This window comes from Bos indicus x Bos taurus, chromosome 4 (genome assembly GCF_003369695.1).
Source record: "Bos indicus x Bos taurus breed Angus x Brahman F1 hybrid chromosome 4, Bos_hybrid_MaternalHap_v2.0, whole genome shotgun sequence".
In the NCBI taxonomy this organism is placed as follows: Eukaryota; Metazoa; Chordata; class Mammalia; order Artiodactyla; family Bovidae; genus Bos; species Bos indicus x Bos taurus.
The window spans coordinates 12707252-12851430 of NC_040079.1; the positions used below are offsets into that span (position 1 = coordinate 12707252).

The 144179-nt window shown below is 43.6% G+C and overlaps 2 protein-coding genes across 13 annotated transcripts; both read left to right on the forward strand.

Annotated features, from left to right (window-relative positions):
- The first annotated feature begins 24475 nt into the window (after window positions 1-24475).
- Window positions 24476-75797, forward strand: LOC113891063 (TRPM8 channel-associated factor 1). Of its 6 annotated transcripts, XM_027538749.1 has the most exons (11): window positions 24476-24616; window positions 35923-36045; window positions 37205-37444; window positions 50424-51057; window positions 63398-64392; window positions 64654-64751; window positions 66020-66233; window positions 66548-66787; window positions 68275-68612; window positions 70376-70626; window positions 73038-75797. In XM_027538749.1, the coding sequence occupies exons 4-11, from the start codon at window positions 50438-50440 to the stop codon at window positions 73045-73047; spliced, it is 2766 nt and encodes a 921-aa protein (XP_027394550.1). In that variant the 5' UTR covers window positions 24476-24616; window positions 35923-36045; window positions 37205-37444; window positions 50424-50437; the 3' UTR covers window positions 73048-75797. The 6 variants fall into 6 exon arrangements, with proteins under 6 accessions (XP_027394550.1, XP_027394549.1, XP_027394551.1 ...); XM_027538748.1 differs by lacking the exon at window positions 37205-37444; XM_027538750.1 differs by lacking the exons at window positions 35923-36045; window positions 37205-37444 and having other exon boundaries at window positions 70376-70652.
- Window positions 75798-75893: 96 nt separating this feature from the next.
- LOC113891064 (TRPM8 channel-associated factor 2) lies at window positions 75894-110333 on the forward strand. Of its 7 annotated transcripts, none has more exons than XR_003510661.1 (9): window positions 93385-93478; window positions 96775-97408; window positions 100690-101681; window positions 101953-102047; window positions 103276-103489; window positions 103810-104049; window positions 106058-106395; window positions 107293-107556; window positions 109447-110333. XR_003510661.1 is itself a non-coding variant. In XM_027538755.1 (8 exons), the coding sequence occupies exons 2-8, from the start codon at window positions 96786-96788 to the stop codon at window positions 109687-109689; spliced, it is 2745 nt and encodes a 914-aa protein (XP_027394556.1). In that variant the 5' UTR covers window positions 75894-76110; window positions 96775-96785; the 3' UTR covers window positions 109690-110253. The 7 variants fall into 7 exon arrangements, 5 of the variants coding, with proteins under 5 accessions (XP_027394556.1, XP_027394553.1, XP_027394555.1 ...); XR_003510660.1 differs by having other exon boundaries at window positions 93387-93511; XM_027538755.1 differs by lacking the exons at window positions 93385-93478; window positions 107293-107556 and adding an exon at window positions 75894-76110 and having other exon boundaries at window positions 109447-110253.
- Window positions 110334-144179: the final 33846 nt, after the last annotated feature.

Here is a 144179-nt window from a genome sequence, read left to right on the forward strand (position 1 = left end):
GTGCGTTTATTTTTTAAATTGTTTTGGTTTTAAGATTACTTAAATTTTAATACATTGGTATTCAAATATTCCTGGTTCCTATAGTCATAAAGTCCTACCTTAGACACCTAGTAGATTAAGAAAATAGATACCGCATCTGTATTTATTCCTTTTATATTGAATTTCTTCTTTGTGAACTGTTTAGACATAATTATTCTAAATAGGATTTTAAAATATGAATTAATTGAATTTATTGTGCTCCTTTAAAATATGTCATGAAAGAGTAGAAAACTGAGACCCTTAGACATGGGCAGGGAGGGGGGGTTGTTGATGAGGAACACAGAAATTATAGGAAAAATCACATATGACCTTTGGAAAGCAAAGACCAATTATTCATTGTTACAATATAACCTTTGGTGACCCTAATTAAAAGTATCTCTGTGTGCCTTCTCCCATTAGTCCAGTTATTAATATAACAAATAGAACCAAAATGCCTTTGCTCTATGACAAAAAAATGGAAACAGAAAATGAGTTTTAAGATTCCTAATACAACATATTTTATGTACCTTAATACAACTAACTAGTTCAATTTAGCCAGTTACGATTTTTTGTTTAAATTTTTAAAAAGTGTCCATTTAAGCTTAAACCTATTTGATTCGAAACAGAATCTAAGGGATTCTAAACGGTCTTGGACAGGACAAGTGAAAGTCCTGAGGACAGAAGCAGAATTCTCAACTGTGGATCCCACATGCTTATATACCTGAAGATATGTTCCTTTCATGCTGATCAAAAGAAATGAGTCATACCTTTATAAAGCTGAGCTGTCCAGAGAAATGGCACTTTCATTTAAAGAAAGAGTTTTCCGACTTGTGATTCAAGAAGTGATTGATGTAGACATTGAGTGTACCCATCTTGAGAAGTAATATCTGTGTCATCTCCATGCAGGGAAACAGAGAGCCCAGGGCCCTTTGGGTGGTTGATATCTCAAGAATGGGTTTGACATGCTAAAAGATCACTTAATTGTTTTTTCTCTTTGGGTTAACCTCTTAAGCCTGATATGGTTACCTGAGTTTTCACTTAATCAAGTCCAATGTCTTAAATTCAGCTTCTCAAACATGTGCAACCTAGCATTCACTTTTGGTGAAATATCTTTATGGTTTCATCATGAGAATTCTCACTTTCTTTATATGTCTTGTCCCATTTCTAAGACTAGCGTTCTCTTGAAGTCAAGTTCCCTCTCTCGGGCAAGTCACCACAGTGCAGTCTCTGTAGCTAATTCTAGAGAAATCAACCCCAGGATGAGAGTTAGGAGACCGACCTAGACCTAAGTCCAATTCAATCCCTACATGCTAAAGGTCTTTGCATAAACCATTAATTGCTTTACATTTTAATTTGCCTGTTATCAAAAGGAAAAGCATAGTATCATGAGTATCAAACCCTTCACAAATAATAATAATAGCTTTAAAGCAATTTATGTTTTCTTGTCTAAACATGTAATGTGCTAATATTCCTACCATCTGTTTGTCAATACTAATATCTAACTAAGGGTTTCATAATTCTAGGTTTCCTCCTTAAGTGTCTTTATCTCTTTGTATGAGTTCCAAACCTGAGAGAAGTCTGTTGAAAAATATCATATCCAAGCCCCTTGCCTTTGCAAAACAGGATTATTTTACTATATACTTTTGTTATGATACTTAGAATAAGAAGCGTTCGCTGGCCATGTTTCATATCCCTTGCATCCCTAATCCAAAATCTTTAACAAATCACATCAATTCTGTTTCTATATCTTCTAAACCCACACTTCCACATGACATTGACGTCTATCAAACATTAATCAGTGTCTGACAAAACAAACATCTCTGCTACTGTTTATGTCTACGTTGATCTGAAGAGTTTTCTTTTCCAATAAAAGGATGGACCATATAGAATAGATACTCCCAAATTCCTTGGGCTCCAGTAAGTCACCTGAGACTAATTGTGACTGTGAGGGACACTACTGGGAGGAAGTTGACAAGAGCTCCAAAACAGCTCCAACACAGACCTAATGAGCTTTGGCAGCCGCTTCACTGGCAATGCAGGACCAATGGATTCCCCTCAGAGGCCCCGTGCATCAGAATGGTAATTGCTATTCCCGCTCCCAATTTAAAAGGGTGGGGCCTCCACGCTGCCATTCTCCCTGTGGAAGGCTGTTCTCCATCCTTCTCCCACCAACATCTACGTTGTAGCCCTAGGTCATTCTAAAAAGTCAAAGAAGCCAGCTCACCGAAATTTTAGGATGTTCTCCTGTTACCCAAACCCAACTTTAACCTTCAGTGTCCCAATCTAGGAAGAACTGACAGGGCCTGCCTCTAAATCTAGGGTAAATACCAATTCTCCCCTGTTGAGCTCCAGATGCCCTTATTTCTTCCCCTAGAGACAGGAGAGATGTGCTTCAGTCCCCAGTATGCACACATGGTCTCATGGGTTCCGTGAGCATGGCCAGTATGACAGACATTCTAGTACATGTCTCATGACACTACTTAAGCTCCAAAAGCAATAGCATCACATAGACAGATTTAAAAATCCAAGATACGGAACCAATCTAAGTGTCCATCCACAGACAAACGGATAAAGAAGATGTGGTATATATGTATATGTATATATACACAATAGAATACTACTCAGCACAAATAAAACCAAAATTTTGCCATTTGCAGCAACATGGATGGTCTAGAAGAGCATTATACTTAGTCAAGTCAGACAGCAAAGGACAAATATTGCATCATGTTACTTACACGTGAAATCTAAAAAAAAATACAACAAACTAGTTAATATACCAAAAAGTAAGCAGACCCACAGATATACAGAACAAACCAGTTGTTACCAGTGGGGAGAAGTGGGGAGGGGCAGTATATGGGTGTAGGAAAAGGAGGTACAAATTATTGGGTGTAAGATAGGCTTTTCCAATGAGTCAGTTCTTCGCATCAGGTGGCGAAAGTTTTGGAGCTTTAGCTTCAGCATCAGTCCTTCCAATGAAGATTCAGGACTGATTTCCTTTAGGATTGACTGGTTGGATCTCCTTGCAGTCCAAGGGACTCTCAAGAGTCTTCTCCAACACCACAGTTCAAAAGCATCAATTCTCCAGTGCTCAGCTTTCTTTATAGTCCAGCTCTGACATCCATACATGACTACTGGAAAAACATAGCTTTGACTACATGGACCTTTGTTGGTAAAGTAATGTCTCTGCTTTTTAATATGCTGTCTAGGTTGTTTATAGCTTTTCTTCCCAGGAGCAAGTGTCTTTTAATTTCACGGCTGCACTCACCATCTGCATTGATTTTGGAGCCCAAAAAAATAAAGCCGGTCACTGTTTCCATTGTTTCCCCATCTATTTGCCATGAAGTGATGGGACGGATGCCATGATCTTAGTTTTCTGAATGTTGAGTTTTAAGCCGGGTTTTTCACTCTCCTCTTTCACTTTCATCAAGAGGCTCTTTAGTACTTCTTTGCTTTCTGCCGTAAGGGTGGTGTCATTTACATATCTGAGGTTATTGATATTTCTCCTGGCAATCTTGATTCCAGCTTATGCTTCATCCAGCCCAGCATTTCGCATGATTTACTCTATATATAAGTTTAATAAGCAGAGTGACAATATACAGCCTTGACATACTCCTTTCCCGATTTGGAACCAGTCTATTGTTCCATGTCTAGTTCTAACTGTTGCTTCTTGACCTGCATACAGCAGGCAGGTCAGGTGGTCTGGTATTCCCATCTCTTGAAGAATTTTCCATAGTTTGTGATCCACACAGTCAAAGGCTTTGGTGTAGTCAATTAAGCAATCAGTTCAGTTCAGTTCAGTCACTCAGTCATGTCCGACTCTTTGCGACCCCATGAATCACAGCACACCAGGCCTCCCTGTCCATCAACAACTACCAGAGTTCACTCAGACTCATGTCCATCGAGCCAGTGATGCCATCCAGCCATCTCACCCTCTGTCGTCCCCTTATCCTCCTGCCCCCAATCCCTCCCAGCATCAGAGTCCTTTCCAATGAGTCAACTCTTCCCATGAGGTGGCCAAAGTACTGGAGTTTCAGCTTTGGCATCACTCCTTCCAAAGAAATCCCAGGGCTGATCTCCTTCAGAATGGACTGGTTGGATCTCCTTGCAGTCCAAGGGACTCTCAAGAGTCTTCTCCAACACCACAGTCCAAAAGCATCAATTCTTTGGTGCTCAGCCTTCTTCACAATCCAACTCTCACATCCATACATGACCACAGGAAAAACCATCGCCTTGACTAGACGGACCTTCGTTGGCAAAGTAATGTCTCTGCTTTTCAATATGCTATCTAGTTGGTCATAACTTTCCTTCCAAGGAGTAAGCGTCTTTTAATTTCATGGCTGCAGTCACCATCTGCAGTGATTTTGGAGCCCAAAAATATAAAGTCTGACACTGTTTCCACTGTTTCTCCATCTATTTCCCATGAAGTGATGGGACCGGATGCTATGATCTTCGTTTTCTGAATGTTGAGCTTTAAGCCAACTTTTTCACTCTCCACTTTTACTTTCATAAAGAGGCTTTTTAGTTCCTCTTCACTTTCTTCCAAGGAGTAAGTATCTTTTAATTTCATGGCTGCAGTCACCATCTGCAGTGAATTTGGAGCCCAAAAAAATACAGTCTGACACTGTTTCCACTGTTTCCCCATCTATTTAGTAGATGTTTTTTTGGAACTTTCTTGCTTTTTCAATGATCCAACGGATGTTGACAATTTTATCTCTGGTTCCTCTACCTTTTCTAAATTCAGCTTGAACATCTAGAAGTTCATGGTTCATGTACTGTTTAAGCCTGGCTTGGAGAATTTTGAGCATTGTTTTGCTAACGTGTGAGATGAGTGCAATTGTGTGGTTATTTGAACCTTCTTTGGCATTGCCTTTCTTTGGGATTGGAATGAAAACTGACCTTTTCCAGTCCTGTGGCCAATGCTGAGTTTTCCGGATTTGCTGGCATTTCACTGATGCTGAAGCCAAAACTCCAATACTTTGGCCACCTGATGCAAAGAACTGACTCATTGGAAAAGACCCTAATGCTGGAAAAGATTGAAGGCGGGAGGAGAAGGGGACAACAGAGGATGAGATGGTTGGATGGCATCACTGATGCTATGGCCATGAGTTTGAGTAGGCTCCAGGAGTTGGTGATGGACAGGAAAGCCTGGCATGCTGCAGTCCATGAGATCACAAAGAATTGGACACAACTGAGTGACTGAATTGAACTGAAGATAGGCTTAATGACGCAGCAGCAGCAGCAGCAGCACAACATGAGGGATATAGCCAATATTTTATAACAACTGTAAATGGAAAGTAACCTTTAAATTGTATAAAAATTAAGATAATCACCTATTTAAGCCACTAAATTATATTTATATTAAATAAAATCTAAATCTACAAAAAGTTGACAAAGAGAATATCAGGAATTAATAAAAAAATGGAAAAACAATAAGGTCATCCAACATTCTCGACGGAGAAGGATGAAACTTCTATGCCTCTTCAAACTTTATTTTAATTAAAGTTTGTACTTAGATTGTAAATCAATGTGTCATATGAAATAATACAGAAGTATCTCTTATACCCTTTGACCAGTTTACCCCAATGGTAACATCTTGGAAAGCTACAGTACAATATCATAAAATAGTATGATACATAATGTAATTATGTAGTTATAGTCATGTGGCATGATTAATATGATAATGTAATAATACAGTATCACAACATGTTGGCATTTATATAGTCAAGATACAGAACATTTCCATCACCACAGAATCCTTCATGTTTTCCTTTTATAGCCACATCTATTTCTGTCCAGCCTCTACCCTCTCCTTCAGTTCAGTTCAGTTCAGTCGCTCAGTCTTGTCCAACTCTTTGCAACCACATGGACTGCAGCATGCCAGGCCTCCCTCTCCATCAAGAACTCCTGGAGTTTACCCAAACTCATGTCCACTGAGTCAGTGATGCCATCCAGCCATCTCATCCTCTGTCATCCCCTTCTCCTCCCACCTTGAATCTTTCTCAGCATCAGGGTCTTTTCAAATGAGTCAGCTCTTTGATTCAGGTGGCCAAAGTATTGGAGCTTCAGCTTCAACATCAATCCTTCCAATGAACATTAAAGACTTATCTCCTTTAAGATGGACTGGTTGGATCTCCTTGCAGTCCAAGGGACTCTCAAGAGGCTTCTCTAACACCACAGTTCAAAAGCATCAATTCTTCGGCGCTCAGCTTTCTTTTTAGTCCAACACTCACATCCATACATGACTACTGGAAAAACCATAGCCTATACTAGACAAACCTTTGTTGGCAAAGTAATGTCTTTGCTTTTTAATATGCTGTCTAGATTGGTCATAACTTTCCTTCCTTAACCGCTGGTTATTACCATCTGTTCTATCTATAGTTTTAGCATTTCAAGAATTATATACAAATAAAATCTTACAGTACATTCAATGAACAAAGCTAGTGGAGGTGATGGAATTCCAGCTGAGCTATTTCAAATCCTAAAAGATGATGTAAAAGTGTTGCACTCAATATGTCAGCAAATTTGGAAAACTCAGCAATGGCCACAGGACTGGAAAAAGTCCGTTTTCGTTCCAATCCCAAGGAAAATCAGTGCTAAAGAATATTCAAACTACCATACAATTGCACTCATTTCAAATGTTAGCAAGATAATGTTCAAAATCCTTCAGGCTAAGCTTCAACAATACGTGAACCATGAACTTCCAGATGTGCAAACTGGATTTAGAAAAGTCAGAGGAACTAGAGATCCAATTGGCAACATCCATTGGACAATAGAAAAAGCAAGAGAATTTCAGAAAAATACCTACTTCTGCTTCATTGACTAGGTTAAAGCCTTTGATTGTGGTGGATCATCACAAACTGTGGAAAATTCTTAAAGAGATTGGAATACCAGACCACCTTAGCTGCCTCCTGAGAAATATGTATGCAGGTCAAGAAGCAACAGAACCAGATATGGAACAATGGACTGGTTTCAAATTGGAAAAGGACTATATCAAGGCTGTATATTGCCACCCTGCTTGTTTAAATTATATACAAGATACATCATGCAAAATGTCAGGCTGGATGAATCACAAGCTGGAATCAAGATTGCCAGGAGAAATATCAACAACCTTAGATACGCAGATGGTACCACCCTAATGACAGAAAGCAAAGAGGAACTAAAGAGCCTCTTGATGAAGGTGTAAGAGGAGTGTGAAAAACCTGGCTTAAAACTCACCTTTCAAAAAACTAAGATCATAGCATCTGGTCCCATCACTTCATGGCAAATAGATGGGGGAAAAAATGGAAACGACAGACATTATTTTCTCAGGCTTCAAAATCACTGCAGATGGTGACTGCAGCCATGGAATTAAAAGATCCTCACTCTTTGGAAGAAAAGCTACGACAAACCTAGACAGCATGTTAAAAAAGAAGAGACATCATTTGCTGGTAAAGATCCATCTAGTCAAGGCTATGGTCCAAATCTTCTTTATGGACCATAAAGAAGGTGGAGTGCTGAAGAATTGATGCTTTCGCACTGTGATGCTGGAAAAGACTCTTGAGAGTTCCTTGGACAGCAAGGAGATCAAACCAATTGATCTTAAAGGACATCAACCCTCAATACTCATCGGAAGGACAAATGCTGAAGCTGAAGCTCCAATACTTTTGGCCACCTGGTAGGAAGAGTTGACTTATTGGAAAAGACTCTGATGCTGAAATATTGAGGGCAGGAGGAGCAGGGGGTGACAGAGAATGAGATGGTCGGATGGCATCACTGACTCAGTGGAAATGAATTTGAGCAAGCTCCAAGAGACAGTGAAGGACAAGGAAACCTGGAGTGCTGCAGTCCACGGGGGTCACAAAGAGTTGGACACACCTTAGGGACTGAACAACAACAACAAAGGCTGGCACTAGAAGCAGTAGCAAGTCCAGTTTCTAGAATCAGTAGTGATGACACTGCCCTAGGGGTATCTGCAACACACAATACACCGTCCAGGCTCAGGGAAGACTTTGGCGTGTTGTCCTCACCAGACCAGTTCTGCAGAATGAGTTTTGACCCTTCTGCATGACACGGGTCAACTCCAAGACTGATTCTCAGAGACTCTATGAGTTATTTTGTACCCCTTAATAGATGCATTTTCAGCTTTAATTAGCTGAAGTTTCCATCTGTTGCTTGGCCTCCCCTATGGCTCAGCAGAAAACCATCTGCCTGCAATGCAGGAGGCATGGGAGACACAGATCAGATCCCTGGGTCAAGAAGATTTCCCTGGAGGAGGAAATGGCACTCCACTCCAGTATTCTTGCCTGAAAAATCTCATGAACAGAAGAGCCTGGTGGGCTACAGTCCATGGGGTTGCAAAGAGCCAGACACGATTGAGTGACTAATCACGCACGCACGCAATTTCAGCTATCAACACTGGATGAGTATGACACGTGGAAACTTGGTAAACAACAGGAGTGCGATAATCACTGGTTTTTTTCTTCTTTCCAGTTTTCTGTTAACATGCTATAAGAGAAGAAAGAAAAAAAAATAAACAATGTATTTCCTTTTTTGTCTATTTGATTTTTCTTTAAAAACCTTGTGCCCAGGCTATAACCACAGGGAGGAGACCCTCAAAGAACGTCAAAAAGATTAACCCATGGAACTTCAAGGCTTCAGTCTCAGGTCACTGTCCTGCCCTGACCTGAATGCACCAACATGAGCATAACTTTGACCTATAAAAGGATGACTCACACAGATAATCAGGAAAAGTACTTCAAACTATCTGTCAGCAGTTGCCTCTCTGATATTTTTCAACACCTGCCTTCTGTCCCTGCCAGAGTCAATATCCTAGCTTAAGCACCAAGAGCTAAGTGGAATTGGTTTTGGTTTGTTATTTGGTTTGCTTTTCTATCTGCCTTCATTATCTGAAAAAATCTTTAGTATTTCCCATTCTCAATCTCCTCAGTCTTTTTGTCCCATCTGCCTGAAACCCAGAAGATAGCTTCTTAGATTTGTAGAGACGTGCCTTTCCTAAACGGAGAAGGCAATGGCACCCCACTCCAGTACTCTTGCCTGGAAAATCTCATGGATGGAGGAGCCTGGTGGGCTGCAGTCCATGGGGTCTCGAAGAGTCAGACACGACTGAGCGACTTCACTTTCACTTTTCACTTTCATGCATTGAAGAAGGAAATGGCAACCCACTCCACTATTCTTGCCTGGAGAATCCCAGGGACGGCAGAGCCTGGTGGGCTGCCGTCTATGGGGTCGCACAGAGTTGGACGCGACTGAAGTAACTTAGCAGCAGCCTTTCCTAAAATCATGAAAACATCCATGAGTAGTTCTTTCCAGTTGTTGTTCAGTCACTCAGTCATGTCTGACTCTTTGCAGCTCCCATGAACTGCAGCACACCAGGCTTCCCTGTCCTTTTAATTTTTTTTCTACAGGCATATTTCATTTTACTGAGCTTCCCAGATACGCGTTTTTTTAATAAATTTAAGTTTTGTGGCAACCTTGCATCAAGCAAATCTATTGGCACCATTTTTCCAACACCAATTGCTCATGTTGTGTCTCTGTGTCACATTTCACTAATCTTTGTAATATTTTAAATTTTTCATTATTATTATATTTATTATGGGAATCTGTGATCAGTGATCTTTGATGTTATTACTGCAAAAAGATTATGATTCCCTGAAGACTCAGATGGTGGTTAACATCTTTTAAGCAATAAAATTTTTGAATCAAGGGCGGGAAAGCCTTTCTTCTTTGGCTTCCCAAGTGATTCAGTGGTAAAGAATCCTCCTGCCAGTACAGGAGACGCAGGTTCAGTCCTGGAGTTGGGAAGATCCCCTGAAGTAGGAAATGAAAACCCACTCTAGTATTCCTGCCTGAAAAATTCCATGGACAGAGGAGCTTGGTGGGCTACAGTCTATGATGTCTCAAAGAGTTGGACAAAACTGAGCACGTGTGCACACACACACACTTTTTTAAGACATAATGCTATTGCATACTTAATAGACCACAGTATAAGGTAAACATAACTTTTGTGTGTACTGGGAAACCAAAAAATTCATGTTTTGTTTATTTTTTATTTGAATATTCACGTCATTGTGATGGTCTGAAACTGAACATGCAATATCCCCAAGATACACCTGTATTCATTTTGAAAATTTTTGTATTTTCTGTATTTTCTCAATAGAGCAGGGATTTTTGCTTGTTCAGTAATATTTCCCTAGGGCCATAACAGTGAAAGAGTGCAAAAATTAAAACTGTATGTTGTTAGGGTGTATGTGACTGTAAAGGGTTGGAATGTGGAAGCTTTGTACTGATGGAGCAGTTCTGTATCTTGACTGTGGTGATTACACGAATATACACATGTGATAAAAAACAGCACAGAATTATATATACACACACACACAAATGAGTGAATACAGAACTGATGAAGTTGGAACAAGCTCTGTGGATTGTACCAGTGTCTGTTTCCTGGCTGTGATACTGTACTATAACTACTTAAGATATTACCAGTAGGGAAAACTAGGTGAAGAATACACAGAAACTCTCTGTAAATTTTTTTACAACTTCCTGTGAATGTACAGTTACTTCCAAAAACTTACTTTTAATAACTGATTAACTAAGTGCAATTTGCAAATATGTTTTTAAAAAGAGGAGAAGGCAGAAAAATTTTAATGTTAAGAGTAGCTTTCTTTGGATCTCATAATGAGGGAAGATTTCTTTTTATCTTTCTACCCTTAAATTCTTAATGGAAATATTTCACTTTGGGCTTTAATTTGGGGTTCATACCATATTTTTCCTTTAGATATTCTTTGAGTTTCCTTCCACAGAAGGAAGCCTTTAATAATCTTTGAAATTTAAAAATATAAACCCTCTCTCACCCCCAGCCCTAAGCTGAGCCCCAAATTGCACTAACCTGAGAGCCCATGCATAGAACATGGTGAACCATGTGGATAATTAGGGAAACTGCTAATTATAGTCTCTTTAGACAGCCTTTTTCCAACTGCTTTCCTGCCTTCTGCCACTGCAGTCATCACATTCTCTTACTGGCATTTGAAGCTCATTGCAAGAACAGGTTTGATTTTGTGTTAGTATGCCTAAAGGAAATATTTTCTTCTTGCCCCACCCACTGAAACAGTTCTGTGAGCAGGTAGGTGTATGGTGTTCCGAATGCCATTGGGGAGCCCAAGCCCATGACTAAGTCTTTCCATTCCTAGAAGGCAGCTCAATTTTTAAATTGTACTTATTTATGTATTTTAGTGCAAAACCACCTCTTCCTTCTCCTGTGTGCTCCTTTACCTGAAAGCCTGTTGTGATAATTTTCAAAAGCCTGTTGAAACTCACCACCTCCAACTGTGCCGATGACTCTCGTGGTACTTCAATGAGAAAGCCATGTTGGCCTTGATCCTTTAAAAGAAAAAAAAAAAAAAAACACACATTTTAACAACACTAAAATATTTTTTCATAGTTCTGTAATTTCTTTTCACTCAGCTCTATGAGTTTTTAAAGCATAAGGGCCTCATGAGGTGCATCTATAAATCTTCTTGAACCAGAAGTGTCTCCACAGCAAAGCGCCAGCTCCTCAGGCCTCAATGAAGCCCGGCAGGAATGAAAGAGGTTTCTATGGGCAATAATTCTCCTTTTAACTCTCTTTTCCAGACACTGACGTATAGAACAGTCTTTTGGACTCTGTGGGAGAGGGAGAGGGTGGGATGATTTGGGAGAATGGCATTGAAACATGTATAATATCATATATGAAATGAGTCACCAGTCCAGGATCGATGCATGATACTGGATGCTTGGGGCTGGTGCACTGGGACGACCGGAGGGATGGTACGGGGAGGGAGGAGGGAGGAGGGTTCAGGATGGGGAACACATGTATACCTGTGGCGGATTCATGTTGATATATGGCAAAACCAATACAATATTGTAAAGTTAAAAAATAAAAATAAATAACTCTCTTTTCCTACTTTTTAAACCCTGCACTCTTGATCTGTCTCCTCATTGCTTCTCTGACAATGAATCTCCTTCTAAGTACATTCTGAACAGGAACAGAAGCACAGACTGAAACATTTACCTCTAAGAGTTTCAGGAACATAGCAAGTTGTCTAACAGGTGTCAGGAATGAGAGGACAGATGGACAGTTCCTTGGGTGGGGGTGGGGAGGAAGGCAGACAGAACACTTCTGTGGTTGGAATCTCAGATTTTTCTGAATGTGTGGGACGCAGGAAGGTGTGTCCATGGGTTAAAGACTCTGTGAGCCCAAAGCAGGCAAAAGTTTCTTGATCATCTGTTTCTGTTTTACTCTCTTTGTGTTACTCTTGTGCCTTATTTCTCATCTCAGCATCTTGCAGTCCTGAAATATTCCCTTTTTGCTCCACAGCATGAAAACTGAGGTCCAGAGAAGAAAAAGGACAGCATCACATAGGTATTAAGGACAGGGCACGGGCAGAGTTTCCAAGTTCACTCCCTTCCACCTGCTCTCTCTACTTCACAACCTCTGGAGCTGAGTACTCTCACCCACTGGTTATACCTGTTGGAGGACTGGAGATGGTGATCACCACCCAGCACTCATGCATGTGGCATCCAGACCCAGGCACAGTCTCCACTCATGGTGGCAGATGTTGGCACAGCTTTCCCCTCTTGTCTATTCTGGCCATCCCACTTTCTTCCTACTCTCCCATCAACTTTTTCATCTCTTTTGAGAATTAAAATTGCATTTTATATATGATTTCCCAACAACCTATTTTAGACAAATAGTTCTAATACATAAATTCTATTTTGTTTTTATAACAACTAAAAGGATTTTTCTAATTAGTCTTCCTTATAATGGGTTGTGTAAACTTGAAGAAATATACTTTCTGTACATTAATGTGTATGTTCAAAGTGAGATATTGGAAACCAACGTACAGTGTTCCTAGATAGAAGTTAGAGAGAAGTGATACTGTGTATCAAGAAAAAAAGGAAAGGAAAGTGTTCTGAGTAATCAAATAAAGAAAGCTAACAGGACCTCAAAACTGTGTAAATACAAATAGAACTAGCTCAGAGACCTTAGATATGTCATTGCCACCATATTTGGAAACAATGTTTGTGGGGTTATAAGGTGGAATGAACTAAATTAAAACAGCATTGGAGGATGGTATTGTAAGAGAACCAAATGGATTTCTGCTAAAGAAACAACTTCTCAACTGCTTAGCAGACATCACCTTAATCAAGTAATGAACATAAACATTAGTAAAAGGAAAAATCAAAATCATGGAACATCCAGTAGAATGAAGAGCAGTATCACTTCTGTGATCAGATCAGATCAGATTATATCAGTCGCTCAGTCGTGTCCGACTCTTTGTGACCCCATGAATCACAGCACGCCAGGCCTCCCTGTCCATCACCAACTCCCGGAGTTCACTGAGACTCACGTCCATCGAGTCATTGATGCCATCCAGCCATCTCATCCTCTGTCATCCCCTTCTCCTCCTGCCCCCAATCCCTCCCAGAATCAGAGTCTTTTCCAATGAGTCAACTCTTCACATGAGGTGGCCAAAGTACTGGAGTTTCAGCTTTAGCATCATTCCTTCCAAAGAAATCCCAGGCTGATCTCCTTCAGAATGGACTGGTTGGATCTCCTTGCAGTCCAAGGGACTCTCAAGAGTCTTCTCCAACACCACAGTTCAAAGGCATCAATTCTTCGGCACTCAGCCTTCTTCACAGTCCAACTCTCACATCCATACATGACCACAGGAAAAACCATAGCCTTGACTAGATGAACCTTTGCTGGCAAAGTAATGTCTCTGCTTTTGAATATGCTATTTAGTTGGTCATAACTTTTCTTCCAAGGAGTAAGCGTCTTTTAATTTCATGGCTGCAGTCTGTGATACTCTTGCCAAAATGCAGCACCTGAAACTATCACAAAGAAATAGCAGAGAAAAGCAAATTGAAAATATATAAAATTCCTGGTATAGTCTTCAAAGGTTTCAAGGTCATAATGGGAGAGACTGACGAACTCTTCTAGACTGAAGAAGACTAAAGGGATAATGACAATTAAAAGCAATGCCTTGTACCATTTTACATATTCCTTTATATTTCTAATAAAATGATAATTGGTGTTTTTTCCCATTTTAAAGGATCCAATATCAAAAGAAACTACCATCTTCTAAGCAGAGGTGTGTAAACTTACCCATCTGAAATATAGGCCTTAATCACCTTGCCATCTTTGTTGAATTTTTCACGTATATAGTAACATGAGAAGTTGAATTTTAAATTTAATTTAGAAGTCTAATTGTAGTTACATTTTTCTTCAGATATTGCCCCGAAATTTAACTTTCAATAGAAATTTTAATTGAAATGAAGTTTCTGTTTATATAGAATAAAATTTAAGTCAAGGTATGGAGAATAAATTGATCATAAATGAAGCAAGTGTTCATAACAAGAAAAACTCAGAAACTCCCAAATTTGCTTGTAAAGCAACAACCAAGTGCTTTATAGGACCTAATTCAGGTAGATTTACACAGAGAGACAGAGATGCATTTCATTTTATCATCAAGATGCATGCAAAACCATTTCTAGCCCTATATTCCAGGTAATGATCTCACTTTAAAAAGCAGGTACTGCCAAATCCTTCAGAGGAGATAATGGAATCCCCAAGGGTCAAGGAAGGTTGGCTGATCAATAATGAATTGGGCAGGACTTTCATTCAAATGCCCAACCTCTATTTGGGCTTCCCTGGTGGCTCAGACAGTAAAGAATCTGCCTGCAATGCAGGAGACCCAGGTTCAATCCCTGAGTTGGGAAGATCCCCTGGAGAAGAGAATGGCTCTTGAGAGTCCCTTGAACTGCAAGGAGATCAAACTAGTCAATCCTAAAGGAAATTAACCCTGAATATTCATTGGAAGGACTGATGCTGAAGCTGAAGCTCCAACACTCTGGTTAACTGAGGTGAAGAGCCAACTCATTGGAAAAGAGCCCGATGCTGGAAAGACTAAGGGCAGGAGGAAAAGGGAGCAACAGAGGATGAGGTGGTTGGATGGCATCACTGACTCAAAAGACATGAGTTTGAGCAAACTCTGGGACATAGTGAAGGACAGGTACACCTGGTGTGCTACAGTCCAAGCGGTCGTAAAGAGCCGGACACAACTTAGCAACTGAACAACAACAAACTTTATTTAGCAAAATCATCCAATGGACTATTAAGATTTTGCTTATCTTCCTGTGAATTCTGCCCAGGAGAGTAAAGTCAGTGATCTCATGCCCATCAGTCTTCATGAAGAATAAATGTTGAGATGGCCTCTCTACCTGCATCCTCTCCTGGCCCAAATGGTGTGTCTTGCCGTCTCAGTCCTCTCTGCCTTTAGAAGCAAAGAGCCACCATCAGTTTAATCTGTCAGTCTGTCAGCTTCAGACAGACTGACATCAAACTCTGGAACTGCACCTTGGGTCCAAGATGCGGCCTCAGCCATTCTATCCTGAGTCTCATATTTCTCCCTGGCTTTGGCTTCCTTCTCTTCCACTTCAATTATACATTAGCAAAAAGAACCCCAGATGGCTTCCAGGCTGGTTATGCCAGCAAGTCATTCAGTTGTGTTTGACTCTAAATGCCTCCTGTCTGTGCCTTGGCTGAATCAGGCCACATTTTTAGGGCGTTTATGATTGGCTACAGAAAATTCGGTATAATTTCATTTCATAATTAGAATTTTTTGCCCATTCACTGATAGTCAGAAATCTGCATATACATTTTCTCAGTCCTTCCTATTTTAGAGATCTGTATTCTGATTTAAGGAGAAGGCAATGGCACCCCACTCCAGTACTCTTGCCTGGCAAATCCCATGGATGGAGGAGCCTGGTAGGCTGCAGTCCATGGAGTCGCTAAGCGTTGGACATGACTGGGCGACTTCCCTTTCACTTTTCACTTTCATGCATTGGAGAAGGAGATGGCAACCCACTCCAGTGTTCTTGCCTGGAGAATCCCAGGGACGGGGGAGCCTGGTGGGCTGCCGTCTATGGGGTCGCACAGAGTCGGACACGACTGAAGCGACTTAGCAGCAGCAGCAGCATTCTGATTTATATACCATCTCATTTCTTTAGCATTTCTTATCTCAGAACACTTCGGTAGAGAGTGGGAATACTGAAATTCTGTTGGATTGTGACTTTGTTTCTGGGAATTTAGAGAGTATTCATAGAATTGTAGATCTTAGTACTGAGGGGCCTTCAGAGACCATGGTCCTGCCCCTGACTTCAGGTAAGATCTCATTATCCCCACTAGAAGCCAAGAGAGCTCAAGAGACCTGCCTAGAGTCTCAGAATAAAGTTTCGGGGCAGTTAGAATTAATCCAATAAAATTAGGCCATTTGATCACTTCCATTGCATGCAAGTATCCATGGTTCTTGTTAAACCCTCAGCTTCCTGAGAACCAAGGGCATTTCTGTACAGGTTAATGCCATTTTCTGATTCTCCTAATGGTTTTCTTTCTAGTTCTGAGAATTGCAAAATGACGGTGAGGGAGGGGATATATCCTAATTAGAAAGGTGACAATGGAAGAGGGAGCCAAAAAAACTCTCACCAGGAAGGAAAAGATAAGTAAAGGACTGAGTGTGCTCCCCAGGTGGTGCTAGCGGTCGAGAATCGCCCCCCCGCCCCGAAATACAGGAGACATGGTGGGTTCTATCCCTGGGTAGGGAAGATCCCCTGGAGGAGGAAATGACACCCTACTCCAGTATTATTGCCTGAAAAATACCATGGACTGAGGAGCCTAGAGGGCTACAGTCCATGGTGTGGCAAAGAGTCTGACAGGACTGAGTGACTAAATACACACACACACACACACACACACACAAAGGACTGAGTAAACTTTGATGCCTCTCTGGACAAATCCCTTCTTTAGTTAGACCAGGCCCATGGGGAGACTGTGGAGAACCTGTCCCAAGGGTGCAAGCTGGAAGGCAGGGGAACGGGGAAGAGTGACCATCATTTTCAACCCAGCTGGAGGGCTGGGGGACACAAAGCCAAGATCTCATGGCAGAACAGAGCAGAAGCAGGAACAGGACACATTAGACACAGAAAATATTAATACCAGTGTGTGGCTGCAATCTCCACTCACTTCATTCTCCTACCAGGATCCTGGCAGCAGAGCAAACAAAAGGCAGCTCTGCTCCTGGGCACCTGCCCTCAGCACCCTCTTCTCTGAGAAAACCGAGTCTGAATCCAAAGCCCCATAAGCCAACTTTGCTTCCACAGAGCCTCTCTGGGGAGACAGAGGCCATAGCTGCAGGCCCCACCACAGCCTCACAAACGCCCCCTTGAAGTATCTGGGCCATTTTTAACCAGTGTTCTGCCCCAGAAGGGTCACTGGTGCAGCCCATTAACAATTTTCAGGCAAAAAATAGAATCTGGTTAATAAGATAAAGCCTAACCTTTTTTCCCCTTTGCGCTGAGTCCAGTTTCACATGCTCACAGGGGGCCACATGTAGAGGTCTTATACTCGGTTCTTCAGACCAGAGTTCCTAGTGTGGAACAGCTACCACCATCAGCTCAGCTCTGTGGCAGTGTGCAGAAGCACTTCACACGACACTGCAATCCAAGATGGCAGCTGGGGACCGTGTGCAAAGAGGCTGTTCACAACACTGCAGTCCAAGATGGCGCCAGGGGCTGTGTGCAGAGACTGCCTTGCCTGGCACTGCCATCTGGAGCCTTGTGTAGCAAGTATGGGGTTGGCCAAAAAGTTCGTTCAGTGAAGGAATACGTTGTTCAACAATGGTCTTGGTTAAAATGAAAAATGTGTCTTTTATTTTTACTTAAAACCCAGCGAACTTTTTGGCTAACCCAATATATGAACTGCAAATCTGATTTTAAGCTAGTAAATCTTCATAACCTCCCCCATGCTGCTGCTGCTGCTGCTAAAGTCGCTTCAGTCGTGTCTGACTCTTAGCGACCCCATGGACTTCAGCCTACCAGGCTCCTCCGTCCATGGGATTCTCCAGGCAAGAGTACTGGAGTGGGGTGCCATTGCCTTCTCTGAACCTCTCCATTCCCTGGTTTATATTAGAAAATATACCTTTCTCTCATTTTAGGCTCTATATGTGTTGGACTCAGAAGAAAAGAAAGGAAAGGAAAGCCTATTAGGCCACACCTGTTTCTATCTGTACCAAAAGGGATCTCAGGTAATATGTAGAAAGCTTATATAAGGTTTAGAAAAGAAGACAGTCCACTGGAAGTCCAGAAGAATACATTTATATTGGGTTGTTGAGAGTATAAATATATAAAATATTTCTAGAGGATAAATTGGTACTAGGTATCAAAAATCTTCTAAATGCCATGTCTTTTGGTTCCTTACTTCTACTGCAAGGAATCCATCCTATAATCAGAAATGCAGATCAAGATGTAAGTAAAACAGATGCTTTTAACAAGATTATTTTGACTAGCAAATTTCTGGAATCACCTAATTTCAAAATGGAAAATAACTAAGTGTAATTTCAATAAGCGGAACTGTTATACAGTTATCGAAAATATATTTAAAGAACATTTAATGTCATGGGGAAATGTCATGGGGAAATTGTGGTGAAAAGAATACAACATAGAACTGCATGCCACACACACAATAATTTGTTTCATAAGTATCTGAACATATATAAATTCAAGATACCTATATAGATATAGATAAATTAAAAGTGATTAGAATGTTAACCACAGTTATCTTTAGTACTGGGAATATATTTAGGTGACTTAAATATTTTTGTTCCCTGATTTTTTTATATTTTCCCAATTTTCTGTAATGAACAGGATAGTTTTATAATCATGAAACATGTTATTTCAATATGATAAACCAAAATATCAACAAAGTTTTATTCGTGTCCAGATTCTAGAAAGTTAACACAGCTCTAGTACTAAGCCTGGCAGACTTAAAACAAGAAAAGCAATCCATAGACCAGTTTGTCCTCGATTGCTATTCCACAGAACTCTGTCCCACACATTTTAATAGGTACACCAGAAATAAAAGTTCCATTTTTAAATAAATATAAACAGCTTATTGAAAATAGAACTTAATACAACAAAGGACATACATTCCACAAACGTAAGAAATTAAAATATGGAAATCTACTGGATCAATTAGAAAAAACAGAACAAATTGAATAAGATGCCTCACTCATTCCGGATTTTATATATTTTAGTATTTGTTGTTTCTGTTCAGTCACTAAGTCATATCTGACTCTTTGCAACCCCATGAGCTGCAGCACACTAGGCTCCTCTGTCCTTCACTATCTCCCGGAGTTTGCTCAAACTCATGTCCCTTGAATCAGTGACGGTATCTAACCATCTCATCCTCTGTTGTCCCCTTCTCCTCCTGCCTTCAATCCTTCCCAGCAGCAGGGTCTTTTCCAATAAGTCGGCCCTTCGCATCTGTGGCCAAAGTACTGGAGTTTCAGCATTAGCATTAGTCCTTGCCCAGGGTTACATGCCTGAAATCTAGGCCTTGAATCTGAGGGAATGAGTACCTGGCTGAAAACTAGTTAGAAGAAACTGAGTGGATCTGGAGTTTCCCACACTCCCAGCCCCTGGTAGTACCATCATCAATAACTTCTATAAGCCAGGACATGTCCAAGAGTGGCTCCCAGGAGAACCCTAGCCTGAACACTGACCAAGAGTGTCAACCTTTTTTTTGGATCCTTCTTTAAAATAGGTAGCTTTTCTTCCCTTAGAAGGATGCTAGGTCATTTTCTCTTTCTCCAAACCACTTTACTTGAATTTCCAAATGGGATTTAGAGAGAGAGAGAGAAGCAAGAGAAAAGAGACTGCAGACTATATATTTGAGTGACTAGGAGAAAAATGACTCATAAGACTTTTTACAGTTAAAGTAAAAAGTGTGATCACTTGAGAATTTTATAAAAGAAAACAGATGTTTTCCAGAAATGTGCTGGTTCACATAAATGCTCACTTCTGTTAGATGGTAACTGGAGGAATTTCCAAGTAAAAATGGCAGAAGCAGGCCAGGTCCCAAAATTCCCTTCCATCAATATTTAATGAAATTAACCTAAAGAAAGGTGTAACAGCACAAAAGAAATATTTCTTAACATACAGCAAAGAAGGAATGGGGCACAACCTCATTTCACAAACTTCTGAAAGTGAACATAATTTAATAACAAATGCATTGCCCTTGCTGTATACCAGGCTCTCTTCAAGTCACGTCTTACATAAAAATGGGTATTTAAAGCCAGGTTCTAGATCCTGCCTCTACAAAAAATTAGATTCTGATTCATCCTGGAATGATGCTTAAATGCTACTCTCACTCACGTTTCCAACAACCCCATCACTGAGAAATTGTACTAAGGAAAGAAGGTGAGTGTACCAAATGCTAAGTATTCTCACTGATATTACCTAGTTCTGAGTCTGTGGAATGACATGGGAGTAGCCTGGGAAAAAGTCAGAGTACAATCTGAGAGGTAGAAACTTCTCTCTACCTCCACCATGGTCTTGGCAAAGAACAAGGAAACTTGTAGCACTCAAGGCCTTCCAAGGTTCAAACATAACATGCTCTGAAGAGAGGACATGCTGAGCCCAGGGAAGGAAATCCTGGTGCAGAACACTTAGCAATATTCAGATGTTCTTGTTGTGAAACATTTACCTGAGTAGTTCTTCAGCTTCTTTGTTGAATTCAGTTTAGGCTAAAAATAATACTGTTAGAGAATGAATGTTTGTGTCCCCCAGAATTCATATGTTGAAATCTTAAACACTAATGTGAAGGTATTAGGAGGTAGGGGCTTTGGGAGGTCATTAGGTCATGAGGCTGGAGCCCTCAAGAATGGGATTACTGCCCTAGGAAGGGGATGAAGAAATCTGAGCTTTCTTTGCCATGTGAGGACATCAAGAAGACACTATGAACCAGGATGAGGATTATCACCAGACACCAAATCTACTGGCAACTTGATCTCAGATTGCCCAGCCTCCAGGACTATGAGAAATTTTTGTCATTCAGTTGGTAAATCACGTCCGACTCTTTGCAACCTGGTGGACTGCAGCGCTTCAGGCTTCCCTGTCCTTCACTGTCTCCCTGAGTTTTCTCAGATTCATGTCCATTGAGTTGGTGATGCTATCTAACCATCTCATCCTCTGCCACCCTTTTCTCCTTTTGCCTTCAGTCTTTCCCAGAAATAAATATCTTGCTTAATTCACCCAGTTGATCTTTGTAATAGCAGCCTAAACTACCTAAGACCGATACCTTTTATATTAAAAATACTATGTACAATATGATCCTCTTTATTATTTTTCCTTTATGCCCATCTCTTTATGCAATGCATTGCTTTCATAAAAATAAGGAAGTCATTATCCTAAAAAAGAGATGGCACTTAATATTTCTTAAAAAAAAAAATTCTACAGTTTAATCAGTCTTCCTCCAGTTTTCTCCCATCCTCCCACTGTTCCTAATTTAATTATATTTATTTCTCAGTGAAGTTCTTACTTAAGACTGAGAAAACTTGATTTCAACCCACAGAATATCCCAAGCATAAGCTTTAAATTTTTTCTTCAGTGGTGTTTGTAATAATTCAATTTTAAACATCTATTTCAGTTCCTATAAGATTTCATATGGAAGATCATATGAGGAGATGAGGAAGACAATGGGGAGAGAAGGAAGCAACCATAAAGACTCTCCAGGAGTAGATTTATTTATGAGTTTTATCCCAGACTAGAGTGAAGAGTTACAATCAGTGTACTGAAATCTCCCTTTCTGCTGTACAACATAGATCTCTAAGGGGTGGTGAAGGGGAAAACAGCACAAGGAAACACAGGGAGTAAGACCTGTCTTGAGTTCATTCTTTACTTCCATAAAGAAAAGCCCCTGAGAGGGGCTTGTATTCAGGAGTTCCAGCAACAGAGCCATGTGGAGGCTGGAAGCAGTTGAGGCGGGTACATAGTACTGGACAGCAAGTTCCAGATGAGTAACTCAGGGGAGGGTGGGGCTGTATTAGAGCTCTCCAGAGAAACAGAACCAATAGGACAGACAGGTGAATGGATGGATAGATAGACACATAGATGGATACATAGCTGAAGATTTATTTAATGTTAGGAATTGCTCCCACAATTATGGAGGCTGGCAAGCCTAAAACTCTGTAGGGTGAGTCTGGAAGCTGGAGGCCAAGAGAGTTAATGGTTAATTCCAGTTTGAAAGTCAACAGGCACAACACTCAGGAAGAGCCCACATTTCAGCTGGAGTTTACAGGCAGGACAAAAAGCCACACGTCCCATTTTGAAGGCAGGAAGAATTCCCCTGACTCAGGGCAGGGTCAACCTTTGTGTTTGCATTCACAACCTCTGCTCCCTTCTCCTTTGCCTCCTTTACTGAAAACAGGCAAGACTTTGGCACTTCCCTGCCAAAGTCTGCTCTGGCGTTGAAGGGCAGACAAGGGGGCATGACCTCTCAGAGGTTTCCAGATGTGAGCAACCTCCCTCCCAGGCCCAAAGAGGTAGTTTCTGACTACAGAGTCCTTTGAGGGTAGAAGGAAAAGCCAATGTCTGGGCAGGTATGTGCAGTTGAGAGGTGGGGCTGCTGGGGGACCTGGTGGACGCAGATGGGTGTTGAGAGATTGCAGACTTACCCTTGAGCTTTCTCTCTCATTCTCTCCGCCAAGACAGCTGCATTTCTCTCTTGCCATATCCCTGCTCCTCTCAAAAATGGACAGCACACAGGCAACATGTCTGCTCACCCATACTCTCCCCAGACACACCTGCAGAGTCCACCATTTCCGGTTGGGGTTGTTTTTTCTGTGCAATTGGTCACAGAGTTTCAGAGTTAAAATATATCATCCAATTTCTACCTGTATAAAAAAAAAAAAGGAATACTGAGACACAGGCAACAGAAAGGGTGAGCACGGGTTGGGATAGAGTATGATCACAGGATTTCAGTACAAAATTCCTGAGGCCAAGATCACTGGCCCTCCAGGCTTTAGGGGTGTGTGTGTGTGTGTGTGTGTGTGTGTGTGTGTGTGTGTGTGTGTGTGTGTGTTGGGGGCTGGCAGGAAACAGCCAGGGAAGCCTGTGAACCTCCTCCAGCTTGCAAAAACACAAGCAGACTACACAGACTTCAGCCAGCAAATTCCTGGCCAACGGGGACCCGGCTGTTCTGCTCAGCTCCTCTCCTCCCCCTGCTGCTGCCCCTCACCCCTCTTCCTCTGACGTCACCAGCATACCCTTTGCTGACTGGCTCTGGGCCTGGGGAGGAAAGGAGGGCGAGGGGAGCTCTGGCGGACTGAGATCTTGTACTGACCGCCCCTAGGAGTTTAGGAAGTCCTTTCTCACATATGTCACGTGTATGTCAACAACTCTGAGCTCCGAGTAGCAGCAGACTTTTGAGTGGAAGAGAACAAGGCAAGTGTTTTGATAACATGTTCTACCTACATAAAAAAAAATTATCTGGGGGACAAAGATGAACAATGCAAAAAGGAGGAGATGAACAGAAAGACCGAAGGGAAATGAGCATAAAAAAGGCAGTAGAATTTAGAATTGAGGGAGACCTTTTGGATCCAGGGCACAAAGGAACTAACAGGTCAAACTTGCTCAGAAATAAATAGAAGAGGAGAAGCAGAGAACAGGATGTGACGACAGAAACAGAGGTCCAAGGGATAAGATTGTTGCCTGATGGAGCAAGGGCCCCAAGCCAAAGAATTTGGGCAGCCTCTCAAAACTGGAAAAGGCAAGGAAATGCATAGTCCGCTAGAGGCTACGGAAGGAACAATGAGCCCTGCCTACACCTTGATGTACCTCGCGAGACGCTCGCTCTCTCTCTGGACTTCTGACCTACAGAGCTACAAGATAACAAACGTGTTGTTTCAAGGCACTGAGTTTGTGGTCACTTGTTAGGGCAGCCATAGGAATGGAATGCACACCAGGCTAGTAAGTAGAAGATGAGGCAGGCACTTCAGAGTCCAGGTTTTCAACAGCCATGTCTTTCTTTCTCTGCCTCATGCCCAGTATCTGTCACCTATCCGTTGGTTAGCAAAAATTTTTCATACCTTCCCTTTTATTTGCTTTATAAGACAACTCGTGACATTTTAAAACTATTCAGTGGTTATGAAGATAAGTATCAATAGTCAACTTCCTCATTCTTATCCCTTCTCTCCATAAAAGCAAAGTGAGATTGATTTCTTCTTATGGAAGAATGTAACTATACCCTCCATTTTAAGGCAACTTTATTCTTTTAATTAAAAATATGCCTAGGACTCATAGACTTAACTTGCCCTTGGAAATAATTGTGCATTATACTTTATGATAATGCATTATCATTTTCAACCTCTCACTAGTTCATAGTCTGACGGATTTACAGCAAATTGCCCTGCTGCACTCCCAGGGCGGGGGCGGGGGTCTCTATCCTGGATGTGAGGCTGCATCTTCCTGCAGAAACTGACACAAAGCGGGACCTCTGCGATTCGGGGCGGTGGGCCAGGCTCCGCCCCCACGGCCGCGGCCGCCAATCAGCTCCCGGGACAGCCTCCTTTGCGTCCCGCCCTGTCCTTTCCACGTCCCTGGACTCGGTCAGCCGCCCAGTCCCTTTTCGCCTGAGGCGCTCTTGCCCCCTGGGAACTGCGGCCGCCCCCTCCTAGCCGGTGCCCTCTGCCCCCAACCCGCGCTGCAGGGAATAACGGGGCTAAGGGTGAGTGTGGGCCCACGATGGGTTCTGGACAAGAGAGGCCTGGCGGTGACACAGGCCACAGCGCGGGTGGCCGCGCGGGGAGACGGGCGTCGTGGGGGGATGCCCGGGACGTGCGTTTGTGTGGGGTCCGGGAGGCGTGGGGACTGCCACGGGGCTTCTGCAGTCTTCGAGGGGAGGGCAGCGGACGAGTCCACCGGGAGTTGCTTGCTGTTTACCTCTCGGCCCCTTCCATGGTGAATCCCAACGGCTCCATCTCAGTCCCCTTCTTGGTGCATTGTTATTCACCCTTGCTTGTCTGGGGATAAGGGACCCCCTGATTTTCTTGTGCTTTTTTTGCGCTCCCGCAAGGAGCCATGGAGATCTGAACCGAAAGGAACCTTGGAGGCGATGCATTTCGCCTCCTGGGGACTTGCTCTTGAATTCTTTGGGGGTAGCTGGCTTCTGCAGAAACCCAAGGTGAAAGTCCTCTCCTCCCTCAAGTGCTCCAGGCGCCATCCGGAGCTGAGTGTGTCTGCGGCAAAGGAGGAAAGGGCGAGGGGCGAGAGAGTGGGTGCGGGGAACCGGGTGGACAGCTTCGCCTGCAATGCGTTGGGCCTGAGGCAGTCAGTGCTGAATTCAGCAGTTCCCAGGTAAACATCCCCCAGCTGGCCACTGAGTTGGCTCATCCTGCAATGGCGAGGCCTTTTGTATAGGAAAAAAAGATTTACGAATCAGATAATCTTGGAAACTTCTTGGAAGAAGTCCCAGTCCCAACTAGACTTAAAAGGGCAGAATGAATCTGTCTAGCTGACCAACCACCCATCCATCCTTCCATTCCTCAAAATATTTATTTGTGAATTATGACTTCACTTCAATACTTTGCTTTCTTTTTTTCTTTGGTTTGATTTTTGTAAACATTAATAAAAGATGTGCTTACATGCTAAGTCGCTTCAGTCATGCCCAGCTCTTTGCGACCCCATGGACTATAGCCCTTCAAGTTCTTCTTTCCATGGGATTCTCCAGGCAAGAATACTGGAGTGGGTTGCCATTTCCTTCTCCAAATAAAAGATATATAAAACATACAAAGTGAATGCCTGACCTTCTCCTAGGTCAAGAAATAGAACATAGCTTAGAAGCTCCTCTGTATCCTCAGTCATGCCCATCCTTCTCTCTTCTCTGAGATATAATATCTATCCTGACTTTTGTATTAATCATGTCCTTGCTTTCCTTGATTGTTTTTTAGTCGCTTAAGTTGTATCCGACTCTTTTTTGCATGGCCTGTACCCCACCAGGCTCTTCTGTTCATGGGATTTCCCAGGCAAGAAGACTGGAGTGGGTTGCCATTTCCTTCTCCATGGGATCTTCCCAACTCAAGGATCAAACCCACTTCTCCTGCATTGACAGGCAGATCTTTACTGCTGAGCCACAAGGGAAGTGTCTAATATATTCCAAAATCATATGTATGTGTTGGCTTTCCCTATTTTTTACTTTCATATTAATGGCATTATACTATGTGTATTCTTGGGTTTTTGAGGTTCACCCCTGGTGATGATTTCTTCATTTTCACTGCTTATAGTTTGAGTAGCATCACCAGCTCAATGGACATGAATTTGAGCAAAGTCTGGGAGATAGCGAAGGACAGGGAAGCCTGGCATGCTACAGTCCATGGGGTTGCAAAGAGTTGGACACAACTTGGCATTGAACAGCAACATACTTTATCCATTCTACATTTATTGGCTATTGCTCATTTGGGATTTGTATTATTAATAACTATCTATTGCTATATAACAAATTACACCAACACTTAGCAGCTTAAAACAGCAAAACAAACAGAAATGCTATATCTCACAGTTTCAATGGGTCAAGAATTCAGGAGGAGCTATGCTGGGAGTATGACTCACTGTCTCACTGGCTATAAGCAAGATGTTGGCTGGGGCTATAGTCATCTCAAAGCTGGCTGAAGGAAATCCCCTTCAAGCTCACCTAATATGAGTGTTGGCAGACCTCTTGGCCTCACTGGCTTTGGTTGGACACATCAGTCCTTTGCCACATGGGCCTCTGCATAAGACCTGGTCATACCATGGCAGTTTGCTTCCACCAGTGTGAAGCTTCCAGACACAAAGACAAGACAGAGTCTATTTGTAATCTAAATTCAAAAGTGACATACCATCATTTTTGCCATCTTCTTTTTATTGGAAGTGAGTCACTAGTTCCAGCCCAAACTCAAAGTGAGAAGGTTACACAAGACCTCATGAATATCTGGAGGCAGGGATTGTTAGGTCTCATTTTCCATAGTGGCTCAGAGAGTAAAGCATCTACCTTCAATGCAGGAGATTGGGGCTCAATCCCTGGGTCGAGAAGATCCCTAGAGAAAGAAATGGCAACCCACTCTAGTATTCTTACCTGGGAAACCCTATGGACAGAAGAGCCTGGTGGGCTACTGTCCATGGGGTCGCAAAGAGTGGGACACAATTGAGAGACTAACATATACACACACACATACACTACAAGGGATATTAATAAATAATGCCCTCTAACTATCTTGTACGTGCCTTCTGGTTCACTCTTGTTCCCTAGAGTGTACACTTAGGTTATACTACTAGGTTATAAGATTTCTTTATATTCAACTTTATTAGGTGATTGATAAACTGTTTCCAAAGTGTTAGGCCAGCTTGCACTCTCCAGCAACAGATGAGAGTTCCTCTATTTACACATATTTGTCACAATTTGGCATTATCAAATTTCATTTTTAGCCAGTTTAATAGGCATGAAATAGCATTCTATTTTTATTTTAATTAGCATTTCTCTGATAACTAATGAAACTGACCATATTTTTATATAATGATGAGCTATTGTGCTTTCTCTCTGGGAAATTCTGCTTCCTGCCTTTTATTCATTTTCATATAGGGTTGTTTTTCTTATTGTCTTATTGGAATGCTTTCTTTATACAATCTGGATGTTAATCAATACCTAGTTAACTGTACATGCTGCAAATATCTGCTTTTAGTTGGTGCTTAGCTTTTCTTTCTTTGTATGTCTTTCTATCTCTGCCAGTGAATTAAATTTGAATTTTAATTTCAATTTTACTTTACTTTTCTCCAAAAACTTTTAAAGTTTTGAATTTGGTAATGTCCTAATCCACCTGAAAGTTTCTTGTTATACTATTTACTCCATATGAACAATCAACTGTCCCAGCACCAGTGATCTATATGAATCACGTTTTTCATATATGCATGAGTTTCTTTTAAACTGCCTACTCTCGTTCTTTATCTATTTGTCTAACTACCAATACAAAATTGCTTTTAACTACAGTAGTCTTATAATAAATCTTTAAATCTGGTAGGAAATATTTTCCTACATCCTTCTTCTGGTTCAAGGAATTTTTTAAAAATCAATTATTGGAGCTTTGACCTTCCATATAAATATTTAAACAAACTTGTCATGTTCTTCAAAACAGGAAACAAGCAAGGAGTTTGAATTTTTATTGATATTGCATTAATTCTATGTATCAATTTGGGGAGAAATGGCCTCTTCAAGGTGAAGTTTTCCATCTATGAACTTGGTATATAATGCCATTTATTTAGCTTATCACTATTTTTTTTTAGTGTTTTGTATGTTTTTTAATATTTTTCATTGTTCCCTTTTGCTCACTTCTGTTAACTTTATTTCTAAGTACATTATATTCTCACTGCTATTATAAATATTTTGCTTTATAAAGATTATATTTTGTAGCCCATTGTTTGTTTCTGGTGTATAGAAATCCAATTGCCTTTTATATGTTGTTTATGTATCAAACATGATAACCTGCATTAATAATTCTGAATTTACCTATAGCATCACATTTGCTACAAAAGCAGTCATATGTTCTGAAAATAATAACAGTTTTGTTTTTTCTTTTCTAATCCTTACACTTTCAGTTCCTTTTTCTTGTCCTATTACATTGGCTAAGACTTCCAGTGTAATGTTAAATAAAAGTAGGGAGGGGCATCTTGTTTTATCCTTAAGATAATAAAGTAAAAGATGTCACTGTATCAGCCTTAAATATTGCATTCAGGATGGTTATTTTGTAAATGCTTTGTCCAATGATAAGAAAGTTCAGTTCTTCTTTTGGTAAGCATTTTTATTGTGAGTAAAATGTTTTGTTGAATGCTTCTACTATGGGTATTGATTTTCTCATATTAATTTTTTCTCTAAGTATGTTATTTTGGTGAGGTTCAGTATTCAATTTTTAATATTAAATCAACTTTACATTCCTGGAATAAACTATGCTAAATATGTGATAACTTTTATATGTAGATATAATGATAAACATTAGATATTCGCATCTATATGTGGAAATTGAGATTAGCCTGTAAATATTCTTTATGGTACTAACCTTACCTGTTGTCAATATCTTTTCATAAAATAAGATGAGTAGTATTCTCACTGTTGCTGTTTTCTGGGAGAATTTGTGCAAGATTGGAATTATCTGGTCAAATATTGCTTCAAATCACCAGCAAAACACTCAAGGTTTGGAATTTAGTTTGTCAGAGGTCATTAAACTTGTTCATCCAATTACTTGAAGGATTATAGGACTATTTAGGTTTTCTTATGGAGTCAGTTTTCATGAATTGTATTTTCCAAAATATTTAACCAAAATTAATGCAACAGATTTTATATATTTCCTTTCTCTTTTTGGTTTGATTAATTTTGCCAGAACTTGGAATACTTTGTTCACATACACATACATCTGTTCACATACACATACAAAAAAAAACCCTGTCTGTTCTCTTAATTATTATCTATTTTATTACTTCTTCCTGCTTTCTTTTAATTTCTCTGTTATGTCTTTTCTGAGCTTTTAAGGTGTATGCTTAGCTCGTTAATTTTGAGCTGTTGTTCTTACATAAGCTCTTCAGGCTATAAATTTGTGTCACTGCTGTTTAGCTATATCTCACAAGATTTGATATGAATATTTTGCTATCATGCTTTAAATATTTATCATTTCCATTATGGCTTCTTGTTTGAGCCATGCATTTTTTAAAATGTGTATTTTAGTTTACAATCTCTTCAGAAAGAATATTTTATCATCTTCTAGTAAATGTTGTCTAGCTAATTTATAATTAATTCAGAGAATTATGATACCAATTCCTTTGGACTATTGAAGTTAGCTTTATAACCTAGCAAATTGTCAGTTTTATTTGCTTGAAAATAATGTGTGGCCTCTAATTATATAATGTCTTATATATTCCTTTAAAACAAGTGTTTTAATTATGCAATCCATATGTGCCATACCTTCACCAATTTTTTATCTGCCTGAATTATCAATTACAAAAACAGATACATTAAAATCTTTCACTGCTATGGTGAATTTTAAAATTTCTCATTGTAGATCTGTTTATCAAAAGTTCTTGCACAACATAGGAAACCATAAATAGAATGAAAAACAAACCCACAGAATGAGAGAAAATATTTGCAAAACATGCTACCGACAAGGGATTACTTTCCAAAACACAAACAGCTCATTCAGCTTAATATAAAAAAAACAATCTATTCAAAAAATGGACAGAATATCTAAATAGATGTTTCTCCAAAGAAGACATACAGATGACCAACAGGCACATGAAAAGAAGCTCAACATCACTAATTATTAGAGAAATGCAAATCAAAGATACTATGAGATAGCACCTAACACCATTCAGAATGGCCATAATCAAAAAGTCCACAAACAATAAATGGTGGAGAAAGTGTGGAGAAAATGGAACCCTTGATTGTAAAAAGCACTGCAATGAACACAGGGGTGCCTGTATCCTGTCAAACCATGGTTTTCTCTGGATATATGCCCAGGAGTGTGATTGCTGGATCATATGTTAGCTCTATTTTAGCTTTTTTAAGGAACCACCATACTGCTCTCAGTAGTGGCTATACCAATTTACATTCCCAGCAACAGTGCTAATATAGTTTACCATTTTCTTTTGGTGAGAACAATTAAGATCTACTGTCTTAGCAAATTTCAACTATGTTATACAATATTGTTAATTAATAGTCATTGTGCTATACATTTGATCTCCAGAACTTACTCAACCGGAATATCTGAAATTTTGCAATCTTTAATCAATATTTCCTCATTTCCAACCTCTCCCCAGCTCCTAGTAATCACCATGCTACTCTCTGCTTTTCTGTAAGTTCAACTGTTTTATATTCCACATGTAAATGAAGTTGGTACAGTATTTGTCATTCTGTGCCTGCATTATTTCAAAATTTAACAAAATGCCTTCAAGGTTCATCCATTTGTCACAGATAGCAAGATTTCCTTTTTTAAAATAGCTAAATTAATTCCATTGTGTATATATACCACAGTTTCTCTATCCATTAATCCATGTGATAGACACTTATCAGATGGATTAATGAATAAAGTTGTTTCCATATCTTGGCTACTGTGAATAAAGCTGCAATGAATGTGGCAGTGTGGATATTATTTCCAGATACTGGTTTTATTTTCCTTTGAATATACACCCAGAACTAGGCTTGTTAATAAGATGGTAGTTCTATTTTTAATTTTTTGACAAGTCTCTATGCTGTTTTCCACAATTACTGAACCAATTACACTCACACCAGCAGTGCACAAGCTGTCCCCTTCCTGCTTACCCACACCAACCCTTGTCATCTCTTGTCTTTCTGATAGTAACGCTTCTTACAGGTGTGAAGTGGTATCTTGTGGTTTAGCGTTATACCTCCACGATGATTAGTGGATTTGAGTACTTTTCCATATATCTGTTGGCCATTTGTATATCTTCTTTTGAGAAATGTCTATTCAGGTCCTTCGTTTATTTTTCATTGAACTACTTATCTTCCTGGCACTGAACTGTTTGAATTGCGTATGTATTCTGGATATCATTAACTCCTTATTGGATATATGGTTTGCAAATATTGTCTCCTGTTCTGTTGGTTGTCCCTCTACTCTGTTGCTTCCCACCCTGTACAGACACTTTTTAGTTTGACATAGTCCCACTTGTTTACTTTTGCTTTTATTTCCTGTGCTTTTGGGGTCATATCCAAAAATTTATTGTGCAGCCCAGTGTTAAGCTTTTTCCTATGTTTTCTTCTAGTAACTTTACAGTTTGGGATCTCATGTTTGAGTTTGTAATGCATTTCGAGTTGCTTTTTGTATTTGGTATGAGGGAAGCATTCAACTTTGTTTTTCTGCATGTGAATATCCAATTATTCCAACACCGTTTATTGAAGAGACTATCTTTTCTACACCGTGTGTGCTTTGCACATTTGTTGAAGGTCAGTTGACTATATGGTTACAGGATACAAAATCAACTTAGAAAAATCGGTTGTGTTTCTCTGCATTAACAGCAATTTAGCAATTTCCTGAAAGGGAAATTTTAAAAAGAATCCCATTTATAATAGCATCAAATCAGTAAATATTTGGGAACCACTTTAACCAAAGGCAAGTAGGTGGCCCCGTGGTAAAGAATCTGCCTGCCAATGCAGGAGATGCAGGAGATACAAGTTCGATCCCTGGGTAGGGAAGATCCCTTGGAGTAGGAAATGACAACCCAGTTCAATATTCTTGCTTGGAAAATTCCATGGATAGAGGAGCTTGGTGGGCTACAGTCCATGGGGTCTCACAGAGTCAGACATGATTGAGCACACACCCAACAACAACAGTTTAACCAAGAAGGTAAAAGATCTCTACAATGAAAACTATAAAATGCTGATGAAAGTAATTGAAGACACAGATAAAAAGATATTCTGTTTATGGATTGGAAGAATTAATAATGCTGGATTGTCTCTGATTGCAAATTTATATATAGAAAAGCTTAATAAATGAATTTAGTCATCTGCAAACAGACATATCTATAGATAAAAATAATTTAGCTTCTTTCCATTTTGGATGGCATATGTTTTTCTTACCTTGTTTCTCTGGCTAGAACTTCGAGTACTATATTGGGAAAAAAATGAGGGACCCCTTATCTTGTCCCTGATCCTGGAGGAGAAACTTTCAATCTTTTACTCTTGAGTATGATAACTATAGGCTTGTTATATATGGCTTTTATTATGTCGATGTATATTCCTTCTATATCCAGTTGGTTCACAATTTTTGTCAAGGAGGGTTGTCACCCTCCGCCTGGGTGACAAAGTCAAATGCTCTTTCTGCATCTGCTGAGATGATTTTATATTTCATTTTGTTAGTTGAAATGATTTCCAGATATTGAAAAATCCTTGCATACCTCTAGTAAATCCTGACTGATGATGGTGTATGATTTTTTTAATGTACTGTTGGATTCACTATGGTAATGTTTTATCGAGGATTTTTACATCTATATTCATCAAGGATGTTGGCCTGTAATATTCCTTTCTTGTAGTCTTGTCTGACTTTGGTATCAGGGTATGTATAAGGCTCAACGCACAAATTCCAGTGTATCTTGCAGCTGTGCTACTGTTATTGTATATTTTTATGCTTTTATATCCCATAAAATGCTTTTGTTTATTTAAATAGTCAATATTGACTTACATTTGCCTATGTATTTACTCTTTCCAGGATTCTTGATTCCTTTCTATTGTTATGTACTTCCATCTGGGGTCATTTTTCTTAATCTTGAAGAACTGCTTTTTATATTGTATTGCTAGCAAATTCTCTCAGCTTTTGTTTATCTAAAATTGTCTTTATTTTGCCTTCACTTTTTGAGGGATATCTTTGCTATGCATGGAGTTTTAGGTTGGCAGATTACCTTTTTTCGTTTTTTAAAGCAATACCACTGTGTTCTGGGTTTCTATCATTTCATTTGAAAAGCCATATGCATTATTGTTCCTCTAAATGGAAATCATCCTTTATTTCTCACTAACTTACAGATTTCCTCTCTAAGATTGGTTTTTAGCATTTGATTATAATCTGCCTAGGTGTCGTTTTCTCTTTATTTATTCTGCTTATGGAATGAGGAGAGTTTTCTCAATCTGAGTTTTGATGTTTTTCAGCCCTTTGGGGAACTTTCCGTCATTAATCATCAGTATATTGCTTCTGTTTCATTCTATCTCCTTTTCTTCGGGGAGCCTAATTACACGTCATCACCTTTTACTTTGTCTCATAATTCTTATTATATTCTTTCTATATCTTTTCATCTCCTTATGCATCATCCTTTCTTTCCTCTGTGTGTTATTTTTGAATAGTTTCTACTGATTCCTGTTGCAGTTCACCAATTCTTTGGTCATGTGTATTTGAATTCCTGATTTCAATGATTATTTTTATTTCTAAAATTTCTATTTTAACATTTTATCAGTTTTAATTCTATACTGGAATTCTCCAGCCTGTTTCTCTTATTTTTGAACACATTCCATTAATCACAGTTATTTTAAATTCAGTTCCTGTCTAAGAACTCAAATGCCTAAACCACTTGTAAGTCTGTTTCTATGTTTTGTTGTTTCTCTTGAGTTCTTTACAATTCATCCTTATTTTTAGCCTCCTTCTAAATTTTTGATTAGACACAGACATCACGAATGAAAAATCAGGAAGTTCTAGTTGATGTTATTTTTTTCCAAAGAGGATTTTATTTTATTTTTTTGAGGTGGGAGACAGATAAAGTAACAGAAGATTACTTTGATAGTATCAAAGGTTAGTTTATGCTTTCTTAGAACTGATCCATTTCAGATTTTTCTTCTACCCAAGAGCATAGACCTTACGTCTTATGCATTATTCTTAATCATATGCCTTGCTTTTTCTCACCTCTTAACTGAAAGCAGAGTGTTGGTAAGAATCACTTTGATGGGGCTTGATCTCCAGATTTCCATAAGACTAGAACTACTGAAATGACTGCTCAGTTGATTGGCATTTTAGCCACTATTTTCTGCAAGTTTTTTGGGTCTCTCCCTGTGCATGCATAGCTTAGAAATCAGTCAGTGACTTAGGGAAATTTGTACATAGATTTTTAGATTTACATCTCTGAGATTTCTTCTTGTCTGAAATTTTACCTTTTGAGTTCCAGTTCATTTGGTAATCTTGAACCAGTAAGACTGACACTTCCTGCTTGGCCTCAATTATCCTGCATTGTGAACTGGAAAATGCTCTAAAAAAAAAAAGCCATAGCAAGTATACAGTTCATATCCTGTGTTTTCCTTGCTTCAGGATTGTAGCGTCTCAAGTTCTGTTTATATTGTTTGCTCTTCAAAGTCTTCCCTTGTTTCCTATATTTTACCCAACTTTTATTGCTGTTTTTAATGGAAGGGTTGTTCCAAAACAAGGAATTTTCTCAATGATAGAACAGAAAGTCTCTCATCATTTTGTCTTAACATCTCAGATTATTTAGCTAAGATTATTTTATCACTTCTTGAGATATATCCTTTAGGATTTCTTTTAAAGCAGACCTTTTGATGATAAATTCTCAATATTTGTTGGTCTGAAAACATATTTAAGACTCTTATAATAGAAGATAGTGACAGGCTGGCGGTAGGCGTGAGAAAGCAGGGAAGGGTAGGTTTTGGGTAGCTTCCAGGATGGTATGGTGCTACTTTGAACATTCTAGTACATGTCTTTTGGTGGCATATTTATGCATTTCTGCTGGATATATACGTTGAGTGGTTTTACTAAACAGTCTTATTTTTTTTACTTCAAAGTATTTTTTTAACGTTTAAAAAATATAAAATTTCTAGAGGAAAAAATGGCACCCCACTCCAGTACTCTTGCCTGGAAAATCCCATGGATGGAGGAGCCTGGTGGGCTGCAGTCCATGGGGTCGCTGAGGGTTGGACACGACTGAGCGACTTCACTTTCACTTTTCACTTTCATTCATTGGAGAAGGAAATGGCAACCCACTCCGGTGTTCTTGCCTGAAGAATCCCACGGACGGGGGAGCCTGGTGGGCTGCCGTCTCTGGGGTCGCACAGAGTCGGACACGACTGAAGAGACTTAGCAGCAGCAGCAGAGGAAAAAAAACTACCGGTCAACCCTTCCCACTTTCTAAGGTAGCCAAATATATCCTTATTTTTCCTGTTAGAAAAACAGAAACATACTAAAGTAGGATCATTAATGTTTCACTGAAACAGCTTTATTATTTTATATAAAGATCTATCATTATTTATTAACCAACTCGCTGGCTGGTAAACAGTCTCATGGATTTCTTTTTTGACAAATTGCCCTGCCTCCCTGCCAGGACTGGGGCAAGGGTCTCCATCCTGGATCAGCGGCGGCATCTTCGCGCAGAAACACACAAAGCGGGGCCTCTGCGGTTTGAGGGGCGGGGGGATGTCGGCCAGGCTCCGCCCCAACCGTTGCGTCCACCAATCAGCTACCGGGACGGCCTCCTTCTCCCTCCCCCATTCCCACTGCGGCCCACCTTCACCCGCAGGTTCCACCGCCGTCTCCCCCAGTTATCAAATCCTGGACTGTGTGCCCCCTCTTCGTGTCACACCTCTGCAGAGGCGCCCCCTCCCCCTCTGAAGTAGCGGGTGTGGATATTGCTGGACAACGGGTGAGTCTTGTACAGATAAAGTTTCTGGCCACGGAGCACAGACGGAGGTCCCTGCGGCTGGGCTGGGCTGGGAAAGGGAAGCGGCCGGGGGCGTGGGACAGTGAGTCCAGCGGGGCTAAGAAAGCGATCGGGTGTTCGGCCTGAGACCACTTGGGCCTAATAAGCCAGACATCTTTCAAAGAGGATTCCCTGAGGTTTCCGCATGTCTGTTTCTGGCTTTTGTTTTTTTCCTCCTACTATTCTGGCCCTTATTTCTTTAGTGCTGTATTTCTCGTCCAGGAAGGTAGCCATCGAGAGTCTAATGCATCCTTGCCCTTTCCAAACATTTTTCATAATAGACTCTCAAAACAACAGATAAGCACAGAAAACAGCACAGCAGATTTATCAGATCACCTTTCCTTCAGCTCCCTCTTTCCCTCTCAACGTCAATCCCTCGTTCCCTCTGTGTATCTCTTTTTAAGAAACAATATGAGGTTTAAAGCCTTTTCCCCACCAACTCTCACACCGCCATCCTCAGAGGTAAGTTAGGTTGTATCCCTCCCATGTATAGTTTTGTCCTTCTATTATTTATTTGTATGTAAGTAATATATGCATTCTTGTTTTGAATTTTACATTTTTTATGAAACTCGGTGTTTGGGGGTTTTATATTGGTGCTACTAATCTTGGTATTTCAGACCCAAAACGGTCTTAGCAAACAAGTCAGCCACCCTCCCTGTTTAGCTGAGAACCCTGGCCCCTGGAGAAGGTAAAAGACTTCCTTGCCATCACCCCTCCACTGAGCAGGATCCTGAATTTGTGATCCCTTGATTTCTGGTGTTACCTCTATGTAAATCCTGCCAGTGAGCTCACCTAACATACATGATCCTATTGAATATTGTTCATACAATTCAATTTAGGAAAAGGGGGTTGAAGGGAGATGGGGAGAGAAAAAATGACTTGGATTTGGACCAAAATCTTACTCAAGGTTAAAAGGTATGCATTTTCCTGAAACATTGTATGCTATCAAATGTTAGGATGACCAGAGTATTTATTTTATTTAACAAGCATTCATAGTCTTACTGTTTGCCAGACATTGATCTAAGAACTTTCTGGTATTCACTCACAGATTTAAGCCTTGGACTGTAACATAGGTACCAATTTTATCATCCCCATTTTATAGGTCATGACACTGAGGCACAGAGAATTAAGTAACTTGTGCAAAGTCACCCAGCCCGTAAACTATAGCACTAAGATGGATTCCGGATCATCTGGTGACAGTCTGAATTCCTAACCATTGTATAGTACCACCTGAGCTCGGCGAAGTCACCACACAAAGTAGGAACTTGCAGTTCTGAGAAGGGACAAGCAACTGTCAGCTGGTCATCAGAAAGGACTTCAAGAAAGAGAGAGGATTTGAAAGGTACACAATAAATTTCAGCCAATTTTGGTAGCTTGACATATAATATATTCTTATTTTTAATTTACAAAAGTAACACATAACCGTGCATATGATGCAGAAGTATGTAAAAATTGCCCTTCGATATTCCTCAGATTAAACAATATTAGCAGGGAGAGATGAATCTGTCCTTTCACGCACCATAATACAAATATACGCAAGACTGCTTTTTATTATAAAAACGAGAGCCTATTGAACAATTTCTACCACTTTTATTTTTCCCTAGGCAATGCGTCCAGTACTTTCCTCCTACGAATTGGAGATCTAAGCTTTTCATAAGCATTGAATAATATTCTGTAGGCTGTATCCTATGGTTTGTTCAGCCTTTTCCTCTACTAATGAATAGTCAGAGAAGTATATGTCTTTATTAAAACGGCCACCCCCACTGTCCGGATGGGAGCCACCGCAATGCCAAGCCCACTGGGCCGGCGACACAAAGAAGTGCTGTCCCCTGCCAAGCGTCGCCCCTAGGGCTCGCGGCCCCGCCCAGGAGGAAGCGGGTTGGGGGGGGTGGGCGGCGGGGAGGAGACTGGTCGGGAGCCCCTCCCCTTCTCCCCCTCGGGCTCCGCCCAGCTCGCTCGCCCAGAGCTGTTTGCGAGGACGTGCCTTCCCCGCAGAACCAAGGGCCCCTCTGTGCACGCATCCTTGCTTGCTCCAGCTGCCTCCGTGGAAGCTGCAGGGGCGACCTGGTGAGTGGCCCTCTCCTAACACCTCGCAGGCCGGACCAGGGGCGGGTGGCCGTGCGCTGAGATCGGTAGGGGGAGGCAGGCGCCGGAGGCCGAGAGGCGCGGGCCCGGCGGGGGACAAGGTTGCGGGTACCTAAAAAGAGGGGCGGACCCCCTCGCTGTTGCGTCCCCCTTCCTGTGATTGTTTTCGGCTCTCGGGCTCTGCGTCCCTCCTGCCGCATTGCTTCTCTCCGGGTTCTGACATCTGATGTTTGTTTAATTGCTTTGTGTGGTCGAGTTACGCGCAGGCCTGGCCTAAGAGAAACAAACAGCCTCTCATCCGCAGCTTTATCGGCTGAGCCTGCCGTAGCCCCTGGGTGGTGGCAGGGCTTGCTCGGGAACACACCGGGAGCTGGGGATGGAACATCACTTCTGTCCTCCTGCCCTTTGATCTTTGCAAACACCGTCTCTGGGTCTGAGATCCCTCGCCCACTCTCATTGCCCCTTCCCCTCCCTCCCCCGAGACTGGTTGGGGTGTGTGTGTGTGTGTGTGTGTGTGTGTGTGTGTCTAACAGGGGCGGATGATCTGTGTCCCTCCAGCCCACCCTAAGCTCCCTGCCCTCAGGCCTGAGAATTCCATGCCAATGCACGCGAGCTTTCCGTGGTCTCCCCTCCCCTCACCCCTCCGCCCCCTGCTTCCCCCGTCTCAACCCCCTCTCCACTCCTCTGACGTCACCGACATGCTCTTTGCTGACTGGCTCCGGGCCTAGGGAAGAAAATCTGGCCGACCTAGAGCCTGGAAGGGGAAAGTGGGAGAGGGATCCCACACCAGAACTTTAGTGCTGACAGCCGCCGCAGAGCTGACTGACCTCTCCCACACTGTCCATGTGATAGACACCTTGGAAAGCAGGCTGATCAATAGTAAGAAGCGGCAGGTAGATTTAAAAACAAAAAACTCAGGTCTCATTCCTGGGCCCATACTCTTCCATTACTCGATTTTCCTGGGAATTACCGAGTGAGAAAAGTGGGCAAATATGAGTGAGAGAAAGACGAGAGCCCCCGGAGGGAACTTGGGGATTAAGAAAAGATTGCATTAAGGTTGAACTGGAAGAATAGAAAAAGCAAAGTCTTGAATGCCTACATTTATGGAGATGGGGAAGGAATTGATTCTGGAAGGCCACAAGAGTGCCTTGAAAGATATTAATAACGGTCTGTCTTTTAGGCTAGGTGATTGGTATATGGAAGTTTAATTTTGTGTATTGTTCTATGATTATTTTAACATCGTATTCTAACATGTGCATTAGTGTGTGTGTGTTCAGTGGTGTCAGACTCTTTGTGACCCTTCTAACGATAGCTCGCCAGGCTTCTCTGTCCATGGGGCTTTCAGGCAAGAATACTGGAGTGGATTGCCATTCCCTTCTCCAGGGGATCTTCTTGACCCGAGGATCAAACCCACGTCTCCTGCATCTCCTACACTGGCAGGCAGATTCTTTACTACTAATACCATCTGGGAAGCCCTCTATGTGCATTACATATTCTTTTAAATGTTTGGATTAAACCATTTTAAGTGAAAATCAAATCAATAGATTGAACTGGTAATATCTAAAAGAGAATGTGAAAGGTGTTGAACCCACCCTGATTATGGCTACTATTAGCAGAAGATGGTGGACACTGGAAAAGATATTAGACATGTAAAGAAAAAGAAACAAGAGGTTGCTGGTAAAAATGGACCAGGACCTGTAGAGTTGGTGTCTGTGATATGAATCATTTTTCAAGGCCAGAGTAGCTATATGCTGTAGAAGTGATCCCAAGTTTGCCCTTCATACTCACATCCATCATTCAGTCATTCATCTATGGAGTACCTGTTCATTCCTGGGGGTGGAATCCAACTATATAAAACATGTCCCCTGACCTCAGATACTTATTCTACTTTGGGGACTTAAAATCAAGCTATAATGTAGGTGTGATACAGTATCCAAAGCTAGCCCTCTACCTTCTCTCTCTTACAGATACAGCTCTTAAAAGGAAACCCTGTGCATGTACCATGGGGCCTCTTTGTAGTAGAGGCAAGGGACTTATAAAGCTCTATCCCCTAAGTTACAAATTGTGCCCGAGATACCTTCTGCTTTAGAAGTACCTTGGGTTTCATTAGCTAGTGGGCCTGGAGAAAGCAGGGAAAGCAGGATCCATAAGGAGAACCAAAGATGAACTTAACGGGAGAAATAAGGATTCCCCCAGGCTGTGTCCATCTGTGCTCATAAAGCTAGGAGGGCAGACAGGAATTCAAACACAAGAAGGAAGCGTTTGGTTTAAAAATCAAGCGTTGGGGTCACTGTTAGCTGGTTAAAGCGGGGATAGAATTAGCTGCAAAGTTCAAGGAACCTCCACAGAGGAGGAAATCAGATTTATTGGTGGACAAATGCATAACTTATCGGGAGATGAAGAAAGATGTTTTAGGATGAGTGAAATAGAATCAGTTGATGAATCTAATCATTTATATATTCAATTGTTTAATGGGTTTACTTGACTGAATTTGTATTATCTGTGCTATTCTGGGGCTTTTCAGGTGGCACTCGTGGTAAAGAACCCGCCTGCCAATGCAGGAAACATAATGAGACTTGGGTTTGATCCCTGGGTTTGAAGATCCCCTGGAGGAGGACATGGAAACCCACTCCAGTATTCTTGCCTGAGAATCCCATGGACAGAGGAGCCTGGTGGGCTGTGGTCCATAGGGTTGCAAAGAGTTGGACACAACTGAAGTGACTTAGTGTGTATGTACATGCTATTTTTAATTATTATAGTAATACATACAACAATTCAAAGGAAGTAGATGCTTACTCCTCAGAAGAAAAGCTATGACAAACCTAGAAAGCATATTAAAAAAGCAGAGACATCACTTTGTTGACAAAGATCCATATAGTCAAAGCTATTGTTTTGCCAGTAATCATGTATGGATGTGAGAGTTGGACCATAAAAAGGGCTGAGTGGTAAAGAATTGATGCTTTCAAATTGAGGTGCTGGAGAAGACTCTTGAGAATCCCTTGGACAACAGGGAGATTAAACCACTCAGTTCTAAAGGAAATCAATATTCATTGGAAGGACTGATGCTGAAGCTCCAATACTTTGGCCACCTGATGCAAAGAACTGACTCACTGGAAAAGACCCTGAAGCTGGGAAAGACTGAAGGCAAAAGAAGGGGGCAGCAGAGGATGAAATGGTTGGATGGCATCACTGATTCAATGGACAAGAGTCTGACCAAATTCCAGGAGATACAAAGCCAGTGCTCTAGGACAACCCAGAGGGATGGGGCAGGGAGTGGGGTTCAGGATGGGGAGACACATGTGCACCCATGGGTGATTCATTTTGATGTATAGCAAAACCCACCACAGTATTATAAAGTAATTATCCTCCAATTAAAATAGATAAATTAATTTTTTAAAAAAACCTCCAGGAAATAGTGGAGGACAGACGAGCCTGGTGTGCTACAGTCCATGGGGTCGCAAAGAGTCAGGCATGACTTAGTGACTGAACAACAACAGACTTATATAAGGAGAACGAATACTGTTCACCTCTTCCTTTCCTATGCAGTCAGTGTTAGCTTGTTGAAATGTGGCCTCCATAGATTTTCAGGATGAGAAACCCAAGTAAGTCTGTAGGTGTTGCGAGAGGGCATCAGAGGGCAGACACACTGAAACCATAATCACAGAAAACTAGCCAATCTGATCACACAGAACACAGCCTTGTCTAACTCAGTGAAACTAAGCCATGCATGTGGGGCCACCCAAGACAGATGGGCCATGGTGGAGAGCTCTGACAGAATGTGGTCCACTAGAGAAGAGAATGGCAAACCACTTCAGTATTCTTGCCTTGAGAACCCCATGAACAGTATGAAAAGGCAAAATGATAGGATACTGAAAGAGGAACTCCCCAGGTCGGTAGGTGCCCAATATGCTACTGGAGATCAGTGGAGATGTAACTCCAGAAAGATGAAGGGATGGAGCCAAAGCAAAAACAATACCCAGTTGTGGATGTGACTGGTGATAGAAGCAAGGTCCAATGCTATAAAGAGCGATATTGCATAGGAACCTGGAATGTCAGGTCCATGAATCAAGGCAAATTGGAAGTGGTCAAACAGGAGATGGCAAGAGTGAACGTCGACATTCTAGGAATCAGCGAACTAAAATGGACTGGAATGGGTGAGTTTAACTCAGATGACCATTATATCTACTACTGAGGGCAGGAATCCCTTAGAAGAAATGGAGTAGCCATCATGGTCAACAAAAGAGTCTGAAATGCAGTACTTGAACGCAATTTCAAAAACAACAAAATAATCTCTGTTCGTTTCCAAGGCAAACCATTCAATATCACAGTAATCCAAACCTATGTCCCAACCAGTAACGTTGAAGAAGCTGAAGTTGAACGGTTCTATGAAGACCTACAAGACCTTTTAGAACTAACACCCAAAAAAGATGTCCTTTTCATTTTAGGGGACTGGAATGCAAAAGTAGGAAGTCAAAAAACACCTGGAGTAACAGGCAAATTTGGCCTTGGAGTACGGAATGAAGCAGGGCAAAGACTAATAGAGTTTTGCCAAGAGAACACACTGGTCATAGCAAATACCCTCTTCCAACAACACAAGAGAAGTTTCTACACATGGACATCACCAGATGGTCAACACTGAAATCAGATTGATTATATTCTTTGCAGCCAAAGATGGAGAAGTTCTATACAGTCAGGAAAAACAAGACCGGGAGCTGACTGTGGCTCAGATCATGAACTCCTTATTGTCAAATTCAGACTTAAATTGATGAAAATAGAGAAAACCACTAGACCATTCAGGTATGACCTAAATCAAATCCCTTATGATTATACAGTGGAAGTGAGAAATAGATTTAAAGGACTAGATCTGATAGACAGGGTGCCTGATGAACTATGGAATAAGGTTCGTGACATTGTACAGGAGACAGGGATCAAGACCATCCCCGAGAAAAAGAAATGCAAAAAAGCAAAATGGCTGTCTGGGGAGGCCTTACAAATAGCTGTGAAAAGAAGAGAAGTGAAAAGCACAGGAGAAAAGGAAAGATATAAGCATCTGAATGCAGAATTCCAAAGAATAGCAAGGAGAGATAAAAAAAGCGTTCCTCAGTGATCAGTGCAAAGAATTAGAGGAAAACAACAGAATGGAAAAGACTAGAGATCTCTTCAAGAAAATTAGAGCTACCAAGGGAATATTTCATGCAAAGATGAGCTAGATAAAGGACAGAAATGGTATGGACCTAACAGAAGCAGAAGATAGTAAGCAGAGGTGGCAAGAATACACAGAAGAACTGTACAGAAAAGATCTTCATGACCAAGATAATCACGATGGTGTGATCACTGACCTAGAGCCAGACATCCTGGAATGTGAAGTCAAGTGGGCCTTAGAAAGCATCACTACGAACAAAGCTAGTGGAGGTGATGGAATTCCAGTTGAGCTATTTCAAACCCTGAAAGATGATGCTGTGAAAGTGCTGCACTCAATAGGCCAACAAATTTGGAAAACTCAGCAGTGGCCACAGGACTGGAAAAGGTCAGTTTTCATTCCAATCCCAAGGAAAGGCAATGCCAAAGAATGCTCAAACTACCGCAAAATTGCACTCATCTCACATGGTAGTAAAGTAATGCTCAAAATTCTCCAAGCCAGGCTTCAGCAATACGTGAACCGTGAACTTCCAGATGTTCAAGCTGGTTTTAGAAAAGGCAGAGGAACCAGAGATCAAATTGCCAGCATCCACTGGATCATCGAAAAAGCAAGAGATTTCCAGAAAAACATCTATTTCTGCTTTATTGACTATGCCAAAGCCTTTGACTGTGTAGCTCAAACAAACTGGAAAATTCTGAAAGAGATGGGAATACCAGACCACCTAACCTGCCTCTTGAAAAACCTATACGCAGGTCAGGAAGCAACAGTTAGAACTGGACATGGTACAACAGACTGGTTCCAAACAGGAAAAGGAGGACGTCAAGGCTGTATATTGTCACCCTGCTTGTTTAACTTATATGCAGAGTACATCATGAGAAATGTGGGGTGGAAAGAAGCACAAGCTGGAATCAAGATTGCCGGGAGAAATACCAATAACCTCAGATATGCAGATGACACCACCCTTATGGCAGAAAATGAAGAGGAACTAAAGAGCTTCTTGATGAAAGTGAAAGAGGAGAGTGAAAAAGTTGGCTTAAAGCTCAAGATTCAGAAAATGAAGATCATGGCATCTGGTCCCATCACTTCATGGGAAATAGATGGGGAAACAGTGGAAACAGTGTCAGACTTTGTTTTGGCGGGCTCCAAAATCACTGCAGATGGTGATTGCAGCCATGAAATTAAAAGACGCTTACTCCTTGGAAGGAAAGTTATGACCAACCTAGATAGCATATTCAAAAGCAGAGACATTACTTTGCCAACAAATGTACGTCTAGTCAAAGCTATGGTTTTTCCAGTGGTCATGTATGGATGTGAGAGTTGGACAGTGAAGAAAGCTGAGCACTGAAGAATTGATGTTTTTGCACTGTGGTGTTGGAGAAGACTCTTGAGAGTCCCTTGGACTGCAAGGAGATCCAACCAGTCCATTCTAAAGTAGATCAGTCCTGGGTGTTCATTGGAAGGACTGATGCTAAAGCTGAAACTCCAATACTTTGGCCACCTCATGCGAAGAGTTGACTCATTGGAAAAGACTCTGATGCTGGGAGGGATTGGGGCCAGGAGGAGAAGGGGACGACAGAGGATGAGGTGGCTGGATGGCATGACCGACTCGATGGACATGAGTCTGAGTGAACTCCGGGAGTTGGTGATGGACAGTGAGGCCTGGTGTGCTGCGATTCATGGGTCGCAAAGAGTCAGACACGACTGAGCGACTGAACTGAACTGATAGTCAAAGCTATGGTTTTTCCAGTTGTCATGTATGGCTGTGAGAGTTGGACCATAAAGTAGGCTGAGCACCGAAGAATTGATGCTTTCGAACTACGGTGCTGGAGAAGACTCTTGACAGTCCCTTGGTCAGCAAAGAGATCAAACCAGTCAATCCCAAAGAAAATCAATCCTGAATATTCACTGGAAGGACTGATGCTGAGGCTTAAGCTCCAATACTTTGGCCAGCTGATGTAAAGATCCAAGTCATTGGAAAAGACACCAATGCTGGGAGAGATTGAGGGCAGGAGAAGAAGGGGACAACAGAGGGTGAGATGGTTGGATGGCATCACCGACTTGATGGACATGAGTTTGAGCAACTTAGAATACAGTGAAGGACAGGGAGGCCTGGTGGGCTGCAGTCTGTGGGGTCTCAAAGAGTCAGACATGACTGAGCAACTGTGCAACAACAGTAAAATTCCGAGTAACAGACTTATGTGTTTCTGGTACTTAAGAACATGGACTGCAATACTAGACTTCCTGGGTTTGAATGGTTAATCGATCTCTTACCACTTATGTGACTTAACCAAGTAGCAAATCCTCTGGCCATCAAGTTTTCTGGGTTTTTTTGTTGTTGTTGTTGTTTGGTTTCGGCTATTTTTAAAATTGGAATAGTGATAGCACATACCTCAGTGGTTTATTGTCAGAATTAAATAATGTATATAAAGCATTTATAATGATGCTTGGAGCCTGGTAAGCACTATATCGTTACTACTCCTAAAATTACTATTATTAGTTTCTCTATCCATATAAAAGTGGGTTTGTGTCCTACATATTGCAGTGATTTGATATTTTTACTTCAGATGTATCTGGGACATTCTTCTAGGTATCAAAACTGGATTTAACTCTACTCTTTGTAATAGCTTTGTAATACTGATTATCATACTTTACTCGAACATTTCTCCCTCTCAAAACTTGTCTTGCCACATTCACAGCATTGCTATCAGATCAGGGCTGACACAGTAGCCTCACTCACAGTGCAGGAAAGGGGAAAACTGATGTAGAGGGCGTACACCGGTGTTTCTTCCCAAACCCCACTCCCCTCAGGCCACCACCCCTCTAGCCCAGGAACCAACTCAGCAGGAAATCACCCCTCTTCTCCCTTGTTCCCTACTTTTCAAACCTCCAGGCCACCTGTCCATGCCTTTGGTCACTTCTCCACAGATATTTCTTCTCCCATGAACCAGCTTAGAGTACAGCTAGAGAGAGAAAATTACGAGTCCCCTGCTCTAGGCGACTTCAGAGTATCAACACTACCGACAGTATGGCAGCTGTTGCAGAGTGTGTATGGGTGGTGGGTAGGGGCTGCACCCCAGGGTCTCATGGTGGACACCATGGCCTGTCTGGGGGTATGGGGAAGTTGGATCAGCGATCCTGCACCCTCGGGAGTCAAAAACTGGTTCTGGGGAGCCTTCCTTGTCATCTGTCCATCTCCACGTCTCGGTTTGTCGTGTATCTATCTATATTTGTAGTTTTGTGTAGTGGTGAGCAACATTGTATGTGTGTCTTTCATACTGCTGCTCTGATTTTTGTAAGAAAGGTTATTAGCTTTGCTGGTCTGAGGATGGGCACACCTTTGAAACTGAGTTGCCCCTGTCATATTGCTTTCAGATTCTCAGGCCTTTCACAGACCATGCTAGTGTTTCCAAAGCCTCTGGGACATTGGGATGTCAATTATCTTCATCTTCTCCTCCTCCTCTTCCTCTTTCTTCTTTGCCCCCTTCCCCACTTCTTTTCATATAAGCTTATGGAAAAACATATATGTTATTTCAATTTCCTGTGAGATTGATCATATTTCCATTGATTAATTGGCTATTTAAGTTTCCTCTTGTGGACGGCAAAGCGTTTGTCTACAATGCGGGAGACCCGGGTTCCATCCCTGGGTCGGGAAGATCCCCTGGAGAAGGAAATGGCAATCCACTCCAGTACTATTGCCTGGAAAGTCCCATGGACAGAGGAGCCTGGTAGGCTACAGTCCATGGGGTCGCAAAGAGCCAGACACGACTGAGCGACTTCACTTCCGACTTCACTTTCTGTGACCAGCTTCTCTTAGAAGGAGAGGATTTTGGTGGCTTGAAAGATGTGGGAGTGGGAACCAGAAGAAAGAGAATGGAAAGAGAATCTCAAGTTAAAGCAGAGCAGGCCCAGGAAGGCCAAGTATCCTGGAAGCTGCTGGAGACACGCTGGAAAGTGAGGAGCAACCAGACCTGGAGGCCTTAAACCCCAGGAGGAAGCTCAGATTTTCCCCTGTGGGCAAAGATGAAGCTCTGGGTCTTCTTTTCTGGGAAATAATACAATCTGTGACTGTAGAAGAATAAAGGTGAGAACAGATACTGATGACGTAGAAGCCAGATGCTTTTGTCCAGGCATGAATTACTGAGGACCTAAACTAGGTTAGCGGAAGCGTGTGTTGGAAACCATGATGGACAACGCTATGGCCAGCTGGATGTGGAGCAGGAGGGAGAGGAGACACAACTGTGACTCCTTGTGCTTGCTGTCCCGGCTGTTTGTGGACCCCAGGAGGAGCAGGGGCAGGACAAGCCCTCATTAACCAACTCTCTGCTGATTGTATCTTCTCTGTGGGGTGCAGATTACTCTTTAACAACTAGGGACCTCGAGCTTATGGAATTTACCCAAGAGGAGCTAATTTGGAGGGGGAAAAGTTAAGACTTTGTAGTTTTGAGACAGTTACAAATGGCAGAATGTACTTTCAGTAGGGCTCTTGCATTTATTAGTTATGTCAGGACCAGGGCTTTTGCATCCGTGGCTTGGGGAAGGCACAGACAAGGGCTATGCCAAGGATTTTTTCAAGAACCCATCAAAATATTTAACTAAAGATAATCAGTAGTGTTAGTATTGGCTCTAAAATATGAACTCTATAAAAATCAAAGTCAATAAATACTTAATCCAGTGTTGGTAAAAATCTAACATTAGATTTTTTTCACTTTATAAGAGTTTCCTATTATCAGATCAGATCAGATCAGATCAGTCACTCAGTCGTGTCCGACTCTTTGAGACCCCATGAATCGCAGCACGCCAGGCCTCCCTGTCCATCACCAACTCCCGGAGTTCACTCAGACTCACGTCCATCGAGTCAGTGGTGCCATCCAGCCATCTCATCCTCTGTTGTCCCTTTCTCCTCTTGCCCCCAATCCCTCCCAGCATCAGAGTCTTTTCCAATGAGTCAACTCTTCGCATGAGGTGGCCAAAGTACTGGAGTTTCAATACACATACTTAAATAGTTACTCTTAATCAAGTAATTTTAAGCAAAGATATATATACACACACACACACATACACACATATATATATGTATAATAAGTAATTGATACTCATATACATATAAATATATATATATTTATATATATATGGGCTTCCCTGGTGGCTCAGACTGTAAAGAATCCACCTGCAATGCACGAGACGAGGGTTCTATCCCTGGGCCAGGAAGATCCCCTGGAGAAGGGAATGGCAACCCATTCCAGTATTTTTGCCTGGAGAGTCTCATGGACAGAGAAGCCAGGGGAGCTACAGTCCATGGGGTCGCAAAGAGTCTGGGTGACTAAGCACACACGCATGCATTTATATGCATTTTATATATATAGTAGTTTGTTGTTTAGTTGCTAAGTTACATCTGACTGTTTTGCAACCCCATGGACTATAGCCCACACAGTGTGTGTGTGTGTGTGTGTGTGTGTATAAAATTACTCTTAATCTAGTAATTTTAAGCAAAGATATATATACACATATATCTGTGTGTGTATATATATATATATATATAATATACTTTAGATCAAGTAATTTTAGGCAATAAAATAAATAATGGAAGGGCACTTAACCAATGCTATTCCTTTCATCTTCAAAACAATCCTGTGTGGTAGATGCCATTTTTCCTACTTAATGAATGAGGAAACCAAGTCTGAGAAGTGTTGCCTGATCTCAGTTAATAAACAGCAGAGCTGAGATTCAAACCCAGACAGCCTAACTCCAGAGCCTAAGCGTGTATTAATAATTGCTTTGCCATCATACCTTGAGTGAGACAAGGAAAAAGAGGTAAGGGCCAAAGATAAACACCTAAGGAATCTCTGCATTTTCAGAAGAGGGAAGGAGAGGCCAGGAAGGAAGCGGTTCAAGAGGTTGCAGACCATGAGCCTGGCCATAAGTTTAGAGGTGGTAAGAGCCTCGGGGACCAGGGAGCAGCATTGTCCAGAGCCACTGAGTGGTCAGGGAGGATGGTGAGGACTGGTTGTCCTGACTGTTAAACAGTCTGTCCATGAGGGAAGTGCTTCAGTAACGGGCACATAGAGGAGGTCAGAGTGCAGAGTGACCTTAAGCAGGGAGCTAAAGGTGAAGAAGCAGAGGGTTTTTGTGACTGCACATCCATCGACATATACACCTTTTGCGGCTATGTCTGGGTGCAAGTAATAATCTGCTATCAATTCATAATGTATTACTTTCTGCTTTTGGTTTTCTGGGCCCACGCTGAGATTAATATGATCAGTGTGAGCGCCGAGTGGGGTGGAGCGGGGGTGGGGAGACAGCGCGCTGCACCACTGTGTTGCTTTCCTGTGGTTGCTGCAGTAAAGTGCCACGAACTGAGTACCTTAAAACAACAGAAATGTATTCTGTAGCAGTTCTAGAGGCTTAGATGTTTGAAATCCAAGTGTTGACAGGTTTGGTTCTTTCTGGAAGTTCTGAAGGAGAGTCTGTTTCATGTGTCTCGCCTACCTCTGGTGTTCACCGGCAGTCTTTGGCATTCCTTGGCTCATTGAGACATCACAGAGACCCTGATACCTGCCTACATGTTCTCATAGCCTGTGTATCTCTCCCTGGGTACCTGTGTCCCAATTTCCTCTTCTTTTAAAGGCTCCAGTCATTAAACTGTGTGCTTAGCCACTCAGGCATGTCTGACACTTTGCGACCCTTTGGACTGTAGCCCACCAGGCTTCTCGGTCCATGGGATTTTTCAGGCAAGAATCTGCAAAGACTCTATTTCCAAATAAGGTCATACAGGTACTGGGAGTTAGTACTTGAACGTATGTCTTTGGAGACACAGTTCTGCCTTTGTTCTTAACTCCTGTTTGTTTCCTTCTGTGACGGAAATGCGTGGAGCTCACTTAGTTTGACAGTAAGAGTGTTAATGGACAGGGCACAACAGGGTCTCCTGGGTTGGAGACACCGACAGCCTTGAGTGCTTGAGTGCTTGAGTCTGTTCACAGCGTCGGTCTCATCTGCTCAGTGGGAAGAGCTGCCCCAGCTAGGGAAGAGTGAACTGCTTGGCTCGTTTGTTTGTTTACCGATTCTTCACCAGGCTGAGTCTTTGCTTTCCTCTCTGCAGAAGCCGGTCCAGCCATGGCGACTCCGTCTGCTGCCTTCGAGGCCCTTATGAATGGAGTGACAAGCTGGGATGTCCCCGAAGACGCCGTCCCGTGTGAACTGCTTCTTATCGGAGAAGCCTCCTTCCCGGTGATGGTGAATGACATGGGCCAGGTCCTCATCGCGGCCTCCTCCTATGGCCGAGGCCGCCTGGTGGTGGTGTCCCACGAGGACTACTTGGTGGAGGCCCAGCTCACTCCCTTTCTCCTCAACGCAGTGGGTTGGCTTTGCTCTTCCCCCGGGGCTCCCGTGGGTGTGCACCCCTCCCTGGCACCTCTGGCCAAAATCCTGGAGGGCTCTGGAGTGGAGGCAAAGGTTGAGCCCGAAGTGAAAGACTCCCTGGGCGTTTACTGCATTGATGCCTACAATGAAACCATGACTGAGAAGTTAGTCAAGTTCATGAAACGTGGAGGAGGCTTGCTTATTGGAGGCCAAGCCTGGGATTGGGCCAACCAGGGCGATGATGAAAGGGTTCTGTTCACGTTCCCAGGGAACCTCGTGACCAGCGTGGCCGGTGTGTACTTCACCGACAACAAAGGCGACACGAGCTTCTTTAAAGTCTCTAAGAAGATGCCCAAGATCCCAGTCTTGGTGAGGTGAGTGCATTAGCCCACGGGACGTTGGTCCCAGATTAAAAAGCAGACGCATGGCTTCTGTCTTCAGGCTACTCCAAGGCTAACAGAAGAGAATTTGGCATTCAAACATAGATTCATCATAAGTCAATCAGAGTGTTAAAATACCCTGAGACACAGGAAGGGCAGGGTCCCTTGTTGCTGCTACATTTTCAGACCAGATTACTTAGCTCTTGGATGGGAGAAACTCCTTAGTAACCATTGTGTCCCCCAGCATCTAGCTTATAAAATGTATAGTGTAGTGTAGTAGTGTTACTCGCTCAGTCATGTCCCACGCTCTGCGATCCCACAGACTGTAGCCCGCCAGGCTCCTCTGTCCATTGGATTCTCCAGGCAAGAGTACTGGAGTGGATTGCCATTCCCTTCTCCACAGGATCTTCCTGACCCAGGGATCGAACCCGGGCCTTCTGTGTTGCAGGCAGATTCTTTACCATTTAGCTACAGGGAAGACCTAGTAAAATGTATATATTGCTGAATCTCAGGGTTGGCATGACTGATCCAGGAAGGTCATAGGTCAAGGTTGCTTGCAAATGAAATATAAGGAAAAGGAAAACAAATAAAGTCTAGAGAGCTTTCAGAAAAGTTTTGAAATATCCAACCAGATGGGATTAGGATGGAAGTAAGAGCTAGAGAGTGTTGGAGAAGACTCTTGAGAGTCCCTTGGACTGCAAGGAGATCCAACCAGTCCATTCTGAAGGAGATCAGCCCTGGGATTTCTTTGGAGGGAATGATGCTGAAGCTGAAACTCCAGTACTTTGGCCATCTCATGCGAAGAGTTGACTCATTGGAAAAGACTCTGATTCTGGGAGGGACTGGGGGCAGGAAGAGAAGGGGAAGACAGAGAATGAGATGGCTGGATGGCATCACTGACTCGATGGACGTGAGTCTGAGTGAATTCCGGGAGTTGGTGATGGACAGGGAGGCCTGGCATGCTGCGATTCATGGGGTCGCAAAGAGTCGGACACGACTGAGCGACTGAACTGACTGAACTGAAGAGCTAGAGAATTCAAAAGCTGAGATACAGAAAGGTGGCACATCTTTAACCTTAGAGATGACTTTATCTCTGGGAGCAAAAGACATGATGATGGAGAATGAAGGAGGCAGGTGATAGATTCAGGGACAGGCTTCATGGAAAGTTCTTTGAGGACATCACCCAACCTGTTCCATTCACATTGTCCTCCAGCACCTCATACAGTATTGAACATGGTTAGTAGGTGCTCAGTAAACACGTATTAGATGGATGATTGGATGGATGAAGAAAGAGATGAGAAGCTGGAGTAGTCCTAGCAGTAGAAAAATCACACCAGGCCATGCCTTATATTGTACATGAAAACTCTCAGCATCCTTGGAGCAAAAAGCATAGGTATTTCTGATGGGTGCAGAGTGAGGTGAGGGTGGACTGGGTGAGGAGGGCACACCAGGTTTAGTATAGAGACTTTGGGGAAGATCTGTGGCCTCTCCTTGGCATGGCACTCCTGGAACACCCCACAGCTCCATACTCACATGTGCAGTGAGAAAAGAGTTATTCAGAGACACAGAGATTGATCAGGTTGATCAAACTTCTGCTTACAAAGATCTCCATTCTAAGGAACAGCAAGGTAAAACCTGAGCCTCATTCCATTAACAGCATAATCCCCTTTAGTTAAGTTAGTTTCCTTAAAAGATGTTTTTCTCTATCAAAATCATACCTGTTTTTTCTTTGGTTATGCCTGTATCTCTCTGAATCTGAAATTTTTTCCTTTGTGGTTAAATCATGTGTGTGTGTGCAAAGAAGTGGACCCACACATTTCAAACCTGTGTTGTTCAAAGGCCAGCTGTATTTTTGAATTATGATTATTCTTCATGGCATACTATTTTAAACTACTTTTTCAATATTGCTGGATCCCTTACTTTCTAATTTTTATTTTAAAATTATTAAATCATAAACCCACAATGTAACTGTTTTCATCTCTTTCCTATTCATTCATAATTTTATACCCTTGTCATCTTAATATACATGCTGTTTTGAATTCTGCTCATACACATTTTTCATTCTGTGTAATTATTAAAATTATAAAATAGATTACATTTTATGTAATCTTTAAAAATATAAAAACAATTATATATAATTACATTCTGTGTAATCTTTAAAATTGGCATTTATGTGAATGCCAATATATACCTCATTTATTTAATCATTTGGTTTCTATTGAAGCTTTGGATCTTTCATCAGTCATCTTGTAACTATGTAATACTGTATTACATATCGTCAGTTCATTTTAGAAGTATCAGACAACACTAGACACCAACATGCTTCTATTAGAATTCAGTAACAGAGGTTCTTTCCATCACTGGCCATCAAGTTCACATTGAAAGTCCCTGTGGATTTAGTTACTCTGCCCAAATGTCTTGCTATTTATTTTTAAACCCACATTTGAACATGCAAGTGTGAATTAAGATAGCTTTGACTTTGTTACTTGTACATTTCTTATTAAAATACATTCTAAATAAGATCTTAGGGTAAACTTTCTAAGAGTAAACTGTCCACAGGCCTTATCAAAATGAATCAAATTTTCAACAGAAGAAATTACTACTTTTATGATCATAAAAATAAAACCCTAAGTGATAAAGCCTTATGATCCACTTTTAGCCTGGTAAGAACACCCACAGATGTCAGGACACAAGCCTCAGAGTCACTGCCCTTACTTCCTGCCTAGAAAGCACCATGGTCTCCTTGTAGGGTACTAGCCACCACGTGGCAGGAGGAGAAAGGGACAACAGAAGATGAGATGGTTGGATTGCATCACCATCTCAATGGACATGAGTTTGAGTAAGTTCTACGAGCTGGTGATAGACAGGGAAGCCTGGTGTGCTGCAGTCCATGGGGTTGCAAAGAGTCGGATACGACTGAGCAACTGAACTGGACTGAAGCCACCGTGTTGCTGGTATGACCACACCCCCAGACTCTGTTCGATGAGCAATGTCTACTCTTCCTTCTACTTATCCTCACTGGCCTCCACTCTGCCTCCAGCTCTGAAGGCAGTGGCTGTTGTACTTTGTGTGCAGAGCCACCTTTCTATTATGCATTCATTCAAACAAATACTGGGTCCACTGTCATAAACACAGCCTCATTTCAAGACTCAGGATTCTAGTAAGAGATTTCATATCTACTTGGAAAAGCACCGTTTTAGTGGAGGCCAGCTTTTGGTTCAGTTCAATTTAGTCACTCAGTCATGTGTGACTCTTTGCGACCCCATGAATTGCAGCACGCCAGGCCTCCCTGTCCATCACCAACTCCCGGAGTTCACCCAAACCCACGTCCATTGAGTCAGTGATGCCATCCACCATTTCATCCTCTGTCGTCCCCTTCTCCTCCTGCCCCCCATCCCTCCCAGCATCAGGGTTTTTTCCAGTGAGTCAGCTCTTCACATCAGGTGGCCAAAGGATTGGAGTTTCAGCTTCAACATCAGTCCTTCCAATGAACACCCAGGACTGATCTCCTTTAGGATGGACTGGTTGGATCTCCTTGCAGTCCAAGGGACTCTCAAGAGTCTTCTCCAACACCACAGTTCAAAAGCATCAATTCATTGGTGCCCAGCTTTCTTTATAGTCCAACTCTCACATTTGGTGGCTCAGATGGTAAAGTGTCTGCCTACAATGCGGGAGACCCAGGTTCGATCCCTGGGTCGGGAAGATCCCCTGGAGAAGGAAATGGCAATCCACTCCAGTACTCTTGCCTGGAAAATTCCATGGACAGAGGAGCCTGGTAAGCTACAGTCCATGGGGTTGCAAAGAGTCGGACATGACTGAGTGACTTCAATTTCTTTCTTTCTTTCACTTTCACTCACATCCATACACGACTACTGGAAAAACCATAGCCTTGACTAGACGGACCTTTGTTGGCAAAGTAATATCTCTGCTTTTTAATATGCTACCTAGGTTGGTCATAACTTTCCTTCCAAGGAGTAAGCATCTTTTAATTTCATGGCTACAATCACCATCTGCAGTGATTTTGGAGCCCCCCAAAATAAAGTCAGCCACTGTTTCCCCATCTATTTGCCATGAAGTAATGGGACGGGATGCCAGGATCTTACTTTTCTGAATGTTGAGCTTTAAGCCAACTTTTTCAATCTCCTCTTTCAGTTTCATCAAGAGGCTCTTTAGTTCTTCTTCACTTTCTGCCATAAGGGTGGTGTCATCTGCATATCTGAGGTTAATAAGTTCCTAGATAATGTCTGTTGCTTGCTCTAAAACCTTGAGCAACAGGTAAGTCTCATCTTTAAAGCAGGATTAATAATGACTACCTTTAAGAGTGGTTGTAAGAATTCAGTGAATTAAGAAACATGTTCAAAGTACCTGCTGCTGCTACTGCTAAGTCACTTCAGTCGTGTCCGACTCTGTGCGACCCCAGAGATGGCAGCCCACCAGGCTCCCCCGTCCCTGGGATTCTCCAAGCAAGAACACTGGAGTGGGTTGCCATTTCCTTCTCCAATGCATGAAAGTGAAAAAGCGAAAGTGAAGTCGCTCAGTCGTGTCCGACTCTTAGCAACCCCATGGACTGCAGCCTACCAGGCTCGTCCACCCCTGGGATTTTCCAGGCAAGAGTACTGGAGTGGGTTGCCATTGCCTTCTCCTCAAAGTATCTAAAATGCTTTGTTTTGACATTAGCCTTCATGTTATGGTATATAAGCATATGAGGTCATGAATATCGTTTCCAACCATTGAGATATACCTGGCATCCATCGTTATGCTGCTTTGCCCCAAGTCATGTGTTCTACTCCAGTTGTATAAGCTATTGATATTTTAACTGATACTTTTCCTATTTCCTCCATCAAACTGAGGCAGCAGCAGCAGGACCAGCTGCCATGTTTTATCCTCTTTATGCATTTAACCAAGCAAGGGCTAGACATGGAATTGGCATTACCAATAAAGAGACTTATGCTGATTAAACATATCATTAGATAATCAGTCTAAGGGAGGTTCTGGGAGACTCAACCACAATAGTTTGCTCTATTTTTGGATAAGAAGGCCCTTGTCCCATTTTAACACAAATCTCAGGCTTCTGTTAAGAGTTCTTGTTCTGTGTTTGTTCATTCATCCATTCATTTAGGCCAGCATTTTTGTTGAGTATATGCTGTAATCTCAGGCATTATTTCTTATTTCAAGAAAATTATTTCCAGAGATCTGAGAATCAGAAGTGCAGAAACATCTCCAATAACCAGCTTGGAGGAAATACAAAAAACAAGTACCTGTTGTAGGAAGAAGTCTGTGATATCTAGGTTCAGTAGAACTCAGAAACCTGAGGTTGCAGCTAGCAATTTACGCACCGTGACTTAGCGTGTGCTTTCCACTCTCTTTCTCTCTTTAAATGGAAAGTACTTGAGTATAATAGAAGGTCCTTGACCTCATTTCAGCTATTACTCCATTGAGAATGGTTTTCAGTCTTCAGTGATCTGTGTATATTCACAATCATTAGAGATACAGAGAAAAGAATGTAGAACAACAGTCATGCTTTGAAATGTCCACATGCTCCAAATTCCTTGGCTTGAAAACACTCCTATGAAACCTGAACTGGCAGACATTAGAAATTGATGCCCAGAGAAGGCAATGGCACCCCACTCCAGTACTGTTGCCTGAAAAATCCCATGGACGGAGGAGCCTGGTGGGCTGCAGTCCATGGGGTCGATAAGAGTCGGACACGACTGAGCGACTTCACTTTCACTTTTCACTTTCATGCACTGGAGAAGGAAATGGGAACCCACTCCAGTGTTCTTGCCTGGAGAATCCCGGGGACGGGGGAGCCTGGTGGGCTGCCGTCTATAGGGTCACACAGAGTTGGACACAACTGAGGCGATTCAGCAGCAGCAGCAGCAGCAGAAGTTGATACCATATATAGATAGATAGATAATCTCCACTTCATTTTGAAAGATAGTCAAGGGATATTGTATATAAAACAGTCTTTTGAATTCCAGATTAAGAAGATTTCAGAATTTTGAAACTTGACTATCTACGTGAAATAAGTAACCTGCCAAATTACTGAAGATAATCAACATGAATATGAGTCCCCAAGTAGTTCTGAAAATAATTGAACTCAGGTCTCCTGCATTGCAGGCAGATAAAATATCTGAACAGATATTAATAAACTTATTTGTAACAAGGATCCACAAGTCCTTGGAAGTCATTGCTAGGATAGATAGAATGCTAACTGCCAACGTTAAGTCAGGTCATGACCCAGCAAGGTGGGGTGAACATACATACCTACCAAACCTTGTGCTTCTTACTACATTCCTAGCCATTTATAATAAAATTGTATTAACTGGTTCTCACAAAACTAGAAGTTTTTAGAGAGTGAATTCAAGTGGGAAGATGTGCCACTTTAGAAAAGAAATTGCTAAATCACAATTGAGTTTTCTTTTCCTTTTTGTAAACATTTTCCCTTCTGCAATTTCAAAATAAATGCTTACTGGGAAAAAAAGAAATAGTCCCAAAGGATGAAAAGTAAAAAGTGAAAGACCTTCGTCCCCCACCTCTGCCTCCTACTAATTCTTCTGTCCAGAGGTAATCACTGCTTATAGTTTGCACTGTGTCTTTTTTGATACTAACTCTATATGAACTCTTTCAGAAATAAGAGGAGAGGAAAGTTTTTGTAGTTTGATTTATTAAACCAGTATTTCTCTGATATTAAAGCCAAAGAAAGACATTGTAAGACAAGAAAACTCAGAGCAATGTCCCTCATGAACATAGATGCAAAAATTCTTAATAAAATATTGTAAATAGATGATGATATGTAAAAAGGATAATCAGTTCAGTTCAGTTCAGTTGCTCAGTCATGTCCGACTCTTTGCGACCCCATGAATTGCAGCACGCCAGGCCTCCCTGTCCATCACCATCTCCCGGAGTTCACTCAGACTCACGTCCATCGAGTCAGTGATGCCATCCAGCCATCTCATCCTCTGTCGTCCCCTTCTCCTCCTGCCCCCAATCCCTCCCAGCATCAGAGTCTTTTCCAATGAGTCAACTCTTCACATGAGGTGGCCAAAGTACTGGAGTTTCAGCTTCAGCATCAGTCCTTCCAAAGAACACCCAGGGCTGATCTCCTTCAGAATGCACTGGTTGGATCTCCTTCCAGTCCAAGGGACTCTCAAGAGTCTTCTCCAACACCACAGTTCAAAAGCATCAATTCTTCGGCGCTCAGCCTTCTTCACAGTCCAACTCTCACATCCATACATGACCACAGGAAAAACCAAAGCCTTGACTAGATGGACCTTTGTTGGCAAAGTAATGTCTCTGCTTTTGAATATGCTCTCTAGGTTGCTCATAACTTTCCTTCCAAAAAGGATAAGACATCATGACAAATAAGGCTTGTTCTAGGACTGCTTGGCTGGTTTAACATTCAGATATCAAATTAATTCACAGTTTATTTTCTTAATGCAAAATAAATGAGAAACATCATATAATTCAATAGTTGCACACAGACAGAAAAAAAGAACTGACAAAATTCAATATCAAATCATGATAAAATTTCCACAAAGCAGAAATAAAAGGAAACTGCTCAGTGTGATGAGTCCTCTTTGAAAAGCGGATAGCCAAGAGCATACTTTCTGGTGAAATACCCTCAGATTGAGAACAAAGCCAGGAAGGATATTTTTATATAACATTGTACTTAAGTTTCTAGCCAGTGCAGTAAGGCAAGTAAAAAAGCATAGAGATTAAATTTAAGAAGCACACCTATGTTTGTTTGCAGAAAACATGATTTTCTATGTAAAATATTCTTAAAACTGCAAAAAAAAAAAAAAAAAAGCCACTGTAATAATTGAGTTTAGCAAGGTTTCAGGATACAAAGTCAATATACAAAAATAAATTGTATTTTTATATAGTAGTAATTGATCATTGAAATTAAAAATACAATATCTGTTAAGACAGGGTCCCACATCATGAAATACTAGCAAATAAATTTAACAAAATGTGTCACACAACATGTATGCTGAAAATCAAAAAACATCACTGGGAGAAATTAAATAAAACCTAAAGAAATAGTGAAATACACCATGTTGATGGATCAGGACACTCAGTATTTTTAAGATGTCAATTTTTCCCCAAATTAGCTATTCAGTCCAATCCCAACCAAAGTTCAAACTGGTTCTAAAATTAAATGCAAGTGAAAATAACTAACATAATTTCCAAATTTACTGGGAAGCTTAAGTGATCAAAACACTGTATAATAATTGTCAATCTTCTGTTATCACCTCTGATTGGAGGTCATAATTAGAATGCTTTCGTCACCCCTAGAGAGTAAAAGAACAGGGAAACCCGGCATGCTGCAGTCCACGGGGTCGCTAAGAGCTGGGCACGACTGAACAATGGACAACAGAGATAATGAAAGATTCCACTCTTGGTTTCTTTCAGTGCATGTGTGGTTTCATTTGTAAAATTTATATCTCTGATACATTTGAAAATTTTACTATGTATTTGGGTGACGTATAGGTCCAGTTCCTCTTTTCCCAGTAATATAAAATGCCACCTTTTATTATACATTAATACCCATGTTTACCATGTTGCCTTTAATTTTTTAACAAATGTACATTTTTCTGTCTGAGTTGACAATTAACTTGTTTTTATAATCTACCTTTTCACTCAAAACAAGAATTCCATTTCTCCCATCCTTACACTTTTCTGTGCTCACTCCTTACTACCCAAGTTTTGAAATCATCTGGTTTTCTGGTTGTAATTTGGTTTTGCCTTAGCTTTGTTTCTTTGTTCGCTTTGTTTTTAATATTGTGTCTCCTATTAATTCAGAGTGATTTCTTGCCAATCACATAAAATATCACAAGAACTTTATCAGCAGTTTTTCAGCATTAGTTATACAGTACATGGGCACTTTTGCCCATCACTGCTTCGTGTAGACAATCTGTTCCTATATTGTATTCATTTTTGTTTTTCTAGACCTACAGCGTAACCTCAAGTCACTTCTCTGAAAACCTTTAGTGAGTGGTGAGTTTCAGTAATCCTTTTGACACTTTCAGTATTCCCTATGCAGTGAAGAGTCTTGCTGCAGAATATTTTCATTGCACTGAAATACTATTTTTAGGGCACTGATTTCACTTTTTTCTTTGTAGTAGTTTGGTTTTTGCTTTCCCTTGTCCTTTGAAGCTCATAAACTTGCTATGAATTGACCAGACCTTCTCTATTTCATTTATACGGATTTGCATTCATATAATCAGTTCAATTCAGTTGCTCAGTCATGTCCAACTCTTGGTGACCCTATGGACTGCAGCACACCAGGCTTCCCTGTCCATCACCAACTCCCAAAGCCTTCTCAAACTCATGTCCATAGAGTCGGTAATGTCATTTCATTCTAAAAACTCAGATCTTTTTTTCAGCACAAAGAAATTTTCATCAAATTAAATGTTTATTTCTTCTTTGTACTTTGCTTTTAGAACTTCTTGCTAGCCATTAGTCTTCTTATCTATCCTTCATTTTCTCTTAATGAATCACTTCACTCAACCTGCCTATTGGTTTATTCATAGTCTTCAGCTATATCAATACTTATTTTTCTGCCCTTGTATTAAATAGGATTGTCTGTTTGGCAGTTATATTTTTATTCTGATTATTAACTTTTTATAGCAGCCTGTCTCCTTTTTTTTCCTGCAGAGAGATAATGTATCTCAAAACTTTCCAATGATATACAATATTTATTTAGGACCTTCTCCAGTTATCACTTATTTTGGAGGGAGTTGGTTTTCCCTTTGTTTAGATTGGTGCTTATATTTCATGCTATTAATTTTCATCAAATATTTTTGATTTCTGTTTAAGTGTTAAATGGCATTGAATTTCTAGATTGGTCATTATTGGTTACTGAAGTACATTTTCTCAGGACAAATGATAACCCCTGTTGTTTTTGTTTTCTTGATCTTCTCTTTCACTTATGTGCAGTTCCAGATTCTTCTTTTCTCTTAGGTTTCTGATCAATCTGATTTTGTTTGGTTTATCTTTCCTATTAATACCTCCTGTCCCAGTTTGCTGACTGCACCCTTCTTGAAATCTAGTACTATCATGGTTTTATTCTTTTTTATGTAACTTTTGTTTCATTTCAAAACAGAGAGGAACAGGAAAAGTCAAAATCCACTTCAGGTTTTTTAATGAAACAATCATTTGTCTTCCCCTGCACATAAGTTGTGGCTGTTGGAAATAACAGACGAAATGACGATGTCCCAGCCTCATCGGTGAGCAGGACCTCACCTAGGGTCCTGCTGATGAAGCCTACTATTGACACAGTGTCTGGGTCTCAACTTGGCACATTCAGTGTTTCTCATTTTGCTGTAACAAGCTAGTGTATAAACCTTAATGCCAGTGTAGATCACCTTTTCACTGACTACACTTGTAAGACAGTTAATTGCTTGAAATTATGAGCAGAACTCATTATAAGAACTAAAACACTTTGTACTTAATTTTGTATGTATAATCTTTGTATATATTTAATTTGCTGATTTTATTATATATGTATTATTAATATATATTAATATTAATTGGGTTTCCCTGGTATCTTAGATGGTAAAGAATCCTCCTGCAATGTGGAAGACCTGGGCTCAATCCCTGGGTTGGGAAGATCCCCTGGAGGAAGGCATGACAACCCACTCCAGTATTCTTGCATGGAGAATCCCCATGGACAGAAGAGCCTGGTGGGCTACAGTCCATGGAGTCACAAAGAGTCAGACACAACTGAGTGACTAAGCACAAATTATTATTAATTATATACAATAATAATTTTATTTATTAATAGACAATATTATATACAATATAATACAATTATACATTGTATTATATATTGTATTGTATTTTATATATTGTAGATTATATATGCAAATATATTCTATACAATGCAAGTATCTATATACAATAATTATATTATTATTAATATATATAATAAAATCAGCAAATTAAAGATATACTAAGATGTTGCTGGAGAAATATAAATGCCACAAAAAATAGACCACCCTGGCTGCTCTATAAAGAAAGAATGACTTCTTTCTTTAGGCAAATGATCACTAGAAGCAATATTGTAATCACAAGGTTGTCTGGTGATTTTGGAATCAGAGCAAAAACAGCTGGATGAGTGGTTTTAATGTTAGTGCTTCAAGGAGCTGGAGAGCCATCTTGTAGGGTGATGCCTTTATCTTCAGGAAAGGTTTGGGCCTGCTAAGAGGACTGTAGTTTCCCCATCAGTTAATTACAGCTCTGCCAACCACAGAGAGTACAACACAAATACTACAGACATGCCACTACCTGACTCCCCTTTTTCAGTGTTTCCTTACAGCTGCCTCTGACCATACAGTCACACAATCAGTGAGAGGGGCTTAACTAGCTCTGGGATCTCAAGCTTATAGAGAGAGATCACTCTACCTCGTCACCTTCATAATCCCACTGTCTGGGGCTGAATCCCCATTTTGGGGTTATAGGCGTCCTGAAGCCTTATAGGAGTTTGTTACCCTTAGATTAGAAACAGTTGAGGTTTCCCCAGTGGCTCAGCAGGTAAAGAATCTGCCTGCAATGCAGGAGATGCAGGTTCAATCCCTGGGTCAGAAACATCCCCTGGAGGAGGAAACGGCAACCCACTCCAATATTCGTGCCTGGAGAATCCCATGGACAGAGGAGCCTAGTGGGCTCCATCCAAAGGGTTGCAAAGAGTCAAACACAGCTGAGCATGCACACACACAGAGACAGAAGCAGTTGGTGATGAGAAGAGCCTTATAGCATGGATATGTGTCACTTCTGTTGGGCCAGAATGAATGTATGGAATTCTGGGTGTAGACAGTCAGTCCTCTTGTGTTCAAGTAACAAGAGGGTCCTATAAGAGTTGAGGCCAGTCAGCTCCTTGCCCAGCCTTTTGGGATACTAGTGGTTCTTCACTCGAGCCACTAACGAGAACTCAGCTGTTTGCTTTATTTGCAGAAAGCTAGTGGCATGAAATTATAAATAAGCCCCCTTAGCAGAATGAAACCATGATTTCTCCTTCAGTTCTTCATATAGTGCTTAAAAGACTGAACAGACACTTAAATCCAGACTATTTAAGATACAATATTGAGTAAACCCAGCAGGACTGCTTTCAAGATTTTCTTTGGCAGGTTAATACACAGAGAAGGATAGAGCAGGATCAATCTGTGGAGGCCCTCTGTCTTCCCTCCAACAAGTCTCCGCACCCAGGGAGCTCAGGTCTGTCCTAGCTCTCTCGCAAGAGCTAAAGATGATATTAGTAAGTCTGCCGCTTGCTACATGCTGGGTGCTGTGCTGAGCGCTTTGTAACAGAGAACACGTGTGTCTTTTGCAGTTGTGAGGATGATCTCTCCGAGGACAGAGATGAGCTCCTGCACGGGATTTCTGAGCTGGACATCACCAATTCGGACTGTTTCCCATCCCAGCTGCTAGTGCACGGGGCCTTAGCCTTTCCCCTGGGGCTAGATTCCTACCACGGCTGTGTCATAGCGGCTGCCCGCTACGGCCGGGGCAGGGTGGTCGTGACCGGCCACAAGGTCCTATTCACCGTGGGTAAACTGGGCCCCTTCTTGCTCAACGCCGTCCGCTGGCTGGACGCGGGCCGCAGAGGCAAGATCGTGGTGCAGACGGAGCTGAGGACTCTGAGTGGGCTGCTCGCCGTGGGGGGCATAGACACCAGCATTGAGCCCAATCTGACCAGCGATGCCAGTGTCTACTGCTTTGAGCCCGTGAGTGATGTAGGAGTCAAGGAGCTGCAGGAGTTTGTAGCCGAAGGCGGGGGCCTGTTTGTCGGAGCCCAGGCCTGGTGGTGGGCCTTCAAGAACCCAGGCGTATCCCCTTTGGCGCGGTTCCCAGGAAACCTCCTCCTCAACCCCTTTGGCATTAGCATCACCAGCCAAAGCCTCAACCCGGGGCCCTTTCGTACTCCCAAGGCGGGGATAAGGACCTACCATTTCCGCTCCACCCTGGCTGAGTTCCAGGTTATCATGGGCAGGAAGAGAGGGAACGTGGAGAAGGGCTGGTTGGCCAAGCTGGGTCCGGACGGCGCGGCTTTTCTGCAAATCCCCGCGGAGGAGATCCCCGCCTACATGTCGGTGCACCGGCTTCTAAGGAAGCTGCTGAGTCGCTATCGGCTCCCGGTGGCGACCCGTGAGAATCCCGTCATCAACGACTGCTGCCGGGGTGCCATGCTCTCCCTGGCCACGGGGCTGGCTCACTCGGGAAGCGACCTGTCTCTATTAGTCCCCGAAATTGAAGACATGTACAGCAGCCCCTATCTGCGCCCCTCGGAATCTCCCATCACCGTGGAGGTCAACTGCAACAACCCAGGTGAGGAAGGAGGGGTAGATGGGAGCGGGGCAGGTGGGAACGTGGGGGGATGACTTCCGCAGCTCAGCTGAGGTCTCGTCACCTCCGGGGCCATCTCCAGCCTCTGCCGTGCAAATCTCAATGAGGACGAGGTTGGGGTTTTAGGGAATGCTTGGAAAATGAGAGCCAGGGAGGCAGAGCTGCTGGAGGGACTCTGGGAGCAGGCTTCAGATGGAATTGTGTCGGGTAGGATAACGCCTGCTCTTCCCTGACTCTTGGCAGGCACCAGGTACTGCTGGATGAGCACCGGGCTCTACATACCCGGAAGGCAAATTATTGAGGTCTCCCTGCCTGAAGCTGCCGCCTCTGCTGACCTGAAGGTAAGGCATGCCCCATCCCCCCACATAACACAGAAGCCAGATGCTCCTGCTTTCATAGTCGGCATCTTATTCAATCCTCCTACACACCCTACTGGCAATGTTGTCGTTTAGTCTCTCAGTCGTGTCCGACTCTTTGCGACCCCATGGACTGTAGCCCACCAGGCGCCTCTGTCTATGGAATTTTCCAGGAAAGATGACTGGAGTGGGTTGCATTTTCCTCCCCAGTTGGCAATAGAGGGCATGTACTTCTGCCCCTTTAGTTGCTTAGGATGAAACAGCTAAGGGGCAGAACATCTAACTGATTGGTTTAAATGTATGGATTTGATACATTTCAGAGCCCCAGGGCTCAGCCCTGACCAACTTCTGGCTCAAGTCTTGTGCTTTTAGCTTAAATGTCACAGGTGGGAAGAAGAAAGATACCAGATGGATGGTGCCCTAAAATACAGTGGCATCTAGTAAATCTCAGTTCACATTTCATCCCGTGTACATCTCACACGGAAGCATGAGGTGCTACACACTCAGGCTTCTTCCCTGGGACGTCACACACTTGCCCCGTCCGCTCCGGCTCTGTCACTTTCACACACACACACACACACACACACACATCCTATTTGCAAAATTCAGATACCGTCCTGCTCTGTCCCCCTTGAGGGTCATTGTGATGGTTAGCATCTATTTTGTGCCTGTATGTATCCTGGAACTTGTTTAGCATAAACCCTGGAAAACAGTCCCAGGAAACCTCTGAGGACAGGGGTCACTCCACTGGCCCAGGAACAGGGGCCTTGGAGAATAGGAAGAATGGAATCAATCCTTCACTGCATCAGCCCGTCACACTGCTTCCTCCTGGGCCTTCTCTCTGGTCAGAAGGCAGGATGCCCTCTTCCCATTCCCAAAGCCAGATTCACTCCCAGGGAACAGCCAGCCTAGGATTCTCTGTTACAGAGACACCAAGGGACTCTGTATGGGAGTGGCTCTCCCCACAATTAGCATCTGCGTCATACCTGGTGCCCCTCTGGTCTGCGTCTCAGCAGGACCCTTAATAGAGCTGTTTGACCCCTTGCCAGTAGATTAACAGAGTCTGTTCCATACAACCTTGAGGGTGGTACAATTTCATGGGTTTCGAACACAGGGCTTACAAATGGTGGGATGCTTGGACTTAGCTGGGGTTCCTGGACCCATGACCCTTCCTGTCCCCCTGTCCTGGGCACTTTCCCCTTCTGCCCACACGTGCCCCAGGGTCACACTCCTCGGGGATCTCTCTGCTCCAGATACAGATTGGCTGCCACACCGATGACCTGACCAGGGCCAGCAAGCTGTTCCGAGGCCCCCTGGTGATTAACCGCTGCTGCCTGGACAAACCCACCAAGTCCATCACCTGCCTCTGGGGGGGCCTCCTGTACATCATCGTGCCTCAGAGCAGCAAGCTGGGCACCGTGCCTGTCACCATTAAGGGAGCTGTGCGTGCTCCCTACTACAAGCTAGGTGAGTGGATGCCTTGGAGCGAACCCCAAAGCACAGGGAGAGCTGGGGGTGAGGAGGCCCTCTGGGGCTGCCTGGTGTAGGAAGAGAGAGAGGTTTGGACTGGCAGAGGGAAGGGAGGTCTGCTTCCTTAGATTTGAGGCCAAGGAGATAAAGACCAAACCACATCACATCCCTGGGGCCTTTGTAGAAGAAGGTTAGAGGGGTATGTGGTTATTGATGGCCTTGGTGTTCTCCTCCTGGAGGGGTTCAGGCGGTATGCATTCATGGGAGGGACTTGGGAAAGTGAGTTTCAAGCCCTGTGGCCTGTCTTCCAGGGGAGACAACCCAGGAGGAGTGGAAGCGGCAGATCCAGGAGAACCCAGGTCCCTGGGGAGAGCTGGCCACAGACAACATCATCCTGACGGTGCCGACCGCGAACCTCCGCACCCTGGAGAACCCCGAGCCGCTGCTTCGCCTCTGGGATGAGGTGATGCAGGCCGTGGCCCGATTGGGGGCCGAGCCCTTCCCACTGCGTCTGCCTCAGAGGATCGTTGCAGATGTGCAGATCTCAGTTGGTGAGTGCCTGGGGCAAACCTCTGTGCATGCTGCCCCTCGGGGCCTTGCTTTATCAGGTGGCACTGGTGGGACAGAACCAGCCTGCCAGTGCAGGAGACGCAAGAGACGCGGGTTTGATCCCTGGGTTGGGAAGATTCCCCTAGAGGAGGAAAAGGCAATCTGCTCCAATATTCTTGCCTGGAAAATTTCATGGACAGAAGAGCCTGGTGGGCTACAGTCCATGGGGTCGCAAAGAGTTGGACATGACGGAGGTGACTTAGCACATGCGATGTAATCCTTGCTATTTAAATAGAAAGGGAAAAAATACATTAAAAAGGAGACTTGGCTGTCTCCCCCAGCAAAACATCAGAAACCCCCTAAGTGTCCAACAGTTACAGGATGGTTAAGTAATGTACTTTCGATGGACGCTAGGAAGACATTTAAAGAGATATTTTGATGGCATAGGAAAATATGATGAGATTAGTTAGTGAAAGTCGCTCAGTTGTATTCAACTCTTTGTGACCCCATGGACTGTAGTCTAGCAGGCTCCTCTGTCCGTGGGATTCTCCAGGCAAGAATACTGGAGTGGGTAACCTATCCCTTCTCCAGGGGATCTTCTCAACCCAGGGATCGAACCCAGGTGTCTAGCATTGCAGGCGGATTCTTTACTGTCTGAGCCACCAGGGAAGCGTTATGTGGCACATAAAAAGCAGGCCCTAGAACCATATGTACATGAGTCTGAGCAAACTCCGGGAGATGGTGAAGGACAGGGAAGCCTGGCATGCTGCAGCCCATGGGGTCACAAAGAGTCGGACACGACTGAGTGACTGAACAACACACAACTGTATGTACACAGTATGTTAAAATGTGTAACAGTTTTAGTCAGCATGTCAAGAGATCTTATCCAACAGTGGAAATGGTGCAGACCATAAGGGCTGGGCTTTCACAGGCATTCGTCAGGGGACTTTAGGGAGTGGAGAAAGATAGCAGAGGGCCTCTTCCTGGGTCACAGGGGTTGGGAGAAAGCATTGAATAAAGGGCTATTTGCCAGTGGGTCAGGAGGCCTGAAAAATGAAGAGCGTGTGAAAATTAAAGAACCACGGAAATCGCCTCTGGACTCTAGTGCCCTTGGCGTACTCAGATGATCACTGTAAAGAGGTGCCAGCCTGGACAGCTCCACATGTAAATATTGAAAAGGGGAACCACTAGTTCTTAATTTTGAGGAGAAGAGTATAATGACGGGTCCACGTGGACAGGGCACTCTCAGAGAAGCAGAAAAAAATTGAATAGTAACGTGAACAGTGATCCCAAACCTGCCTCCATATCTATAGCCAGTCAGAGTGAGGACGAAAGCACTCTTACAGAATGAGGAGATAAGGAGAAAAGCCTGGAAGGGTCTGGGTTTGCCTTTCTGAGCATTCTGGGTGTTTGGGGAGACACAGTACAGAGGAGAATTAGGTGGGTGGGGAGCACCCTGACCCTCTCCTCCCCCTCCTGCCTTTCCCAGGTTGGATGCACGCAGGCTACCCCATCATGTGCCACCTGGAGTCGGTGCAGGAGCTCATCAATGAGAAACTCATCAGAACCAAGGGGCTCTGGGGCCCCGTGCACGAGCTGGGCCGCAACCAGCAGCGGCAGGAGTGGGAGTTCCCCCCGCACACCACCGAGGCCACCTGCAACCTGTGGTGTGTCTACGTGCACGAGACGGTCCTGGGCATCCCTCGAGGACGAGCCAACATTGCTCTGTGGCCCCCGGTTCGGGAGAAAAGAGTCCGAATTTACCTGGGCAAGGGTCCCAATGTGAAAAACTGGAATGCGTGGACGGCCCTGGAGACGTACTTACAGGTACTGGGCCAGCATCGGGGGAGTGCGGTGGGAGCCCCACTGGTGGGGGGACCCTGGGCAGACAGTATCATGGTGCCCGGGGGTCACCTCTCACTAATCTGCCCCTCACCCGCAGGCTGCGGGAGGCTCTGACAAAGTCCAGGGTTGAAGGTCCTGGTGGATGATACCCCCAGAGCATCCCTTTGCACCACCCGAAAGCGGACGTAATTGGATCAGCCGCACCATTCACCCTGGGATTGTGAAGAGATTTATGAGAGTAGGTAGCAAGCTCTGGGAGATAGTGAAGGACAGGGAAGCCTGGCATGCTGCACTCCATGGGGTCGCAAAGAGTCGGACACAAGTGAGCGACTGAACAGTAACAGAAAGTGGTAAGAAAAGTTAAAAACGGTAGAGGCAAAGGTAATACTACAAATACAGCTACTGTCATGGCTCTAAACCCAGGCATACCTGAGACTGCAACCAAACTGCTGTCTGAATAGCTCCGTGAAGCCAGCCACACTTCCGTGGGCATACATACGCATGCACAATGTGTGGGATAGGAGCTGTTTTTTTTTTTTCCCTAGGTGGGTAAACTGTCTTCTCATTATGACTCGTCTGTGCCTCAGTTTCCATGTTATAAGCAAGCCATGATTCCTCACTGGACTGGACGTGGGGGTGGCCCCTGCCTTTCAGTTATCACCCAGCACCCAGTTCCAGCCCCTCAGTCCCTGGATCCGGTCCCAGCTCACTAAGGAGGGTTTTATCACCTTGGATCCTGGAACTCAGCCTCAGGCCAACGCACCCTCTTCTGGTCCCTGCACCTGCTCGAGTTCTCACTGTTGACCCCCTCCACCACGAAAATGACAGGGAGGCTGCCAAGAGACTGCTGTAACCCTGTGTTTGGAGAGAACTTCCTCCTCGGTGAAGTTGAGTTGAGGTTGGAACTGCTAATGTCCCTCTGAGCTCTAATGGCGGTTCCAATGGCACCGAGATGGCAGTCTTTACCTAAAATTCTGCCTTACTCTTAACTCTAGAGACCCAGACTATAGATGGTTCAGCAGGTTAAGAATCCGCCTGCAGTGCAGGGGACACAGGAGATGTGGGTTTACTCCTTGAATTGGGAAGATCCCCTGCAGAAGGAAATGGAAACTCCCTCCAAGTATTCTTGCCTGGGAAATCCCATGGACAGAGGAGCCTGGCAGGCTACAGTCCACGGGGTCACAAAGAGTCGGACACAACTGAACACAGGACACACACAGACTATATATTGTCCTCTGCTTCTCCTGGACTCACTGTTTTTCCTAAAGACCATTTGGTCACCTTGCAAATTGATAGAGACCTCCTGTTAGTGCAGATTATGTCAGGGTTGCGGTGGCAGTCCCCAGGTTGTGGGGGTTTAACTTTACAACTGTGAGAGACAATGGATTTTTGCACTTCAGCCAATTTCAAATCTTCATGTAATAGCCTATTACTACTTTCATAGTCTAGTGAGACAGATGAATAATGATGTTGGTGGTAAATCCTGATATTAGTCAGTGCAGTTTTGACCACTGGACTGTCATTCATTGAGGATCTGCTTTGTTTTGAGCCCTGTGCTGGCTCAGACACCCTTCTCATCATCAGAATACGAAAGTAGCCCACGAGGCGAGCAGGTGAAAGAGGAGAGGGTCAGTGATGGGTGTGAAGCTGAGGTTTAAGGGGTTAAAGGCATTCATTCACTCAGAGTGTTCGGTGGGTCTTTTGCCGATCAGATGTCTCAACCTGCTTGCTCCTTGTCTTTCCAGCTCCAGGAGGCCTTTGGGTGGGAGCCGTTCATCCGTCTCTTCACCGAGTACAGGAACCAGACCAACTTGCCCACAGACAACGTCGACAAGATGAATCTGTGGGTGAAAATGTTCTCCCACCAAGTGCAGAAGAATCTGGCTCCGTTCTTTGAGGCCTGGGCCTGGCCGATCCAGAAGGAAGTGGCAACCAGCCTGGCCTATCTGCCTGAATGGAAGGAAAATATAATGAAATTGTACCTCCTCACACAGATGTAAGGAGTGCCCAGCGAGGTGGCAGGTAGAGAGGTTTGGGGAGGTAGGCAGAGATGGGGATTCACTCCTCGACCTCTGTCTCTTAGTTCTAGCCTTGCCCTCTCAGCTCATTGCCCCTGGATCCTAGTAGCATCTCCGGGGTTGGGTTAAGGACATAAAGTGGAATCAGAAATCCTCAGGAGCGTGGCCTTCCATTTATGAGCTCGTTCCTCTGCTCTCGGCTATCAGAGTCCCTCCTGACCCTGTGCTGGGCCAGTGCTGAGAGCTTTGGCCTCTGTTTCTGTGGGTCACTATCACCCTGAGGACTCCCTGGGACTTGATTTGTTTTTATCGTTTTCCCCCAAACCTGACCATAGAACTCAATGGAAACACTAATTGACCATGATATTCAGACAGCTCCCTGAGAACTCATATATTTTGTATCTTGAGTAGTTTTCCAAAAGCTTTGAAAAGCCATCTAGTGCCATTTGAAGAGCCCATATAACCAGGGTTAGCTCTTGGGAAAGTCGTTTTATCTCTGAACTCCCATTTCGTTGCGTGTGGGGTGAGGGTAAAGATCCCTGCCTCACGGGGTTGCAAGGAAGACCTAGGCGGGTGACTCTGAGGAGTGTGGACACTGGGCATGCACTCGAAGGGGTGGTTTTCTTTCGTGCTGGTCCACATTCGCTGCCCGCAGCCCAGGAGTTAGGATTGTCTCTCACAGCTGGCCCCCTGCACCCAAGTCCTGGGTCTTTCACCAGTTAGTTATAAGACTTTGGGCAAGCTCCTCAACTTCTCTGTGACTCAATTTCCCCTTCTACAAAGTGGGATCTATTTCATAGGACTATTGTGAGGATTAAATTTTAGTACCTCTAAAAGTGACTGTACCTGGCAGTTAGTAGGCGCTGAGAAAATGCCAGCAGCCACTGTTCGTATCAGTTAACTCCCATCAGTTTAGACCAGGGCTTCACTTTGCGATGGCATTTTTACAAATGCAATGAATTAATCCTGCTCCACCCTACCCTCTACGCAGACTCAGAGGATTCTGGTACACTGCCCTATGCTCTAAAGGCAGGTCTCTGTATTCACGATGGGGATTTTCAAAGCTGCCTGGGGTTCGGTCTCCTTCAATTCCATCTCTCCAGTACAATCCCTTCTTTGATTAAGCATGGAAATCACTTGAAAAGCCAGAACGAGACCGTGAGGATGTTTGTGCTTAGCAAACAAGGAGCAGTGGTGGTGTTTGTGTTTCCGTAGTGACACAGGTTCTTCCTATTGCTGTTTGGCAGACAAAGTCTGTGTGCAAATAGAAATCTTTACTCTGGAATAAGATAACTGGATGTGGCTGACCCAGATTTTATTTAATTATAATGCATTCAGAGATTTTCTTAACTTTTCTTCCAATCTTTCTGAGAACCTCAAAATTCTTTGTAGTTTCAGCTAGAGCTGGGGCTTCAGGATAAAAGCTGTGTGCATCCAGCCAGTTTTCCTTCCTTCGTCTTTTGATTTAGTTGCTTTAAGACACTGTTTTATTTGCTTTATTAGGAACTGGGTGGAAGCACAGACAACAGGATTTGACATAGATGGTATTTTTCTTTGGATTCTTTTATTGTGTCATTTCTCAATACTAGAATTATTTTCCCTTCTCAAATATCTATCATATGGATTCTTTAAACATAGATGCTGAATATTCATTCAGCACTTAAAGTAACTGCTGTCAATTAGTGGGCTGTTGTGTATGTGCCAAGGATAGGTTGTTTCATTTAATCCTCACAATAATCTTATGGAATGGAAATTTACAGCCCCCATTTTACAAATGCATGAACTAGACTTTATGGAGATTGAGTACATTGCCTAAGTCTTTATTGCGAGTCAGTGATAGATTTGGGATTTGAACCCAGGCATTCTGATTACAGAATGAGTGTTAGTAACTACAGTGCTTTGAACAAGCAAATAGATGAGTAAATGAAGAAATGAAGCAGCAAATAGAAGGACCTTTATGTCCTTACTTGCCAGCACTTTGGCTGCATGTACTTGCTTCCCAATGGACAGTGCTGGGACGATCCTTTTAATATCAGCCCAGTCATCTGGGTTCTGGGATCGTCAGGTTTCAGTCCACCCTAGGGCACCATGAAAGTGCTCTACTAGCTTATTGGATTTTCAGTGACTGGCTATTGTGGGGTAAAGCATCTTGACTCCCAAGTGTCCCAGACCTGCTGTGTTCTCAGAAAGAAAATTAGATCCTCAGTCATTCAGAATTATTTTTATATTGATTCTTACCCTCTTTAATCCATTCTCAGCAGTATAGCCCCGGGGACCTTTTTACAAATGGCAAGTTGTCCATGTCACTGCCCAGTCTAAAAGCTTCCGGCGGGACTTTGAGTTTAAGATGATGAACTGAACATGTAAGTTTACTTCCCTCCCTCCCCAGGCCCCACTGAAACTGAAGTCAAGAAACATAAAAGAGAATTGACTCATCTCAGCAAAGAAAACTGAAGGAATTTGGTTGTAAGTGAAGAAGATCTCAGCACATTCCTGGAAGAGAGAAAGTGGAAGGCACAATAATGAAAGAGCACAGCTCCTTGCAGGCAGAATACAAGCTGATCTGGACACATAACCCCAAAGAGACTTGGGTACCTGAAAAGTCTATTTACTAAAGAATTATGTCAGTTGTGAAATTGACTCCCCTCCCATTCTACCCCAACCTGTGTGCACAGAACACAGGCAACCCACCATTGGTTTCAAGTCTGTTGTTATTGTGGTTGTTCTGTTGGTGTTGTTTGTGTAAAGGAATTGAAGAAACTGCTTGAGGAGAGGTAGGAGTTGGTGCTCCAAAGTAAATTTCTCTTTTATGGAAATAAATGAGCCCCTAGCCTATTAGCTAATTCTCTGCTGACAGCCAAGATCCCTACTCAAGTAACCAAGTGCTTTCAGTCACAGAAAGACATCCTGCAGAAGCAGACAGACCACACAACTGCAGAGGGAGCCCAAGCAACTCTATAAAAAACTGTCATATTGATTCTTCAGTGAAAATAGTCGGCTAGGAATTCCCAGACATTGAGCCTTAGGGGGAGTGGTTGGGGAAGGGACCAGGAAAGCAGCATGGATTCAAGAGATTTGAAAAATATAACAAATTCTGGGGGAAACAGAGTTAACTTGGGAAAAATGATTTAAAATATCTGTATCTTTGGAGAGATGTGAGGTGCATCTGTAAGGTTAAAAACAGGATGCTACAAAGGGAAAACCTTGAAAAGAAGAAGAAACCCTTAAACTGAAATAAGGCTGCCAAAAATATTTAGTAGACAGACTCTAAGATAAAATTGAGGGAATCTTCCCAGATGTGGAGCAAAAGGAAATAGGAAATATAAAGAGAGGGGGGAAAAAAGACATAGACAATCAGTATCTAACTGTTAGGAGTGTCTAGAAGAGAGAACATAGAAAATGTTGTGAAGATAAAAACAATTGAACAGAAATAACTAAGTCTCCAAATTGAGAAGACTCCCATACAACCTACATCTAGACACAATCTTGTGAAATTTTGGAATGTTAAGGATGGAGCAAAGATATTGGAAGTGCCAAGAGAAAAGATAAAGTTAGGTCATCATGATTAGCTCAACGAAAAAGGGATGAGAAATAGATTGGGAGATTTTTCACCAGCAACACAATGATATAGGCCAATAGAGGAACGTCTTCACATACAGAAGATCTCTGTACCCAAAATTCCATAGCAAGCCAAATGAAGGAAATTTTCTGACATGCAAGTTTTCAGAACATCTACCTTCTTTGCACTTGGAAAGGAAGTTCTCTCTCACCTGCTAAGGAAGATCTGCAGCAAAATGAAGATGAAAATCAGGAAAGAGGAAGAAATGGAAACCAGAAGACAGTGAATCTCACCCAGGATGTCTCACTCCAGAGTGACCATTATTCAACAGGAAGACTCACTGTAGAGTGACCATTAGCCAACAGGAAGACTCACTCTAGAGTGACCATTAGCCAACGGGAAGACTCACTCTAGAGTGACCATTAGCCAAGAGACCCATTTCAGATGAGAGTGCATGGTCTCAGACTCTCTGATTCTGTGCCATAGACATTATCCTTGAGAAGTTGGAATGTTTAAGAAATGGAGGAGATGCATTCTTTAATAAACACAAAGGAAAACAAAACAAAAACATGTTAAATTCAAGTCCAATTATGAGATAATGATAACAAAAATTACTCATGAAATGTAAGAAGAGACTGGATTTGTCATTGGCGGTAGGTATATTTCATTTCAAGTGACATAGGAATCATGACATTGGATATGTTTGGAAGAAAATATCCTAGCTTCTACTTTGTTGTTGTTTAGTCGGTAAGTCGAGTACAACTCTTTGTGACCCCGTGGACTGTAGCCCGCCAGGCCCCTCTGTCCATGGGATTTCCCAGGCAAGAATATTGGGGTGGGTTTCCATTTCCTTCTCCAGGGGATCTTCCCAATCCTGGGATCAAACCCAGGTCTCCTGCAGTGGCAGGCAGATTCTTTACTGCTGAGCCACCAACTCTCAGTAAACAGTATTTACAAAGCCAAAATAATGTAGATACTATTTATTGGTATTCAGTGCTCTGATCAGCCTATAAACAAAACATGAGAGGCCTAATCTTTTATCCAGAAATGAAACTGAAAGTAACCTATCTTATAAAGGGAAAAAGAAAGCAGAAAGAGGTTGAGAATTCATTGAGGGAAGAGTGGTGGAGAGAAGTGTAGAATTACTTGTCCATTCAAAATGGGGGTGAAAAGTCTACAGTTAATGGGACAAGGACTAAAGGATTAGTTACTGTTCAAAATTATAAATTAAACCAATAGAAGCATTAAAAGTGCATCTATCAAAAAATTGGGAAAGGATAGGCAGATGAAAGGTGGGAATAGCATAAGTTAAATCCTTATCTTTTGTAATGGGGAATTATTAAAGATGGTCTAAAGTTAATAAGTCAAGAAATTATTGTTCAAACATATTATTTAATGTTAGGAAGTTAGTTAACAGAATATCTAAAAATAGAAATTGTTAAATGCATCACCTCTAGGGTATGGGACTAGTATTAAAAGGGTGGAGTGGGAAACTGTGTTTTTCATTTTAAGTCCTTCTGTACTATTTAATTTTTTACCTTGTGCATGTATTACTCTGAGAAATTTTTAATAAACTCAAATAAAAATCCTTCCATGGCTACATATTGACTAAGATACAATCCAATCAAAACCCTTAAAATGGCTTATAAGGCCCTCAAGTAACTGGATCCATCCAAGGTGTCCAAGCTCATCACGTCTGCCCATCACTCTCTAGTTCTAACCACACTAAGTAACCTCCAACTATTCAGACACACTTCCTCTTGCCTTGCTTCTACAGGTGTTCTACAGAAAACAAAGCCTGTCCCTGACTCACCGTGTGTCTGCTGATTAAGTACCTGTTAAGTGAATGAATGTTCAACAGGGTGCTCATGAAAATCGCCAACATGTGTTCTTTCTCAAGAAGGTACATGATGTTTGTCTCTTAATCTAGGAGCATTTCAAGACCCTGATGTAAGCTTTCCTGAACTATCGTTTGATGGTTTTGATAAGTTTTAGTTGTATATGAGACCAGATGATATCAGAGGATTTCTATTCATCTGTCAGTCTCCTTGGCATGTTCTTTGCCTTGTTGCCTCAACATTACAATTGATTTTCAGCTGTTTTTTCTCTGTTCAGTTCAGTCGCTCAGTCATGTCTGACTCTTTGCAACCCCATGGACTGCAGCATGCCAGGCTTCCCTGTCCATCACCAACTCCTGGAGCTTACTCAAACTCAGTTCCATTGAGTTGGTGATGCCATCCAACCATCTCATCCTCTTTCGTCCCCTTCCAGCCCTCAATCTCTCCCAGCATCAGGATCTTTTCAAATGAGTCAGCTCTTCGCATCAAGTGGCCAAAGTATTGGAGCTTTTAGCATCAGCATTAGTCCTTCCAATGAATATTCAGGACTGATTTCCTTTAGGATGGACTGGTTGGATCTCCTTGCTGTTCAAGGGACTCTCAAGAGTCTTCTCCAACACCACAGTTCAAAAGCATCAATTATTTGGCATTCAGCTTTCTTTATGGTCCAACTCTTACATCCATACGTGACTACTGGATCCCCGAAGTTGAGAGAAACAGTCAACCATCCAGTGGACACCTTTGGGCTCCCAAGTTTCATGTCTACTGCCATGCCTAGTCTCTTGGTGGCTCTTCCTTCTTCATCGTTAACTTTCTTCTACCATCTACCTTCTATGGCCAACTGGAGCACTCTAATGAGTACTGACCTTAGTGCCAGTCTTCAGCAGCTGCATGTATTGGAAATCCTTCTTATTCATATTTCCTCTTCATAATATCACTCTCTGATTTACCTACTCACTAAACCAATGTCCCCACTCAAGGTCACAGCCTCCCTAATGTACATACTTAAGAGGCCAATAAGTAATCAAATACTGCCCTGAGTGCGTGCTATCCCTTCAGTCGTGTCCGACTCTGCGACCCTGTGGACTGTAGTCCACCAGGCTCCTCTGTCCACGGGATTCTCCAGGAAAGAATACTGGAGTGGGTTGCCATGGCCTCCCTCAGGAAATCTCCTAGACCCAGGGATTGAACTTGCATCTCCTGCCTTGGCAGATGGGTTCTTTACCAGTAGCACCACCTTGCTGACAAAAGTAACACTTTCGGGACTCGTTCATGCCTGTGTTCTTTACTCCTCCAAAGATTTTGGACCCCTGCTTGGCTTCCATTTTGAAACAGATTTCTTTCACTGACGCACATGATTGGAGTCAGTCTTCCAAGTGCTGTCGAGAAGGGGTGGGGTGATCCTAAACTTCTCAGACATCTAGCTACACAAACACAATTCCACTTCTAATTCCAGAGAGTTATAGAAATGTCACTTATTTGGATTCTTGTGATTTCAATGCTATGAAGAGAAGCATTTCTTTGAAAGGAAATCTTGGGCAGTATAAGTTATTTCCAATGTTCAAGTGTCAGGTTAGGTGGTTGGCTTCATAGGTCTCATTATATCAGAAATAAATAAGTAAAATACAAATAAGGTATGCATTGACCAGTGATGACAGTGTCAGGAGCTAAGGATTGTGTTAATACAAGTATGTATACCTGGCAGCCATCAGAAAGTTAACTCCATTCATCTGCACTATATAGGAACTCATATATAATTATTTAAGAAATATGTGCATGAAGGCATTAAACATTTCTTTGTATGAACTGCCTAAATTTGGACATGAAATGCACTTTCACAGATTGCCAAAGCATTTAGAATAATTTGAGAACTGAGACAGTGCTGACAGGGTGGAAAGGAAGGCAAAATGATCAAGGTGGCAGTATAAAAACATTCAAATTAAGAAGAGGACCCAGAGAAATAGAAGATCCTCTCCTCCTCATCAACAATATAGCAGCCTGTACCTGTGCCCACTCCTACTATCTGTGAAGTCTCTGTGATTTAAACAGGAGCCAATATAAGCCCATATGAATTTCACAAATAGACCAAAGAGAATATGAAAACCTTTATAGCTCTGAGTTCAGGCTGGCCACCTGTCAAGATGGCCAGCAAACTCTAGCTTCATTGCTTTAAATAAATTGTTAAGTACAGCTAGACAAAAGTGCGGTGTGGCAAAAAAATGAGAAACACTCAAGAAAGTTACAGCAGGGATCAGGGGACCAACGCCACGACAGGGTGAAGACGCCCAAACTGATCTCAAGTCTGCTTTATTATGCTTTCTGAGACTTGCTTGTATGTGTTTACGTGAGCATAGCAGGACAGGTGGCCTTCAATGATAAGCCTGTGCAGTTAACATTTAACATTTTCATATCCCTGTTTTTCTGCCTCAAGGACAAAGACCCAGTAAATCTCTATGTGCCTCCCAGCCGCCACAGCTAGGAACCGTCTGTTGATGGCTTTCCATCCCCAGGCCCACGTCCTGCTTTCAAGATGTTTTTTGTTCCTTCTTGGATTCCTTCAGGAGTTGCATACTGAGCCATGTCCTCTCAGCAAGATTGTTTAATTCTTTTGTCATGCCTTTTAGTAGGCCGGTCTCCTACAATAAATATGCAGGAAGAAACTTGCCCTTGGAAATAGACCATGCTGTAATTTGAATGTGTGCATACTCAAGTCACTCAGTCTGAGCAACCCTATGGATTGTAGCCATAGGGTCCTATGGACTATAACCCACCAGGCTCCTCTGTCCATGGGATTTTCCAAGCAAGACTACTGGAATGGGTAGCCATTTCCTCCTCCAGGAGATCTTCTCAATCCAGGGATCGAACGTGAGTCTCCTGCATAGCAGGCAGATTCTTTACCTTTGAGCCACCAGGGAAGCCCCATAATTTGAATAGAAGTTATCATACATTTACTACAGAAAGAAAAATGTAGTGGATGAGTCTTTCTTAAATACTCTCAAGCTGATGACTTTGCCCTTTACTCAGAATACAACACAATTTTAATAAATAAACGAGCATTTTAATGTTAGGAGATACAACCACTTCTATTAGCCTGGGTCCTCCAAGAGGCAGAAGCCAGATAAGGTCAGGTGTACAGGAGGTTTATTAAGGTTTATTCATGGAAACACTTGTGAGAGAAAATAGAGAGGGAGCCAGAGGAGACTGGAAGGGCCATCAGACTGTGATGTCCTTGTAACCTCAGTGAAGGAGAAAGTCAAAGAAGGAAGGACTTACATTGCAGTGCAGGTCTCAGAAAGCTTTGTCAAGGCCTCTGGAGAGTCCTTGAGCAAAAGTCACCCGCCAAATAACGCCCCATGTCTCCTTAGTGTGCACGCTCAGTTGCTAAGTTGTATCAGGCAGATCTTTTACCCCTGAGCTACCTGGGAAGCCCCTCTCCTTAGTATCCCCACCATAATTAATCACTGGCCAGCAGAAGCTCCTGGGCAGTGTGGCCTTGGCGCCAAGGATTCTAGAACACATCAGCTGGAGCCGTCTGTCAACTGCATACCCGCTCCCTGCAGTTGGAGAGCTGAGCCATGCGTTTTCACGGCCATCAAAGCACTTGTTCTTAAAACAGCCATGGACACCTGTTCTGGATCATTTCATTGACTTAATTAACCTCCCCAGTGACTCATACCAGTAAATGCACATAGGTGGATTCATCCATCTTTCTTCTTAAATTAGAGTGTGCCTAATCCTTCCCAAATCCTTGAGGCCCTTCAGGGAAAGAATACATGGGACCATGTTAAATTTAACTCATAACCAAAAATAATCGAAGCAGGAGGCCAGCGACTATTAATGCTAGCCCGTAGTTGGAAAGCACATGCGGGAAACTGGAATTACTGCGAAGATTTTTTTCCTCTCTTTGACAGAAATGGACTGACGTGCCACTAGTAACAATGACAATGCTGATTTGTGTACAGTTACTGTATATGCTAGACAATGTGTACAATTACTGTATATGCTAGGCAATGAAGTATTATATTACTTATAACCCACAAACAGCCAGTCGCTGCAGTGCAAAGGGTATGTACTAGCATGCTTGGCTTGAGTTAATTCATATCTAACCTTGGAACTGGAACTAGCTTCATATCCCCCTGAATCTCATAGGGAAGAGGTGGATTATCTGAATAAATTTGGAATTGGGTTAGAAAGGACAAGAGAGGTGAAGTAGGAGATAGATGTTGAGGAGGAAACCTCAGTGTTTCCTACATGACATTTCTTAAAAACCTTTTCCTAGAAACTGGAAACTACAATCCAAACCCATTATCATACCAGCCCAAATCGCTTAAAACCTGGCCCAGCTCTGTAGAGCTACCACTTTGGATATGTCTTGTTAACAAGCTTCCCTCACCATGAACATTTTCTCTTTTTCAAACTAAGCTTTCCACACTCATACCTTCATGCTGTGGATTATGACAGCTTCACATTGTAATGCACATTTTTCCAAAGCTAAGTTTTAGTGTTACCTCTGTAAGTTCTTTTCTGATACCCTGATTAGAAATAATTGCTTCTTCCTTTCTGTTCCCTTGCACTTAATTTGCAGCCAATTCAGCACCTAGATAAATCCATCTGATACCGTAGTTTCCTGTCTTCTCCCCTCCCTAGATTTACTGACCACAGCATCCTCTCCATCTCCTAGAGTGTGCCACAGAATATGTGCCCAGTGAGAATATGCTGACTTTCATGGACCAGTTTCTGTGTTCTCCTGGGTGGGAGGAAGGGCCTGAGGGTCCTCACCTTCACATGACCTAGTTGGACCCACGCTGGTCACGATCTTTCATTTCCCAGTTTTTTAAACGGACCCTTATGTTCTTCCCGTGTCACTTCGTTTCCATTCTTCAGGCAGCCTTGCTCCCAAATGGTAGATGGTGGGCCTGCTTCTTCTGCTCTCTGACCCTGGAAAACCACCTTTGTTTGAAACCCTTTAATCTTCTCATTTGTCCTTAAGAACAATATGGCAAAAAATATTAATAAATATTACTTCACCATAAAGACTGAGGCTGCTGTAAGTAGAAACTAGTTAAAACTTAAGAGAACAAACTCACAAAAGAGACCTTGAACTCAGCACTGACATGAAACTTGCCTGACCACCCTCAGTGTCCAATTCCCACTTTGCTTCCCAAAGCCCAGTTGTTTCCTGGTATGAAATCAAGAGCTCAACTAACCCCGCTTTACATCTGGTTTCCACTCTGAAATATTCAGAAATTCCCATCTGTCTTATCTGATCATCTTCCTTGTATAGGCTTCTGCATGTTCTTTCTTTCTGAAACCTGATTGCATTTGGTTCTCTGCCAAATAGGTTTCTCCTAGTGACAAAAGACTTATTTACTCACTAATTCATCAGACATTTCTTGAACATTCACTATATACATGTTTACTCAACATACACTTATGTATTCATTAAGATGCTACATACCAGAAATGAAACAGACTCAATAGTGGGCAAAAAAAGACAGACTTTACACTCAGCATACAAGCCTATGAGAAAGAATGTTAATCAAATGATTATACAAATGAATGTAAAATCACAGCCTGGATAAGATCTAAGAAGCACACGTATTTAGTGTAGGCATATCAGGAGTAGGATTTAGTATAGTCTGGAGATTAGGAAAGTCTTTTTCTAAGGAAGTGATGACCGAACTAAGATAAGAAAAAAGGAGTCATTTTCTACGAAAAGGAGATTGCACTTCGGTAGGAGGAAGTTTTGCAGCTCAGTCAATTCAATCACTCAGTAGTGCCCAACTCTTTGTGACCCCTGGACTGTAGCTCGCAAGGCTCTTCTGTCCATGAAAATTCTCCAGGCAAGAATATTGGAGTGGGTTGCCATTCCCTTATTCAGCCATAAAATAGAATGAAGTCTTGTCACTTTCAACAACATGGATGGACCTAGAGGGTATTAAACTAACTAAAATAAATTAGACAAGAAAGACAAATATTGTATGATTTCACTTATATGAGGAACTGAAAAAGCAAAACAAATAAACGTAACTAAACCAAAAAGGAGTCATAGATACAGAGAACAAACAGGTGGTTGCCAGAGGGGAGAGGGAGTATGTGGGGGAATAGGTGAGGGAGATTGAGAGATACAAACTTTTAGTTACAAAATAAATGAGTCACAGGTATGAAATGTACAGCATGAGGAATATGGTCAATAATTATGTAATATCTTTCTACAGTAACAGATGACAACTAGATTTATCAAGGTGATTATTTTAAATGTAGGCGTGTGTGCGTGATAAGTGGCTTCAGTTGTGTCCAACTCTTTGCAACCCTGTGGACTGTATCCCACCCAGCTCCTCTGTCCATGGAATTCTCCACGCAAGAGTACTGGAGTGGGTTGCCATGCCCTCCTCCAGATGATCTTCCTGACCCAAGGATCAAACCCACGTCTCTTTCGTCTCCCGCATTAGCAGGCGGGCTCTTTACTGCTCGCACCACCGGGGAAGTCAGGTGGCAAGTCCCCATCAAATACTGTAGCTTTTCTTAAATCACTATGTTATATACAAACTACCGTGATGTTGTGGATCACTTACAACTTCAAAAACAAACAAACTCATAGAGAAAGAGATCAGATTCGTGGTTACCAGAGGCCAGGTATGGGAAGAGGGCAAATTGGATGAAGGCAGTCACAAGGCACAAACTCCCACTTATAACACAAATAAGATATAACGTACAATATGATAAAGATAATAAACATGCTATACCTTATGTACGAAGGTTGTTCAGAGAGTAAATCCTAACTGTTCTCATCATACAGGAAAAAAAAAAATTCTATTTCTTTAATTTTCCATCTATATGAGATAACGGATGTTCACTAAATTTATTGTGATAATCATTTCATGACATATATAAATCAAATCATTATGTTGCACACCCTAAACTTACATAGCACTGTACATCAGTTATATATCAATAAAACCAAAAGAAAAATAAAAACTATATTTAAAAAAGAACTACAGTAGATAAAAAGTATTCTCCATTCCCAAATATCCTAGAGATAATCATGGTTATCAAGTTCTTCACACACTAACACACACCCCCCGCAGCAGCAACAGCTACGTATCTATATAAAAGCTTTTTCTAATAACATTAACAAGATAATACTACACACACTAACCAACACATTTTATTTTTTAAGATTCTTTTATGAGGACCATTTTTAAAGTCTTTTATTGAATCTGTTACTTCTGTCATATGTTTTGGGTTTTTACACTGTGAGTCATGAGAGGTCTTAGTTCCCCATCCAGGGATGGAACTCCCACCCCCTACATTGGAAAGTGGAGTCTGAACCACTGGATTGCCGGGCAAGTCCCATAACCAAAACATTTTAAACATTAAGCTTTTCAACATTTGCATACAAGTACTTGCAGATTTACTCTATTTCTTTTAACAGTAGGAAAGGGTTCCACTTGTCAGTTACAGATTGGCACTTGCCATCAGCTCTTGCCATCCACCTCTTCAAGGATTAAATCATGTGCTGCTACAGCTGCTGATTTTCAACACCCCCTGAAGGAGTTCAGGGTGGCGAGCAGAAATAAGGCATTCTGTGCTCCTGGAAAACTGGCAGGACAAGTCTTCAGATAGTGAGATATTTTCAGGAGCCGATTTTATGAGCCCAATTCTTGTATCTCCTCATCTCTAGAAAAGCACTAAAATCCTTTGTGATGATGCTTGTTTCTCGTGACTAGCAGAAGCTTCACGAGACCACCAAAGCTTTCTACAAAAAATATGTGCTGGACTGCATGTACTTGCTTGCCCTTTACCAGAATCACATACATTCTGTCCTTCCCCTCTACCTCTTTGGAACAGTTTCTCAGAGCTATCTGAGGTGCTGCCTCCCAGGCTGCAGTGCTCATACTGCTCCAAATAAACACTTAAGTGAAAACTCTCACCGTGTGCATCTTTTTTTAGTCAACACATTGTATGATGTAGACTAATTGAACCACTAACTTACTGACAGAACTTACTGATTAGGTAATTCTGAGTTGCCTTTTGCTTAAAGAACAGGAATTTACTTCTCGTGGTTCTGGAGAGTAGAAGTCCAAGATCAAGGTCCTGGCAGAGTTCGGTTTCCCTGAGGACTCTCTCTACAGCTTAGGGCCCTCACTTTCTCGCCATGAGCTCACACAGTTTGTCCTCCCTGTGAGAGCATTCCCAATGTCTCATCCTCTTCTCACGGGGACGCCTGTCATGCTGGATTAGGGATCCACCTCAATGGCCTCATTTTAATTCAGTCACCTCTTTAAAGACCTTCCCTCCAAATACGGTTACATTCTGAGGTACAGAGAATTGAGACTTCAACATGGAATTTTGGGGAAACACAATCCCACCCAAAATGAGAAGTGTTTCACAACATACTAAAATATGTACCAGCACTTCATTCCTGCTTCCCCTACTCTCAAAGAATTAAAAAAAAAAAAACTGCTTTAAAATGCTGAAAGTATATTTTGGTAGAGATCCAAAGGGAAAGAGACAAATAATACAGCATTATGTTGTTGTAACCACTCATTCTGGGAAACAAACTCACTCAGAAGGACGATGCAGAAAGTGGAGTGCAGTTTATTACACCGGCAGGCCCAAGGCAGAGTCTCCTCTTAGCCAAGGACCCCGACCAGTTTTTCTGAAAACCTTATATACCCTAAGTGTACGTGCCCAAACCCACCTCCCCAAATTCCGTGAAACTAGTCTGAACAAAGGAAAAGAAAGATATAATCAAAGTTAACCCGTGATTCTTATGCCTTAAGCCTAGGTAGTTAACAGTGGACACTTATCAATAGGCCTGTGGTCATACCCCAATAAGCATAATAGAATTTATGATTCTCTTAAGTTACACAGATAATTAGGGTATTCTTTTAGGCAACAGAGAGTATAGGTACGAGCCCTGGGGCTCTTCCATCTGGGGGGTCTGGTTTTCCAGTTGGTATGTCGTTTCCATAGATACTAGGCATATAGCTCAAAGTCCACAGTCCAGCCCAAGATGGAGTCCTCCTTTCAAGATGGAGCCTGTTCTGTTTCCTCCTTCATTCCCCACCTCTTGATGCTCTTAACTCATAGTATGAGCATCATTCATAGGGATATATTGCACCCTGACTCTCCGACCGCCAATTTGGGAGAACGACATCAACCTTTGAGTTACAAAGTTCATAATACATTGTAAAATAAAGGGTCCAGAAAGCAGAACTATCAAGGCAACTATAATAATGGTAAATATAGTTTTCCACCAATCACCCTTCACCCAAGATAGGACTGAAGTCCAAAAAGGAAGATTATCATCAGACATAACTTTTACCTGACCTTTCACGTCATCTAGGGTGGCTGATATATAGCCAGATAAATCAGGAATATATACACAACATTCAACTTTAATTATACCACAGGTCCCTCTTTGTGCTGAAACTATGGTTAGTCTCAAGATGATAACAGCAAGTCCTTGGAGCAGCAGTTAATTGTAGAGCTTCATCTCTTTTTCTTCTTTAAGATGATCTTGGTTTCACGGGGATCAGTGGGGTCCTGTTGTGTAGTCCACTCAGCGTCCTCTGGGTCTACGTGGTATGCTCTCTTCACCCTCATGTGGTGGACCCAGGGAGTGACACCTACAACTTCAACTGCAGTAAGGCTGGTTAGAACAACAGTATATGGACCCTTCCAATGTGGGGCCAAGGAGAAGTGTTTCCAGTTCTTCATCACACCTAATCCCCGGGCACAAATTCGTGAATCTGTTCCCCAAGGGGGAATAGCACCCTTTCTTGTATAAACTTAGTTACCTGATTTATTACCTTACCCAGTTGTTCCATCTGCTGTGAAATCTCATCTCCCCTTACCTGAGGCAAATTTGTTTTACAATGGGAGGGGGCCTCCCATACACAGTTTCATACGGAGAATAGCCATGCGACCCATGCGACCCATGCGACCGTGGGGTCATCTTGAGTCTGGGCAGAGCCTTTGGAAGCAAGTCCACCCGGGAGCAGTTAGTCTCTAAGATCCACTTGGAGAGTGTCTCTTTTAAGTGTCTGGTTGGTTCATTCCACCATCCCAGAACTCTGGGGCCTATATGCCGTATGTAATTTCCACTTGATATTTAGAGCTTTACATACCTGTTGAATTAAGTCGGGTACAAAGACAGGGCCGTTGTCTGATCCTATACTGGTTGGGAACACAATCCGGGGATTATTTCTCAAAGCAGACAGTGAGCCACTTCATTTGCTTTTTCAGTTGGGGTGGGGAAGGCCTCCACCCATCCTGAGAAGGTACATACCTTGAGTGTCAGCAGGGTTTAAAGTCCACTTAGAGTGCCTTTTATCTGTATTCCTGGAGGTTTTTGTTCATGTCCCAGGGCAGCATTGCCCTTTTTCATTTTTGGTGGCCCTTTCTGCTTCAGCCAGCTGGTCTTGGGCCAGGGTATACTGTGGGAGAGTTAAAGTTAACTCAGGCATTTTTGAGAGTACAAAGGTTCTGATAGATCCCCCACCAGCAGGCCCAGATTTCTCAGCCACGTGTTTTACGGCTTTATCTGCTAGTCGGTTTCCCCCCGTTTGTGGGGTGTCTTCCTTTTGGTGACCCCAACAATGCATCACTGCAACCTTTTCAGGTTCCCATACAGCATCTAATAGAGTCAAGATTTCTTCTTTGTTTTTAATATACTTTCTGTTGGCTGTCAGAAGACCTCGCTCTTTATATAAAGCCCCGTGTACATGTAAAGTAGCAAAAGCATACCTGGAGTCTGTGTAAATGTTTGTCTTCTTGCCTTTTGAGAGCTGGAGGGCCCAGATTAGACACACAGTTCGTGATGGCAGAGAGCTGGCTTCAGCGATGGCTTCTTCCGTGACTACTGAGTATCCCGACAGTCGTCGTCCTTGTTTCGCCAGACTGGTGCCTTTGTGTACAGGACCCACTCTGAGTCCGGGCTTGGCTGGTCTCTCAAGTCAGGTCTGCTGGCATAAACTTCTAGGATTTCCTTGCAATCATGTGAGGGCCCACATTCTCCCACAGGAAGGAGAGTGGTTGGATTCAGGGCCTGACAAGGCTCAATAGTAACGTGGGGCTTCTCACATAACAGTCCCTGGTATTGAGTAATCCGGGATGTCAACAGCCATTTATGGGGGTCCCCTCACAGGAGAGTGTTGACCTCGTGTGGGACTTTTACGATCAAATCTTGGTCTGAAGTCAGCTTGGTTGCCTCCTGGACCAGTAAGGCAACCATAGCAACTGTCCGTAAGTATCCCGGCCAACCAGTGGCAACACTGTCCAGTGGTTTTGAGAGATAAGCCACAGGTCTATCCCGTGTCCCCATAGTCTGAGACAACACTCCAATAGCCACCTTGTCCTTTTCAGTCACGTGAAGAGTAAATGGCTTAGCAAGGTCTGGCAGGCCCAAGGCAGGTTGGGACATCATTGTACCAGGATTGAGTTCTATTACCAGTGGGACTTGTTTTGCAAGCCTAGGGGGGTTGTCTTCCACCCAGACCTCGGGGAATTGTTGAGTTAACTCTCTCTCTCAACTGCTCAGCTTGTCCAGTTTCCCTTCCAGGAGATTGTGCAACCTCCATTCATCTTGAGGGGTTCCCAAGAGGAAGAGTAAATAGGTGGTTGAGCCCACTTGAAGAGTGGGTCTTTCGTGGGGGGAAAGGTCACTTGTGGCCCCAATTTAGATGGCAAGTCTCTTCCCAACAAAGGCACTGGGCATTCAGGGATGTATAAAAATTCATGAGTCCCTTGGTGTCCCCCCATCTGACATTTTTGGGGTAGGCTAGAAACACAAAGGCTGCATTTATCACCACCTGAGACCCAGCAGCCTCTGGATCTATAAAGTCTATAGGTCTCGGACGGTCTTTTGTAGAACTCAGAGGGTGATTCGCTTTCCCTTTGAATCACTTCAGAGGGTTTTACCATATTCATAGGTTTTCGGGCCCCCCTCTTGACGTCTTGTAAAATGGCCGCCCGATATCTCTCCAGGTGGCCCCTCCCTTCCTCTGTGTTACAGTCCCAGCTGGGCCTCTCATCGCGGGTGGCTGGTTCTGCCCACCGCTGCGGGTTTGCAGTACCCTCAGGTGCCATTTCTCTTAACCATTTTCTGGCCTCTGTTAGGAGCTTGTATCTTTCCTCAGTAAAAAAAGGGAGACTAGTAGTTGGATTATGTCATCCCATGTAGAGCGGTGGGCTCGGAAAATAGTCTCCATTAGCCTAATCATGGCTTGTGGCTCCCCCGAGTACGGTGGAGCGTGTCTCTGCCAGTTTAATATATCCGCAGAGGAAAATGGCTGGTAATACTAGGCTACAGAGGGCTGATGGTAGTGCCCCATGCGACCTGAACTGGAGGCTGTTGTAGCCTCTGAGGGGCATCTGTAGTGGGGTTCTTTCCCCCTGTTCCTTGGTGGAGCGCAGCCTCTAATTGCTGTGTTTTCTTCCCCCTTCCCATCAGTACTCACTGGGAGAGGTGGATACAATCTAGGAGATCTGGCTGGGGTGGAATCCTGGGGGCATTTACCAGAAGTCTCCATCTCTGGGATCAGAGCCTGCTGAAACTGTGGCTCTACGATCTCCGGGAGAGCTGGCGGAGGAGCAGCGTCTGCTGCAGGAACTTCACCTGGCTGTGGATCGGGCATTAAGGCGGCCTCTGGTCCTGGTGGTGCACTCACTGGGAGGCGGGCGTGTCGTCATTCAGTATGGGGGAGGGGGCAGGTCATCCCCGTCCAAATCCTGTAGAATTTCTTTTTTATCATCAGTCAATTTTTGTGCCATTAATATTTTTCCCTTTCCCTTCTGGATGTAGAACCTTGTCCCAGAGGAGGGTCTTGAGTTAACCCTAGCCGCAAGTCAATATATGGATATTGATCTGGGTGTCCTGACTCTCCTGTGACTACTGTATAGACTGTTTCCACTATTTTTAAGTCCATGGTGTCCTCTGGTGGCCATCCTACTCCCACAGGGGGCCATTCGACCTCACAGAGTATGTGGAGGCAGTTAGGCATCATGTTCACCCTATAGTCTCCTCTAAATCCCTTCTTTAAATTTTTAATCATGCACTCCAATACAGTTGCCTTAGATTCATTTCCCCCCATCTTGCTTACCTTCTTGGACTGTCTTCTAGTTTTCCTTTTCGTTCTGTCTATGAAGTTCTCAGTACTCTATGTACTTCTGATATTCCCACTCAATGAAACACTTATATTGCCATTCCATTTCCTTCCTAAATGGGGTGAGAAGAGCCTTACCTGCCAGATCCCAGAGGGAGAAGGGGGATCAGCATGTCTTCACCTGCCGGTTGGCATGGCCGAACCAGAACACCACGTGGTCCAAGACTGTTTCTCCCTTAACTTTTAAAGTCCGTTCTGGCTTGGTGGGCTTGATCAGGTGTGGACGAAAAGACAGATGGGTTAAATATCCCACGTCCCAGGCCGTCCCAAGAAAAGCCAATTGGTATTCACTGATGTATTCCCCTCCTTCTAGCCTGATAATTCCGAGGGGGTCAAGAATTTCACAGCAAATGGGACACCTCCTCAGGGAGGGCAGAATACAAGCACACAAAGACCAAGTTTCTTCTAACAACTCCCTGGCGATTGCTTGGTAATAATTCTCCCCAAGACAGCGTGGACACCACCCCCTAAATGACATTCACAAATTTCCTTCCTAAGCTCTAACACACTCGTCAACCTGTGTACCAAGCAATCGCTGCCACCTGCCTATTCCAGGCTCCTGTGGGTCCATGCCCCTTCTCGTCCCTCCCAGGGTGGTGGTCAGGCCCCTTCTTCCACCCTGATGGGTGGGTTCCTCCTCACCTGAGCGCTCAGTTCCCCTGCTGCCGTCCACTACCTGCTAACACGAAAGGTCCGGGCATTGAGAAGCAAAATCCTTCCAGAAGGGTGAAGCACCTTCCCCACTCTAGATGATTCGAGTCGCAAGGCCTTGGAGTAGTCCCAAATGGGATTTGTCTCCCCAAAGTGAGGAGTTTCCTGGCCAATGCACCAAATGTTGTAGCCACGCATTCTGGGAAACAAACTCACTCAGAAGGAAAATGCAGATAGTGGAGTGCAGTTTATTACACTGGCAGGCCCAAGGTAGAGTCTCCTCTTAGCCAAGGACCCCAACCAGTTTTTCTGAAAACCTTATATATCCTAAGTGTATGTGTCCAAACCCACCTCCTGAAATTCCCTGAAACTAGTCTGAACAAAGGAAAAGAAAGATATAATCAAAGTTAACCCGTGATTCTTATGCCTTAAGCCTAGGTAGTTAACAGTGGACACTTATCAATAGGCCTGTGGTCATACCCCATAAGCATAATAGAATTTATGATTCTATTTGGTTACACAGATAATTAGGGTATTCTTTCAGGCAACAGAGAGTATAGGTACGAGCCCTGGGGCTCTTCCATCCGGGGGGTCTGGTTTTCCAGCTGGTACGTCGTTTCCATAGATACTGGGCATACAGCTCAAAGTCCACAGTCCAGCCCAAGATGGAGTCCTGCTTTTAAGACAGAGCCTGTTCTGTCTGTTTCCTCCCTCGATGTTAAAGAGCAAAGAGTGAAAATGAACTCAGTCAGCACTTACTTACCCAATGTGTACGGAAGGCCAGGAGGCAGGGTGGAGATGAGATTTGGAAAGGGGTCCACCAGTGACCTTGGGGAAGAAACGAAATGGTAGAATCAGAAGCTGGATTTCGAAGTTTGAACCTCATTTTTGGCGAAGGAGAGGGTGACCTGTAGTGAAGAAATGACATGTTCTATACAGAGAGGCAAGAAATGGAGTTTAAGAGATGTGGTACACATACACCATGGAATATTACTCAGCCATTAAAAAGAATGAAATAATGCCACTTGTGACAACATGAATGGACCTAGAGAGTGTCATGAGTGAAGTAAGACAGAGAAGGAGCAAGATCTTATGACATCTCTGCAACCATGAAATTAAAAGATGCTTACTCCTTGGAAGGAAAGTTATGACCAACCTAGATAGCATATTGAAGAGCAGAGACATTACTTTGCCAACAAAGGTCCATCTAGTCAAGGCTATGTTTTTTCCAGTGGTCATGTATGGATGTGAGAGTTGGACTGTGAAGAATGCTGAGCACTGAAGAATTGATGCTTTTGAACTGTGGTGTTGGAGAAGACTCTTGAGAATCCCTTGGACTGCAAGGAGATCCAACCAGCCCATTCGAAAGGAGATCAGCCCTGGGATTTCTTTGGAAGGAATGATGCTGAAGCTGAAACTCCAGTACTTTGGCCACCTCATGCGAAGAGCTGACTCATTGGAAAAGACTCTGATGCTGGGAGGGATTGGGGGCAAGAGGAGAAGGGGATGACAGAGGATGAAATGGCTGGATGGCATCACTGACTCGATGGACATGAGTCTGAGTGAACTCCAGGAGTTGGTGATAGACAGGGAGGTCTGGCGTGCTGCGATTTATGAGGTCGCAAAGAGTCAGACACGACTGAGCGACTGAACTGAACTGAACTGATGACATCTCTTATATGTTGAATCTAAAAAGAAAGATACAAATGAACTTGCTTATAAGGCAGAAAGAGACTCACAGACTTAGAGAACAAACTTATGGTTGCAGGGGAGGGGAAGGATGGGGGAAGGATGGTGGGGGGATAGTTAGGGAGTTTGGGATGGACACGTACACACTGCTATATTTAAAATGGATAATAAACAAGGACCTACTGTATAGCACATGGAACACTGCTCAGTGTTATGTGGCAGCCTGGATGGGAGGGGAGTTTGGGGGAGAACGGATACATGCATACGTATGGCCAAGTCCCTTTCCTGTGCACCTTAAGCTATCACAACATTGTCTGTTAATAGGCTATACCCTAAAAGAAAACAACAACAACAACAAAATTTTTTTAAGAAATGGAGTTTACCCAAGTGTATCTTTATCAAAGAAGAAGTTAGAAATAAACTTAAAAAATGAAAATAGAAAAAATGGAACTGGATAGGAAGATACTGGAGGATGTACCACCTGTTTTACAAAGATTCGAGATCTGAGACAGAAGGGAATATGAGTGAAGTGTCGAGTACATGTGAAAATTCAATGAGGATGTGACATTAATGGATGCTTTTAAGTAATTTTGTAAACAGACAGTCACGATCCTTTAAGAAAAACAGACACATCCAGTAACTCCATAAACAGAGCAATGATTTACATGTATAACCAGTGTTAGCCCAGAAGGAGAGACAGGTTATAAAATAGGGATCTCAAGTCCACATCTTTACAATCACCCTCAACTACACCCTTTGCCCCATCCCTACCGTCACTCTCTCCTTCTACAAACAAGATAAAACTAACTGCTACTGCTGCTGCTAAGTCGCTTCAGTCGTGTCCGACTCTGTGCGATCCCATAGACGGAAGCCCACTAGGCTCCCCCGTCCCTGGGATTCTCCAGGCAAGAACACTGGAGTGGGTTGCCATTTCCTTCTCCAATGCATGAAAGCGAAAAGTGAAAGTGAAGTCGCTCAGTCGTGTCCGACTCTTAGCGACCCCATGGACTGCAGCTTACCAGGCTCCTCCGTCCATGGGAGTTTCCAGGCAAGAGTACTGGAGTGGGGTGCCATTGCCTTCTCCGGACAAAACAAACAAACAACAAAAAATCCTTCAAAGTAAAAATAGTGTATCGACTGCGCAAAACTGCAAAATCAGATTCCCAGCAAATCTGGGCCTCTTTAACCTTGATTTAGACCTTCCCACTCCTCTTGGGTAGAAACTCAAGCCGCAGCCCCTCTATCACTTCAGCTGGAGTGGACGTGTCTGATGTTGTTAACAGGCACGTTTCCTTGCCAGCAAGCACATCCCTGGGCAACATTCCTGTCTACAGTCCCAGACGGTTTTGATGGAACTCCATGGATCCCCGCGAATCCCTCCCGGCACACGGTGCACGGCGGGAGACTGACCACCAGGGGACAGGCCCTCAACGCAGGAGCAACCCGGTGGGGACGACGCGGAAGCCTCGGTTCTCGGGCGCCGCATCCGGGACTGGAGGGGAAGGGGCCCCGATCCACGCGGGGCCAAAGCCGACCCGGGTCGAGGGTCACGGTGTTGTTGGCTTGTCCGCCCCGAGTCTCTTATGGGAGACTCGGCGTGTGCTTTCCTCATCAAACGTGACAGCAACTTTGCCCAGCTCCCTCGCACACAACAGGATCCCTCGTAGGGTCTGGGGAAGCAGGAGTTCTGACCCCCAGGGGTGTCCATGATCAGGGCTGCCCATCCCCCAGGGCATCTCCCCGGGTGCGGCGGGAGGGGCGGGGCCGCGGGGCGGAGGCTCCGGGAGGGACGCGCCCCCCGGGACCCGCCCCCTCCCCGGCCCGCCCCGCTCCCCCGGCCTACAAGTCTTTGCGCACAGGAAGCGCCTCCGCATCTGTACCTGCGCCCTGGTCCGCTCCCCGCACCCCGCCCCACCGAAGCGTGAGTTCGCGGGTCAAGCGCGTCAGTTGGAGGGTAGGTGGCTTCGGGCGGGGGCCGAGGACCTGCGGAGACCGGTGCGCCCCCAGGTGCCAGATGCAGGCCGGAGATCATTCCAGGCGGTGGGCAGTCGCGGTGTCTCTGGTCTCCTTAGGTTCACGTTCTGGTTTCCTCTCGCCCTTCCTTTCCCTATTTTCGTTTGTCTCGAAACGCTTTCCTTTCGCCTCTTTGCATTTCTGGGTCAAGAATTTGACAGAAGATGTGTGGTTGTATGGGGGTGTGTTTGTGGGTGCGTGTGCATGCATGCGAACGTAGTAACAGTTGCAGTCAGAGTTCTGAGAATGTCTTTTTTCTCATTTCCTGTGGTTTTGGGGGTTTGTTTGTTTGTTTGTTTTGTTTTGTTTTGTTTTTGGTGCTTTTCCTGTAAAGCTAGGGAGGCTCAGATTCATGAAAGAGCTCACTTGTCTTGTCAGAGGCTTGACCTCAGACTTCCTGATCTCTCGCTGCGCTTTTCCATCCAAACCCACATACTGCAACCATTCACCCTCTGGCTTTCATACTCCAGCTGGGACTGGTACTTTTTTGTGAATTCACTTTCCTGCGGGCAATATTCAGAATAAGGCAATAGATGGGTTGTTGTTGTGGTTTGGTCACTCAGTCGTGTCCGACGTTTTGCAACCCCATGGACTGTAGCCCACCAGGCTTCTCTGTCCATGGGACTTCCCAGGCAAGAATACTGGAGTGAGTTGCCATTCCCTTCTCCAGGGGATCCCTGGATCAGGGCTCCAACCCAGGTCTCCCAGATTGCAGGCAGGCTCTTTACAATCTGAGCCACCAGGGAAGCCCCTCAGATGGGAAGGATAGTTAAAGAAAGAAAAGGAGCTGGAGTTTTATGAGGAATACTGGGCATGCTTAAGGAGCCAAGCCTTCTAGAGAATTGGTAGTGAAAGTGAAAGGAAAAAAAGTTTAGAAAACTGTGGAAAGCCCAGACTCTGCAGGCTTAAAATCCAGGGGGAGGCACTCAGCTTTACCTGGGGGAGTGGATGAAACTAATGAAGACAAGATGCTTGAGGAAGATTATAGAGGAGACTACAGAATGCATCTTAGGGACAGAAACCAGCTTGCTCTCCTCTGGATAAGAATGTAAGTTGAAGGGAGTGGTATTTGATAAGTGGGAAAAACAAGGGCAAGGCTGACAGTGTATGGAAACAGGAGGGAGGCGATTCCTTGGAAGGGAAGGGTTTGGCGTGTGTCAGTTTCGATGGTTCCCCAAAGCCAAGCCTTATAGAAGGACCTGAGCACAGGTAGTTTACTTGGGAAGTGAGCCCAGAACTGCACAGTGAGGACGTGGAGAGGAGGAAACCGGGAAGGACCCTGGTCCAGTAAGGAAGGACCTCTCACTAAGCTGTTTATCGCTGTGGGCAGCTCGAGCCCAATTCCTGGGGTAACCCATGAGGGGCTCCAGAATGCACCTAGGATGGCTCTACCCCAGGGGAAGCTTCCCCCATATCAGCTCACCGCCACTTCAGGGCTGCCCCTGGACCCTTGCCCAGGTGAGAAGGTCTCCCAGTGCCCAGGAGAGTCCTCCAGGGCTTTGCTGGATGAGGTCTGGGGCACACAGCGCACCTGCTACCTGGCTCTTGTCACTTGGAGAGGCCAGAAAGCACAGCAGAGGGACAGACACTCGTGATTTCTGTTCTCCTTGCATACCTGACACTGGACGTTTTTATCTGCATTCTCTTTATCTTCCAAAACAACCCTCCAAAGGATGTACTATTCTCTTTATACAAATGGGAAGACTGGTGTATAGTTTATCCAAGAGGAGCTGCTCTGAAGGGAAAAATGAACTCAGTTTTAGGCGCACCAAATTTTCAAAGTCCTGGGGAACCTCAGAATGTTCCCCAAAGTAGAGGTAGGGAACTCCCTAGTGAGGGCAGACCTAAGAAACTGGGAGGTGTTTCCCAATCATTTAGTCAGAGCTACCAGAACGAATTTTGTTTCTGAAAAGTCAACTGACCTTTTTGTCCAGAGAAATAATGTCCTGAGTCATCTCAGCTTAACTCTTACTTTGATCTTCTTGCTCCTGTGGAATCCAGCCCCACCCTCACACCACAGAGGTTCTGCTCCTCCAGCCCCCATGGGGCTTCTCTCTGTTAAAAAGCTCCCAGAGAGAAGGCTGCGGGGAAGGGATAGTTTGAAAGTTTTTAATGGATATATCCACACTGCATTTTTAAAATGGATAAACAACTACTGTATGACTCAGAGAACTCTGCTCAATGTTATGTGGCAGCCTGGAGGGGTGGGGAGTTTGGGAGAGAATGGATACATGTATGTGTCTGCTTGAGTTACATTACCATCACTCTTTGGCTTCCCTGGTGGCTCAGACGGTAAAGCGTCTGCCTGCAATGACGGTAAAGTGTCTGCCTGCAATGAGAGAGACTCGGGTTCAATCCCTGGGTTGGGAAGATCCCCTGGAGAAGGAAATGGCAACCCACTCCAGTACTCTTGCCTGGAAAATTCCACGGACTGAGGAGCCTGGCAGGCTACAGTCCCTAGGGTCACAAAGAGTCGGGCACGACTTCACCTTCACTTTCTTTCACTTTCTCCATCACTGTTTACCTGAAACTTATCATGACACTGTTAATCGACTATACCACAATACAATGTAAAATAAAAAGTTAAAAAAAAAGTGCTCGCTTGCAGCATTTCAGGTCTCAACTTAAATCTCAGGTCTTAGCTTCAATGTCGCTCTCTCATGTGGGCCTTTACTGTAACCCCATCTAAAGTAATTTTCTGGTTGCTGGATATCACATAACTGTTTTATTTTCATCTAACAATTATTAATGGCTGCATTTTATCTGCTTGTCTACCTAATTATTGTCCTTCCCCTTCTCAAATATTAGATTCGTGAAGGCAGGGACCTTGTCTGTTGTGTTCCTTGCTGAACCCCCGGGCCTTCCACTACTTGGGGTACCTAACAAGTGGTTTTCATCTGAATGCATTATGTGTGTATTTATTTATGGCTGCATAAAGTCTTAGCTGTGGCTTGTGGGATCCTCTCTACCAGCTCACTGTTGGGGCTCAAGGGTGGCTTGTGGCCCTGCTGCATGTGGGATCTTAGTTCCCGGACCAGGGATCAAACCTGTGTTCCTTGGATTGCAAGCAGATTCTTAACCACTGGAATACCAAGGCAGTCCCTGAATGCATTTAGTTTTCTTTCTTTCTTTTTTTTTTTTTTTGCCCCACACATTTCTTCCTTTGTTCTGACCAAGCTGAGTCTTTGCTTTCTCCTCCTGCAGCTCACTGAACCATGGCGACAACTCCTGCGGCTGCCTTTGAGGCCCTCATGGATGGAGTGACGAGCTGGGAGCTACCCGAAGGCCCTGTTCCCAGTGAACTCCTTCTTACTGGAGAGGCTGCCTTCCCAGTGATGGTGAACGATAAAGGCCAGGTCCTCATTGCGGCCTCCTTCTATGGCCGAGGCCGCTTGGTGGTGGTGTCCCACGAGGGCTATCTGCTGGATGCCGGCCTGGCCCGGTTTCTTCTCAATGCAGTGCGCTGGCTCTCTCCCTCTCCTGGGGCGCCTGTTGGTGTGCACCCATCCCTGGCATCACTAGCACACATCCTGGAGGGCTCCGGGGTGGAGGCACAGGTTCACCCAGAACCAGCAGAACCCCTGGGGGTTTACTGCATCAGTGCCTACAATGACACCATGACTGCGGAACTGATCCAGTTTGTGAAACGTGGTGGGGGCTTGCTCATCGGGGGCCAGGCCTGGCACTGGGCCAGTCAGCACGGTAGTGACCAGGTGCTGTCCGAGTTCCCAGGGAACCAGGTGACCAGTGTGGCCGGAGTGTACTTCACTGACACCTACGGGGTCAAAGGCCGCTTCAAGGTCTCCAAGAAGGTGCCCAAGATCCCTCTCCAGGTCAGGTAAGTAGTGTTTCCCTCCCGGGAGTCTGATGCGTGTCCACAATAAATCTGATCCTCATCAGTGAGCTTCCGCTTTAATACACATGGTGTCCTACTGCTTTTCAGAACCACCAGAAAGAAAGGTAAAGACAACTATAATGCACTAAGGCCCAGGAAGGGCTGAGTTCTCACTTTTCCTGCTGGCTGTGGCCAGAGCAACAATCGATCTGTTAGAAGTGCTTGTCTTATTCATCAGTGTCTGATGCCTGGGTTAGGCAGGGTGGGGGCTTCCCAGGTGGCTCAGTGGTAAAGGCTGGAGCTATGCTAGGCCTGTTCAGCAGGAGAGCTGGGAGTCCTGATGGAGGCGTGTCTGATGGGAACTGGAGCCCAAGAGAAGACACAGTGACAGCCAGAGACACAGCTTGAGGGAGACAAGTACCTTGGCTCCTTTCTGCCTCCAGGCTTGGCTGGTGAACTGAACTGGAGTGAGGAGAGAGGACAGGAATCGAGATTTCCATGATCAAATACTTTTAAGGACGGTTGTTGCCACTTAGGGAGCTGTACAGGACTAGGAAAGGAAAGATTAGAGGAGGTCAGAGTTTTGGATATTTGTGGTTTTGTGTAGCTCGTTAAATCAGTGACTCGCTGTGCGTGGCCACGGGTAACAGAAGCCATGCTGTAGTGGACTGATCTTGTAGCTTATTTCTCTTCTGTAACAAAGTCCAGGCAGATAATCAGGGCTGTGGCATTAACTCCTTGCTTTATGATAACCCAGGTTCATTCATGCATATTCATTCATTCCCTCTCTTGCTCTCTCTTTCTCTCTCCCTCCCAATCTCCCTCTATCTTTGTCTCTCTTCCCCTTTACCACTTCCATGACCCACACCCCTCCCTATGATGATGCTTCACATTTATCCTTATGATTTCAAGATTGCTACTACTATTTTTGGCAATATAATTACACCCCAGCAAGAATAAGCTATAATGAATATACCTGCTGCATATGTCTCTTTTAATGCAGATAGTAATATGTTTTCTGGGAGCCCTGACTATCAGACTTCTGTAATGTTTCAGTGGCCAAAATTAGCTCACCTGAACAACTCTAGCTGCCAGAGGGCCTGAAGAGCTGAATATTTTTAAATGGGCACTGGCACCTCTGAAGAAATCAAGATTCTGCTGTGAGGAAGGGCATGTTGTTCAGTTGCCAAGTTGTGTCTGGCTCTGCAACCCCATGGACCGCAGCACACATGGCTCCTCTGTCCTCCACTATCTCCTGCAGTTTGCTCAAATTCACGTCTATTGAGTCGATGATGCTATCTAACCATCTCATTTTCTGCCATCCCCTTCTCCTTTTGCCGTCAATGTTTCCCAGCATCAGGGTCTTTTCCAATGAGTTGACTCTTTGCATCAGGTGGCCAAAGTATTGAAGCTCAGCATCAGTCCTTCCAGTAAATATTCAGGGTTGCCTTGTTTAGGAATGACTTGTTTGATCTTGACTGGAGATCAGACCAGTCAAGGAAGGGCAGACACACATTTAGAAAGTAGTTAGCAGTGTCCTCAGCCCCAAGGCCTGGCACGCTTAGACTTGGTTCCCTCTGAAAAGGTTGGGAGGTGATGAGTTATGCAGAGAACCAGGGTGGATCTGATTCATTCCAACTTCTCTTTAAGTCTGAGGGACAAACAGGTAAATCTCACCAACTAATTCCTCTTAATAGTTCCCAAGGACTCCTATCCAGCAAACTAAACCTGTTTTCTTGTTTTTCTTCATCTACGCCTACATTTTTCATCTCTGCCACAGAATCTGAAGTACCTTTTGTTTTGTTTATGTTTTGAAAACATAACCAGAAGGTATCACATCTAAAAGAAGTAATAATTTCTTAATGTCATTATCCATTTCCATAATGGTCTTATTTTTTCACAGTTTTTTGATCTTTTATTAAAACCCAAATATTTTGATAGCTTGATATGACTTCTATGTCTCATATAATACTGAGTTTTCTTTCCAATCTTTTTATCTCTTGCTGTTTTTTTCTTAAGGAAACTAGGTACTTTGTCCTGAACAGTTTACCTATAGTATAGAATGTGTTTCCTTGAAAAAAGTCTGTGTTTTGCTGACTGAATCCCTATCGTGAAGTTGAATAAAGTCCTTTGTTCCCTATATTTCTTGTAAATTAGAAGTTTGATCTAGATTCTACATCAGAGTTTGGCAAACTATGGCACGTGAGTCAGCCCCCTCTGTGTGTTCAGTTCAGTCACTCAGTTGTGTCCAAATCTTTGCAACCCCATGGACTGCAGCATGCCAGGCTTCCCTGCCCATCACCAACTCCCGGAGTCCACTCAAACTCATGTCCATCAAGTCGGTGATACCATCCAACCATCTCATCCTCTGTCATCCCCTTCTCCTCCTGCCCTCAATCTTTCCCAGCATCAGGGTCTTTTCCAATGAGTCAGTTCTTCACATCAGGTGGCCAAAGGATTGGAGTTTCAGCTTCAGCATCAATCCTTCCAATGAATCTTCAGGACTGATTTCCTTTAGGATGGACTGGTTGGATCTCCTTGCAGTCCAAGGGACTTTCAAGAGTCTTCTCCAACACCACAGTTCAAAAGCAGTAATCCTTCTGCAGTCAGCTTTCTTTTTCTCAGTAACAAGTAGTAAATGCAGTCATCATATTTAAGTGGCACTTTTTAAAAAGTGCACGCTAAGTCACATCAGTCGTGTCTGGCTCTTTGTGATCCTGTGGACTGTAGCCCACCAGGCTCCTCTGTCCATGGGATTCTTCAGGCAAGAATACTGGAGCGGGTCGCCGTGCCCTCCTGCAGGCATGGCAGGATCTCGACCCAAGGATTGAACCCCTGTCTCCTATGTCTCCTGCATTGGCAGGTGGGTTCTTTACCACTAGCACCACCTGGGAAGCCCTTTAAAAAGAGTGTATAAATCTTCAAGTGTAGTATGAAGAGTTTACTTGTAACACATTCCTAGATCAGAGCTAGCATGTGGAGAATGGGATTTGATGTTCTATACTGCCTTCTTTACAGAAATGTTACTCTGAAGAATAGAGGTACTTTTTAACTTCATTCATTTCTATGTTCAATAGTAAGCTTACCTCAGAGATACTGTGAGTTCAGTTCCAGACCACTGCAATAAAGTGCGTCACACGAGTGACTCAAATCTCCAGTGTTATTAATGAGAGTGAGAAAATTGCTGTGAACTGTGTAACCTCCTGCCCTTCCAGATTTCTGTATTCAGTGAGCCGGTCTCAGTGGTTCCGCATCTGAGAGCAGCCCCTTTGTTCCTTTTCCAGGTGTGGGGAGGACCTCAGGCAGGATCAGCAGCAGCTCCTGGAAGGGATCTCGGAGCTCGACATCGGGACGAGGGGACTCCCCTCGCAGCTGCTGGTGCACGGGGCCCTGGCCTTCCCCCTGGGCTTAGATGCCTCTCTCCGCTGCTTCCTGGCAGCTGCCCGCTATGGCCGGGGCCGGGTGGTCCTGGCTGCCCATGAGGGCATGCTCTCTGCTCCCAGTTTGGGACCCTTTTTACGCAATGCTGTGCGCTGGCTGGCCAAAGGCCAGACAGGCAAAGTTGGGGTGAACACCAGTCTAGAAAAACTGCACACCCTGCTGTTGGAGCATGGTCTTGAGTGCAGTCTTGAGCCCCATCTGACAAGTGGCGTGTGCGTCTACTGCTGTACAGCTTACAGAGACAAGGAGGCTAAGCAGCTGCAGGAGTTCGTGGCCGAGGGGGGTGGCTTGCTGATCGGGGGCCACGCCTGGTGGTGGGCCTCCCAGAACCCCGGCCGCTCCGCGTTGGCTGATTTCCCCGGTAACGTCATACTGAACAGCTTTGGCCTCAGCATCCTACCTTGGACCTTGGACCCGGGCTGTTTCCCGGTCCCTTCCGCCGACAGCCTGAACTACCACTTCCGCAAGGCGCTGTCTGAATTCCAGGCTACCTTGAACCTCGAGGGTGGCAACTTGGAGAAGAACTGGCTGGCGAAACTGAGAGTGGATGGAGCCGCCTTCCTCCAGATTCCCGCAGAGGGGGTCCCTGCCTATGCCTCCCTGCACCGGCTCCTGAGGAAGCAGCTGCGGCTGCGTCTTTCGGGGTTCCCAGCTGTGAGCCGGGAGAACCCGGTGGCCGGTGATTCCTGTGAGGCGGTGGTGCTCTGCCTGGCCACAGAGCTGGCGCGCTCTGGCACTGACTGCTCCGAGCTGGCACAGGGGCTTGGAGCCTGGTCCTGCAGCTCCAATCTGTGCCCATCAGAACACACAGTGGAGATCAATGCACGCAACCCAAGTAGGCCACCAGGGGCCTGGCGGGGGACAGGCGGGGGGGCTCGTGGGCTCCGTGGGATCTTGTAGGGGCTGAAGGTTCGGTGGGCCAGTTCCTTTCTCCATCAGGCACTTTCAAGGAGATGGGAGTGGGGTTCTGCCCTGGGCTTAGGTGGGCTTCAGGCAGGAAGCATGGATGAGCTGAGGTGTGCAGGGCAGGGCTGTACCTCTGGGAGGTGCTGCGAGGCGCGGAGCAGGGGAATAACTCAGCCTTTGCTGTGCCTTTTGTCACCCAGGCGATGATGCCTGGATGAGTACAGGGCTTTACCTCCCAAACGGACAACTTACAGAAGTCTGCTTGTGTGAAGCTGCAGCCTGTGCCGGCCTGAAGGTAAGGCTCGGACCCCGCCACTGCCTCCTTTCATTCTCATCCAGCTCACTGCTCTTCTGCCAGAGTGCAGGAAGGCATCGTCCTATCCACGTTACAGGTGAAGCAGCTAAGCTTCTGGGAGCCTAAGGGAGTGACTCCCTGCAGAAGGAAATGGCTACCCGCTCCCAGTAGTCTGGCCTGGAAAAATCCCATGGACACAGAGGAGCCTGGCAGGCTGCAGTCCATGGGGTCGCAGAGAGGAGGACCCAACTGAGTGCGTGTGTAGAGCTCCTCCCCTCAGACCGAGTCCTCTAAGACAAGCCCTCAGCTCTCTACGTTCCGACGGGAATGTGGGGGAAAGGACACCGGACATATTCTGAACCGCAGGCATTTCCCCGGCCCGGCCTTTCTGGGTTTTACATCTTTACCTTCATCTCTAAAGGGTGTGCATAACCCCATCACTCACAAAAATAGACCATGATGCCAAATTAAAATTGCTCCTGCCTCAATTCTGAGGGTCACTTCCTACCACAGTTAGGGTCTCTTGGGGGTCAGTCTCCCTTCTCGCGCTCACTTGCAGTAACCCTGAGAAAAGCAGACCCAGGCCTCCAGATGAGATGCACTCTGTCTGAGCAGGAAGGGAGGCTGGGATGAGCCCTCATCCCATGTCCCACTGTGTCTGATGGGCCTCCTGTCTGGCACGAAGGGCGGCCAAGGATTCCCTCTGCCTTATTCCCAGCATCAGAACCGCCTCAGGGGCTTGATCCCTGGTGTAGGAGCCCAGGTTCTGTCTAGTACAGAGGCACCATGAGCTGCTAATCAATATCAGCCTCAGGGTTATGTCTGGTCTGCCTGATGGTGGTCCACTGTGGTGGTGGTGGTGGTTTAGTCGCTAAGTCATGTCCAACTTGCGATCCCATGCACTGTAGCCCGGTAGGCTCCTCTGTCCATGGGATTTCCTTCTCCAGGGGATCTTCCCAACCCAGGGATCGAACCTAGGTCTCCTGTTCTGCAGGCAAATTCTTTACCTACTGAGCTACCAGGGAAGTCAGTCCACTGTGGAGCTGTTTAAATCCCTAGAAATATGATTCTACGTACCGTTCAGTGCATATGACTTTTAGAGTGCTACCATCTCATGGTTTGCATGCACCACTTACAGAAAGGGGAGGCTGGAGTTTTCTCAGAACCTCCCACACACAACCCCGCAACCACAGCCCAGGGAACCAGCATGGTGCAATTCCCTTTCCAGTTACAGATTGGCTGCCACACCGACAACTTGATGAGTGCCAGCAAGCTGTCTCGAGCCCCTGTGGTGACTCACCAGTGCCATATGGACAGGACCGAACAGTTGGTCTCCAACCTCTGGGGCGGCCTTCTCTACGTCATCGTGCCCACAGGCTGTAACCTGGGGCCCATGTCCATCACCATCAAGAGGGCTGTGCCTTCCCCGTATTACAAGCTGGGTGAGTGGACTGAACGTGGAGGGGAGGAGGAGAGCAGGGAATGCTGTGTAGTTGTGGGCTGGTTGCCAAGGAGCGGAGGCGAAAGGATTGGTGGACAGGAGGAGAAGGGACTGCTGGAGATGGCAGTGGAGGCAGCAATGAGAAATCCCTGTGTCCATGGAGACTTCAGGGCAGAACAGAGGGGAGGGTCTGGGGGCCCGTCCTTCTCTGCACAGCATGTAGTCGTGCATGGTAATCGTCCCTTATCTCAGTGTCCTCCTCCTGGTCAGTTCAAGGGAGGTGGAGGAAGTGGGGGACGGTTCCGTGATGTTTATGCCTAGGTGAGACATCCCTGGAGGCGTGGAGGAGCTGTATTCAGGAGAGCCCGGCTCCCTGGGGAGAGCTGGCGACAGACAACATCATCTTGACGGTGCCGACTGCAGACCTGCGGGCCCTGGAGGACCCAGAGCCCTTGCTCCGCCTCTGGGATGAGATGATGGAGGCTATAGCCAGGCTGGCGGCCCAGCCCTTCCCTTTCCGCCGTCCAGAGAGGATTGTTGCTGATGTGCAGATCTCAGCCGGTAGGTGCTCCAGAGGGATGCTCCTAGCGGGTAGACACCTTTTCTTTACTATTTTGCATTTCTTTGGGCCTGTTGTTTTCTTTCTTTCATTCTTTCTTCCTTCCTTTCTGTAGTGTCCTTGTCTGGTTTCGGTATCAGAGTGATGACAGCTTCCTAGAATGGTTTTGGGTGGATTCTGTCTGCTTCGGTCTTTTGGGAGTTTGAGAAGGATCGGTATAAATTCTACTGTGTTTGTTGGGTAGAGTTCCTCAGTGAAGCCATCCAGTCCTGGACTTTTTGTTTGTACCGAGGTATTTTTCTATATATCGATTCTGTTTCACTTTTAGTGAGTGAGTGATCTGTTCAAATTGTCTGTTTCTTCTTGTCGCAGTTTGCACAGGCTGTGTGTTTCTAGAAACTGGTCCAAGAAACTTGTCCATTTCTTCTTGTCCAGGTTGTTGGCATGTAACTGTTCATAGTATTCTTTTTTTCCCCTCCTTTTTTAAAATTTATTTATTTTAATTGGAGGCTAATTACTTTACAATATTGTATTGGTTTTGCCATACATCAACATGAATCCACCACGGGTGTATACATGTTCCCAATCCTGAACCCCCCTCCCACCTCCCTCCCCATACCATCCCTCTGGGTCATCCCAGTGCACCAGCCCCAAGCATCCTGTATCCTGCATCAAACCTGGACTGGTGATTCTCTTAGGATTTTTTGTATCTCTGTGGGAGAAATACCATTTGTTACTTTGTTTACTTGGGTCCACTTGCTCTTCTCCTGAGCCTGGCCAGAGTTTGTTGACTGTCCTTTCAAAAAACCAGCTCTTGGATTTATTGATCTTTTCCATTGTTTTTGACTCTATTTTAGTTATTTTCTGTCTGATCTTTGTTATTGCTTCCTTTCTGCTGACTTTTATTTTGCCTTTTAAAATATCTAATATGTGTAAGGCATAATTTTAACAGTAAAGTAAGGGGAGAAAACTACATTGAAGACATGGAGATGAAAAGATGTTTACATGCAAAAAGGTAAATCATGTTCACCTACAGGGTAAGAATTCACAGAAGGGTGGAACAGTCTCAGAAAAACTGGTACTAGGACTTCAAGATGCTGGTGAGGATTCTTTCAAGGAGAGATTATAACCTCTGAGATATCTCCTTCAACCATAATTCAGATTTGCAATGAAAAGAGGGGGTAAAAAGACTTAATACTAAGTACTTAGTGGTTTAGAGAAAAGGCAATGGCACCCCACTCCAGTACTCTTGCCTGGAAAAATCCCATGGATGGAGGAGCCTGGTGGGCTGCAGTCCATGGGGTCACTAAGAGTCGGACACGACTGAGTGACTTCACTTTCACTTTTCACTTTCATGCTTTGGAGAAGGAAATGGCAACCCACTCCAGTGTTCTTGCCTGGAGAATCCCAGGGACAGGGGAGCCTGGTGGGCTGCTGTCTATGGGGTCCCACAGAGTCGGACACGACTGAAGTGACTTAGCAGCAGCAGCAGAGAAAAGAAGGACATCTTTTGCTTAAAAAAAGGGGGAAAAATTCAAAAAAATTCCTTTGGCCATATTTGTAATCTTTTAACAAAGGGCAAGATTTTCATTGTTAAAAAGCATTGTTGAATTTGGACAACAGTGGTTTCTACAAGAGAAGGAATAACACTGCCTAGCCTCAAGGATCTCAGATTTGGATACAAGACCTAATGTTGCAGACTGGCATGCAAAGGAAACTCACACGAAAGGAAGCACTGAATTATAGTGGGAATGGCTATGTAAAGAATTAATATTCTTTGGGGCAAGAGAAAGCGGGAGGCGTAACTCCAGAGTGGAAGTATGGGAAGGAGGCTGGGCACTCTTTGGACCAAGTCAAGGGGGGCATCAGCTTTCTAAGTCAGCAGGGAGATTCTGGAATTATCAGGTGCAGGCAGGATGGTGAGGAAAAGTTACCCAGTGGAGAGGAACGAAGGGAGATGGGTTTGGGTGGACCCTCCCCCCGTGCCTCATTCTGCCTTTGTGTTCCCAGGCTGGATGCACTCGGGCTACCCCATCATGTGCCACCTGGAGTCAGTGTCGGAGCTCATCGATGAGACGGGCATGAGAAGCCGCGGGCTCTGGGGCCCCGTGCACGAGCTGGGCCACAACCAGCAGCGGGAGCAGTGGGAGTTCCCCCCGCACACCACCGAGGCCACCTGCAACCTGTGGTCGGTGTATGTGCACGAGACGGTCCTGGGCATCCCCAGGGCTCAGGCCCACCCCGCTCTGAGCCCTCCAGAACGGGAGAATAGGATCAAAACACACCTGGAGAAGGGAGCCCCCCTGTGCGACTGGAAAGTGTGGACAGCTCTGGAAACATATCTGCAGGTACTGAGCAGAAATTCAGGGAGATGGGTGCCCCCAGACCCTCCATCATGGGGCATTCCAGATCTCAGGAACTCTCCAAGTCCTTTCCACCCCCACCAGCCTGCCCACCACCTTCCCTGGCTGTGGGGTGGTGCCTCTCAGGTCAAATATCTCTAAAATGCAGATAATGACACCTGCCCCACTCACATCCTGTGCTTTTGTGTATGTAAGAGAAAATGACAACTATTATGAGAAAAAAATAACTAGAGAGACATACAGTCTCTGGGTATATCAGGCAAGAGCAGATACTCTGAGTAAAACACCCCTGAGACTGAGTCATGTCTCTCCCACTCACTGGCTTGTCCTTTGACCCCTAACGAGTGCCTTGGAAATGGTGATTGTCTTGCTTTGCTTTCTCTCACCTTAGTTTTATGGGGTCAAGTGAGTGTTGCATCCCTTCATAGTGTGAGGGGCAACTGCATCACAAGAAGACCTCTTAGGAGGTAACTGTCAACGAAATTGTCAGGTTTCCACCACCCACTTGAAGCCAAAGTGTCTTCAGAATGAATAAGTAAATAACCAACCCAACAGAAGAACACCAAAGTCTCAAAGTGAGTTGATTTCCTGTGACATAAGCAGAAATCCCTTTCCCCTCTCCCATCCTGCTTTGAAGTTTAATATTTTCAAGCTGTGAAAGCCACGCCCTAGTCAGATCTCCTGCCCTGTCTGCTATGACCCTCTAAATAATGGTCATGGCTCACATTTCACAGCCACACTGAGTCAGAGAGTCTAAGCATCCTGACAAACATCACACATTTAAATGATGGGCCCAGAACCTATGGTCAGGAGTGACAAGCCCAGGCTTTTGCACATCCAAACCCTCACTTTGATTTTTCTTTTTTCATTCATTTTCTGAAGATCTGAGTGAGAGACAGCCCCAGTCAATGAGATAACTGCATTGTATCAGATCTGGATTCTTCTAGAGCCAATCTGAGGATTGCAGGGAAACAGACCCCACATGGTAGTTGCGACTGAAGTGTAAGGCAAAGCCCTCATTCCTCTCTACCTGCTGACCCACTCACCATGAGTATCATTCTGCAAAAGCTCTGGGGAGACCTCTCATCCTGGAGTCCAAGACTTGGTCTCAGGACAGATGGGCACCTTCTGTTTTCTCCACCTGCGGTAGGTCTTCTTCCCTTCTTTCCTCCTGCCGTTGCCTTAGCCCAGATCCTTTGCATCCTCCTGTCCGCTCCAAAAGCCTCTTAAGTTTTTCCCCCATCTTGCTTCAACCACCTTCGATCCACCTTCCACACCAACTCCAAAATAATCTGAATATTCCATGGTTAAGTCCCTCAAGTGTGCTCCTTCACATTCAGAAGAAAGGGGAAATGCTTAGATAGGTGTCGAAGGCCGTTCATCATCAGACCTTCACCAACACTCCAGCTCCCAGTTTCCCACCTCCTTAATTATCCTGCAGTTTACGGAGCCGCTTCCCACTAGGAACTCATTTGCCGATTCGGCTTCTGGTCTCCCCATGCTTCTCTCCTGCAGCTGAAATGTGCTGAACGTCTTGTCTGTTTCCTGTCACATCACCTGTCCGAACTCAGCTCTCTTGTCCTCTTCTCCCGACATCATCTCCTGGACAAGCCAGCCTCTTTTGTAATGTGTTTACTTACACATCCATCTCTCGGGTTGACCAGGGACCTCCAGAAGGACGAGAGCCCTAATCATTTTGGCCTAGCGCAGTACCTGACACACTGCAGATGTTTCATAATGTTATATGTGTAATAATATGTTCGGTGTGGTGATGTATTAATAGAGATGAGCAGGAGGACTCACAAGGCCACGTCCGTGAGGACACAGCCGTGAGATCACAGGGAAGCTGATCAAAGCGCACCTGTCCCTGCGGTTTCATACCCCAGACTCAGAGGATTCTCCTCCAGAAAAGGAGGAGATCTTGGAAACCCCAAGATCACTGCTAGCTCTAAATTTCTGTGGAAAGTGAAAGTGAAGTCGCTCAGTCATGTTTGACCCTTTGCAACCCCATGGACTGTAGCCCACCAGGCTCCCCTGTCCATGGGATTCTCTAGGCAAGAATACTGGAGTGGGTTGTCATTTCCTTCTCCAGAGGATCTTCCCAACCCAGGGATAGAACTCAGGTCTCCCACATTACAGCAGACCCTTTACTGTCTGAGCCACCAAGGAATCAAAACTTTCTATAATCTTAGCAAATAAGAGTTTCCTACCCATGGCTTTCAGGTAGGTTCTTCCCTATGAAGTCAACATATGAGTCACTCATATGTTGAACCGCTTGTGACATGCCTGCTAATTTCTTGTTTTGCTCCAAAAGCAGTGTCCTATAGAGAAAAACGGTAGCCTTGAAAATAGTCACAGGTCTGAGATGGCTTGAAAAACAAGAAAAAAAAAAAAAAGATTTTATTATGTCTGAAAGATATTTTAAGTTCCCAGATTTGGGGACCAAATTCCCATCTCAATCGAGCTCAAATCTATCTGATGCCTAAGTCAAGAAAACACTTGGGAACTGAGAATACTACTTCTTTTTAATTAAAGAAATTACAGATAACAGAGATAAGTGTCATTTGTTGAGGGTTTACCTCTTTTCACAGTTAGGTTTCTTGTGTAGCCCCCTACTAGATTCAAAGGGTACAGGGTTTGTGACCAAAAAGTGGAATGAGCCAACAGGATCTTGTTTATGATCAGAAGTGAGATGGGGAGATAGGGGCGAGTAAAGAAGCAAAGCTAGCAATGGCTTCCAGGTGGCGCTGATGGTAAAGAACCCATTGCCAGTGCGGGAGATGTAAGAGATGCGAGTTCAATCCCTGGGTCAGGAAGATCCCCTGGAGAAGGAAATGGCAACCCATTCCAGTATTCTTGCCTGGAGAATCCCATGGACGGGGGAGCCTGCACTCCATGGAATGGCAAAGAGTTGGACACAACTGAAGCGACTTAACACATACACAGAAATCACAGGAAATGAGATACACTCGTGAACATGCATGCTGCAGTATTTCACAGACTTACACCTCATTCTGCCCCTTCCTCCTTTTCCAGCTCCAGGAGGCCTTTGGGTGGGAGCCGTTCACCCAGCTCTTTGCTGAGTACCAGACCCTCTCTGACATCCCCAATGACAACCCTGGCAAGATGAACCTGTGGGTGAGGAAGTTCTCTGAAAAGGTGCAGAAGAACCTGGCTCCGTTCTTTGAGGCCTGGGGCTGGCCCGTCGAGAAGGAAGTGGCTTCTAGCCTGGCCTGTCTGCCTGAGTGGGAAGAAAATCCCATGAGGATGTACATCTAGACTGCAATGTCGACAGTGGGCACCCAGCAGTGTGTGTTTGGAACAGGGGTGACCACAGAAGGGCGGGGGTGATCACTCGCCCACTCCACCTCCCTGTGTTTCTTGCTAGTGCGCCCTGAGCCTGAATCCTCCTTTGCTGCCTGTCCTCAGGAAGTCCTTTAAGATGCTAAGACAAAATGAAACCAGCTTTCTCAGGAAAACACCGCTGTGCTTCTTTTCTCGTATCTCTGCCTCTATGCTCTCTGCCACCCAGAGACTTGCTTTACCATCCTCGCTCTCCTGCAGAGGATGTTTCTTTGAGTTTCTGCAAGCTCTTGGCTTCTATTTATGACCAATTATTTTAAAGACTCTGGATTGCATTGTAATCTGATATCACTCCCTCACCCCAGCTGGCCCTGAACAAACCTCTTATCTCCAGCTCTCAGAAGCTTTCTGATTGTAAGAGAGACAGGCTGTTCTAATGGAGATGGCTGTGAACCAGCTTTGGTTCTATGTAAAGTCACTCAACTCTCTGTGCATCTGGATTCTTATTCATGACATGGGGATAAAAAACATGTTTGATCACCACCTGTGTGCACATAAGGGAGCTCTTCAGCCCAGTTTTGTGTGGACAAGCTGCGAACTAAATCTCCCTTCAAAGTCTACCTCTTTGACGTTTGCATTCAGTGCCTGAGTGCCGGAGTCCAGCTCCAGCAACCAGGGTTCCGACCCGAAAAGATGGATGCTGTCGGCAAGAGAAATGAGACAGCCTCTCAGTTTTCTATGGACCGCCTGTTTATTCCAAGTTTAAGATTCTCCTTTATACTTTTACAAAAATATTAGGCCAGAGGTTTGACATTTTCAGTTCCCCCTCTCCCAGATTTATTATCTCCATAAATCATTGTTGCTCTTCAGAGTTCCTGCTTCAGTGATTCTTTCAGAATCAGCCTTGTCATCTATTATCTACCTCTTCTAATGTGTCCTATAGTTAACTTGTGATTACATTGTAAATCATGCTACATTCCTCAGTTTACTACTTATCTTCCTAAATCCTGTTTGCCCCTAACATCCTGAGCTCACTATCTCTCAAAAAGGCTTCTAGCTATAGTGTCTCTAAAAATTCCTAACTTCTATAAGCTATAGTAAAATATGCTAACTTTACACCATTCCTTAAATCTTTAACCTCTAACTATTTTAATTATTTCTAAGCCCTGAATTCAGTAAACTTTGCCATAAACATTCTCCTCACAAATAGGCTTCAGATATCAATCCCTCCCATGACCTCAAGCTACGGCCTATGTGCTCATCCTGGAACACTCTTTTGTAAAAGTCCTTGAACAAATGTTAATAATTAACTTTATGAATTATTTTCTGAACACAACTGCAGAAGGCTTTGTGCCTTCACATGCTCCTCTTAAGAACAATAAGCACCTTAATATTCCTTTTCAGTCAACTCAGCCAAGGAGAGGAAAAGACAAGTCAGAATTACAAGGCCTAACTCCTTCATCCCGGGATGCGTGCCTGCAGAATGAGGAGAGGGGGCTGGGGGCCGTGCCTCCATTTTGTCAGTAATGCCTAACACGGCTCCCGACATCGCCCCCTTTTTTATTTTTTAGAGCATAGGTATAAAACTCAGTAGGTAGAGCAGAGACACTTCGGCTGAGTATCCTGAAAAGGCACGGGGCTATTACACAAATCAGAACTAACAGGCATAAGCACATGGCCGCATTAATCATTGTTGTAGAAAAGGATCCATGTAGAAAGATGCCCCTCCAGATTTTAGAAGAGGGAATTAGAAAGCCATTGAGAGGAAAAGTCAGACTCCACCTGTTTCATATTCTGAATATCTTGATGAAACTTAGAAATATCAATACTAAAATCTGAATGATTCTAGATGCCTAAAATATGATTTCTAATGCATTCCCAAGAGTGCATGACTCATTCACTTGTAGAGGGGTAACGCACATCCATTTAAATTCAGCATGGCACCTTAAAGACAATTTAATTTTTAAATTTGTAATTTCTTGCCCCATAAGCAGAACTGCTTCTTCTAAAGCATTGACCTTATTTTCTATTTTCTTATCTATAATTTCCTGCATAGTAAGAGCTACGGAGACAGTTTTGGACAGCAGATCGACAAACGAGGCCGTATGCAATTCTTTTGACAGCGCAACAGCAGAAACTGTAACTGATGCAATTCTGGCAATCAAGGCAGTTATTCCCACAACCAGAGCTGCAATGAATCTCTTAGGTCGAGAAATTAAGCCATTAAGTTCATATAAAACTTTCAATGCATAATCATCAAACCATTGTCCCTCTAATTTCACAGGAACCATCAAATATGGTGGCTGCTTTACAATCATCGCAGCCTTATAATTATTATAATCATTCCCATCAACACGCTTTGATATAAAACAATCCACACATATAACATTGTAAACAGTTTCTCCTTCAGAAACTTCCAAATCACTCTGATTGCTGGCCAACAAAAAGGCATAGGGAGAATGCAAGCAGGCCCGTACGATATATCTTTGTTCATTTAAAGGTCTATGTAAAATCACAGGTGCCATGGCAGCCAGTCCTTTCCATAACTCAGGCTGCATGGGACCCGTCCCATCGAAGCTCACTACAGGAGGAACCCATCCATCAGCATGCCACCTAGTAATTACTAAAGGCATAGGGAGAAATGAATTATTCCATGTGGACCTATAAGGTTCTACATAAATCAAGTCCCATCGTTGATTTGAAAGATACGGGCACCCCCATTCGGTCAGAAAATGTCTGGTGGCAGCAATGGGAATAGATAACTTTATGGCCTACATGCATTCTTTCCAACGAGGAAAGCCAGAAATTCTGCTTATGCTTTCCCAGGCCTGTAGTCCTTGTTCATCAGAGTCCGAAGTGGGGAGTGCACAGCTCGGATAGTCCTTTAAATGAGGGGCTGCCTTTTTTAAGTCATCAAATAGTCTTTCTTGTGCCCCTGGCATCAGCAGCTGTAAAGACCAAAAGTCTCTCTTGCCATCGCTTCTCAGAGAATCAGTAAGCATGCCTTTCAAGGAAGTGCTAATGTATCCATTCAAAACTGGAGCTGCTCCTTGTAGAGAGGAAGGTATGGCAAAGCAAATAGGTGGATAAACGGACACGCCTGAAAAATTGAAGGGAGTGCTGACCACTGTTTTAACATTATTAGGATAGATGGAAGCCCCGCCCAAAAGAAGATTATCATTAACAAAAACACGAATGGGCTCATTCATCCAATCAACAGGCTAGAAAGAAGGTGGATTAGGCAAATGAGCCCAATGAACTTTTTCTGAGCTGGAGGGCCTCGGCTGACAAGCCAACACAGCAAGCAGAGTACCATAGGAGTGGCCTCATATCTCCCCCTTTCTATTAATTCTTCAGCTCGCTGAGCAAGATGTTTTAGCTGGCCCCAAGTTGGTACCGTGCTGGAGGTGGTTGTTTAAGTACGATGACGGCGACATCATACTTAAGCTCTGATACTTAAGGTAAGGTACTTGAGGTGGGGCAGAATACGGTTGAACTCGATCAGCATGTCTCTCCTGAAGCGCCAGGTGCCTAAAGCGATGTACTAGTGGTGAAGCCTCAGGTGAAGGGTCACTGGCCCTTTGGCGTTTCCTTGGCTCCCTCAGGTCTGGACTCGATGAGCTTCTGGTCTCCCCATCTTTCCTCGGTCCCGGACTCCAGGACTCCAGGACCCCAGGGATCTTAGTAACCTCAGGGGTCCAAACAGGAGAAGTGGAATCCTGTGGAAACACACAGGCATACCCTCTCCCACAAGTTAGCGGTATGTCTGGCCCTTTCCACTCTCCTGGAAGGAGGTCTTTCCACCTAACCAGAGGCCGAGTCGTAGCCCCTTTAGGAGTCCAGTGTCTCGTCATTGCAGTCTGCCCCTGTGTGTCCACGTTAAAATGATTAATTGCAAACATAGCATGGTGTAAAACATGATGTGGAGAGGAATATTTAAATTCTCCCTGTCTTTATTTAGCTATCTCACTTTTTAAAGTCTGGTGCGCCCTTTCCACTACGGCTTGGCCTTGGGGATTATAAGGTATTCCTGTTGAACGCACTATAGAAAATTGTTGACAAAATCTCTTAAAAGCAGCAGAAGTATAAGCTGGGGCATTATCTGTTTTTATCTGTTCGGGGAGTCCTATTTGGGAAAAGCACTAAAACAAGTGCTGAATTACATCTCTTGCTGCTTCACCTGATCTAGCAGAGGCTGTAATAACATGAGAAGAGGTATCCACAGTAACATACACAAAGGACAGTTTTCCAGAGGCCGGGATGTGGGTTACATCCATGTGCCAGAGAGCATTCGGCCTAAGGCCTCAGAATGTTGGGCAATTTGGACATAACTATTTGTCTAGCTGCTTCCCTAGGGATATGAAATTCATACCTTAAACCAGCTGCATTTTGATGATGAATTTTGTGAGAATTTTTGGCCTTGTCAATCTTTTCGTGTAAGTTTAAAGCAATTACTTTATGCATCTGCCAAGGCATTTCCTTCATGCAAAGGGCCGGGCAAGCCGGAATGGGCTCTAATATGTCCCACAAAATATTTCTTATCTCTATGCTTAATTTCCTTCTGTAAATCAAATAACAAGGAGAAGATGGTAGTCTTATTTTCCGGAATATTAGCAGTTTCAATATGAGGAAATAACCCGACAATATATCGGGAGTCAGTCAAAAGATTGAAGGTGTGGTCTCTTAAACGTTGAAAAGCCCAAATAACCGCCCTCAACTCAGCTCTCTGGGCCGACGTCTCTTCAGTTACCTGAACATGGGATTTTCCATCAATAATTGTGACTGCTTTACCATTAGAGGAACCATCTGTGAAAACCAAAATTGCCTCTTCCAGAGGTTGAATAGAAAATTTCTTTGGAAAAATCACTGGATGTGTTTTCAAAAAATGCAATAGGGGGCTTGAGGGCAAATGAAACAAAATTTGACCCCTGAAATCCATCAGGGCAACTTGCCAATCATCACTATTTTGTAAAAGAAATTGCAGTTGGTCCTTATTAAATGGAATCACTATATTTGCTGCTTCTTTTCCAAAAAGTTCCACACGTCTTTTTCTACCTTTTATAATTAATTGTGCCACCAAGCTGGGATAAGATAAAACTATTTTTCTTGGGGTCACTGGTAGATGGAGCCATTCCAATGGGCCTTCTTGCCACAAGCATCCTGTAGGTGTATGCTCTGCGGCGAGAATAATTAAACCCCATCCTCTGGTAATATTAATCCTAATCAATTGATCATTTAAAGCCTGATCCACTTTAACAAGAGCCCACTCTGCCTCACTAGTCAACTTTCTCTTAGAACTGGGATTAGGATCACTTTTTAAGCAATCAAACAGAGGCTTTAAATCTGCAGTAGTCAGTTTTAAACGTGGGCATATCCAATTAATATCCCCTAATAATTTCTGGAAATCATTTAAAGTTAGTAAACGATCTCTCCACAGCTGCAATGACTCCACAGGGCATGACTCATGGCATGGGTATTTAATACCCTCCCTAAATAAGAAAAAGGAGGATTTACTTGTATCTTATCTGGAGCTATCTTTAAACCTCAGCTTTCCAAGGCCTCAATCAATTCAGATAAAGTTTGTTGCAACAGGCTCTGTCCTTATGAGCTGCCAAAATATCATCCATATAATGCATCAAATATAGATCTTTATCTTTTCCTCTAACATTTTGTACAGCTTTGTCTACAAATTTCTGACACAAGGTAGGGCTACTTTTCATTCTCTGAGGCAAAACCTTCCACTGAAACCTTCTATAGGGCTGTTTAAAATTAGCTGAAGGGAGACTGAAACCAAACCATTTATAATCTTGATCAGCCAGGGGAATGACAAAGAAACAATCCTGTAGATCTATAACTATGACATTATACTGAAAAGGCACAGCCACTGGGGAAGGGAGACCTGGCTGGAGGGCCCCCATGTCTTCCATAGTTGCATTTATAGCTCTCAAATCTTGTAACAATCTCCATTTTCCTGATTTTTTCTTAATAACAAAAATGGGAGTATTCCAGGGGCTATTAGAAGGCTCTATATGGCCGGCTGCCAATTGTTCCATAACTAAATCCTCAGCTGCCTGTAACTTTTCAGCTGTTAATGGCCATTGCTCCACCCATACCAGGTCATCAGATTTCCAGGTAATAGGGTCGGCAACAAGAGCAACAGCCTCTAGGATAAATTTGAATATCCCAGACCTTCTCTATTCTTGTTGGAAACCGCCTCTAATGGCGAAACAATTCCCTGCTGATCTTTACCAAGCCCCTTATCAGGATTATACCTCATTTGCAGCATTTGATTAGTAACCTTTTCATCTGGGCTATATAAAAGCATTCCCATCTGAGATAATGTATCTCTCCCCCATAAAGAAAAAGGTAGTGAAGGAACTACATATGGACAAAAAGTGCCTTGTGCCCCCTTCTCATCTGACCATGTCAAACTTTGTGAGCTCTAGAAGGAAATGGCAACCCACTCCAGTATTCTTGCCTAGAGAATCCCAGGGACAGGGGAGCCTGGTGGGCTGCCGTCTATGGGGTCGCAAAGAGTCAGACACGACTGAAGCGACTTAGCAGCAGCAGCAGCAGCAACCAAAGGCACTGACCCTATTCTTACCAGGCCGGCACTGGTCAAGCATGTCGGCCAGGACTAGGGCCAAGCTTCTCCAGCAATGCAAGAGACGTCTGCTCCAGTATCTAACAGCCCTGACATTTTATTTCCTTGAATTAAAAGATCTCTTAAAGATCTAGAAGCTGTAATTTCCTGCACCCAAAAAGCAGATCACTGGATCCAAATCCTCTGGGGCCCCTAGCTTGAGAAGTCAAGGTTTTTCTTGTCTGATAATAAGGTAAAAGCAAAAGCTGTGCTATTCTTTGACCTTTATTAATTTGCACGGTTTTAGTAGGCAGCGAGATCAAAACTTTAATTTCCCTAGTGTAATCAGAATCTACCACACCAGGCACCACAGAAATTCCTTGAAAAGAAAGCGAGCTACGCCCCAGCACACGTCCTACAATGCCCTCAGGTAGGGGGCCAGCCACTCCCGTTGGAATCGGCGTAACCGGCAAGTCACGGGTTAATATTGTTGCGGTGGTGGAACTGAGGTCCAGTCCTGCGCTACCTGGGGTTGATTGGCACGGCTTGTTGCCCATGCTTGGCAGGACATTGCCAGCAAAAATGCCCCATTTGGCCACAAGAGAAACATTTTTTATTTGTAGAATCGTTTCCATTACGATTAATCTCTCCCTTTTTTTTTTTTTAGCCTGGGTGAGGCCCCCCTGAGGGGGTTTTCTCCAAGGAGCAGGCTCTGTATATTGTGCACGCTTCTGCTTTAAAAGCGCCTTTGTTTCAAAAAGAACTCTTTATCTTTCTTAGCCTTAGGCAATGCTCTGGGAGGCTTTGAAGGCAAAGTGGGGAACTCCTGGGTCCTGGGAGGCGCAAGCGGAGGTGGCGGCGGTCGCCTTAAATCAGAAAGTGGTGGATAAATTTTTAAAGGTTTGCTTAAAGGGGGAGGGGGGCTCGCCAGGGCGCCCAGCCGCAGCGTCCTGTAAGCCCTCTCCTTCCTCGGGAGGTAGAGCAGTCTCCCTCCTTTTCTTCGTCAATGGCAGAAAACATGATCTGCGCAGAAGGTGGAGACCCACCACCCATCGCTATAGCCTCCCCCATAGGCTATCTAACGGCCTCATGACAGGGGTTCAGGACATTTCTAATCATATTCCACAGAGCAAAAGCATCTATAGGAACCTTTTCTGGCCCGTGCAAAGTATAAAACAAACGTAGAAATGTAGACAGCCTTCCTGTGCTTACTTTAATGCCTCTATGGGCTAACATATGAAGTAATATTTCAATAAACATTTGTCTATTCTTAGATGCAGAAAGACCCATTCTTCTAGAGAATGTTCTTACTGATTCTGTACCCCCCTCACCCTGCCTAAACTGCAGAGGGGTGCCGGCCACCCACAGTTACAATCCTAACCGTCCCGTGTTACATTCCCAGATTACTTCCTCTTCAGTGTCCCCTGTTCTGGGCGCCACTGGCTGAAGTCCAACTCCAGCAGCCAGGGATTCAGCCCGAAAAGATGGACGGTGTCGGTGAGAGACATGAGACAGCCTCTCAGTTTTCTACGGACTGCCTATTTATTCCAAGTTTAAGATTCTCTTCTATACTGTTACAAAAAACATTAGGCCAGAGGTTTGATATTTTCAGTTCCCCCTCTCCCAGATTTATCATCTCCATAAATCACTGTTACTCTTCAAACAGAGTTCCTGCTTCAGTGATTCTCTGGATGTGTCCTATAGTTAACTTGTGATTACATTGTAGCTCATGCTATATTCCTCAGTTTACTACTTATCTTCCTAAATCCTGTTTGTCCCTAACATCCTGAGCTCACTATCTCTCAAAAAGGCTTCTAGCTATAGTGTCTAAAAAGTCCTAACTTCTATAAGCTATAGTAAAATATGCTAACTTTACACCATTCCTTAAATCTTTAACTTCTAACTATTTTAATTATTTCTAAGTCCTAAATTCAGTAAACACCTTTGCCATAGACATTCTCCTGACAAATAGGCTTCAGATATCAATCCCTCCCATGGCCTCAAGCTATGGCCTATGTGCTCATCCTGGAACACTCTTTTGTAAAAGTCCTTGAACAAATGTCAATAATTAACTTTATGAATTATTTTCTGAACACAACTGCAGAAGGCTTTGTGCCTTCTCATGCTCCTCTCAAGAACAATAAGCACCTTAATATTCCTTTTCAGTCAACTCAGCCGAGGAGAGGAAAAGACAAGTCAGATTTACAAGGCCTAACTCCTTCATCCCGGGATCCGGGATCCGTGCCTGCGGAATGAGGAGAGGGGGCTGGGGGCGGTGCCTCCATTTTGTCAGTAATGCCTAACGCAGCTCCCGACACTTGAGTGAGAGTATTTAGTGAATATGAATGTTGTGCCCAGATGTGGTGTCAATGATAGTCTTCAAGATCCTAGCCCATCCTGTGCGTCCTTTCTCCTGTCTCTGGAAGGATGTTGGGATATAACTTCACCCCAGGAATGGTGTAAACTCAAATGAGATGGTGTGAACTCAAGCTGGAGGTTACAACACTATTGGGGTTTGGTCTTCTTGGTTAGTTTCATCTTCGAGTCCTTTTGCTCCAGCCAAAGGTGAAAATCACTCTAGCAGCCCTACCAAGTCCATCAGCCTGTTGGTTCTTGGCACAAAACAAGCAGCTGGCTCCTCTGGTCACCGTGGACTCAAGGCACTGTGAGTCCTCAACAGCAGCAGTGCTGAGACGGCTCCGATGGAACAGCGTTCTGCGTTGTAGCAGACCGAGTTAATCACACTCACTGACCACCCCACAACCCAGCATCCCCTGAACTTTCTTATCATCTCATTCCAGTCCATCCTGGCTCTTTGGCTGGGTGGAGTTCCAGTTAGAGATTCATCTCCAGGATTAGCAGAGTGTACACTGAGCCATTTTCCTCGAGCTTGGTTTTTAAACCATAGTTTTGTTGTTCTCAGTATCATTCCCTGGGCTTTGTCGAAGACACAGTGGCCCCTCAGGCAAACAGACCTGGGGAATGTCTTTCTCTGAAGCCCATCAGCACATCCTTCTCCCAATTCGAGGATAATTTCCTTTTATTTCACTCGTGTCCTTCGTCAGGTGCATTTCTAACAGAAAAAAAGGTCAATAAACACTTGTTCTGTTATACAGAGTGAAGTCAAAAAGAGAACAAAGCAAATATTGTATGTTAACACATATATATGGAATCTAGACAATGGTATTAGTGAGCTTACTGCAGGGAAACAGCGTAGACACAGACTAGAGAACGTGTTTGTGGACATGGTAGGGGAAGGAAAGAGGCGAACGGATGGGGAAAGTAGCATCGACTTACATACACGATCAAGCGTGAAAGAGACAGCTGGTGAGAAGTCGCTCTAGAACTCGAGGAACTGAGTTCAGCGCTCTGTGATGACCTAGAGGGGCGGGATGGAGGGAGTCGGGGGAGGTGATACATGCATAATTATGGCTGATTTGCATTGCTGTATAGCAGAAACCAGCACAACCCTGTAAAGCAATCTTCCTCCAATTAAAAAATAAAATGGGAGAATAAATCAATAAATATTTGTTCACTGAAGGAACAGTCAGTTCAGTCAGTTCAGTCACTCAGTCGTGTCCAACTCTTTGCAACCCCATGAATCTCAGCACGCCAGGCCTCCCTGCCCATCACCTCTTGAGGTTGGTAGTATCATTACCCCACTTCATAGATGAGAAAGGGAACACTTAGGGATGTTAAATAACTTCTGAAGTCACAAAGCCAGTAAGAGGAAGAGTCACGGCTTGACTGAAGCCCATAGCAATGACAAACTCGTGGAGCTTTCTCCCATGGATAATATGGGATAACAACTCCCAGAGTTCGCTCAGACTCACGTCTATCAAGTTAGTGATGCCATACAGCCATCTCATCCTCTGTCGTCCCCTTCTCCTCCTGCCCCCAATCCCTCCCAGCATCAGAGTCTTTTCCAATGAGTCAACTCTTCGCATGAGGTGGCCAAAGTACTGGAGTTTCAGCCTCAGCATCATTCCTTCCAAAGAAATCCCAGGGCTGATCTCCTTCAGAATGGACTGGTTGGACCTCCTTGCAGTCCAAGGGACTCTCAAGAATCTTCTCCAACACCGCAATTCAAAAGCATCAATTCGTCAGCACTCAGCCTTCTTCACAGTCCAACTCTCACATCCATACATGACCACAGGAAAAACCATAGCCTTGACTAGACGAACCTTTGTTGGCAAAGTAATGTCTCTGCTTTTCAATATGCTATCTAGATTGGTCATAACTTTCCTTCCAAGGAGTAAGCATCTTTTAATTTCATGGCTGCAATCACATCTGCAGTGATTTTGGAGCCCAAAAAAATAAAGTCTGACACTGCTTCCACTGTTTCCCTATCTATTTGCCATGAAGTGACGGGACCAGATACCATGATCTTTGTTTTCTGAATGTTGAGCTTTAAGCCAACTTTTTCACTCTCCTCTTTCACTTTCATCAAGAGGCTTTTGAGTTCCTCTTCACTTTCTGCCATAAGGGTGGTGTCATCTGCATATCTGAGGTTATTGATATTTCTCCCGGCAATCTTGATTCCAGCTTGTGTTTCTTCCAGTCCAGCATTTCTCATGATGTACTCTGCATATAAGTTAAATAAGCAGGGTGACAATATACAGCCTTGACGTACTCCTTTTCCTATTTGGAACCAGTCTGTTGTTCCATGTCCAACAGTAATGCCATCTAATACATAATGAACAGTCTTTATGCCCCAGGCTTGGTGAGAGGCATTTCCTATGAGTTATCTTGTATAATCTTCACCACAGACCTCTTGAGGTTGGTAGTATCATTACTCCACTTGATAGATGAGAAAGGGAACACTTAGGGACATTAAATAACTTCTGAAGTCACAAAGCCAGTAAGAGGAAGAGTCACGGCTTGACTGAAGCCCATAGCAATGACAAACTCATGGAGCTTTCTTCCATGGATAATTTTCCATTTAGAAAAAAATTCACCTGGAAAGGTTTGGGCTTATCCATGCTCATTATTGAATTTTTATTAAATATCAAGTTTAGCCTCCAAAAATGTATCGGTACCTGATCTTCCAGTTGCCCTGGCATGTGATTAGCCTCCCTATATAGAGAGAAAGGATTTGAACTCAGGCAATTCAACTCCAGAACTGGTGTTCTTAGCCATGACATTAAGGATGAGTAACGGAATGGATAAAGCTGGGTTGAAGAGGCTGCCACAGAGACAAAGACAAAACCTGATTTTCCCCCAGGTGCCCTGGAGTAGAATCTAGCACCTTTCTCCTTCCTACAGGAAGACTGTCTCTGCTGCTGTTTCTAAGTTCAGAATTCATTGTGTGTAACTGGGACACTCCGAGTATTCTGTATTCCAGAGCACACTTGCTCTCAATGATGTCAACGCGGTTCTGGTGAATTGCCAATAAATGCCATTTGCTGGGAGCTGTTCTAAGTACTTTTTATTTGTTTATGCTCACATCAGTCCTACAGTATAAATACTATGGCTGTCTCCATTTTTCAGGGAAGGAAGCACATTTCCCCCCTGGAAGTTGTACTCAGGACCCACATTTTTAGCGAGCATACTGAACGATATTACTGGGCCTGCCACAACCTGCAGCTCTGCTTGCATGGAACTATGTGTATGGCTACTGAATCACCAGATGACCAGATGAAAACTACCAAAATTCCCTATTTGCTGGGCAGGAATTAAACTCGGACATAGAGAACAGACAAATGGACACAGCAGGGGCAGGAGAGGGTGGGACGCATTGAGAGGGTAGCACTGAAATAAAACGCATCACCACGTGTAAAATAGATAGCTAGTGTGACGTTGCTGGACAACACGGGGACCTCAACCTGGTGCTCTGTGCCAATCCAGAGGGGTGGGTGGTGGGAGGGGGGTTCAAGAGGGAGAGAACCTCTGTATGCCCGTGGATGATTCATGCTGATGAATGGCAGAAACCAACACAAGATTATAAAGCAATTATCTTCCAATGAAAAGAAATATTAAAAAAAAAAAAACACTACCAAAATCCAAACAGGTTATTTCTAGTTAGTCAAATAGGAACTGTTTACCCATAAGGGTCGTTCAGGGGCTTCCCAAGTGGCACTAGTGGTAAAGAACCTGCCTGCCAAGGCAGGAGATGTAAGAGATGCAGTTTCGATCCCTGGGTCGGGAAGATCCCCTGAAGGTAGGCATGGCAACCCCCTCCAGTGTTCTTGCCCGGAGAATCCCATGGACAGAAGAGCCTGGCGGGCTACATCCCATAGGGCTGCACAGAGTTGGACATGACTGAGGCAACTTAGCACACGCACACACAGGGTCATTCATCCAAGCCACACAGCCCTCAGTATCAAGACCCTGCCCTACCCAGCCTGGAGGATTCTAAAGAGCATGCTTCATGTTACATGCTTCATGTAACAACTTGGTGGAGTCCTAGGAGGAAGCTTGTCTTAAACCCAGAGCTTTTATCTAAGTGCCCTTTGCTCACTCTTGCTGCTGCTGCCGCTGCTGCTTCTAAGTCACTTCAGTCGTGTCCGACTCTGTGCGACCCCATAGATGGCAGCCCACCAGGCTCCCCCGTCCCTGGGATTCTCCAGGAAAGAACACTGGAGTGGGTTGCCATGTCCTCCAAAGCATGAAAGTGAAAAGTGAAAGTGAAGTCGCTCAGTCGTGTTCGACTCTTAGCGACTCCATGGACTGTAGCCCACCAGGCTCCTCTGTCCATGGGATTTTCCAGGCAAGAGTACTGGAGTGGGTTGCCATTGCCTTCTCTCTTAAGGATACCCAAACTTCCATCCTCATTTCTGAGAGTTATTGGACAAAGGAGCACAAAGCCCAAGGTCCTATAGGTTATTAGATCCAATATCTGAAATACCCAGACTTCTAGCAAATTGGATAGTTTACAAAGGAAACAAATCACTGTAGGATTATTAAAGAAAGTAGAATTAAAAGGACTGTTCCTCTATCTTACCCCACAAGCATAATATTGCCAACTGATTAGAAGGATGGGTGATTAATTTCCCCCAAAATTTAAAGAATTAGTGATTGGTCACACTAAATGGGACCAAAAAACCTCATCCTTGTGGTAAATATTGTTGAAATGAAACAATAAGCAATGCTAAGCTAACAAGAATTAAAGGGATTCCTATCTTAAATAAATCTGATTCTCTGCTCGCTCTTTGTCTCCCCCTTGTGGCCACCTAGAAAACCTTGCACCGCCTGTGAAAGTAAAAGTTGTTCAGTCGTGGCCGACTATTTGCGAACCCATGGACTATACAGTCCATGGAATTCTTCAGGCCAGAATACTGGAGTGGGTAGCCTTTCCTTTCTCCAGGGGACCTTCCCAACCCAGGAATCGAACCAGGGTCTCCTGTATTGCAGGTGGATTCTTTACCAACTGAGCTATGCACCTCCTGACCATCAACTATAACAGTGAAATTATTCTGATGGAGGCAAACTCAGTTTCTGTCTTAGTTTTAATTTTAAAAACATATTTATGTGTCTTTTCCCATGTAGGGGCAGATTGGTCAATGTGGTCTTCGCTTTTTTTTTATATGGTCTTCATTTTTAAAACCCATTTTAAAAAATCATCCAAATCAATTTGCCTGAACCGGAATGGCAGCAAATTCATTTACTGTTTAGCTCACAATGTTGTTAGAATGGATTTAGATTCTTGGCATACAAAAGAGCTATTGCCTTTATCAATTACACATATAAAGTTTTAGTTAACACTTTTTAAATTTGTGACTTTCATAAAATAAATGATTATCGGAGCAAGCCCAAGGTCCTTCTCAAAATATACCTTTGGGGCCCTCAGTTCAAATCAGTTGCTCAGTCGTGTCTGGCTCTTTGCGACCCCATGGACTACAGCACGCCAGGCCTCCCTGTCCATCACCAACTCCCGGAGTCCACTCAAACTCATGTCCATTGAGTCAGTGATGCCATCCAACCATCTCATCCTCTGTCGTCCCCTTCTCCTCCTGCCCTCAATCTTTCCCAGGATCAGGGTATTTTCAAATGAGTCAGTTCTTCACATCAGGTCGCCAAAGTATTTGGAGTTTCACCTTAAACATCAGTCCTTCCAATGAACACCCAGGACTGATCTCCTTTAGGATGGAATTTAGGTTGGACTTTAGGTTGGATCTCCTTGCAGTCCAAGAGACTCTCAAGAGTCTTCTCCAACACCACAGTTGGGGCCCTAGAGATATCTATATATTCCAGACCACAGGGAAATATCTTCCCAAAGTAAACATTACCTTTCTATCACACTTCCTCTTCTAAGAAAGAAGTATTACTATACATAATACATATACATAATACGTATACATAATACAAAGGTTAGTAGCCTTATAACTAGAGGTAGCCCATTCAAGATTGGGGCAGGCTTCTCCAGCCTCATTCTTGGGGACCTGCCTAAATTAGTGACCTCCCACTGGCTTTCAGGCCAGCAGGGCTTGTGTACAGGAGAGCCAGAGGGCTGCAGGAAACAGGGACTGCTTTAAAAGCTCGTACAACATCTCACGTGTTCAGAGATCCAGCACAGAGGTTTCTAGTGAGGCTGAACAGCTTTGCATGTATTAATTGGACATTTAGATTTTGGGTTTTTTTTGTTTTTGCTTTGAAGTGCCCATTTTATTCTCATGGATTTTTCTGTTGGATAACGCTGGTCAGCTATTAATATTTATGTAGCTGATAGCTTCTCCCACTCCAGGTTGCCCTTCTTAGGGTATCTTTTTTTCCTGAAACTTTAAACTTCTAAGTTTGTACTGGGGTATAGCTGATTAACGATGTGTTAACTTCAGGTGAACATTGAATGGACTCGGCCACACACATACATGTGCCCACTCTCCCCCAGACCACACCTCCTATCCAGGCTGGCACAGAAAATTGGACAGAGTTTCATGTGTTATACAATAGGTTTAGGGTATCTTTTGGTTTGTTTTTGTTCAGTCACTAAGTCGTGCCCAACTCTTTGCGACCCCTTGGACTGAAGCACGTCAGGCTTTCCTGTCCTTCACTATCTCCGAGAGTTTGCTCAAACTCATGTCCCCTGAGTCGGTGACGCTATCTTACCACCTCATCCTCTGCCGCCCACTTCTCAGGCTCTCAGTCCTTCCCAGCATCATGGTGTTTTCCAGTGAGTCAATCATGTGGCCAAAGTATTAGAGCTTCAGCTGCTGCATCAGTCCTTCCGATGAATTTTCTGGATTGATTTCCTTTAAGATGGGCTTCCCCTGTGGCTCAGGTGGCAAAGAATCCACCTGCAGTGCAGGAGACCTGGGTTTGATCCCTGGGTTGGGAAGATCCCCTGGAGAAGGAAGGGAAAGGCTACCCACCCAAGCATTCTGGCCTGGAGAATTCCATGGACTATATTGTCCATGGGGTCTCAAAGAGTCAGACACAACAGAGCGACTCTCACTTTCACTTTTTCTTTTAGGATTGACTCGTTTGATAACCTTGAAGTCCAAGGGATTCTCAAGAGTCTGCTCCAGGGCCGCAGTTCAAAAGCATCAGTTCTTTAGTGCTCAGCCTTCTTTATGGTCCAACTCTCACATCTATACATGACTATTGGAAAAACCACAGCCTTGACTACACGGACTTTTGTCAACAAAGTGATGTCTTTGTTTTTTAATACACCATCTTGGTTTGCCGCAGCTTTTCTTCTGTCTTTTATTTTCATGGCAGCAGTCACCATCCTGAGTGGTTTTGAAGCCCAGGTAAATAAAGGCTGTCACTGCTTGCACTTTCTCCCCTTCTATTTGCCATGAAGTGATGGGACCAGATACCATGATCTTAGTTTTTTGAATGTTGAGTTTTAAGCCAGCTTTTTCACCCTCTTCTTTCACCTTCATCAAGTAGCTCTTTAGTTCCCCTTCACTTTCTACCATAAGGGTGGTGTCATCTGCATATCTGAGGTTGTTGACATTTCTCCCAGTGATCATGATTCCAGCTTGTGCTTCATCCAGCCTGGCATTTTGCGTGATGTACTCTGCATATAAGTTAAATAAGCAGGGTGACAATATACAGCTTTGTCGTACTCTTCTCAATTGTGAACTGGTCAGTTGTTTCATGTCCGATTCTAACTGTTGCTTCTTGATCCACATACAGGTGTCTCAGGAGACAGGTAAGGTGGTCTGGTATTCCCATCTCTTTTCCACAGTTTGTTGTGATCCACACAAACTACTATACATACAATAAATAAGCAACAAGGATTTACTATATAACACAGGGAACTATATTCAATATCTTATAATAGCCTATAATGCAAAATAATCTGAAATTATATGTATTTAATATATGTATATTATATATATAACTGAATCACTTTGTTGCACACCTGAACAATATTAGAAATCAACTATACTTCAATTAAAAAAACAGTTGATTGCTTCTTCCATATAAAAGGACTTTTGCATTTATCTGTGGCCATCTTATTCCTAACTGACCGAAGGGCACACCTACTGGGGAGGATATTCGCTCATCTGAGATGCAGGCACTTACAGATCCCACAGAGAACTCCTGGTTTTCCTCAGACTTGCAGATGGACACGAGACCTTTTCACTTTGAAAACCAATCAACTGCGGTAATCCACAGTCTGGGCTGCTGCTAAAATGAAAACATTTTGCCAAGCCTCCTGGCTTCTCAAAGTGATAAGATTTCTCCTCTCTTCAGCAGCCTTGGAAATTGGAAGAGGATAGTGTTGAGTTAGGCTGAGCAGTCAGTAGAACACACCTCTCAACAAGTCCTTGCTCACATCCAGACTTCAAAATGCACCAAACCCATGTTTCATTTCTCTAGTCCCTCCCCACCCCCCCGCCCCACCACCCCTCACCAGCCAGGGCCTTCCATGAAAAAGGCTCTATTCACAGAATAAATACACTGTTTCACCTGCCTTTGAGTAATTAAAAATTTTTTGTAATGGCAGTTGGTGAAAGAGGGAAGGGAAGAGGAAAATGGGATTCTATAGAAAAAGAGACAAAAAAAATCACAGGCTGTGTTCACATTTCCCAAGGAAACCAGAGTCCTTACTGAGGGAAGTGGAAGATGAAGCTGAAAGACCATGATAGATGGGATCCCAGAGAATGCCAGGCTCTTCAGTAACTGGCTGTGTCTTCTCCTCCTGCCTCAAGGCCCAGGCTTTGCCGTCTTACTCGTTATCCAGCAAATCCAAACTGTTTACAGCTATCACCATGATACGTATCTCTGTACGTTTACAAACACTACTCCTTTTCCCTAAAATAGTTTTGCCTTCTTTATAGAGCAGAAAAACTGTTCATCTGTCAAAATCAGATCGTCACCTTCTCCAGGAAGCCTTCCCCGAATACATTCCTTTGAGATATTATTTATTTATGCCCCCTGTTGTATTCGTGTTTGAATGATCCCAGGTTTTCAGTTAAAGTCAATTTAACTAGTTTCAATTTAATGGAATTTAACTTAATAACCTGATGATAATTAGTGTCTCCTAATGGCTCAGTCTGTGATCGCAACTGAGCAGTAATGAAAGGATAGTGGAGCTGGTTGAGATACTCCTTTAACTTGCCTTCAAGGCAATGTTCCTCCAGGGTCTTAGATTCCTAAATGATGGACCAAGATCACATCCTTTCTAGCTCTATAGTTCTACAGTCTTGAGTATCCATTGCAAGGGCCTTCCAGGAGCCGTCTCTGAGCACTCATTTCTCCCTGTGTCCAAGTTCATCCCAGCTCTGTGCTGTGCTAAGTCATCACTCTTTGTGACCCCACGGACTGTAGCCTGCCGGGCTTCTCTGTCTATGAGATTCTCCAGGCAAGAATACTGGAGTGGGTTGCCATGCCCTCCTCCAGGGGATCTTCCTGAACCCAGGGATCGAATCTGTGTCTCTTATTTCCTCTACATTGGCAGATGGGTTCTTTACCACTAGCATCACCTGGGAAGCCCCTTCTTTCTAGCTCTACCCAAAAAGAATGCATTCCTGTTACATACCTGCCCATGTCCATAAGACAGTGTAGCAGATTTGCCAAGAGTTGAATCTTCAACACAGAATAAAAATATCATTAAGTCTGGGTGGTTGTGTGTTTTCAAAGGGAAGGCCTCCATTTTTCAGCTACACAAGATGATCCTCATTTCTGTCAAATTAACATCTTTATCTACTACTAAGCTTAAGATAAGAGAAATAATAACACTGAAATAACTACCACTAATTGAGAACACATTATAGACCAAGGAAAGTGCAAGCACAGACTCTCTCTCTCAGCCTGGAGTTAGGCATAATGAGCTATGACACCTGTCAAGGGAATGGAGAAGAAGACAGACACTGATAAGAACTAAATCAATGCTAAAAGGTAGCTTATAACTAAGCAGTACATGTAACTTTATGTGTGTATATGAGGGGGTGGATTTTGTAGACTAATGGCTTTCCTGATGACTCAGTGGTAAAGAATCCGCCTACAATGCAGGAGTCTCGAGTTCAATCCCTGGGTCGGGAAGCTCCTCTGGAGAAGGGCATGACAACCCACTCTAGTATTCTTATTCTTGCCTGGGAAATCCCATGGACAGAGGAGCCTGGCGGGCTACAGTCTATAGAGTCGCAAAGAGTCTGACACGACTGAAGGGATTGAGCAGACACACACACACACACACACAAGCAAGACACATAATTGTATGTGTGTAAGTGAGAGGGTGGCCTTTGTAGATAGACATCCCATTCTGCCCCCTCCTCCTTTTCCAGCTCGAGGAGGCCTTTGGGTGGAAGCTGTTCACCCAGTTCTTTGCTGAGTACCAGACCCTCTCTGACATCCCCAGGGACAACCCAGGCAAGATGAACCTGTGGGTGAGAAAGTTTTCCGAAAAGGTGCAGAAGAACCTGGCTCCGTTCTTTGAGGCCTGGGGCTGGCCTGTCTGGAAGTGGCTTCCAGCCTGGCCTGTCTGCCTGAGTGGGAAGAAAACTCAACGAAATCATCTACACCTTATAGAAAGGAGTGAAGAACTGTAGACATGTTCGCTCTGAAACAGATCACTGGGTGCAACAGCTCTAATCCTCATGCAATCCACCCAAATTTCAGCTGTATTTTTTTCTTAATCTTGTTCAGACTATCCTAATTCTTTTGCTAGATAGAGATTAAGTTAGTGGTTTTCAAAATTAGTACTACATATAACTCAACAATGTGTTCTCTAGTTTTATTTTTTAATACTAAGAGGTTATTTTTCCTGATTTGTTGAGTGTTTTACATTTGGTTTATTGGGTGACCAAAGCTGCTCAGTCCCAAAGAATGTCTTTCTCTGGATCCCTTTAGAGCACCTTTCCCTTTATCCTAAAATCCTTTCGTGTATTTCACAAACATCTTTGGTCTGCATGGTTTGAACACAGTGTAGCTGGTCAGCAGATACTTGTTAAAATGAATAATAGCAGCTATACGGTAGAGAACTCACTATACGCTAGCCAGTAAGGACCTTAACTGCACCAGGTCATTTCCTGATCACAGGGACCTATGAGTTAGGTACTGTCACAGGCCCTGTTCCAAGCAGGAGAATGTGCTTCTAGAAATTAAAGCTCTAATGTTATAATAGGCTAAATTTCATGACGATATATTCCATATGCATGGGGAAGAAGGTACTGGTTTATACTTCACAGCATTCTTTAGAATTATTCCTGTAGCACAGAGGACCACACCTGTCCATGTCACCCCCACAGACGGGAGCTGCCACACACCCTACCAAACACCCCATTTGGTTCCTTTAGGAAACAATCAAACAATTTCCTGACAATTGGAAGTCTGTTATCTGAGAAAATTCGATGTTAGTGTCTGAAAGATAGAACAAGGCAAGCCAAAAGAACAAAAGAAATATTGGCTTGTTTCATGCATGCTGAGGAAAGCTTTGCACGGCACGCGTGGCTGCGTTTTGGTCAGAATCTTCTGTGCTGGAAGATGAATACTGTTGCACAGCCATGGGAATACTGCTAAACCGTGTATGCATATATAATCCTCATTGGCACACCAGGAAACTTAGAATTCGAAGTGAAAAACGGACAGCCAAGCAAGAATTTAAAACAGACCAACGGATTAACTGAAAAACACGTGGTCATAGTGACTCTTCCTCTAATTACAGAGCCAAGTATAGACTCAAAGAGGAAAAATATAGTACATACATGTGCCTTTCTTTAGTGGACTTGATTACTTTTTTCCATCTGTTTTATGAAGCTTCCTCTTGGGAGCTGCCTCTGCCTTCTCTGTGATTGGAAGGGGTTGTCCATCAAGGGACCACGGCATTCCCATCAGAAGAGTTTGCACAGAGCACGGAAAACCAGAGTACGCCATCTCCTGGACCTGCTGGCTGGATCATGGGTGTTCATATGACCTCAGTAGAACCAGGCAGTGTCCTTTTTAGATAAGTAATAAAGTTACTGGAAGAACGATTTTTTTCCCTGAGATCACGGCTTCGATGAGCCATTTAAGCCAGGAGCTGCCTTGCAATATCATCTTTCCATAAAGAGAGCCTGTAGAGCAATGAAACCTTTTGAACAAGGAAAAACAATGATAATCAAGACAAACATCTATATCCCGAAGGACATTGTTCAAGAATCTAGATCTAGTATCACTGTAAACTCCATGTCAGTGCCCAGACATTTTTGTTTCTTGAATCATTAATTCCTCCTTGTGTTTCTACCAGTTTGAGCTGGGTTCCTATTACCTGTCATCAGAAACATCCAACTAAAAATTCCCCCCTCCTTAAGTCCTCTCCAGCTTGCTGTTAGAGCAGTGTGACTCCTGTCTTTTCCCACAGGACTTGCCTGAAATAGACGCTCCTGGTTTCACATCTCTCTCCTCTATTCACAGTGGTGAGCTGCAGTACAACCTGAGTCCAGACAGTGGTAACACAAGCCAGTTTTCCACTGATGGTGAAGATAACCAACGGTCACCAAGGCCTTCGCCTCTAGAATTGCATGGTTTTGAAACCATACACTCCATTTTTCTTTCTTGTACACCACCTGGTTTGTGGGTTCTTAGCTCCCTGACCAGGGATCAAACCCAGGCCCGTGGCAGTGAAAGCGTGGAGTCCTGACCATTGGACCACCAAGAAATTCTTGTTTTTAAAAGTACCTTTGGACACAATACCTTTGAAAAGTGCCTTTGGACTTTTGCCAACAAAGGTCCATATTGTCAAAGCTATGGTTTTTCCAGTAGTCATGCATGGATGTGAGAGTTGGACCATAAAGAAAGCTGAGCACCGAAGAATTGATCCCTCTGAACTGTGGTTCTGGAGAAGACTCTTGAGAGTCCTTTGAACTTCAAGATTAAACCAGTGAATCCTAAAGGAAATCAATCCTGAATATTTATCGGAAGGACTGATGCTGAAGCTCCAATACTTTGGCCACCTGATGTGAAGAACTAACTCATTGGAAAAGACCCTGATCCTGGGAGAGATTGAAGGCAGGAGGAGAAGGGGATGACAGAGGATGAGATGGCTGGATGGCATCACCGACTCAATGCACATGAGTTTGAGTAAACTCTGGGAGTTGGTGATGGACAGGGAAGCCTGGTGTGCTGCAGTCCATGGGGTCGCAAAAAGTTGGATGCAATTGTGTGACTGAACTTGGACACAGAGTATAGACAAAGAATTTGCTTTTTTCCAGCTTTGGAAAGACAGGAGTCTCGTAAGAAAGACAGACCAACGGTTCTTTGGCTCCTCTTTGGGTCTCAGTTTCGAGGTCATCTCTTAGAAGAAACGCTATGCCCAGCTGTGTCCTGACCAGGCACACTGGTTACCTGTAGTCACACCACCCAAGCTTCGTCCAACACTCCTCATCACATTCACATCTAATACACGCTTAATGTGACTGTACATTTCATGAAGGCAAGACTGAAGTCTGTATTTCTCAGAGCTTTACCCCTAGTGCATAGCACAGTTCCTAACGCATCAAAAGTTTTTGAGGATAAGTATTTCTTGGCTCAATGAAGGCATACAAGATTGATCAAGGACTCCCTACACCTGTACCCACTGAATGTCTCGGACAGCCCTATGATATTTACTGAAATTCAAAGAAATTCTTATTGTAGAAGGAAGCTGCAAGATGACTTAAGCTCTCCCTCTATTTTTTTATACCTCATAGCTGTCTACATAAATTTTAGTCATATTTGTGGTCAGACTGGATGTGTGGGAACTTTCCATTGGTCTTCTCCCCACCCCTCTTATATATTCAAGATGCTATACTTATGAGAATGTTTTCAGCAAAATTTTTGTGGGGAATTATGATGGAAACTTTCAAAGGATATAATAAGTTTTTAAGTAAATTCCTTAGGTCTTGACATTTTATGGTTTCTGTCTTCACTTCTTCCCACGCCTGTTTCTTTTCTCTCCTCGCTTTAACTTCAGCCAACATTAATTTCTGAGGGGTTGTTCTTTTCTCTGAATAAACGCTTCCACTAGCCCTGCTGTATGTCATTAAATGCTGGATCAAGGGCATTCCTCTAAGTCAGGATGATGCCCAAATCTCTTGGTATCATCAACCAAAATAACCCAGCCGTTCCCTGTCTGTCCACAAGATGGCGCACTAAGCACAGGCTCCAGTGTCTTCAACCCCTGGACCCGGAATTACTAGAAAGACCGGATCTATTCTAAAGCTGTAAAGCAGCATTGGAAAGCCTGGAGGCGGGCTCCCCCTAAAAGATCCAGCGAGATGGTCTGTGTGTGTGTTAGCCTCTCAGACGTGTCCGACTCTGCAACCCTATGGAATACAGCCCGCCAGGCTCCTCTGTCCATGGAATTCTCTAGGCAGGAATACTAGAGTGGGGAGCTGGTATAAGGTAAAAGAAAACCGAGGACCTGCCCAGTGCAAAGTGCTTTACAGAGCAGAAGCGACTACAAGAGTTCCCCGAGTCCAGAGAAAGTAGCTTGGGGGAACAGATAATCACAAGAACGCAAGGATGATGCAATTATACTATATCTAATATCTTCACTGAATAAGAGAACTTTATGGTCATGCCAAAAAATAGCTTGAAAATTCGAAAGACAGCCATGGGTAAACATTTTGCAGCACAGCGAAGTAGAAACTTCCTATAACGAACTGTGTGCATAGCAGAAATGTTTCATAAGTATTATACTCAGTAATAGTAGTGGTAAAAAGAAGATAACACAACATTGTAAAGTAATTACACTCCAAAAAAAAGTAGAAGCACTCACATGAAACCCAAGAACAGAGGAAGAATGTGCACTCTGAGTTCCACCTTAGAGGTCCTCACTAATGCATTTGGATAAGAAAAATAGATAAACTGGAAAGCAAGGGGAAAATCATCATCATTTTCCGAAAATATGACCCTCTGTATTTTGGGGGTGGACCTAATAGACAGCTGATGAAGTGGGGGGACAGGTAAAGGGAGATCAAGGCTGACTTCTAGGCTCTTGCCTTGAGCCCTCAGTGGTGGTTTTTTTTTCTGTTTGTTTTAATTTTTATTGGAATATAGTGATTTACAATATCATGCTAGTTTCAGGCTTACAATAGCAATTTATATGTGTGTGCGTGTGTGTGTGTATATATATATAGATAGATAGATAGATATAGATATATCTGTCCTTGTTTAGTTTCTTTTCCCTTATATGTGTTTGCTCAGTCATCTCTGACACTTTGCAACACTATGGACTGTAGCCCACCAGGCTCCTCTGTCCATGGGACTTTCCAGGCAAGAATACTGGAGTGGGTTGCCATTTCCTTCTCCAGGGATCTTCCCAGCTAAGGATTGAACCTGCATCTCTTATGTCTCCTGCATTGGCAGGAGCGTTCTTTACCACTAGCGCCACCTGGGAAGCTCCTCTTCGCCCCTATAGGTCATTCCAAAATATTGAGTATAGTTCCCTGCACAATGCTGTGGGTCCTTGTTGGTTATCTTTCTGATAAATAGTAGTGTGTATATCGGAGAACGCAATGGCACCCTACTCCAGTACTCTTGCCTGGAAAATCCCATGGATGGAGGAGCCTGGCAGGCTGCAGTCCATGGGGTCACTAAGAGTCAGACAGGACTGAGCGACTTCACTTCCACTTTTCACTTTCATGCATTGGAGAAGGAAATGGCAACCCACTCCAGTGTTCTTGCCTGGAGAATCCCAGGGACGGGGGAGCCTGGTGGGCTGCCATCTATGGGGTCACACAGAGTCGGACACGACTGAAGCGACTTAGCAGCAGCAGCAGTGTGTATATATTAATCCCAACCTTCTGATTTACTCCACCTACTTTTTTGCTTTGGTAACCAGGAGCTTGTTTTCTATGTCTGTGAGTCTCTCTCTGTTTTGGAAATAAGTTCGTTTGTATCTTTTGTTTGTTTGTTTGTTTGTTTTAATTGGAGGCTAATTACTTTACAATATTGTAATGGTTTTTGCCATACATTGACATGAATCAGCCACGGGTGTACATGTGTTCCCCCATCCTGAACCCCCCTCCCACCTCCCTCTCCATCCCATCCCTCAGGGTCATCCCAGTGCACCGGCCCTGAGCACCCTGTATCTTTTCTTTTTTTGAGATTCCACGTACAAGAGATTGATGTATGTGTCTCTGACTTATTTCACTTAATATGGAAATCTCTAAGTCCAGATCCATCCTTGTTGCCGCAGATGAGCCCTCAGTGTTTTTCATAACTTTAACTGAGATAGTGGGAAATGAGAGCATGAGATTAAGAGAAAACATGAGATAGTTTGATATATGCGTCTAGACTTTAGAGGTTTGGAGTACAGAATTAAGAGGGGATATTAGATAGGCAGTTTGATAGATGAGTCTAGACTTCAGAGCAGAGGTCGAGTCTGAAAATATAAATTTAGCACTCACTAGAATATAGATGCTATTCAGCACTTTAGGCCACACTGAATTCCTTTGGAAGAAGAACACTAGTGTGCCCAAGCCACTATTTTGAGGCAAACAAATGAGATTGAGAAAGACTAGTTTGGTGAGATAAGGAGAGAGCCCAAATTTATTACAGTATCACAGAACTGGGGAAAAGAAAATATTTTTTATAGCAAAGAAAGGGGGACATGTCAATGGCCAAGTTGCTGAATGCTCTTGAAAAAGTCACATAAAGTGAGGGTGGAGATGCAACTTTGGGGTCAGTCGCTGTGGACGCAACTCGTGATCTTGTCAATGTAGTTGGTGGCTGGGTCAGAAAACAGTTGGGGTAGGGGGAGGAGAATGGGAGGTGAGACAGTCCATAATCTAAGCATTTTTGACACACTTTTCTTGATAAGGAAAAGAAAGAGGGTGATAACTGGAGGAATAAATAACAAAGAGAAAAGGTTGTTTTTTAAGATAATGAAATGCGAGAGAATATTTCTATGATGAAGGTGTGAACAATCCACTATGGAGCGAGAAATTTTGGCATGTGCTTGAAAGAGAGGAATGCAAATTAAATTTAGTTTTATAGGAAATTATGAAGTAGTTTTCAAGTGAAAGGAAAGAAATTAGATAGAACATCATTCATAGGTCAGTCAGAGTGATTTTCTTTTTTTATTTTCAACTAAATATGGAGATCCAACCAGTCCATCCTAAAGGAAATCAGTCCTGAATATTCATTGGAAGGACTGATGCTGAAGCTGAAACTCCAATACCTTGGCCATCTGATGTGAAGAACTGACTCATTTGAAAAGACCCTGATGCTGGGAAAGATTGAAAGCAGGAGGAGAAGGGGACAACAGAGGATGAGATGGTTGGATGGCATCACTGACTCAATGGACATGAGTTTGAGTAAGCTCTGGGAGTTGGTGATGGACAGGGAGGCCTGGGGTGCTGCAGTCCATGGGGTTGCAAAAAGTCGGACGTGACTGAGCGACTGAACTGAACTGAACTGAAATTTTTATTGAGACGATCATAGATTCACCTGCAATTTGAATAAAACATATATAGAGACAATGCTATGTATACTTTACCCACTTTCCTCCAATGATCAACATTTTGCAAAACTGTATATTATCTTAAGATACTGAACAGTTTTGTCACTGCAAGGGTCTCTTCTATACCCACGATCACCTCCCTCTCACCTGTAACCCTATTTCTAAAACCCTAGCAACCACTCATCTTCTCCCCATTTCTAAAATGTTGTCATTTCATATGTACACTACCACGTGTAAAACAGCTAGCTAGTGGGCAGCTGCTGCATCACACAGGGAGCTCAGCTCGGCGCTGTCTGATGACCTGGCGGGGTGGGATAGGGGATGAAGGGAGGGAGACTCAAGGGGGAGGGGATATATGCATAGATATAGCTGATTTGCACTGTTGAACAGCAGAAACTAACACCGCATTGTAAAGCAATTACACTTCAATTAAAATATAAATTCAAAAAGTTTTTCCATTACAAAATGTCATGTAAAAGGAATCCTAGACTATGAAACTGTTAGGATTGGCTTTTTTCACTCAGCATAATTCCCTGCAGATTTATTAGGTTGATATGTGCCAATAGTTGGCTCCTGTCCAATGCTGAGTAGTCTTCCAGGCTATGAATGTAGCACAGATTGTTTAACCAGTCACCTAGTCGGGGTACTGTGGGTGGAGCTGCTACAAACATTCATGTACAGGTATTCATGTGAACAGAAAGTCTTCGTTTCTCTGGGATAAATACCCAAGAACACACTTGCTGGGTGGTATGGTAATTGCATGTTTAGTTTAAAAGGCACTGCCAGATTGATTTCCTTTTTAGGTAAAAAAAAAAAAAATGCATTTATTCTTGTTTATTTATTTTTCACAAGCCCTTGTTGGTTATTATATTTTAAATATGGCTGTGTGTACATGTCCACCCCAAACTCCTATTAATACAGTTGGATTTCAAATTTATTATATGCTTGATATTTAAGAGACTAATGTGTAAAAAGGTGTTTTTCTTTTAAACATGTCTAATTAGCTCAGGGATTATTTTCATAATAGTAAAATATCTGGGAGTACTCCTAATAATACCACCTTATTTCACAATATAGCTTTGGGTATGGAAGATAAACCAATATTAACAAAAGACTTATTAGCTCATACCTAAAAACCTTTTATGGATGAAAAAATGGATATCTGACTAAGTTTATCCAGATTGTCTTTGGACAATCTTTATCCAGATTGTTTTTCTTCAGTCTCTTAGTCATGTCTGACTCCTTGAGACCCCACAGACTACAGCCAGGCTTCCCTGTGCTTCACTATCTCCCAAAGTTTGTTCAAATTCATGTCTGTTGAGTCAGTGATGCCATCCAACCCTCTCATCCTCTGTTGCTCCCTTCTTTTCCTGCTCTCAATCTTTCCCAGCATCAAGGTCTTTTCCAATGAATTGGCTCTTTGCATCAGGTGGCCTAAGTATTGGAGTTTCAGCTTCAGCATCAGTCCTTCCAATGAATATTCAGGATTGATTGCCTTTAGGATTGACTGGTGTGATCTCTTTACTCTCCAAGGGTCTCTCAAGAGTCTTCTCCAACACCACCATTCAGAAGCATCAATTCTTCAGCCCTCAGTCTTCATTATGGTCTAACTCTTACATCCATACATGACCACTGGAAAAACCATGGCTTTGACTATACAGACCTTTGCTGCCAAAGTGATGTCTCTGCTTTTTAATGCACTGTCTAAGTTTTTCTTACCAGGAGCAAATATTTTAAATCTCATGGCTGCAGTCACCATCCGCAGTGACTGTCCAGATTGTCTATTTGCTCTCAACCCGATTATATTGACTTTTAAACAGGCATGGGGGTTTTTCTAGTGTTTTCCCCCCTTTTCTAGCTGCTTAGCATTTGGATCCTCATTCTACTTGGGGTCTTTATCAAGTAGTCCAGTCTCCATGGAAGACAAGGTCCTTCCTCACAGCACATGAGCTAAAAAGGCCAAGTCTGTATATTTTCCCCTCAACCCTGTAGCTAGAGTAGTCAGTTGTGTCCGCTGGGACACTGAATAGCAAGCAGATGACACCAGGGGAGGGTGAAGTATGCAATTAACTCTGTTGCTGGCATCCAGTGACCAGTGTCCGCAGCTGCTCCCAACCAAATTCTTTTTGTGGCATAATTTTTGCCACACTTCCGAACATCTAGATGCTGGTTCCTAGTGTATTCAGGCCCAGTTCTCCATACATGCCATCAGTTAAAAGAATTACCCAAATTACTTCCAGTAAATTCCTTTCTTGCAGAAGGTAGTCAAGGCTTTTTTTTTTCTTTCCTGTTCTTTTCCAGCCAAGATCCCTGAGTGCTACACTAGATATACCCACAACTGTAGGTATATCTTGTCCTTGCTCATAGCACATGAGCTAAAAGGGTCAAACGCATATATTTTCCCCTCAACCCTGTAGCTAGTCAGTTATGTCCACTGGGACACTGACCAACCTCACAGCCTCTTCCTCCAAGAATTCCACCCAACCTTAGAATCTTTGGAAGCCTAGATAGTTATCTACACTTTCTCTTTTGCATCAGGTCCTATTTGGCTCCTGATGATCTAAATCGTGGGCGCCTGAATTTGGTATTAGAGGCAGGCAGAGGGAAGAGAGAGAGAATGAGTGTGAGAGCATGTACATCCAGAGAATACATCTCTAGAAAATAGAATAAATTCCCATTTTATCTTTCCCCAATGCTAAACAGTTCATTGCACCTAAGTTTTCAGTAAATATTTGTTGAATAAGTAAATACATTTAAAAAAATAAAAGAGTACAGAATCATGAAGTGAAGGCTGAAAGAAGGGTCAGAAAACAAAACATTCTCTTCATTCCTCTACTTTCTTGAGATAGTCACTGGACATCAGCTTCCTTATTTATAAAATGAAGAGGCAAAATAGCTCAGATTACCTTTCATCTCAGAAATTCTTTAATTTGGGAATAAATATACTGAAGATCGAATACTGAGACTCAGAACTCTGTTGTGCAGAGGTTTTTTTTGGTTTGTTTTGTTTTTTACTTTTTTTAGAGTTTTTTTTAAAGGATTCTTTCTTCAGTGAGAAAAAGTGGACATGAGAAAATAAATACATTTTGTTTCTTTCCCCCAGCACTCAGCAATCAGAATAAATGTAGGCTTCATTAATTAGTAAAAGTGTACCTGCCAGGGTGTCATGTCTGAGCATACAAGCATGAGTTCCCACAGAGAGACCCCGAGTTCCTGCCATGAGTGGTTACTGCAAGGTTTATGGGCTTATGGGAAGTGTTACCTCGGAGAGGCCAAGCAAGCCCATATTCCCATAGCATTTCCAAAGACCACCTTCTCCTTCTCAGGGTTAAAGTCACTCGTGCAAATTGCCCAGCTGGGTTTTAATTAAAGATCGGCCCCCACTTTCCCTCGGGTTTTCCCTTCGTGTGCATTTCTCCTTCCTCCCTTAGTTACTTCTCTCCTTCCCCCAAGTCCCTCTGCACAGGCCCGTGGCAAAGACAGCTGACAATAATGAGGCTCCAAGAACTGGTTCAAAGCCTGCTGCAAAACTTTTAAAATTAAACCCTCGAGATTTTAAGAGTGGTAATTAGAATGCATGATTTGAAGTGAACTAACGTCACCCTGCCATCTAGCTGGCATGGTCCTCTGCCTACATGTCCATGGCCTGGGCAGAGACAGCTATTTCCTGCCATCCACTGTCTTGTCCTGCAAGTGGGGAAGTCTTCCTGGAATCTTTGGGAAGTGCCCCAAATTTTCCTCTTGTTGAACAATTAGAATGTGATTGATTTTTCACTATTAGAATCAGTAATATCTATAGGGATGAGTATGAGTATCTGATGAGTATCTATAGGGATAAGCTTTTATATTGTGAAGGTTTCCTCAAAATGGATTCCTAGATGTGAAATTAGAAAGTGAAAAAGCAAAAAACATATTAAAGACTAAATACTGGTGTCAGATTTCCTTTCTTTCATTTATTCATACAAGCAAATATGTAATGAGCGTCTTTAACAATAGGCACTCAGATGGCTCAAGTGGCAAAGAATCTGCCTGCCAAGGCAGGAGACTCAGGTTTTATCCCTGGATCAGAAAGAGCCCCTGGAGGAGGAAATGGCAACCCACTCCAGTATTCTTGCCTGGGAAATCTCACAGAGATAGGAGCTTGGGGGGCTACAGTCTGCGGGGCCACAAAAGAGTCAGACGCAACCTAGCACCACAATGAACAATAAGCCCTGTTCGCCACAACTAGAGAAGCCGGTGCAAAACAACGAAGACCCAGTGCAGCCAAAAAATAAAATAAGTAAATAAAAGCATTTTTTAAAAATATTTTTAAAATATATAGTGTAATTATAAATGGTAACTAAAGTTATAAATATACCTAGGATGGAACGATAGGGAGTAAAGGTTGGCGTCTTCCTTTCTTTTGGACACCCATACAATTTTTACCAGCAGATGTGAAGAGCATTACCTGCAGAATAGAAGTAGAATTCCTCAGCACCTGGACTCCCATCACTCCTCACCACCTTTGTTGCTGTTTTCCTAATCCAAGTCACCACCACCAGGGGCCTGGACCTTTGAAGTACCTTCCTTTGCCCCATCTGACCTCCCTGTTCTACTCTCCCCACAGCTGTCTGAGTCTTTCAGTGTGTAACTCTATAAAATCATCCCTGGTGTCTCAGATGGTAAAGGATAAACCTGCCAATGACCCGGGTTCAATCCCTGGGTCTAGAAGATCTCCTGGAGAAGGAAATAGCAACTCACTACAGTATTCTTGCTTGGAGAATTCCATGGACAAGCATGGTGGGTTACAGTCCATAGGGATGCAAGGAATCAAACACAACCAAACAACTAATACTGTACTATAGAGCTATATCACCATATAGCTCATCTACAAAAGCACTTCAATAGTGTCCCCTTTCTCAGAAAAATCCAGTCATTGCCAAGGCCTATAAGCAACCCGTGGCCTGGGCTCTACGACCTCTCTGGCTCCCATCTCTACCACTCTCTTCCCTAGTGTTCTCCTCTCCAGTTGTAAACACGATCCTACCCCAGGGCCTTTTCATGTGCTCTTTTCTCTGCTTGGAATACTCATTTTTCTAGATACCTCTCATTTCTTCATTTCTCTTTTAAGAGAAACAATCACTGACCAAGCCAAATAAAATAGCATGGCACCCATGTCTCTCTCCTTTATCCTATTTTACTTTCCATCACAGCACTTGTTATGACTTGACATATATATACACTCTGTTTATTAACTACTTTACCCACTAAGATAGAAATGTTATAGATAAAGGACTGCTTTATTCACTGCTGTATCCACATTACCTAAATTGATACCTGGGTTCAGTGTTTGTTGAATGAACAGGTCAACCATCGCAGGCAAAGTATATTCATTAATGGCTCTGTTTCAACCTGGCAGTAGATTTCTAGGGCTATGCTGTAGCACTAAATAGTATGCCTTATCTTATCTATCAATGACATGGATTGATAACCAGTTCCACCAAGTGTTGTATATATGACCTATTATCAGAATTATTTTCAGCAAAGTTTCTCAAATTTATATCACTATCAGCGGTCAGTGAGTACGGTTAGCATGCTGTGAAATTTATATCACTATCAGCGGTCAGTGAGTACGGTTAGCATGCTGTGAACAGGTTTTTCTTAATAAAAGAGAATATAACTAGACTAGAACAGAATGGAATTAAATTAGAGGAAAAAGAAATTTATCACATGGAATACAAGAAGGTATGTTTCAATTATATGTGTGTAGGCGATGGCACCCCACTCCAGTACTCTTGCCTGGAAAATCCCATGGACAGAGGAGCCTGGTGGGCTGCAGTCCATGGGATCGCGAAGAGTCGGACACGACTGAGTGACTTCCCTTTCACTTTTCACTCTCATGCACTGGAGAAGGAAATGGCAACCCACTGCAGTGTTCTTGCCTGGAGGATCCCAGGGACGGGGGAGCCTGGTGGGCTGCCGTCTGTGGGGTCGCACAGAGTCGGACACGACTGAAGCCACTTAGCAGCAGCAGCAGGCTGTTTATACACGTATCAAAATAAAATGTAAAGACTATTTCTTATGTCACAATTTTTTCTTAAGTTTTAAATACAACCTAGAGTATTGATTCCTGGAAATTTATCCAGAATTCCAAGGAAATGATACAAATAGCGGCCAAAAAACAGGAAAAACACTGAGAGACTAAGAGGGACCAAGAGAAAGAATGAATCGATGAATCAGAGAGCTGGTCCTTTGGGGAAAAAATTAAAATTATTAAATGTCTAGCTATATTGACCAAGGTTTTTAAAAAGAGAAAAGATATAAATTACCAATTAGAGGAACAAACAAGGGATTGCAGATCCTACAGACATTTATAACCATAAAGATGAAACAATAGTAAGAAGAAATATATAGATTCAATATCCTAACATATATTTAAAAATTTGAATATGTGGTTAAAAATCTTCCAAGAAGAGCTCTTCAGGTCAGATGGCTGTACCATCAAGTTTTTGCAAACATTTCAAAAAATAACAATAATCTACCCAAATTTTTTTTCTAGGAAATAAAAAAGAGGGAATGCTACCCAACTCATTTTATGAGGCTGGCATTACTTGATATTAAAAACATATTACTAGAAAACGACAGACCAAATACCCCTCATGAACATAGATCCAACAAAATGCTAGCAATTGCAAACCAACAATATGTTTAAAAAAAGACATCATGGTGAAGTGAGGTTTTTCTCACTTGCAAGGACAGTTGAATATTTCAAAGTTAACTGAATTAATTAACCACATCAGTATACAAAAGAAGGAAAAAACCATATGCTCATCACAAGAGATGCAGCAAATCATGACAGAATTCAGCATCTATTCATTAAAAAAAAACTTTTCAAGTAATTAATCATAGATGGGAAATTCTTAAAATTAAGTAAGAGCATCTACAAAATGGCCTGCTAACATCATAGTTCATGGTGAAACAACAAACGTTTTATCCCTAAGATCAGGAACAAAGCTAGGGAAGTCCACTTTCACCACTCTTATTTGACAGAATACTGGAAGTTCTATTCATTTCAATCAGAGATGAAATAGAAATAAAAGACATGGAGACAGATTGGAAGGGAAGACATAAACATGTTTCTCTTCATAGTCGATGCAGTTATATACTGAGAAAATCTCAAAGAACTTACAAGGAAGCTAATGACCCATGGAAAGCAAAAACTGCAAACAGTAGCAGTATAATAGGGCTTCCCAGGTGGCTCAGTGGTGAAGAATCCACCTGCCGATGCAAGAGATGGAGGAGATGAGGATTTGATCCCTGGGTTGAGAAGATCCCCTGGAGGAGGAAATGGCAACCCACTCCAGTATTCTTGCTTGGGAAATTCCATGGACAGAGGAGCATGGTGGGCTACAGTCAAGAGCTGAAACAATTTTGAAAAGGACAAACTCAGAGGACTGCCTCATATCAAGGATTGCTATAAAACAACATTAATCAAGACAGTGCAATGTTGACGAAAGTATACATACATAAATCAGTGTAAAATAATAGATGATTAATTTATATTTCATACAGTGTAAAAAAAAGGGAATTCGATGAAGAATACATAATTTTGTCATATATCACTGAGATTTGTGGTTGTTTGTTACATGGCAATAGCTGACTGAAACAAACTGAAACACAGATGTGGGGTATTGCCATAACAAAAACTTGGAATATACATCATTAGCTTTAGGCTATTGGGAGGCTACTGGTGGATGCTGAAAAAATGTCGCTGTGTTTTATACGGAAGTAAGACATTTGGTATAAACCATGACTGTGATAACTTGTAAGACAAACTGTCACTAAGAAAACTATAGCATTAGGCAACGATGTTTTGTAGAAGAATGTTGAAAGATGAGCTGACTGATACTAGCTACATTAAGCTGCTATCTGAAAGAGCTGAACTAAGGAAAGAACTTATCAGTTTGCAAGAACTCAAGAAAAATTTAGTGAGTTGAGAATGTGTAGCGTTGGGGAATGAAGCTGCTTCTTACCAAATCAAAGGTATGGTAATTATCACAGCCTCAGAGTAAAGACAAAATCAAGGGT

Coding starts and splice junctions, on each gene's coding strand:
- LOC113891063 (XM_027538749.1), top strand. CDS start 50,438: ATGGCGACTCCGTCTGCTGCCTTCGAGGCCCTTATGAATGGAGTGACA. Junction 51,058..63,397: donor AAGATCCCAGTCTTGGTGAG/GTGAGTGCATTA, acceptor TGTCTTTTGCAG/TTGTGAGGATGATCTCTCCG. Junction 66,788..68,274: donor AGATGTGCAGATCTCAGTTG/GTGAGTGCCTGG, acceptor TGCCTTTCCCAG/GTTGGATGCACGCAGGCTAC.
- LOC113891064 (XM_027538755.1), top strand. CDS start 96,786: ATGGCGACAACTCCTGCGGCTGCCTTTGAGGCCCTCATGGATGGAGTG. Junction 104,050..106,057: donor TGATGTGCAGATCTCAGCCG/GTAGGTGCTCCA, acceptor TTGTGTTCCCAG/GCTGGATGCACTCGGGCTAC. Junction 106,396..109,446: donor CTCTGGAAACATATCTGCAG/GTACTGAGCAGA, acceptor CTCCTTTTCCAG/CTCCAGGAGGCCTTTGGGTG.